The 144,179-nt window shown below is 34.9% G+C and overlaps 7 protein-coding genes across 10 annotated transcripts; 5 read left to right on the top strand and 2 right to left on the bottom strand.

Moving 5' to 3' along the window:
- The first annotated feature begins 29,548 nt into the window (after positions 1-29,548).
- Positions 29,549-38,086, top strand: LOC142609845 (pleiotropic drug resistance protein 2-like). The gene is made up of 20 exons (XM_075781563.1): positions 29,549-30,500; positions 30,578-30,698; positions 30,967-31,055; positions 31,309-31,393; positions 31,498-31,788; positions 31,879-31,969; positions 32,130-33,030; positions 33,173-33,333; positions 33,429-33,532; positions 33,683-33,848; positions 33,943-34,029; positions 34,590-34,726; positions 34,876-35,208; positions 35,358-35,648; positions 35,738-35,821; positions 36,008-36,141; positions 36,232-36,459; positions 36,622-36,793; positions 36,983-37,237; positions 37,343-38,086. The coding sequence occupies exons 1-20, from the start codon at positions 30,142-30,144 to the stop codon at positions 37,610-37,612; spliced, it is 4,359 nt and encodes a 1,452-aa protein (XP_075637678.1). The 5' UTR covers positions 29,549-30,141; the 3' UTR covers positions 37,613-38,086.
- A 25,247-nt stretch (positions 38,087-63,333) lies between these two features.
- Positions 63,334-71,748, top strand: LOC142608593 (pleiotropic drug resistance protein 2-like). 2 transcript variants are annotated; one of them, XM_075780284.1, is made up of 20 exons: positions 63,334-63,759; positions 63,958-64,078; positions 64,519-64,607; positions 64,920-65,004; positions 65,098-65,388; positions 65,493-65,583; positions 65,743-66,643; positions 66,783-66,943; positions 67,045-67,148; positions 67,299-67,464; positions 67,557-67,643; positions 68,420-68,526; positions 68,674-69,006; positions 69,157-69,447; positions 69,554-69,637; positions 69,954-70,087; positions 70,176-70,403; positions 70,566-70,737; positions 70,896-71,150; positions 71,255-71,748. In XM_075780284.1, exons 1-20 carry the CDS (start codon positions 63,410-63,412, stop codon positions 71,522-71,524), a joined length of 4,320 nt encoding a protein of 1,439 aa, XP_075636399.1. In that variant the 5' UTR covers positions 63,334-63,409; the 3' UTR covers positions 71,525-71,748. The 2 variants fall into 2 exon arrangements, with proteins under 2 accessions (XP_075636399.1, XP_075636398.1); XM_075780283.1 differs by having other exon boundaries at positions 68,390-68,526.
- Positions 71,749-74,670: 2,922 nt separating this feature from the next.
- On the top strand, positions 74,671-78,418 carry LOC142610301 (tyrosine-protein phosphatase RLPH2-like). The gene is made up of 4 exons (XM_075782087.1): positions 74,671-75,300; positions 77,332-77,399; positions 77,558-77,737; positions 77,945-78,418. The coding sequence occupies exons 1-4, from the start codon at positions 74,748-74,750 to the stop codon at positions 78,113-78,115; spliced, it is 972 nt and encodes a 323-aa protein (XP_075638202.1). The 5' UTR covers positions 74,671-74,747; the 3' UTR covers positions 78,116-78,418.
- Positions 78,419-78,922: 504 nt separating this feature from the next.
- Positions 78,923-86,425, bottom strand: LOC142610300 (dnaJ protein ERDJ2A-like). Of its 2 annotated transcripts, XM_075782085.1 has the most exons (11): positions 86,319-86,425; positions 84,044-84,276; positions 83,847-83,942; positions 83,594-83,714; positions 83,377-83,483; positions 83,030-83,247; positions 82,360-82,537; positions 82,135-82,254; positions 81,317-81,403; positions 80,551-80,661; positions 78,923-80,022 (listed from the first exon to the last, which is right to left on the bottom strand). In XM_075782085.1, exons 2-11 carry the CDS (start codon positions 84,227-84,229, stop codon positions 79,198-79,200), a joined length of 2,049 nt encoding a protein of 682 aa, XP_075638200.1. In that variant the 5' UTR covers positions 84,230-84,276; positions 86,319-86,425; the 3' UTR covers positions 78,923-79,197. The 2 variants fall into 2 exon arrangements, with proteins under 2 accessions (XP_075638200.1, XP_075638201.1); XM_075782086.1 differs by lacking the exon at positions 86,319-86,425 and having other exon boundaries at positions 83,847-83,923; positions 84,044-84,105.
- Positions 86,426-94,775: 8,350 nt separating this feature from the next.
- Positions 94,776-96,063, top strand: LOC142608720 (serine/threonine-protein phosphatase 7 long form homolog). The gene is made up of 4 exons (XM_075780410.1): positions 94,776-95,344; positions 95,516-95,606; positions 95,715-95,930; positions 95,974-96,063. The coding sequence occupies exons 1-4, from the start codon at positions 94,776-94,778 to the stop codon at positions 96,061-96,063; spliced, it is 966 nt and encodes a 321-aa protein (XP_075636525.1).
- Positions 96,064-109,171: 13,108 nt separating this feature from the next.
- Positions 109,172-136,040, top strand: LOC142610186 (1,4-alpha-glucan-branching enzyme 2-2, chloroplastic/amyloplastic-like). Of its 2 annotated transcripts, none has more exons than XM_075781930.1 (22): positions 109,172-109,479; positions 110,897-111,054; positions 113,088-113,389; positions 115,375-115,473; positions 116,610-116,652; positions 120,190-120,249; positions 120,907-120,987; positions 121,860-121,976; positions 122,591-122,674; positions 123,610-123,731; positions 123,927-124,046; positions 125,446-125,575; positions 125,700-125,810; positions 126,653-126,781; positions 127,692-127,795; positions 129,866-130,010; positions 131,263-131,410; positions 131,536-131,636; positions 131,869-131,946; positions 134,197-134,352; positions 135,292-135,366; positions 135,482-136,040. In XM_075781930.1, the coding sequence occupies exons 1-22, from the start codon at positions 109,353-109,355 to the stop codon at positions 135,587-135,589; spliced, it is 2,598 nt and encodes an 865-aa protein (XP_075638045.1). In that variant the 5' UTR covers positions 109,172-109,352; the 3' UTR covers positions 135,590-136,040. The 2 variants fall into 2 exon arrangements, with proteins under 2 accessions (XP_075638045.1, XP_075638044.1); XM_075781929.1 differs by having other exon boundaries at positions 135,470-136,040.
- A 199-nt stretch (positions 136,041-136,239) lies between these two features.
- LOC142610187 (growth-regulating factor 3) lies at positions 136,240-139,019 on the bottom strand. Its single transcript, XM_075781931.1, has 4 exons — positions 138,458-139,019; positions 138,107-138,292; positions 137,372-137,696; positions 136,240-136,817 (listed from the first exon to the last, which is right to left on the bottom strand). Exons 1-4 carry the CDS (start codon positions 138,690-138,692, stop codon positions 136,367-136,369), a joined length of 1,197 nt encoding a protein of 398 aa, XP_075638046.1. The 5' UTR covers positions 138,693-139,019; the 3' UTR covers positions 136,240-136,366.
- Between the last annotated feature and the right edge of the window lie 5,160 nt (positions 139,020-144,179).

Raw genomic sequence — 144,179 nt, 5'->3', positions numbered from 1 at the left:
TAATTTTAAATAGGATCTATTCTCAAACTATGCTACAAATTATATAGATGTTGGGGGAGTGTCATTTACATTTTTTTTAGAGATAATTACAACATGCTGCTAACCCCGCAGCTCGAACTCATTTCCTCCTAGACCCCCAAACACTATATGCATGGAGAAATGTCAATTCAACTACAAGGCATTTGACGTTAAAGAAAAATTGATTAAATTTACCCTATAATTTATGTATCATCAATAATATCCATGTGCAAAACATTTATTGAGACCCCTTTGAGCGGTTGAGGATTGACTTTTTTTCTTCTTCTAAGAACTATATATATGGTACAATATAGTCGATTTCAATAGTTGGCACCTTAGTTATTAAATCTAGACTAGATATTAACCTAGTCTATGAGTCGAGTTATTGGGCCACTATTTCAACCAGTCCATTATTGGTCAAATTGCATGATTAAGTAATATATATATATATAAAGTCCATTATTGGTCAAATTGCATGATTAAGTAATATATATATATATATATATATAAAGTCCATTATTGGTCAAATTGCATGATTAAGTAATTTATATATATATATATATATATATATAAAGGTTGGGAAATTATAAAATAAATATGTAGAATTGAAAAATAGATAAGCGTAAAAATTACTAATTAAAAATTAACCACTTAATATAATTTAAACTTAAGGTTTCATAAGTAACAGCTCTAGAGAAAATAAATGAATGGATGTTATAGAATTGTAGCCAAAGTTGTTACTAAATAAAATTCTATTACATTGCATGGCTTAAAATTCAAGGAACAAAAATATATCTCAATTTTCAAAGTCATATTAAATGTATATTGCATATCTCAATCTATTACATTCTAAGGTCTTGAAAATATATTTTAATTAAAAAGTTGGGCAAAATGGGTAAATATCCTTAATTTTAAAATTATGTAGCAAAATACTCTTATTTTCAAATTATGTAAAAAAAAATGTCCCTATTTTGAAACTTGATTTACAATCAAATTCTGTGTAAGACTCGATTTATGCATAGAACTTGATTTTGTAATCAAATTATCGAGTTTAAAAAATAGAGGCATTTTGCTAAATAATTTAAAAAGATGGGTATTTTGTTACATAATTTTAAAAGTAAGCTGTTTACCCATTTTCTCCTTAAAAGTCTAGTATCAACCTCATTATAATATATATATATATATATATAAATTATGTTCCAAATTCAGAAAATGATATTGTAATGAATATGTAAAGATATTTTGTTTAAAATTAAAAAATTGACAAGGTGAAAACGACTTGTTTGGGTTGCACAGGTGGCCTAAAAACCACTGCATTATATTGGGCTTTACCGGTTCAGTGCATAAGTCGTCCAATTAAACAACCGAACTCACATAGGTACTTCTTCACTAGGTTACTAGTCCGACTAGTTAGATTAGGCTTAGTTTAATTTAATAACTACCTAGTAGTACCCATTTTATAACACCTTATAATTTGTGTGTGTGTGAAGCCGACACCTTATAAGCTTGGTTGTGCCCAATTCTAACTAGTCACTGTAATGTAATTAAATTATGTAGATAGTCAAATGTCAAGTGTCAACTAATAAATCCTTAGCGCCATCTTTTTATTGACCCTGTCTGCAAAAGGGCTCAAAATTCAAGTAAAATCCAAACTTTCTTTATTTATTATTGCTAATGTGAGTTTTAGTTGACTTAATTAGTAAAGTCTCTAATTATAAAATAAAAGATTTAAGATGTAATCTCTATCTACATCAAAAACCGATTGGTGTCTTAGTGTGATAATAAAGAGCTATTATCAAAAGCGGACGTCATAAATTAAAACTTTTTAAAAAAAAAAATTTATTGCTAATGCAAATGTATAAGACAATGCCAAAAGCTCCAAAATATACAGTTAAATATTCAATGTAACATATCAACATTTATAACTATTTTATACGTTTGTTTTGACTTGATACTTATTTTATTTACAACCATCCATACATGATCCAAATCAGGGATGGAGCCAAAATTTTGAGTTAAGGGGGCGGTTTTATTGTTGGTTGTGTGTGGTGGTAGCAACTTTTGATTATGCTACTTAGCTATTGAATTTTTTTTTTTTTTTTTTTGTGAGTAAGAACAAAATTATTTTTGTTTAAAATTTTTTAAAAGGAAAAGTTATTTATTTTGGATAAAATTAGTTGATTGAGCTTGATTTTGTTTTTAGTTTTATTGGTAATTTTTGTTGTTGAGTTTTTTTTTCGGCTTGTATATTTTGTTTTAGATTTTAGTTCTATACATTTTTTAATGATCACTAATATGAGGAAAATGCTAGATTTACAAGTTTTTTTATTTATTTATAAATAATTGATGTGATAAGTGGTGACTGGTAAGTTAAAAAATGATATGAGTGGCGTGCCTATATGCAAACCAATAAGAATTTGCTACCAAAACAGTTTGTAAAAATGTTATAAAAAAATTTGTGAGTATAACATTACTCTTAAAAGAATTAATGATATCATTAAAGGAAAACAAAATGTAATTTTATAGAACAAAATTGTTAAAATTAATATACATGTATATAATAATTTTTTTTTTTTTAAATCTAAGGGGGCCATTATCCTCATAGTCCAAGGGTGGTCCCGTTACTTATCCAAATAGAAAGTTCTCAAGAAGTAAACACAAAAACTTATTTACCAAAAAAAAAACACAAAAACTTTTGAGCCTAATATTCTTATTTGCTGTAGTAAGTTGTGATAAAATTTGTATGGCCAAGAAGTCAAGAACAATAAACTGAAACAGTCAGGTCAGATATTAATATTGTAATTTCTTGATCAATCTTAAGTTAACAAAGATTTTTCTCTTCCACACGCTTTTTGCTTAATACTACACGCCAGAACAAAAAGTTCATGCAACACTTAGTTCCAATTTCGTGGAGCAGTACATAAACTCACACAGATGGCCAGGGAAGCTGTTAAATATAATTAATATTTGATCCATAAGTTCCATTGTTATGGTCACTAACCTCGCCGCCAGCAATTCTGACAACTTTAATTTCGATGGGTACCAATAATTAGAAACAACAAAAACAAACAAATAAACAAACTAAAGAAAAGTTCACGGATACACTCGAAAGCAAAATCATCAAACAGAAATGTCATTTTCGTATAGCAACTGCACCCGGACAATTATTATTCTTGTAAATATTTCTGATATTTGTCAAACATAAACAGTGGTCTAGATTTCAGTGACAAACCAACCATATCCATTTAGGAATACTTTGTAGGTTCACCGTTCACGTTCGCCTCAATACTCAAGAGGTCAAGAGCGTCGTTATCCATTACTTAATCAGTTAATCCTAGTAGTTATTTAAAAAAAAGAAAACAAACAGGGATCTTTGCGTAGTAGGTGACGGTAGGAGATAATATCATGTATTTTATTAAAATTTTGATTAGACTATCAATGTGATAGGCGGCTCCGCACCAAGTTTAAGTGTTCACGAGATTACTGTTACTTGAAATAAATTATTATTATTATTATTATATATAAATTTTAAAAAATTTATGATATTTTAATATTTAAATAAATTAGTTGTAGATTAAGACTACAATTTTATTCAATATTTTTTTATTGAATGTAAATTTTGACAAATCTACTATTGGATTAAATTTTCTTGTTATATCCTCTATACTTGCAAAATTTTTAAAAACAAAGATTAATATTTATGTCATTAATTAAAATTTTAAATTTCGAGTTTTTGTAATCTAAAATTATACATTAAAAAAAAAATTTATGATTTGAATAGTAAATAATATCCAATTAACATGAAATTAGACATGTGTTTTAAGAACATAAAGAACATGCATTTTAACGATTAGATTTTCAAAATATGTAGCTTTATTAATTTGTTTAGTGCAAGTTGCAGCCTTAGGCAACAACTAAGTTTATAACCAAATTTTACCCTTAAACTTTGGTACTTTTAATAATATATTAGGTCTTTAAAATAAAAAGAAAAAGTCAAAAAAAAATTATTTAACAATATAGCTTGTAGCATTTTAATAATGAGACCATTATGTAACGATTTCAAAATAATAAAATTCATAGAAAGAAATTGTAAAACTTTATATATTTTCATTTTTTTGTCTATATATGAAGTTTTCTTCTTATTAGATTTTATATAATTTAAATTTTTTAATGACCACCATTAAAAAAATTTCTATAGCCACTACTATATCGTGAACATTGTGGGGGGTAAAAAGATCCTGATGGGAATGTGGGCCTTTTGGGCCGTGTTAAGGAAGACCGACCTGCTCCTAGGTTTAGAATCTGTTAGTACTATGGGTCGGCCCATACGCCGAGGATCCGAGGATCCAGCCGAGGGTGAGCTTACCCTCGGATGAACATCGAAGAACTCGGGATTTCATGGTAAAGACTATGGGATGACACGGTTAAGGCCAATGGTTAAGAGGGGTGAACCCTAGAACGCCCCAGAAGCACCGGTGTTGAAGAAATGTCAAAGATAAAGGCTGCTGCCTCCACATTAAAGCACCTACCACCCCGGCCGCATTTATGGGGAAGTGACACCTGAACAGTGGAAGGGAAACTTCTAGTTACTGTTCAAAGGCACTAAGAAAAGAAATATCTAGGCTAAGGGAGGAGTTGGGGCAACACGTGTACAAAGTATTAAAAAGAGGAGTATTTAAGGGGGAACCTGGAAGAGAAATGAGGACGGACTTTTTGTAACCTAAAAAGAAAAAAGGCTAAGAGAAAGATATAATATAAGAACAGCTCTCGGCTTACATCCGAGGAGGCCTATCTACAATATTCCTTATTGTTTCCAAATATTTGCAATCTTTAGTTTGTCAATTAATCCCCACACACTTCTAACCTGGGTTTCAAGCCCACACTCTACAAATTCATATTGTTTAAGGCCATCGTCACTGGCAATCGTTATTGGGTGTAATTGTGCACTTACAAACACAATACAGTTTTGTTGAAAGCACCAATACTTCAACCGCTCAACTCTCAATTACTCAAAAGCTCAATGGTATTAGATAAAACGAATAATTTTTATAGGTGAATAATTTTTTGACTTGTTATTATTGTATTTTTCGTTTTATCTAACACTATAACAATTTTCCTTTTATCTAACACTATAACAATTTTCGCATTGAACCCATAAATGCCTATATTGTTTTAGTAAAATCTAGATAATTAGAATTTTCCGTTTCTGTTATAGTTAACTCACTATTAGTTGGACTCGTTTTTATACTCTTTTTTTTGTTTTTGAGAAAAAGCTTGTTTTTATACTTGAACTCTGGGTTTCACTACTATTTCTGCTTTCATAAAAAAATGTAACTAGAAATATAATTGTCATTATAATTGACAATACCACATAAAATGTAACTATTGAACACAATATATTTATTGAAGCACTAGTACTCACACTGTTGAAGTCCCAACGAAGTATTAGATAAAACAACATGAAAACCCCCATCCTTGTAGTTGTTATTTGTTAAAGTGTTGCGTTTGTTCTTGGACCCACATATCAACTGTATGATTGATTGCTTGTCTTTGTGGAAGAGTGCGGTGGTTCCACCCAAACGTTTTTCTTGACACGATTGATAAAGCTTTCACACAACCAGGCAAGACAATTGAGTGATTTTGATGCTACATCATTGGCCACAACTCGCTACGTGGTAAGTTCTATTCAAACGTTTTTCTTGACACGATTGATAAAGTTTCACACAACCAGGCAAGACAATTGAGTGATTTTGATGCTACATCATTGGCCACAACTCGCTACGTGGTAAGTTCTATTCAAACGTTTTTCTTGACACGATTGATAAAGTTTCACACAACCGGGCAAGACAATTGAGTGATTCTAGTGCCACATCATTAGCCACAACTCGCCATGGCAAGTTGTGGTCAATGACGTGACAATTTTTTAAGACAATTTGCTTGATCTCTAATTTTTTTTATGGATTTCCTCAAAAAAATTATAATAAATAAATAAAAATCTAGAGATTTGGACTAGTGACTGGTGGGTCTTTTTTTAGCCAAAATCTTGCTTATAGCTCAAAATGACAAAACTTTCCTTTCTTGACTAGTTAGGAGGATTTTTTTTAATTACATACGGAACTCTATTTAAAAAAGAATAAGAAATATACACTATAACAAGTCAAAAAATTATTCACCTTTAATTTATATTATATAATTCACGTGACTTACTTAAATAATTAGTAAATTATATAATTTAATACATTTGGATTTTTTTCATAACAGTCACAAAATTACTTGATGAAAATCAAACTCAACTCAATGTAGTTTGATGAATTTTTCTTTAATTTGTGGGATTTTATATAAATTTTCTCTTATATTTTTCATATTCAAAACACCTAAAATGCTATTTTAGCATCTTAAAGAGCAAAAACACATATACGTACATTAGTTATATATTAATAGTTTAAACTAGAAAAATAAGTAGTTTTGCTAGTTGCTACAATAATGTGCTGTTATTAAATATTTTCCAATTTGGAAAGTTTTTTCTTAATAGGCACCCAATTAATTAAACAATTTCTGGTAGTGAAATCCAATAAACACCATAAATTTAGCTCACGAAGGCTTAAAAAATGAGGAGGTCATAGCTAAGTTATATACCCATTATTCTTTTCTTTTTTGAGGGAGCCCATTATTCTATATTATACTAGATGAAAAATTATTAGGTACTCCCGGAGTATCATGAATGCGTACTCACTCTTCTCACATGAATAGTGGGTCTTACCATGAATTTAATTAGTGAGACATACCATTCATGTGAAATGAGAGAGTATACATTTATGGTACTCCGAGAGTACACAATAATTTTCCATACTAGATGAGGTTGATAGGTAAATTATAAACAAAGAAATATAGATAGATGTTTCTAAAAAAGAAAGAAAGAAATATTAATAGATAGAGGCATAAACCTAAATAATTATAAAAATGTTCTAGATGGAAATTAATATATAGAATTATGGATAAGTTACAAAGACATAAATATTTTATATATATATATATATATATATATATATATATATATATATAAAGTTTCTAGATATGCAATCTTGAATTAGCATTCACGGGATCCCTTTACACTAATTGGTTTTTAAAATCTCTCAATCTAAGAGCATCCACATTGAATGTGGCAAATGGCAAATGGAGCCTTCTTTTGCAATTTTTTTTACAATTCAGCCTAAAGTTCCAGCTCCATTGAATGTTGTATTTTGCAACAATTGTAAAAAAATATGCAATTGAGCTACAGTACCATCTTAAATGTAAGATGGTGTTGTAGCTAATGGGATAAAAAAAAAAAATTTTAATTCTCTCTCTCTCCACTTTTACCCTAGGAATTTCTCTCTCCTCTATCATTATTTCTCTTCTTTTCTCTCTCTTCCTTCTCTCTTTCTCATCTGCTCTCTCACTATTCAAACTCAAGACCTCGTGGGTTTGCTCCACGGTGGAATCGCATGGCTCTGATGGGTCAGCGTGACGGCTCCGATGGTTTGAATCAGAGCTCTGATTGGCGTGGTATGGATTTTTTGTTGTGGGTTTCTGGTATGATTTTTTTGTTGTGGGTTGCGATCGGCGTGGGTTTCTTTGGAGGTGTGGGTTGCGATCGGCGTGTGAATTGAGATGGATGATGGAGGAGGAGTCTAGGTGTGCGATCAGCGTGGGTTTCTTTGGAGGTGGTGGGTTTTTATTTATTTATTTTTTTTTTTTCAGTTTCGCCGATCTAGGTTGATATGGATAATGGAGGAGTTGTGTGGAGGAGTTGGGTTGATTTGGATGATGGAGGAGGAGTCTGGAAGGTCGGCGTTGTGGTGGTTGTGCCGTTGATCGGCGTGATGGGTTTTTTTTTTTTTTTTTTTTCCCAGTTTCGCCGATTTGGGTTGATATGGATGATGGAGGAGTTATGTGGAGGAGTTGGGTTGATATGGATGATGGAGGAGGAGTCTGGAAGATCGGCGTTGTGGTGGTTGTGCCGTTGATCGGTGTGATTTTTTTTTTTTTTCAAGTTTCGCTGATCTGGAGTTGTATGGAGGAGTAGAGAAGAGGTGAAAAGTTCAGTGAGGATAAAATTGGGAAAAAAAAAGGGAAAAATATATTTTATTGTAAAGATATATTATTTTAATGAGTAGAATAGAAAAATAAAAGTTTTGATGTTGGGATATTGTAAAATGATATGGTATAATTGATAAAATAGTTTTTTAGATGGTAAAATAGGATAGAATTAGGAAAAATGAATGTGAATGCTCTAAGGCCTTAGTCAGTACTGGCTGCCGAAGGAAATGAGTCTGCTGTCACGTCCATCGCTTTCCGTTTCCACATAATATGGAATAAATATGACGGTGGTCTCTTTGGAAGACGTTTCACACTCTTCAATCTTAAACTTTAAGCATTCACGTTAGGCATCCTAAATGGTATATGTAAAGAAATTTTGGTATTAAGTTAAAAAAAAAAAAAAACCCATTACTTGATTTTGTACTTGTAAAAAGTTTTACAATAGTGTTACAGTGGACTTCTTCTTTTTTTTTTTTTTTTTTTTTTTTTGAGGGTGCAGTGGACTTCTACATATACAAGTTACTATTCACTCATTGTAACCTTAAATTTCATTTTTTTTTATTGGATAGCATATATTATTTTATTGAGAGATTGGAATATATTATTTTATTGGTATGTAAGGACACATTTTGCACCTAAGCCCAAAATAGGAAGGGGATAGACCCAAAAAGCTCAATACAATGAATTTGTAGAGAGTGAGTTAGAAATTTAAGTTCTAATGAGTTTAGATAACAATGACAATGGGCCAAGATTACAATATGATGAAGATGAAATAGTTTTTATAGTGTAAATTGTCCTTGGACTCAAGCCAAGGAAATTGATTCTTATATTTACTTCTCTTCAAGACAGATTACAGATATTCTTCTTAAGTCTATTGTGTTTCCTTTCCTTTTTTCTCCGATCCCTTCTTCGGGGGGTTTCATCTGCCTTTTATATCATTTTTTCCCCTCTCTCTAACCTCCACGTATGGATCAACTTGTTTGTTCAGATACTTGTCTAATCAACCCCTTCCTGAAGCCTTTGGAAACAGCTGTAAGGCTGAGCTATGTTACTTAGACATCATTTATTTATTAATGCGGCCAGAGTGTTAGCTATAGGGCAATTAATGCGATGGTAACAGCTTTCCCTTTAGATATTTCATAATTTCTTTTGTCCTATACTCTGGCGGTGCATATCCTTATCAATAGAGTCCCATGGGATGTTGCCTCTAGACGGCAGACAATCCATTCTGACCTCCACTTAGCTGAGCCGAGGAAGTACTCCTCCTTGGACCACCTTCTCGGATGATCATGATCAGACTTTACCTCCCTATATACCAACATGGACACTTAGTAAGATATTTATCCATTTTCGAACTGCTTAACATCCTCGGATTGGGCCTCCGGCCCAATATGTATATAAATACGTACTCATGGACATATCTCCCTCACAGGGTAGTATATATTATTTTAATGAGTTGAATAGGAAAATAAAAGTTGGGATTTTGAGTGCATTGTAAAATGGTATGGTATAATTAATAAAATAACTTCTGAGATGATAAACTAGAATAGTACAAAGATTGCAGATGTGAATGCTCTAGGCAACTTTACCATCATCAATTTATACTAACAAATAACTTTTGGTGTCAGTGGTGATGGTTACTCTATAAGTATAACGGTATAAGTATGGGTGACATGTAGGGGTAAAGGTTAAAATTTAAATTTCCAAGAGAAAATTTCATACTCATACTCATACTCATACACATACACTTAAATTAGATAAGAGTAGAATTCTATCTCATATAAATAAATAAATAAAATTTTTACTTTGAGTAGTGTTAGAAATACAGACTTTTTTACAAAATTTTTTACAAACTGCTGATATAATGAGTGGTTATTGGTAAATGAAAAAAATGACAATGATGGTGGGCCTAAATAAAAACCAGTAAGAAGTTGATCACATCAATAATTTGTAGCTGTAGCATTACTCGTTTACTTTTGAATATTTATCGGAGTTTATCTAAAAAATTGTATATATTAAATATTTTTCCATGTGTAATCCTATGAGATTTGAGTTAAAATAAAAATGATCTTTTATATATATATAGGTAAAACTTAAAGAAAGTTCAATTAGAATCTAATTTTGCGTCATGTGTCTAAATTTATATAGGGATCACACCATAATTATCCACTTAAGTTTGTGTCATGTGTCCACTTAAGTTTTTTAATCTTTGTACCTAGTAAGTTAATGAGTGCAAAATAGTAAAAATCTAATATTAATGAAGTGTATATATATATATATATATATATATATATATATATATATATATATATATATATATATATATATATATATATATAAAACAATCACATATACTCAATGAAAATCACCACGTGTTCTATCTTATTTAAAAATAGAAAAACATGATCATAAACAGTATTAAATTTAGCTAAGAATTTTAATATGTGAGACTAATTACGTTTACTTTAAAAAAAAATAATTATACTAATTTTGTTGATAAAAATTGTTTATCTATATGTATGCATTAATACATGTGCTACATGCTTTTATTTTTTTAATACTTTGATTAATTATTTATATTTTAGAAAAAACTGTATAATTTTAAATGCATCCATGCATTTACATGGGTTACATGCTAGTGTGTGTGTAGACAAAGATCAGAGAAAGTTCAATTAGAGTTTGAAATTAGAATCCAATTTTGTATCATGTGTCTAAATAAATGTGGGGACCACACATAATTATCCACTTAAGTTTTTTAATCTTTATGCCAAGTGAGTTAATGAGGGCAAAATACTAAGAATCTAATATTAATGAACTATAAAATTTAAAATAAAAAAACCATTCAAATATACTTAATAAAAATCACCACAACAACAAATATCACCACATGTGATATCTTATTAAAAATTAGAACAAAAAATATGATCATAAGTGTATTAAATTTAAGTAAGAATTTTAGTATGTGACTAATTACTTTTTCTTTTCAAAAAAAAAAAAAAATCATTTGACTAATAATTTATATTTTTATGATAAAAAATGTGTTTAATTTTAAATTTATCCATACATGTGCATGTGTTACATGCTTTAAAAAAAATAATTTAACTAATTATTTATATTTTATAATAAAAATTTTGTTTAATTTTAAATACACTCATGTGTTTGCATGGGTTACATGCTAGTCTATATATATATATATATATATATATATATATTAATAGTCAAAACTTAGAGAAAATTCAATTAGATTCTACAATTGAGGTCCAATTTTGTGCCATGTGTCATAAATTGTTTATTTTTAGATAGAGTTTTATTTATTAATTTTGGAGTCAAATGTGAGACCATATCATAAATATCCATCAAAGTGAGTTATTGTGTATAAAAACCAAAGAGTTTATTTTTAATGAATAGAAAAAAAAATTAAAGAAATTTTTTTAAAAAATGAACAATTTTCATTTTCTACCTAATAATATTTTTACAATACTTTTTAAAGAGTTAATATATATATATATATATATATATATAAAAGAATGTCTATCAATAATATTTATATTATATATTTCAGAATTATACTATGCATCTTAATATATATCTTTTTAAGTATATCCATGCATATGTACGGGGTTACAAGCTAGTATAATATATATATATATATATATATATATATATATATATATATATATATATATATATATAAATAGATAACAAAGAGAGAAAATCCAATTAAATTTTGAATTGAAATTCAATTAGAGTCTAATTTTGTGCCACGTGTCTCATCTAATCAGTATTTAGAATTTTGTGCTAAGTGAATTAATTTAGTGTAAAAACTGAATTACAATTAGAGTTTAATTTTGCGCCACATGTTTTATCTAATCTAAAATTTTAAATCTTTCTACCAAATTAGTTAATTTAGTGTAGAAAACGAGGAGTCCAATATAATAAACCATAAAAAACATAATCATATAACTAAAAAAGATTCAAATTTATAAGTTATCTATATATATGTGTGTGTGTGTGTGTGTGTGTGTGTGTATTAATAAGTAAAATTTAGAGAAAGTTGAATTTGAATTTGAATTGAATTAGAACTTGAAATTATAATCCAATTTTGCACGTGTCTAAATTTATGTGGGACTACACCATAATTATCCACTTAAACATGTGCCACTTAAACCACCGCACACCCTTGGTGCAATGGTCACTCCATAAGTATAAGTGCTTGTGGAGTGTGGGGGGCAAAGGCCGGGATTCAAGTTTGTAGGAGGAAGCTTCCCACACATAATCACTTAGATTAGGTTAAAGTAGAATTCTATCTTATATACAAAAAAAAAAAAAAAAAAAAATTTAAACTTTATGTCAAGTGAGTTAATGAGTGCAAAATATTAAGAATTTAATATTAATTAATTATAAAATAAAAATAAAAATAATAACATATACTCAATAAAAATCACCACTTGTTTCTCAAAAAATAAATAAAATAAAAATCACCACACGTTCTATCTTATTAAAAAAATTTAAAAAATGATCATAAGTAGTATTAAATTTAGGTATGAATTTTAATATTTGACTAATTATATTTACTTTAAAGAAATAATTTGACTAATTATCTTTATTTTATGATAAAAATTGTGTTTAATTTTAAATATATCTATACGTATGCATGAATACATGTGTTACATGTTTTAAAAAAAAAATAATATGACTAATTATTTATATTTTTATAATAAAATTTTTTATTTTATTTTAAATGCATCCATGCATTTGTATGAAATTACATGCTAGTAATAATAATAGGTGAAACTAAGAGAAATTTAAATTAGAATTCTAAAATAGAGTTTCAATTTTGCTCCATGTGTCCTAAATTATTTATTCTTAAAGAGTTTTATTTTTTAATTTTAGAATTAAATGTGGGATCACATCATAAATATTCATCTAAGTGAGTTATTGAGAACAAAAACCAAAGAGTCTAGAATAAATGAATTATAAAAAAAAGGTTGCTTCACAATAATTTTTTTTTTTTAAAAAAAACATGGACAATTTACATTTTATACCTAATAATATCCTTACAAAATTTTTTTAAAGAATTAACAAAAAATAAAAATGACTATTAATAGTATTTAAATTATATTTATAGGAATTATATTATGCATCTTATAGTATATCTTTAAGTGTATTCATGCATATGCATGGATTACAAGCTAGTATATATTAATAGATAAAACTGAGAGAAAATCTAATTAGATTTTAATTGGATTCTCAATTTTGCGCTGCGTGTCCTAGTTGATTTTTAATTTTGTGCTAAGTGAATTATCGACTATGAAAATTGAAGATTCCAAACCTAATTAGATTCTAAATTGGATTTCAATTGAAATCCAATTTTTCGCCAATGTTCATCTAATTCTTTTTATTTTTGTGACAAGTAAAATTATTAGGTGCAAAAACTAATTAAATTCTAAATTTTATATATATATATACTAATCAATTTTTAGTGTAAATGAAAATATAACCCAACCTCTCTTTTAAATATCTTGAAGTGTAGTAATATCTTGAAATAGACTACACAAGCAACAAATATCCGAAAAGTGGAAAATTGCTTGTGAAATTGACTTTTTTTTCCCCCCCTGTTCTAGCGGTAAAAATCATTTTTAGAAGAAAAATCATTTGACCTTTATGGCAAGAACAGAAAATCAATACACTTTTTCAACGTTTATTAAATGCTTTCGTTCTTCCCTTAAATACTGGTGGATTGTGGAACAATGCAAGTCTCTTAAGCCTATTAAAGATAAAAGACAAAAGATAAAAAAAAAATATATATATATATATATATATCCTTTTTATTTGCTTTGAAGATTAAAAATTTCTCTATATATAATGAAGATTTTTCCTTTCCTAAATTTTGAAAAGGTCATTTAAAATTTTATTTTACCAAATAAAAAACTATTACTAATTTTTATTATGTGATACTTTAAATTGGGATACTAGCTATTACATTTTCACTATGAAATATATATTTCCTATTTCAAAGAAAAATGAGAGATAACTTTTTCAATGAAACAAAAAATAAAGAAGATGCTTATCCATAAAAAAAAATGCTGACTTTTCCTCCCCCAAAAAAATGATGACTTGTCCGGTAGGAAATATTAAAAATACTTTATTCGTTTAGGAAATATTTTCCAAAAATTTATGGAAAAGAAAGAAAAAGTAACTGATTTTTTATATAATTTTTATGTTTTTCATAAAAGTAGTATTAAAATTTTCTTTAAATAATTTATTAATTTTTAGAAACACACATTTAAGGGGGGAAAAATCCAATTTTATAGATTACTTGAGATTGTTTTGTGATCCTAATTTTTCTTTTTAAAAATAAATGTAAGTCCATACTGCGGGGATAGGAGTTCCGAGCAGGCATGTTGGGCTATGGACCATGCTTGAGGACAAGCAGAAGCTCGAGGATGGTCAATGGGATTGTTAGGCCTGGATCAATGGGTCGAAGACAAAGAAAAAGAATAATGGGTCAGCTCTAATTTCCAAGAAGCTGGACCACCTCAGGAGGCCTTAAGGGGGTAACCGTTATGGAAGGATAAGCTTCAGGGAAAGTAGCGGAAAATTTAGTCAACACCAAAAAAAATACATTGTTTCATCCCATGAGGAAAAATCCACTTGGCAAAATCTTAAAAAGGAAACCTAAAGAACAACACCACCTAAGTACTATAACTAAGTTTTTCCCTTTTCAAAAAATATATACAAATATTATTTAATACAACATTTAATTCACCCTAACCATTGTCCTTAGAGCATTAATTAATAGTATTATTTTTAACAATAGTATGCTTTTAAGAATTTAAAAAGATACTGCGCATTCTTGGTGTGGTGGTCACTCTACAAGGATAAGTGCTTGTGGGGCGTGGGGGCCAAGGGCCAGGATTCAAGTCTCTAGAAGGGAGCTTCACACACATATACACCTAGATTATGGTAGAGTAGAAATTCTATCATGTATAAAAAAAAAATTAAAATGTTAGGAATGCTATAAGCATATGGATAATAATTGTTGTATTGAGATTTAGTTAGTTAGTTACAATTCCAAGCATGTTAATTACATGTAGCACATGTTGGAATTATTAATGCACATGGGGAATAATAAGAATCAATAGGATAAGGTCATGTGGGCCAATAAGATTAGAGCTAGTCTTCTATAAATACATAATTGTAATTCAACATTAGATATCAATGAAGAATAAATCAATTTCTAAGTGCATTATTGCATCTCCTTCTCTCTCTCTCTCTCTCTCTCTCTCTCTCTCTCTTTTAACCTCTCTATTTCTCTATGGAGGGCGACTACCTCGAATTAAGTCAATTTCTCTACAATTTCCATCAATTCCCTTATAATTCCCATCCATCTCCATTAGGAACCATTAGGTTCCTAACAATTGGTATCAGAGCTGTTGATCCGGAGACGAGCAATTGTGATCAAAGGAAACTTTTGAAAGAAATACAACAATTGTTGAACAAAGCCTTAGAAGAAGTCAAGGATATTTCGAAGAAGATGAAGGCCTTGGATGAATCTAACATGGCCATGAAGGAAGAACTTTCAAGAGTGCAAGAGGATCTTAAGAATATGTTCGAAGAAGAGATACAACTTCTTGAAGGTACAAGCGACAAGTTAAAGCTTCGTGAATCAATTGAACTTGCCCATGATTTTGAAGATCCAGTTCATCAAAAAAATGATTTTGAAGATCCATGTGATAATCTTTGTTGTTCATTCAGCAAAAGTCCTGAGCAGCTCAAAGAACAAACAATGGTTCTTGAGAATAGTAAACTAACTGCGTTTAGTGAACAAAGAAAATTGAATAATAGCTCCTTCGTGGGTTATCATTTTGGTATAACTCCAACATTCTTCGCCAATGCAGATCACTTAGAGATCAAAATCACACCGGGTGCTTGTGGTCCATTGCATGGGAAGGAGATTTGTCCAAAGGTGAGAAATTTTGAACCTTGTGATATAGTTGATACTATAGAAATGTTTTGGATTGATATGTACTTCCCATTCACCAACCATTCATTTGAAAACCCTTTGGCATTGAGAATGATGTGTGGGTATGAAGTTTCTGAGAAGTTGGCTTTTGTAATTGCAAAATGGAGTGGTGAATTTGTTTCAAAGGACAAGTAAATATTGACTATGTGGAAAGGTATAAAATGTTTCAAGTTCCTTGGTGCTTTGGCTATGGTCTACGCAAAAAAAGAAGATGATGTATACTACGGACAACAAAGAATGATAGAATTCGGCCTTATTGGTCTAGAGGGACACACTCTCATATGTGATGGTGTACTAGTAAACTTTCTTGTTGGGGTTGTTGTGCATGGCTTCAATTATCCAACAAATCAAAGGTCAAGGTTTTGTTGGGAGTGTTCATTTGCTAGTGTAATTCGGTTTGCTGGTCTAATTCGAAATGAAACCTGTTTACTCAAATTTTGGGCTGTGATTAGTTGCTTTGGAGTTATTGGTGTGTTCAACGGTCAAGATGCCTTAAGGTATTGGTGTAGTGGCCGATCACCCCTCATGAAGATTACAACAACACCTTGTGGGCAATGTGTTTTCAAGAGGAGGGGAATGTTAGGAATGCTATAAGCATATGGATAATAATTGTTGTATTGAGATTTAGTTAGTTAGTTACAATTCCAAGTATGTTAATCACATTTAGCACATGTTGGAATTATTAATGTACATGACGAATAATAGAATCAATAGGATAAGGTCATGTGGGCCAATAAGATTAGAGCTAGTCTTCTATAAATACATGATTGTAATTCAACATTAGATATCAATGAAGTATAAACCAATTTCTAAGTGCATTAGTGCATCTCTCTCTCTCTCTCTCTCTCTCTCTCTCTTAATCTCTCTATTTCTCTATGGAGGGTGACTACCTCGAATTAATTCAATTTTCCTACAATTCCCATCAATTCACTTATAATTCCCATCCATCTCCATTAGAAACCACCGGGTTCCTAACATAAAAAGATACCTCTTTATAGGTCGTCACTTTACAGCTTACTTTTTTTTTAGTTGCCCACCCAAAACAAAAATGTGCAAGTTAGATGTGTCACTTTATTGCATCTATCAATGTTGATGAATTATATTAACACCCATATAAATTGGATCAAACTTGCATAATGGGTGGGGTTTGAGTTGGATATGAATTTCTATGCTCAACCCAATTTGACATTTTTTTTAAGCTAATAAATTTTCAATCCAACACAATTCATGATAACCCAAAAGATTATGAGCTAACACTTTTATTAATGTCTTTTGATCTCAAACAAGCTTTAAAACTAAGGCTCAACCCTTAAGTTTGGCTTATTTATAAATAAACAAATGGTCATGTTAGTTGGGTTATGCTAACAAATGTTCTTAGGGCAATGATTAACAATCTATTCTATGAAATTTTGACACTACTTTTATGGAGATTAGAAAAAGCTGTCAAAACATTAATTGTTTTTTTTTCTTTTTCCCATAAAAAATTTCTTTAAATAAATTATTAATCATTGCTCTAAGGGCATTCGTTAGCATTTCCTTTGGGAAATTACTGTGTACTCCCGAAATACCATAAATACGTACTCTTTCTTCTCACATGAATGGTGGGTTTCACTAATTAAATTCATGGTGGGACCCACCATTCATGTGAGAGGAGAGAGTACCTAATAATTTTCATTGTTAATAAACTATGGAAAATGTTAACCATTTTTAGAAACATTTTATTGGGAGAATAATAAAACAATAATAGAAAAGTTTTGAAATCACTTTTATAGGAAATATAAAAAGTTGTCAACAACATTTTTTGTTTTATCATTTTTCAAATAATATATTTCTAAAAATAGCTCCTAAATCAATGCCCTTAAAGCATTGGATAACATTTTTCATAAATAAATATGAATAAGTTTTATATCAAATTATGTTCTAGCTGATTACGAAGGACTTAGTTTATTTATATCCCTAACAATAATATATACTCGAGCCAATAACTAACTTTTACTGCTAAGCATTGTCAAAGCTGTGATAGGCTGATAGCTGAGGGGGTCACATATATTTTATTTTATGGGACATAAATTTTTTGAGTTGTTAGAAAGTTTATATACAACATTGACATTCAAGGAAGAAATAAAAGGAAGTTAGGTAGCCGTACGTCTTCTCATTATGACTTATATTTATGATAAATTTTATTATGAATTAATTTAATAAGTAATTTTCATCATAAATATGAGAGAAGAATGAATATTATCATTTACTGTATTTTAAAAAATACATAAGAATTATTCAAAAAAAAAAGTTGACCTATTTCTCCAACTTAAGTCAATTCCGCCACCTTTTAACTTGCAACCCCTACTCCTAGTCCTAGTCCCCTACTATGCTCTATCATTATGGTTTTCATTTTTTTTTTAACCTAATTGTGAAATTTTATTACTCCTATTACTTAAGATTATACCGTTAACTGCATGACTAAATTTACAACAGCACAATTATGGTTCTAACAATTGTCAATTTTTTGAAATTAAAGCTCTTGAATCGGGTAGCTGATGACCCTAATTAAACCCATGATCACCACTAGCTTTGACAGCTCATTTTGATAAGTTATATATATTAAAAAAAAAAGACAAGAGGAATGTATCTTATCATATTCCTATTGGGTGAGCTATTTCTAGGCACTAGTTTCCACCAAGCGCAAGCAGGCAAGCACCTCGAGCTATCTTCATTTTTTATTAATAAATGATGGAGACTATAACTGTACAACAAGTATAAAAAAAAAAAAAAAAAATTTGAAAACTGCAATTTATGTTCAAAGTTTAATACCATTTCACGCGCGCAGATCTATGGGGGCATCGTTTTTTTCTGAATAAAATTTTGTCCCCTTAAGCAAACTTTATGGTGTCCATTTCTTGTGGAAAGCAGTAGAACATGTTCCCGGTTTTGGACAAACATAACAGCAATGAGGAGATCAATCAAAATACAATAGATACTTATCATGTGAGCTTCAATTTACATGATCCTTTTCTTTCTTTGGGCTGTTATATTCCCCCGTGTTCCTTTTCCTAATATGACCACCTCATTGGCTCATTACTCTTGAGTGAGCAACGTTCTTCTAATGATCACAATATATATGAGTAGATTCAGTGCCCTATGCTGTTATACATAGCTCCTATTAATGGGTATTCTTAGAATATTTGTTAATAAATTATTTTAAGAAAGTTTTGATACTACTTTTATTATAAATATAAAAAAATTGTGAAAAAAATTAGTTGTTTTTCTTTTTCTTTTTTCTATAAAAAGTTTATAAAATATATATATATATATATATATATATATATATATATATATATATATATATTTATAGAAGCATAGCAAGGAGCCAAGGAGAGGTAGCCTAGGTATTGAGCATTATACAAATTCACATACCTGCTATTGAGCATCAAAATATACTCTAGAAATTTCTGTATAATAGCCATGATAGACGAGAGAAGAGAGGGGAAAACTTGGAGAACGTTGCCATCAAGCTGTAGAGGACGTTGTTGGTGAGTGGTGGCGAGCGGTGGAGGTATATGTGAGAGAGAGAGAGAGAGAGAGAGAGAGAGAGAGAGAGTACCAGTTTGGCATGAAACCGAGAGAGGTGTGAAACTGAGAGAAGCAAAAGAAGAAGAAGGAAAGATAAGGTTTAGGTTAATTTAGAAATTTTTTTAAAATCTTATTCAAAACGACCCCATTTTGGACCAATTATAAAATTTTAACTTCAGGTTCAAAACGATGTCGTTTTAGTGTCAATTTAAAAAAAAAAAAAATTAGGAACGCTGGGAACAATGTCGTTTTATTTACAATTTAGGATAAATTTGAGACTTCAGGTTCAAAACGACATTGTTTTAGTGTCAATTTAAAAAAAAAAAAAAATTAGGAACGCTTGGAACGACGTCATTTTATTTACAATTTAGGATAAATTTGAGAAATCTTTAGTTAGACCTCTCTCCCTCTCTCTCTCTCTCTCTCTTTTGTTTTAAAACTAACGAATGATTATATATATTATATGTGTGTGTGTGTGTGTATATATATATATATATCGATCGGTTCAGTTTCTCTTTGGTTTGTAGATCTTGCTACCAACCACCGCATTGAGAACCTTCGGTGGAGCTTTCAACAGTCGAATCGGCGCCATTCTAGGGCGAATCTATTGATGCCGGTGAATTCTTGAACAGGCCTAACCATCATATACTTACGGTAATTAGGCATGTTCACAAACATAAGTATATAAGTATTTGTGGAGTGTAAGGACCGGAGTTCAAGTCTTTAGAAGGGAGTTTTACACACATATACACTTAGATTAAGTTAGGATATAATTTATATCTTGTACTAAAAAAATAATTATAAAAAAAAAAAAAAAAACAGAGAAGAAGGGTCTATCTTTTTATTTACTGAAGGAGTCGCTTTTAATGTTATTCAATTGATTTGCCTATCAAAGAAAATAGATGATACTTAAAAATAATAATAATCAAATAAACATGCTAGCTTTGCTCTTCAACCCCATTCTCCATCATTTACATGCAACCAATATATAAAATAATCATCCTTTTTACTCTTTAAATTATTTACTTTTATTATTTTTTTTACGAATAATGCTTAATACATTCAAGTAAGTTTATTTATTTATTTATTTTAATTACTTACCCTTATTTACCCTCTCACTCAAAAAAATAAGTGCATAAAAGCATATAATCAAAAAGAGCCCCCGACAAAGTGATTCATAGATAGTTTCTAAATAGTACTCTGGGCTCTTACAGTTACAGTGGTGTGAGAATTCAAATATTGGTCCGAAACTATCTGCCATTTTTTTTTTGGGACTTTATAGGAGAGTTATAACGTCATTTTCGTAGCACCCTCTGTGAATACTCATCAATTTTCTGATGTTTGTCAGTTTGTGAAATATAAATAGTTTTGGTTTGCTTTCACTGACAGCTTGACTACTGACCCCAACCATATCCATTTAGTTCATGAGGTACTTCTGAGATTGAGCAGAGGGTATCAATGTACATTAATTAATTTGTGGTCCCCCCCACCCCCCCCATCTTTTATTCAGCAAAAAAAATCAGATGCGAAGCTCAGCTAATATAGCTTAGCTAAACTTTTTAAAGCCGACTTCTAGAATGCTTAAATTATTTTGGGATCAACTTAGTGTGGACGATTGATTGTCATTTGTCAAATGTGGTGGGGGTGGATTCCACACTTCCACGAGAGTTTAGTCATGTCTAGTGGGAATATCTTTATGTGCCCAACGATTTTCTCGACTAGATTTTGGTAAAGCAAAAGAGAAATATTGGCCACCGTTTGCTTGAAAAATTTTAGGTTTGTTTATTTGGGAGTGAAATGGGATTGGTGAAAAATTTTGGAGAGAAAATAAGAAGAAAAATTTTGTTGGAGTATGTTTGGTTGGTGGGGGAAAAGAAAAATAAATGACAGGGTTCAAGTGTTTTTTTTTCTAAGCTTACCAAAAAGTTTTCTTCTTAAAATGAGAAGAAAATTGAGAGGAGAAAACTCAAGTAATGAGCTTCTAAAAATACCTTTTATATTGAAATTTACCTCCAAATCTCTAACATGTTGCGTTTCTTTTTTTTTTTGGTTTTTTTTTTTCTCCGTTAGTAACTAACGTGGTTGGCTTCCTTCTTCTTCTTCTTCTTTTTTTTCCTTTGATTTTTTTCTTTGTTTGTTACTAACTAATGTGTTGGCTTTTTTATTATTATTATTATTATTTTATTTTCTTTAATTTTTGCCGGACGTGTAGTTTTCTTTCTTTTATTTTTTTATTTTTTATTTAGTGCTCATATGTTTATATTCTCATTAATTTTGGTTAGTTTTTGTTTTTGTTTTTTAAGAAAAAAATTTTGGGTTTATTTCTTATGCTATTTTTTTTATACATTAATGAAGTGTCTATCTATACACAATTTTTTAAAAGTATAATGTGTTACCTTTTGTTTTATTTAATAGGGATATGATGGTAAATTTATACAAACTTTATTTTCAACTAAATAAAAAAGTTTTTCATCCCTCTACTTTTCCATCCTCCCAACCAAACACAAATGAGGGAACTTAAAATCTTTTTTATCCTCCCACTTTTCCATCCTCTTTCAATTTTCTATGCTCCATTTTTTCCATCCTCCTAACCAAACAGACCCTTAGTATCGTTGTTTAAAATGATGCGAAAATTATGATTTAAAAATTATTGTGAAAGCACGTGTTTATAGTATTCATAAAGCAAAATATGTGTTTGGTATTATATTTCAAATAATATGTTTCAGTGTGTGAAAAAACATAATTGTGTATTTGGTATGTGTGTATTTTTTTCTTAAAAAGTTGACAAGTGAATCCTTTATTAGAATCAAAGAAGGAAGCTTTATGTGTTGTCTAATCAAGTGGGTCTCATGTTTTTCAAAATATTTAAAAAGTACTATTGAGCAACGTTGTTTGAAATCTGAAAATTGGTAAGATGATTTTTCCAAATTTAGTGTCTAAACATCTTAAAATGAGTAACGTAACTCAAACACTCCTAAAAAAACTCTTATCAAATGCATTTTTTTTAGAACCACAGTTTTCAGTATTTAACACTGAAAATTGTTATTTAGAATCACATACCAAATAGGCTTGAAATGCTAGTACATGTAAAATGTCACAATTTTTGTTACAATTTGCCATAGAGCATCCACAGCAGTGGAGGTAAAAATTTAACAATTTGGCACCACAAAAAGTTACTTTATCTATTTTACCTACACACATGCTGCAGCAGTGGATCTATTTTAGCTTTCAACACAATAAAATAATATAAACATCATAATAAAATAAGATATCTACTACAATAAAATAATATATCCACTACATACAACCACACACAACCGGGTAGGGAATAAAATTTTGTTTTTTTTTAGCTCTAAGCTACAGTGCACATCTATTTATAGATGTGCACTGTAGCAATGAAACTATAAAAAATAGTTATAGCTCCACTGCTGGATGGTGGTTTTTTGTGTTTTGGTGGAGCTAAAATAACTATATAGCTTTTTAGTTCCATTGCTACAAGTGCTCTAAGTACATGTGGAACATTAAAAATTATTGTATACTCTCGAAGTACTATAATTGCGTACTCCCTCCTCTCACATGAATGGTAAGTCTCACTAATTAAATTCATGGTGAGACCCACTATTTATGTAAAAAGAAAATATACACATTTATGATATTTCGAAAATACCTAATAATTTTTCATGAAACACACCTTTATTTCTCATAACTCGTCACATAGTAAGTTGTTGTAAAAATTTTATCATTTTACGTGTCCCAATCATTACTTGAAATTTTACGTTTGATTTAGCCCCAAAAAAAAAAATAAATAAAAAGAAGTTAAAAAAAAAAAAGCCCGAGAAAGCAAAATACACAACCAGGATTATTACTTTTTCTAGAATATGGACCCACTCGTGAATTGTGATAAGAGATTTGGCCCAGGTAGGTGCATGATTGGGTTTGCCGGAATCGACCTTTACCACACTCTCAAAGTGACACAACTTTGCTTTAACATACGCTATGTAACAATTCAAAGAATTATTCACCTTTATTTTAATTACTTGATCTACGTTGATGTGACTTATTCAAATGTTATGAAAAAAGGAGACATTCAAATGTTTAATAATATTGTAATTTAATACATTGAATAGTCTTCATAACTGTCATAAAATGGGTTCGCCGGTTGAGGAAAATTAGACTCGACTTAATATAGTTTGAAGCTTAAGACTAAAGTGACAATTTGAAGTATGAATTTTTTATATTTAAAATTAATTTTTTTTGATAGATAATATTTAAAATTAATGATATTTTTTATTATTCAAAATACACTTTTTGAGATGCAAAAATTACTAATTAATTTTTTGTATTTAGGTTTTGCTAATTAGTATCTTTGTGATACCAATGATTTAAAGTAGGATTTTATAAATTTTAATTTCGGAAAAAAAAAATCTTTTAATTTAAAAGAAGTACTTTTTTTTTTTTTTTTTTTTTCTGTTTAGTACAAGAAAGAAGCAAATGTTTTATTTTATTTTTATAGGATGCAAATGTTTTCCTTGTTTATACTTTTGGTTCTAAATCATATTTAATAGTGGGAGAAATTTTCATCAAAAACAAATTGTGGGAGAAATGACACATTGGTCAATGTTCCGATTATAAAAACTAAAAAAAAAAAAAAATCAATTTGGAGAGATTTTTTCACCCAAATAATTAAACAAGATTTCCGGCATTGAAGTTCTAGATACACGATGAATTTTTCTCACCAAGGCTTAAAAAATGAGGAGGTCATAGGTTGCCCATTATTCTAGATAATGTTGATAAGAAAAATATCAACAATGAAATAAAAAATAAATAGAGGCATAAAACTAAATAATTAAAAAGATTCTAGATGGAAGTCACAATAGAATTATAGATGGGTTACAAAGACATAAATATTAAATATGATGTTTCTAGATGTGATATCTTGAAATATCAATGTAGCATTCACGGGACTTGTCCTTGGTCTTAAAAAAAATCTTAATCTAAGTCTTCACCTTAGAAAATGAGCCTCTAACTTGGCACTACAGTGATTAGTGATTACACGTCTGGGATCTTCTTTTTCTTTTCTCTTTTTTTCTTTTTTTAATTACTTTTGATTTTTGAAGTTTGAACTATGGAGTGGACCAAGGTTGGTCCCTTGCTTGCATTTCCACATAAATGGAAAGAATATTTTGGTAGTCTCCTTCGTATAAGTTTCAAACACTAAAAAAATAAAGAAAAAAAAACAGGTACCTTCATCATCATCATAAATATACTTGGAGTTTATTTAATCAATTATGTAAATTAGTTTTTTTTTTCATGTATTATCCATGAGAAAGTTGAAACAAAAATTCTAGAATAACAATTACTTTCTATTTTCATAATTGAGAAACCTCAATTTTAAAATGATATTTAGTTAATATATCCTGTTTTAATTTATATGAAAAAAATATAGTTGGACTTGTTAGATAGAGACACATCCTTACCACTTGCTTTGAAAAAAAAAAATGAAGATTTATTCTTTCCTAAAATTAGAAGTCATTTAAAATTTTATTTTTCCAAATAAAAAATGATAAAAGTAATTTAAATTTTGTGATACTTTAAATTAGGATACTATCACATTTCCAACATGTAATAGATATTTCCTATTTCAAAGTAAACGTGAAAGATAGTTGTTCAATGAAAAAAGAAAAAGAAAAAAGGAAGAAGATATTTATTCATAAAGAATAGAGATATGTTATGTTAATAATATTTTTATGATAAATTTTAATTAAATAATTGTTATTAGTTTTTAATGGTAGACAAAAATAATTTATGTTATAAATTTAAATTAAGATCAATAAAGAACTTTCTATAATTTTTTATAAAAGTATTGGGAAAATATTATTACTATAACAATAACTATAAAAAAAATAAAAAATAAAAAGCTAAAATTATCTGTCCCCCGTTGATAGCTTCTAGAAAGTACAGATGGATTCCTCTACGCAAATTTGGCACAACTGCAATGACAAGCAAGCATGTGCCGAGGATTTGCATAAACCCGCGTATATGGGGCCAGATAAAAAAAAGAAAAAAAAAAGAGGTTTATTTAAAAAGGAAACCCTTCCTATAATTGCCTTTTGCTATTAAAAATTGTTACCAAAGCAACGACTTCTAGAAGTGCACGTTTCCCAAATTTGTATACCAACCTTAAAAAAAAAAGTCCTAGTTTGTAGATTGTGATTAATCATAACTCCAAATGGTAAGTAAATTTGAGATTTTTTTTTGGAGTAAACAATAATATATATATATATATTTAAGGAGTAAGCAGTAATACTTAGTAGAACATACACGAAAATTGTAATATTAATGTTTTAAACCGGATTTATAATACATTATTTAATAAAGGTACAACTACAAAATGGTCTAACCTTTGTAATTGTAGATTAAGGTTATAAACAGTGGACACTAGATATACACAACCAATATGGGATAAACATTTTTTTTTTAGTAAACCGTAATATTTATTAGAATACACACGAAAATAGTAATATTAGTGTTTTATAAAGGCTAGACTCTTTTGTAGTTGTACCTTTGTTAAATAATGTATTATAAACCCGGTGTAAGTAAATTTGAGATGATTGTAAGTTTTTATGGCAACTCTAACTTTTTTGCTTTTTTAAGTAGTGTTATGAAATCTCTCTACTCTCTAGGGATGACAATTTGTCCCCGCTCCCGCTTAACCCGCCCCTCCTCGCTTAACCCCGCGAGGGTTTTCCCCGCCCCGCAATGGCGGTGGGGCGGGGATAGGACAAGATTTTAGTCCCGCACCATGGGGTGGGGCGGGGATGGGTTTAGACTTTTTAGACCCACCCCGCCCCGCCCCGCATTACTAAAGGTTATAATTGTAAATTTTTCATACCCTAAAATCCTACAATTTAAACAAACATATTAATATTAGCATATTATATTTTACCCAATGTGATTCTCTGCCTTTATTTTGTTATGTGTTATACTATGAGATTTTTATTTATTTTTATAATTGTCTTGTTAAACACTTGGATATATTATTCAATTTTTACTAAAAATTGATTTAATTTGATGGGATAAATTTAGTTGTAATTTCAAGTATATTATTATTAATAAAATAAGTTTCATTAAAAAAATTGTACTAGTTGTAGGTCAAATTAACAAAAAGTAGAGTTTTACGGGGTGAGGCGGGGCTTCGCAGGGCCCCAAGGGGCGGAAATGAGGCAAGACAAAACCATGCGGGGCAGGGACGAAGACCCCATTCTTTGGCCCCGCCCCGCCCCCTTGCCATCCCTACTACTCTCTTGCTATATGGGTTTTTTTTTTTTTTTGAGAAACCCTCTTGCTATATAGTAGGAATGGTAGATTGCAGCATGTTCAAGTTAGCTCATACGTGAGATGGTAAGTAAATTTGGGATAGTTATAAAGAGATTAAATTCTGTAAGGATGTGGTGTAAAATAAAGATGTTTATCTCACATTAGTTTTGTGTGTTAGAGTTTCAGTTCTTATAACTCCAGACTATTACTACAAATGTTAGACCATTTTGTAATGGTACTCTAGTTATGTACTAAAGAAAACATTTTGTTCTCATCAAAAAAAAAAAAAAAAAAAAAAGAAAACATTTTGTTTATGGTAATAAATATAATCCTGTCAATTTGAAATTGATATGTTTTATAATTTAAATTAAATATTCCCACAAATTTAAAATGATGCCCTATTCTCTATAAATGTGAAATGGCCAATGTAGAGAAATCATATTCCAACATATATCCCTTTTGTTGAACTTTTCGCCTACCATTGATATTCATTTATAGCATCTCTTTTTTCATGTATAGTAATAAAGTATGGACAAAGTTTAATTATAAAATTAATTATAACTTTGGCAACAAAAAATAAAGAAGAAAAATTATGACTTTAGGCTACAACCTTACTTAATAAAATAAATATTACCACACATTTTAAAATTTTAACTATTGAATTGAATATTCTTTTCACTTTTAATACACATGTCATAATTAGTGTCAAAGTTTAGCTTATATTTTATGTATAATTTTAAACTACAAAAATTTACGATTTAAACAATTTATTGATGACATAGCAATTGGTTTTTAATTATCTAAAAATTTTGTAAGTATAGAGGATATAAGAAGAGGTTGTATTTCAAAAAAGAATAGAAAAAGAAGAGGTTGTATTAATAAAAAAAAAGAATAATATGTAATTTAATGATGAATTTGTTAAAATTTATCTCCAATAAAAAGATATTGAGTAAAATTATAGTATAAAGATACAACAATTTTGTTAGTAATTTTTTTTTTTTTTTTGCATAACAGTGGTTTTATTAGATAAGTAAATTTTGTCCGTAGAGAATATTCGTAACAATCATGCACTTTTTAAGAATTTTAATAAAAGAGGCCTCTTCTTCTACAGGGTCACTTTACAGCTCACTTTTTTTCGTTACTCACTCAAATCAGGTGCATTTATCATTCCCAAAAAAGGACTGTCCAAGCTGTAGCGTGTGCCGTATTTTTAACATCAACAATGACAAATGCTGTTATACAACTAATCTAACCTTTGAAAGTTACCTAATAGTAGTATTAAATAATTTTTTTTAGAATATTAAGTATTTTTAACACATACATAGGGAAAAAGGGATAATATTTTTTAAAGAAATTTACAGTGGTGTATATTCAAAAGGGTTTAACTCTAAATATGGATACACAACACAGACTTTAAACATTTTTAATTCACACTCATTTTCTAATATGGGATTAACCCACTATTTTTTTTTTTAGAATACTAAGTATTTTTAACATACACAAGGGGAGAATGGAGAAATTTTTTTAAAGAAACTTACAATGGTGTATATCCAAAAGGGTTTAACTCTAAATAAATTTGATTTGTGTTTAGAAAATGCGACTATGGATTTGAATTATTATTAATAATATAAACTGATTGGAATGAATTAACACCAATATGCTATATAAATTTCAACATGTGATAGATTTGAATTTTGAGTTGCTCCAATAAATTTAAAACATTGTAGTATTTTAATTTGAAATAAAAAGATTAAAAAAATGTTGTCACATATATATCTTGTTGATAGTATATATATTTGGGGAAAATTAATGAATACTTAAGGGCATTAGTTTTGGAAGTATTTTTATAAATTTTTTATGGGAAATGAAAAAAGTAATGGACTTTTTTGACAAATTTTTATATTTCCCATAGAAATGGTATTAAAATATTTCTAAAATAACCCATTAACAAATGCCTTAAGAGCATTCATTAACAGGATCATATATATATATATTTAAAAAAATATATATATATATGCAATGGTCCATTTGTCTAATATTATCATTTTTTAATATAAATTTTATAATAAATATATTATAATTTTAACCTATGACATTCACTCATATTGGTTTTTCTTTATCATTAGGCTTAAGAGACCATAAATTTCTTATTGGATAACCAGAAATTTTACAGATCAAGCTAACTAAAACTTAGCTCAAACTCATCTTATGACTACAAAAACACACTATTTACATTACATAAAAATACTGTTTAACATGTGTAATGATCTAAATGAGTCCAATGCAACGGGACACTAAACCTAGAAACCTAATCCAGGTCCCTTCTAGAAAGAAAATCACACAACAAACCTAATATATAGAAGGAAATTAATTAAAAGCGATTATGTATTTTATTAGGTAAAAGTAGAACAGCTGAAAAGGTTGCTTCAGAAATTATGAATCCAGAACAGTAGAAGCTTCTGTCTTCAAAACATTGCCATTATTTTGCTTGCTTTGTTAAGCTATATAAGCCAGCCAATCGCTCTTTTAAATTGACCCAAATCAAAATCCCTGTTTTGAGTCAACTGCCGGGATTTCGACTCATTTCCCTCACTTTTTTTTTTCTTTCCTTTTATTATTATTATTATTATTATTATTTATTACAGTATTAATATTCACTATTCAGTCCCACCTTCCACTCCTGTTTTTTTTCTAACCAAAGTTTAACAATCAGTGCACCACTTTCTCTCTCTCTAAAACTCACTACCATACTAGGACTCTCTCTCTCTATTTCTGCAAAGGCATACCTTTTTCTTCTTTTTCCAACGACCGAGACTTTAACCAGAAAAAACCAGATTCAGAAATTAGATCCTAGCTAACATATCCATAACTGAATTATTATATACATATACATAGATAGATACGAAGAGTGTATCATACAACACTTGTCACTCACGCAAAACTCATACCATATGAAGGAGTATATGCTTGCGTTTAAAGCATTCTGATTCTGTTTCTACTTCGCTAAAAAAACGCGGATATATATGCACATATTATGATTGGTATTGTGACTATGCAACAAAACCACATCCAAAAACAGAAACAGCAGTGAGGAGTGTATTGTTGTTGTTGTTTTAGATCGGTAAGTAACAATGGCATCGGCTTTGGCGGGAGACGATCTCGCCAGGTCGACGAGCAGCCGGAGAAGCTGGGCGTCTGGGAGTTTCCGGGAAGTGTGGACGGCGCCGCCGGACGTGTTTAACCGGAGCGGCAGGCAAGAGGAGGACGAGGAAGAGTTGAGATGGGCGGCCATAGAGAGATTGCCTACCTATGATAGGATGAGGAAAGGGATGCTCACGCAAGTTCTTGATAATGGCAAGGTTGTGCATGATGAAGTGGACGTTACGAATCTTGGGATGCAAGATAAAAAGCTGTTGATGGAGAGTATTCTTAAGACTGCTGAGGAAGACAATGAAAAGTTCCTTAGAAGACTCAGAGACAGAACTGACAGGTAGTTTTTTTGTTGGTTTTGGATATGGTTTTGGTTTATGTGTGAATTAAGATTTTTGAGTTTGGTTTTAATGGCAGAGTTGGGATTGAGATTCCAAAGATTGAAGTTCGGTATGAACATGTGTCGGTGGAGGGAGATGTGTATGTTGGGAGTAGAGCACTTCCTACTCTGCTTAATGTTACTTTGAACACAATTGAGGTATTTTTATTTTTATTTATTTTGTTTTTGTCTTTTGGAGGCGAAATTGGATTCTGGTGTAGAGTTTTGTGAGAAACTGAGAGATATATTATTGGGCTATTTTGTAATCATGACTAGAAGAATTTAAAAAAAAAAAGTGCTTTTAAGTTATTGTTCTGATGATTCGGTTTGAAATCTTTGACAGTTTGTTTTATCTGGTTTAAAATTTTGTCCCTAAGCTTTTGATAACAATTTTTTTTTTGCCATTTCAATTTGTAATGGATTACAGAGTATTCTCGGATTGGTTCACCTTGCTCCATCGAAGAAGAGAAAAATCCAGATACTCAAAGATGTTAGTGGAATTGTTAAACCATCAAGGTATTTTTATGAAGTGCTACTTGATTTACTGTTTTTTTTTTTAATAATTTTTTTTAACCCTTTTGCCCAAATATGAAAGTGAATTTTCCAAGGTAATTCTTATTGGGTATATGGGCAAGATTCGTAAACTGATATTTCATGCCTTGTATATGATGAAATTGCCTTTTTTGGGTTGATAGCTAGTTTTGTGTTTGTTGCTATTGTTCTTATTTTGATTTTCTGGGATGAACTTTAACTGATATGGCCATTCCAGGATGACCCTACTTCTGGGTCCTCCAGGTGCAGGGAAAACAACCTTGTTGCACGCACTTGCCGGGAAACTCGACAAGGATCTGAAGGTTTGTTTCCCATTCTATTGCTTTTATATGTGTCACAATTTGCATAATCCTTTGTGCCTAAGATTAAATTTTATGGCCTAGTAATGAATGAGAGTTCTGTACAGGTGTCTGGGAAAGTCACCTACTGTGGTCATGAACTCCATGAATTTGTTCCTCAAAGAACCTGTGCTTATATTAGTCAACTTGATCTTCACCATGGAGAGATGACTGTGAGAGAGACACTGGATTTCTCAGGACGCTGTCTAGGGGTTGGCACAAGGTATGAGATGTTGGTGGAACTCTCAAGAAGAGAGAAAGAAGCAGGAATTAAGCCCGATCCTGAGATTGATGCATTCATGAAGAACACTGCAATGGCAGGCCAAAAGACTAGCTTGGTTACTGATTATATTCTCAAGGTTTGCTGTCTCTATTTCATGTTGCTAAGTTTTTTTTAAAAATAATTAACAAGTAATTTAATATAGCTGACCTTAAAGAATATTTAACAGATACTTGGACTGGATATTTGTGCTGATATTATGGTTGGAGATGAAATGAGAAGGGGTATCTCTGGTGGACAAAAGAAGCGTGTGACAACTGGTATGTATTTTGGACAAGCTTAAGTTGTTTATAATGAAATTAGGAGTCATTAATCTTACACAAAAGAATAATGTATCCGAATCACATTCTTGTTTCTAGTATGTAAGCATTTGTAATGATTCATTACCAATTTTGATTGTGTTATTATAATTTGGCGCAGGGGAGATGTTGGTCGGACCAGCAAAGGTTCTTTTAATGGATGAAATATCGACAGGGTTGGACAGTTCTACCACTTTTCAGATTTGCAAGTACATGAGGCAAATGGTTCATATTATGGATGTGACTATGGTCATTTCTCTTCTACAACCAGCACCAGAGACATTTGATCTTTTTGATGACATTATCTTACTTTCAGAAGGACAGGTAGTCTACCAAGGTCCAAAAGAAAAAATCCTTGAGTTCTTTGAGCACGTGGGTTTCAAATGCCCCGATAGGAAAGGAGTTGCCGACTTTTTACAAGAAGTAACATCCAAGAAGGATCAAGAACAATATTGGTTCCAGGAGAACCACCCTTACAGATACATTTCAGTTTCTGAATTTGCCCAAGCCTTCGGTTCTTTTCACATTGGCCAACAGCTTGCAGCTGATCTTAGTGTTCCTTATGATAAATCTAGAGCGCACCCAGCTGCACTGGTGACAGAGAAGTATGGTATTTCAAATTGGGAACTATTCAGGGCTTGCTTTTCAAGGGAATGGCTGCTAATGAAGCGTAATTCTTTTGTGTATATATTCAAGACTACTCAGATAACAATCATGTCCTTAATCGCCTTGACAGTTTTCCTTAGGACAGAAATGCCAGTGGGAACTGTTGCAGATGGAGGAAAGTTTTATGGAGCACTATTTTTCAGTCTGATTAATGTGATGTTCAATGGGATGGCTGAATTGGCAATGACTGTTTTCAGGCTTCCTGTCTTTTATAAACAAAGGGATTTCTTGTTCTATCCTGCATGGGCTTTTGGCTTACCCATTTGGGTCCTCAGGATCCCTCTATCATTCATGGAATCAGGAATATGGATCATTCTTACCTACTACACAATTGGATTTGCTCCATCTGCTAGCAGGTAAATAAGATTTTAAAATTTTGTCCCCTGCAATTGATTTGATACTTAGTACTTACCAGTTGTTGGAATTGTATGTGTCAAACTCATGGGTTTATTAGTCTATGATTCTTTCATTGACACATTTCTTCCCTTATTACTTCAGGTTTTTCCGACAGTTCTTGGCATTCTTTGGCATACATCAAATGGCATTGTCCCTCTTTCGGTTCATTGCTGCAGTTGGAAGAACACAAGTTGTTGCAAATACGCTGGGTACCTTCACCTTGCTTTTGGTTTTTGTGCTTGGAGGATTCATCGTCGCCAGAAGTAATTCATCTCTTTCCAATCCAATTGTCAGTGTATTTCAATGTTGATTTATTTGATTAAAAAAAATGACTCATCTTTAACTTTTTGGCCTGCAGATGACATTGAGCCATGGATGATATGGGGCTACTATATTTCTCCTATGATGTATGGACAAAATGCCATAGTGATGAATGAATTTCTTGATAAAAGATGGAGTGCGGTAAGATATCTTCATAGTTTAATTGTTTTCATACGTAAATTTCAGATTTGCATCCACTTTCCGTACTTGCATATGCAAATGAAAGCTCAAATTATGCATTTTCAACACCATAAGCCATCATGGAAATCTAACAAAATTTATCTATTGCAGCCCAATAATGACTCCAGATATAATGCACCAACAGTTGGAAAGGTCCTTCTCAAGTCCAGGGGTTTCTTTACTGAAGACTATTGGTTCTGGATTTGTATTGGAGCACTTTTTGGATTTTCTCTTCTCTTCAATGTGTTATTTATTGCAGCATTGACTTACCTGAATCGTAAGTGATCTTATCTCGTTCCTACTCAGAGTTTCTTTTATAGGGAAATGAAATTTCAGAGTTGACAAATCCTTGTGTGAAATATGAATTTCAGCTCTGGGTGATTCAAAAGCCGTCATTGCGGATGATGAAAATGACAAGATGAATAAATATTCATCCTCTAGACAACATGGAACAGAAGGTTTATCTTTGACCTTTCTCCTTCAATTCTCATGATTTCCTAATTTCCATGTTTTTACTGATATTTAGTCAAAATTATCTCATATAGTGACAATTAGAGAAATCAAAATTTAACATGTTGTTTTGTAACAACCAAAATATTATCTTGAAGAAGCTTGCATTAGCTTGATGGTTCATCACATCTCTGCACAAAATACAGTTCACTATGCAACCATGAGTGTAGTTGTAACACCTTTAACCAAGAGAGGTGGTGGGTTTAATGCAGTTACACAACATTAGAAATTAGAACAACAGAAAACCTGATGCATTTTTCACAGATGGTTTTCTACTAAATAATGATGGTTTTTTCCTTATTAAAACAGAAAAATCTTTTAACTTGGAGAAATATTCCTAACTGCAACAATGAATTTTTGCCTTCTCCTAGAGATGGAAGATAATGCCAAAAAATGGGCTAAAATATGCCACATGACTTTAAATTTTGAGAAGAAGAATCAACAAAAGAAACAAGCAATGGTTAAATGAATTCTTCTAGATGCCTGAACATTTGTGAAACAATTACAGGTATTGATATGGCTGTGAGAACTTCTTCAGAAATTGTTGGTGCTTCAAATAGTGCTCCAAAAAGGGGAATGGTTTTGCCCTTCCAACCCCTTTCGCTTGCCTTTAACGATGTGAATTACTACGTGGATATGCCTGCTGTAAGTAACCTATTTTTAAACATTTCATGTTCTGGTAAATTAATTTAGGCTTTCATTCACATTGTTGAATATCAAATGTCACTTTAAGTTCTTTTCAAAGTTTTATTATACCTACCAAATGCTAATGTAAATTTTGTTTTTCATACCAGGCAATGAAGACTCAAGGAGTTGAAGAAGATCGTCTTCAACTGCTACGAGATGTTAGTGGTGCTTTCAGACCAGGAATATTGACGGCACTTGTGGGTGTCAGTGGTGCTGGGAAGACAACCCTTATGGATGTGTTAGCTGGAAGAAAGACCGGTGGATATATTGAAGGAACCATCAACATCTCTGGTTACCCTAAGAACCAAGCAACCTTTGCTCGGGTTAGTGGTTACTGTGAACAGAATGACATTCATTCACCAAATGTTACTGTCTATGAATCTCTCCTATATTCAGCTTGGCTCCGTCTCTCTTCAGATGTCAAGACACAAACACGAAAGGTATGTTGCATGTTCTTCAAGAATCATCTTTCTAGACCTCTGTACATATTTCATTTGTTTCTAAACACCGTCTGGATTCCTATTGCTTAAGGATCCAAGTTCTAAGTCTGTAATTTAATTTGTATATTTATTTTTTGTTTTTGGTATAGATGTTTGTAGAAGAAGTTATGGAGTTGGTTGAGCTTAAACCAATAAGAAACGCTCTAGTTGGCCTTCCAGGAGTTGACGGTCTTTCAACAGAACAAAGGAAGAGGCTAACAATAGCTGTGGAGCTCGTTGCTAACCCCTCTATCATCTTCATGGATGAACCAACATCTGGTCTTGATGCCAGAGCTGCTGCTATTGTTATGCGTACTGTGAGAAATACGGTGGATACTGGGAGAACTGTTGTATGCACAATCCACCAGCCTAGCATAGACATTTTTGAAGCTTTTGATGAGGTACTGCTCACTTTTCTTAATTTTGTAAAAGTTTTTCACTTACATGTTTCTTATGTATCTATGTTGCAATATGTTTGTGGCTCTTGTAGCTACTGCTGATGAAAAGAGGAGGACAAGTCATTTATGCTGGACCTCTTGGTCGCCATTCTCACAAGCTGATAGAATATTTTGAAGTGAGTATATTTTTTGATGCCTTTTTTTTTTTTTTTATAAATTTTGCTTCATCAAATGATAAGAGTTTTTGCATATCTCTAATGTCTATACATATGCTCTTCATTTACACTTCAACCGATTGTGCTATCCCTTGGGATTGACTAGCAGGTTTTTGCTAGCTATTTATTAATATCTATCTATGCCAGGCTGTCCCAGGAGTTACTAAGATTAGGGATGGTTATAATCCTGCCACATGGATGCTTGAAGTCACTGCTCCTTCAGTTGAGACTCAACTTGATGTGGATTTTGCTGAAATTTATGCCAATTCCTCACTTTATCTGTAAGTTATAATTATTATTATGATAAGTTTTTTCCTATATTCCCGGATTATTAGGTTTTGTGATTCTGATTTTTTTCAACACTCATTCAGGAGGAATCAGGAACTTATCAAAGAGCTAAGTACTCCAGTGCCAGGCTCCTACGACCTCCACTTCCCAACCAAATACTCTCAACCATTCAGTGTTCAGTGCAAAGCTTGTTTCTGGAAGCAAAATTGGTCTTATTGGAGAAACCCTCAGTACAATGCCGTCCGGTTCTTCATGACAATAGTCATTGGTGTATTATTTGGTCTAATCTTCTGGAACAAAGGACAAAAGACGTAAGTCTTGAACTTTTTCTTGAATTGATTATTTTAGTTTTCTATCATTTAAAGGGTTGCATGAAATGTAGATTAGGATCTATTTGATTAATGCACTAATGCTTAATCTTAATTTTCATTGGTAGTTTTATCAGATGTCAACTCTAATTGTTTTTTTAACAGGGAAAAACAACAAGACTTGATGAATCTTTTGGGAGCCATGTATGCTGCTGTGCTTTTCCTTGGAGCCACAAATGCTTCTGCAGTGCAGTCTGTTGTTGCCATTGAGAGGACAGTTTTCTACCGTGAAAGAGCAGCTGGGATGTATTCTGCATTGCCTTACGCATTTTCTCAGGTAACTCAAATGCAATTTGTCTCTTGCTAGAAGGACTGTAATTCCAAATTGACAACAGAATGTATCTTGTCATCAAGAAAACTTAATTTCTTTTCTGTTGAGAATCAAGAAAATTGAATTTGAAATATGTAATTCAATTACAGAAGTATGCTATTTTATACTGGGCTAAGCACTATCCTAATTATGCAGGTGGCCATTGAGACGATTTACAATGCAATTCAAACTCTTGCTTACACTCTTCTCCTTTACTCTATGATCGGGTTTGAGTGGAAGGCAACGAAGTTCCTGTGGTTCTACTACTACATATTTACATGCTTTGTCTACTTCACATTGTACGGGATGATGATTGTTGCACTGACGCCAGGCCACCAAATTGCTGCCATTTGTATGTCATTCTTCCTCAGTTTCTGGAATTTGTTCTCCGGTTTCCTCCTTCCCAGGCCGGTAAGTTATTCTAACTCAATATATGTTAAATTCAAACACTCGGTTATGTCATTATAATCTACTCTCTCTTTGCATACAAAACTCACTATTGCCTACACATTACAGCAAATCCCAATATGGTGGAGGTGGTACTACTGGGCTTCTCCTGTGGCTTGGACGCTATATGGTCTTGTAACCTCTCAAGTTGGTGACAAAGATGCTAAGCTTGAGATACCAGAAGCAGGTTACATGCCATTGAAGGAGTACCTCAAAGTAAGCTTGGGTTTCGAATATGACTTCCTTCCAGCTGTTGCAGTGGCCCATCTTGGCTTTGTTCTTCTCTTCTTCTTTGTGTTTGCCTATGGCATCAAGTTCCTCAACTTCCAAAGGAGATAACTTGCTTGAGTTATACACACACAAGTCTAACAGTATCTTTGGGAGTTTGTAGAGGAATGAAATAGGTAAATTTTATAGGAAAGGAATACGTTGTTCTTTTTCTAGTATTCTTTGGGGTTTATAAGGGAGGATAGGAAATGAAATAAATTATATATTTTTTACTCATGCTCATTATGTTTTATTTGAATTTATAGAAACAAGGATAAAAACATAATTCTTTCTCAACCAATGAGGGGAATTAATGGTTTACTTCACTTTTGAGCGGAAGGCTTATAATGGAATGGAATGATCCATCCTAGTTGTTTCGTTTCTTCCTTCTAAAGTCCGTGTATTATGTCTTATTTCCTTTCCTTCCTCGTACAGTGGGAAGCAAAATAGATACCCTCTATTTTTTGTAATGTATATATTTTTTTTTCCATCTTGTGTATTTGTATACTTTTCTCTGGTTGTCAATAAAAGTTGCTACTGTTCATTTGTCCTGGAGTATAAATAGAACCACCAAAATGATTTGGTGCAAATAGAACATTATATTCTTAATTTACTGTCACATATTTTTGTAGAGAAATAACACGAAATTCTCAAATTTGTGAGAAACAAAAAATAGAGAAAACACATGCCAAAAGAAAAATAATCACACGCACAAGATATTATTTACGTGGTTCGGCAATTTACCTATGTTCATGGTGCGGCAGTACAATTTTTTTTCTCTCTCAAAAATACATTGAGTAACCCTAATTGTTGGGAAATTTAGACCCTAGTTGATAGAATTAACAAATTTTAAACCTAAGTTGTTAATTAGATTTATTATGTATAAAACTTGTTAAAACAAACAAACATCAATATCATGTCAATATCATGCACAACGAAAAATTAAATAAGACAAGATATGATGACTTAGAAAAACCAATGAAACAAATTAGTTTCATAGTAAAAAATGTAGGGAGAAACCTTTTCGAAAAGCAATCTACTATTGTAAAGAAAAGTTTCAAATCTAATACAAAACCTTTGTCCTTAGACTCTACAATCTTCGTAGATGAACTTACAGCAAAAATTCAAAAATTTCAACCGCTTCAGAACCTCTGAACTCTTCAATATATGAACATCACCCTTTTGCATGGATCCTAGTACGTGACTAACCAATGATGCACGGCTCTTAGTACGTGACTAACTCACTAACTTGAAGAAGATGTTGGTTGCAAAGTTCTTCACTTCATCAATAATGAAGATCAAAAAGCACTTGGTTACAAATCCTAAGGCGCAAAGACACAATAGCTTCTTTTAGAGAGAATAAGGCATCAGTCACTTTTTGCATGTGTTCTCCTTGTATTCTCCTATGTGACAGCCTTTAAAATAAGCCTTATATATGTTTAGGGTCGTGATAAAAGAAACCCTATACATACATGTCAGCATGGGCCAAAAATTAGATCTGAAAATCTGAATTTCGTAATTCTCGATAGATACAACTGTCGAGCTATCTGTCAAGACCTCGATAGATATATCTATCGAGATTCATTAATTTTCGATAGATATTATCTGTTGGCAGCTGTCGAGAATCTGTCTAGCTTTAATGAACAGCTTTTCTTCACTTGTTTCTTGGTCCAATCTTCATGGCTTTAACACAAGACTTGAAATTTTGTTCTTTGAAGTATTAAACACATTTTAGATCTATTCAATTACAAGTAAAGTGCATTTTGTTCAAGGATTAGCCAATTCTATATGACATATGTTCATAACATGTTCCACATATGTACTAACACTAATCACCAAAAAAACGGTTTCTATATCCTGCGTACAAGATTCACAATGGGCTACAAAACGAGTCGAGTCAGGTCTTCATCAGGATCAAACACAACTAGGCTCCACAAAGCCCAACAAATCTCCCACTTAGAGACTAGTTCAATCACCAACATCAACTGCAATCCTCCAAAAAGAAAATCTCTCATCCCTACAATTCATTCTCTGTTCTTAAGTTAGAAGACCAATTGAAGCTGCACACAACTTCAGCTTCTCAATAGTGACACCCTTAGTCAACATGTTTGCCAGGTTCTTAAATCTACAAATCTTCTCAAGTATTACCGGCTTATCTTCAACAAGGTAACATATAAAGTGATATTTTGTCTGTATATACTTCGATTTTAAATGAAAAGCTATATTTTTTGCAAGAAAATTGCACTCTGACTGTCACTATGTAGAATGCCCATCTCCTGCTTCTTACCTTATTCATCTAAGAAGCCATGTAGCCAAATCATCTCCTTTACAGCTTCAGTTGTTGCAACATACTCAGTTTCTATAGTAGACAAAGTAACAATCTTTTGTAGATTTGAAGTCCAGGATATAGCTGTACCACCCAGAGTAAATACAAACTCAGTAGTACTCTTTATACTATCAATATTACCAGCAAAATTAGCATCTATATAACCTTGCAATTTCAAACTTGCACCTGTAAAACAAAGACATGTATCTGATGAACCCCTTAGATATCTCAAATTTCACTTAACTACCTCCCAACGCTGCTTTCATGGCCTACTCATGAATCTGCTCACAACTCCCACTACATGTGCAATGTTTGTCATTGTACACACCATAACATACATCAAGCTGCCAATAGCTGAAGCATAGGGCACCTTACCCATATGGTCACTTTTTTCTTCTGTCTTCGGTGACTGTTCTTTTCTTAGTTTGAAATGACTACCCAATGATGTGCTCACTAGTTTAGCTTCATTCATGTTGAACTTGCTAAGAATTTTCTTCACATACTCTGACTATGAAAGCTTCAATGTACCATTAGTCTTGTCTCTAATGATTCTCATACTAAGGATTTGCTTTGCAGCTCCCAAATCCTTCATTGCAAACTGTTTTGACAATTACTTCTTTAGATTATTAATCTCCTCAATGATAAACTCTACAATGAGCATATCATCCACATATAACAGTAAAATGATGTAAGAATTGCCAAAGAACTTAACATAGCAACAGTGATCAGCTTCACAGCTCTTGAACCCAATTCTATGCATAAATCTATCAAATTTCTTGTACCACTGTCTTGGAGCTTGTTTTAGGCCACACAAGCTCTTTCTCAGTTTGCAAACTAGATTCTCTTGTCCCTGAACAATGAACCCTTCTAGCTGAATCATGTAAATGTCTTCCTCCAAGTCACCATGAAGGAGTGCTGTCTTCACATCTAACTGCTTAAGATGTAAATTTTCTACAGCCACTATTCCCAGTACTGGTCTGATTGTTGACATCTTCACAACTGGAGAAATATTTCTGAGTAGTTAATGCCCTTCTTCTGCTAGAACCCTTTGAAAACTAATCCGGCCTTGTAACGCTTGCTACCATCATGCTCATTCTTTATTCTATATACCCACTTGTTATGCAAAGCCTTCTTTCCTACTAGCAATTCAGTCAATTCCCATGTCTGATTCCCCAACAAGGAATCCATCATGGCTACTCCCACTTGCTTGAATTTTCATCCTGCAAGGCTTCATCATAACACTCTGGCCCATCACCATTAGTCAACATGAGATAATTTAGAGAGGGTGAATAACGTTGTGGAGGTCTAATGGTCCTGGAAGATCTACGGACTTCAGCTACAGGTGTACTCTGATCTACTTGCGAATCTACACTCTCCTTATCTTTTTCACCCCTTTTCTAGACAGTACTTTCAGTCAATTCATCTAAGTTGACAAACTCAGATTTCTTTTGATCTATCTTTGTAACATCTAGCACTACAGTTGACCTGTCCTTGTACATAACTTGTTCATTAAATATCACATTTCTACTTTTGATGATTTTTCTGTTTTGTTCATCCCAAAACCGATAGCTAAATTTCTCATACCATAGCCATTAAAAAAAAAAATTTAGATTTTGCATCAAGTTTACTACGAGCAACAGAATCAATATGAACATAAAAGACATAACCAAAAACTTTTAAATGGGAAAACTTTACCTCTTTACCGCTCCAAACCTCTTCAGGAAGTCTGAACTCCATGGGAACTAATGGCCCTTGGTTTATCAGGTAAGCTGCAATACTAATAGCATTAGCCCAGAAAGTTTTTAGTAATCCAGCATGAAACCTCATACTCCTGGCATGCTCATTGAGAGTTCTATTCATGCGCTCAGCCACACCATTCTGCTGTAGTGTCCCAGGAATAGTCTTCTCCATCCTGATTCCATGTGCAGCACAATACTCACTGAACCCTCCATCTATATACTCTCCTCCATTGTCTGACCTCAAACATTTTACTTTCAGACTTGTTTCTATCTCAACCATAGCCTTCCACTTGTTAAAAGTCTCAAATACATCAGATTTATTTTTCATAAAATAAACCCATACTTTTTGGCTTGAGTCATCAATGAAAGTGATGTACTACCTTGAACCTCCAAGGGATGCAACCGGAGAAGGCCCCCACAAATCAGTGTGTACTAACTCCATTTTTTCAGCCTTCGGTGTCCTACTAGTTTTCAAGAAGCTCACATTTTTTTGCTTTACTAAGATGCAACTTTCACACATGTCAAAATCAACGGACTTCAATTCTGGTAGTTTCCCTTTTGACAACAGCATCTTCATCCCTTTCTCACTCATGTGACCAAGTTTGCGGTGCCATAGGCTTGTATTAGTACTTGCTTCAGTAACTGCAATTGTGTCTCTTGAACTTGAGATCATATATAGAGTACTGGTCTTCTTTCCATGGGCTAATACTCTAACTCCCTTTGTAATCTTCCAAGTACCACCAACAAACAGTATTGCATGCCCTTCATTATCAAGTTGTCCAACAGAAATCAGATTCCTCCTCAAGTCAGGAATTTGTCGAATCTTCTCCAGTAACCAAACAGACCCATTGGGCAAAAATATTCAGACGTCTTCCATACCCACAACATCCAACGCTGTACCATTAGCCAAATACACCTTACCAAAATCACCTGTGACATAGTTCTATATGATTTCTTGGGGTGGAGTGGTATGAATCGAAGCTCCTGAGTTCAAAACCCAATCATCAAGTCTACTGCAAGAAGTAATGCATCCTGTACCTCTTCTATTACAGCATTAACAGAATCATTTTTATTCTTCTTCTTAGGACTTTTGCATTGCCTCTTAAAGTGACCCGTTTTCCCACAGTTTTAGTATTGTACTTGTTGGCCTGATCTAGATTTACTTCTATCCCGATTAGAATTTCTGGATTTTGATCTACCCTGATTTGAATTTTTGTCATTACCTCTGCCTCTTGTCTCAAGGTTTAGGGTAAAACTAGATCCTGAGGTTTCACTTGCATCTCTTCTGTGAATTTCCTCAACTAGAATTAAATCTCGTATGTCATTGTACTTCAGCTTTTCTTTTCCGGTAGAATTGCTTATTGTCATTCTCATTGCCGCCTAACTGTTTGGCAAAGAAGCCAAAACGATCAATGCACGGATCTCATCATCAAAATCAATTTCTACAGACAATAATTGATTTGTGATAGTGTTATATTCGTTAAGATGTTGTGCTATTGATGCATTCTCTGCCATCTTCAAATTGAACAATTTCTTCATCAGATGCACCTTGTTGTTTGCTAAAGGCTTTTCATACATACCAAACAAAGCCTTCATCAGATCTGCTGTGGTCTTCCCCTTTACAACATTGTGTGCAACAGACCTAGATATAATTTAACCTAATGACTCCTAGCACCTATCTGTCAAGGAGAGCTCATTTCTCATCCTTCATAGTTGCAGGTTTTTCCCATAGAAGCGGTAGATGCAACTTCTTCCCATAAAGATAATCCTCGATTTGCATTCTCCAAAATTCAAAGTCTATGCCATCGAACTTTTCTATTCCAGACGCCTTTCCTGCTTCCTCTGCCATTGCTCCCACTCAAACCTAACCCTAGGCTCTGATACCAGTTGTAGGGAAATAACACGAAATTCTCAAACCTGTGATAAACAAAAAAAATAGAGAAAACACACGCCAAAAGAAAAATAATCACACGCACAAAACAGTATTTATGTGATTTAGAAATTTGCCTATCCACGGAGTTGCAGGGATTTCACTATTATCATTGAAAAATACAGAGTGAGGTAGTACAATTTTTCTCTTTCTCAAAAATACATTGAGTAACCCTAATCACCAAAAACGGTTTCTATATCCTACGCACAGGATTCACAATGGACTACAAAACTGGTCAAGTCGGGTCGTCATCCGAATTAAACATAACTAGGCTCCACAAAACCCAACAATTCTTGAATGGCTTTGATAAATTCAGTTGGTTCTCTTTCATTTTATTTCCTTGATGATTATTTTTGTTTTAAATTCAGTTGGAAGAAACTTCTTTTGAAATGTTTAAATGCAGAAAGAGGTGTGACACAACGGATGCAGATCTTCTAGATTTCTTTGGGTACTCTATCAAATAGATTTCCTTAAATCTTAACCATTCCTTAATGATTTAATGGTCTAGATTTTGCCATGTTAGCATTCCACTAACAATAATTTTAATTTTTTTGTTTGCAATATTATTTTATTATTTAAAAATATAGTTAGTGGAATGCTGACATGGTAGAATTTAGACCATTAAATCATTAAAGTGTGGTTAGGATTTAAGGAAATCTATTGATAGAGTACCCTAGAAAATCTAGAGAATCTGAATCCTTTGAGATGTACATCACATTCTAAAAAGTACTAAGTAAGGAATTATAACTGAACTATACTACTAGTAATAATTGTTTGAGTTTAACTTTTTAGTTGCACCAAAATGCCCTTTCACACAACAATTAGAAACGACTGTAATTAATGGGGGCAAATAAGTCACATTATTATTTTCCAAACTCCTTCCTTTTAGATAAACTTCCTCTCCTACCACACGTATTCAAATTGAAGGGTTTCAAATAGTTATCTCCATCCACGTCTCCAACTAACCCATGTTCAAATGAATAACATAACTATACTCAATTCTTTTCAAAAAGATTTAACAAAATTGAATTCTTCTCCAATCTTCAATCAAAAATAAATGGCAATGAATGGCTTGGAAATTTTATTATGAATGATCAAGATCAATTGAAGGTATGCTAATTAGGGATGACAATCCCCCACCCCCCCCCTCTCGCCTAGACCTACCCTACCTTGCTCCACCGCAATGGTGGAGTAGAGATGGGGCAAGATTTTTTTTCGAGCACCCTGGGATGAGGTGGAGATGAGTTTAGACTTTTTAGCTCCACCCCGCTCTATTAGTGTTAAATATTTATATAGTATTACTAAGTATATAAATGCATGAATATTAAGACTTCTTGGTTTATTATGATATTGTCTTGTTCAACACTTTAGATAATATTATTCATTCCTTACTAAAAATTAGATTGATTTGATGTCATAAATTTAACTGTATATTTTACTTACTCGCTTTTCAAAACACCCAACATCAAATTATTTATTTGAATATAGGAATATACTTTTTTTGTTTTAGATATTCATTTTTCAAAATACCTAATATCATATTATCTATTTTACACTACATTTTATTAAAATATAATTTTTCTATCAAATTTTTTTATCATCCCAAATCATATTTCTCTCATTATCAACCAAAAACCACTGCCTTAATCTAAAGAATGACTAAAATATTCATTTGCTTTAATTACATTAACGGTATAAATTTATACAGTTACTATAGCGTAAATGTATTTTTGCACAATAATACATAAACTGATGTGGATATATTTTATGGTTGATTGGGAAAATTTAGAATCTTATACTATTTTACAACAGTAAGGACTGGCATAAGACCCTTAACCCAAAGAATATGAATAATGGCCCAACGAGCCCAAATCAATATATTTGTTATAGAGAGTGGATCTCATAGGTAAGAAACTCAGTAAGTCAAGTACTGGCCATGATAGATTGGAGTCATATTAGAAAGGTAGGAAAACATAATTTGAATAGAATTATGATCCTCGGTCAAGTCCGAGATGGGAGTGTTCTTATATTAACTCAAGCCTTTTCTTTTAACTACAAAGAGTTCTCTCCTTTTTCCTCTCATTCCATGCCTCATTTCTCACGAGAGCCTTTTCCTTATATAGTCTTGTTCCTCTCAATCCCAACCTTCCACTTGTTGATTATGCAGATGATCTCCTGGATGCTTGTCCCATCAGAGCCTTCCTGGAAGATTTTTGTGTAGCTGTAAGGCTAAATATCACTGTTTAAGCGTCATTTTCACATAAATACAGTCAGTTGGTTACCTGTTGATTATGCAGATGATCTCCTAGATGCTTGTCCCATCAGAGCATTTCTGGAAGATTTTTGTGTAGCTGTAAGACTAAATATCACTGTTCAAGCGTCATTTCCACATAAATACAGTAAGTTGGTTAGGTGTAGAATATTTAATGTGGTGGTGGCAGCCTTCTTCTCAGATATTTCTTAGTTCACCGTTGACTCTTTTCTTTGAAGCTTATCTTCCAAAATATGGTTGCCTCTTGCACGGTATTTTCTAGGTGGCCGAGCCCCAGCCCCCCACATCGCCCCCTGAGGAATTTTGGCTCCTTGGGAGACATCACTTGTTTGTTGTTATTGGCCATTGTCCTCAACCCATCAACCACATGCCTTTCTTATTGTTTGATCATCCTCGGGCTTCTTTGCATCCTCGGGCGTGGCCCACGACCCAATATTCCTACTCGGCTCTCTTATCTCTACAATAGCCCTTCAAAACTCTAGTTTTCTTTTCTTCTGAGGAAAATTGGAGTTTTGATATTGGTCTCCAAACTTTACACGTTCCATAAACATTCCCAATTGGTAAGGTCTTTTCACATGCTCTATATATGTTACTGATGCTTCGGCATCTGTGATGCTCCATTAATTGCTTTATAAGGTGCCCTATCCCCTACGTTCTACGGTGCAATGGGAATCCTGTGGTAGGGATTTTCCATGGAAATTTGAGTAGGAGCTTTCCTGCTCACTCTTCCTTCCTAGATAAAGTGCGCAGAAAAGTCAGTTCCTCCATTTTCCAAATCTTTAATCTTCCAAGAAGCGGTCCAAGGTGCTCATTTCCTACAGTAAGTACCCTCTAGCACGTGCATTAACTTTTAGGATCCCTTTCTTCCTGGTCTCCTATTCTCCACCCCATTCTTCAACATTCCTCTATTACTTTTTAGATGAGTAGGTTTGCTAATTTAGTTGATACTCTCGAAAGCATAGAGAGTTTTAAGGCTCGGTATAATATCCCATCTGGAGTTTCCATACGGCACTGCCTTCTCGGTGAATGGCACGCTTTAAGATCCGAGGGAGATGTGGTGATCCCTATAGAGGGAGGGATGAGGATCCCTATGGGGAGAGTGACTAGGGATTTTTTGATCGCCCATAGACTCTACTCGACCCAATGTTTCCCAAACCTATATAGGATATTAGGTAGTATGGACACCCTTAATGAAAAGATGGGAGTAAATCTTACCCATCACAACATCAACTAGGTGTATAATTTCAACACCTTAAGAGTATGGGATATTACTTTAAAACTAGGGTCCTCGAAGTCAGGCTCATCTCATGTCTTCCCGAATCTAACAAGGGCATGGACCGAGATTTTTTTATTATCTCGGGTGAGTGGCACGATGGTCTTCATTGTCCAACACGAGAGGGGAAACCAGGTAGGGTGTTTTAGGCTTAAGTACCCTGTATTAATAGTGAACACTTCAATTTCATAGTTTCTTGTTTCTCTTCTCGTAGTTCAGAAATTTATTTCTCTTTGTCTAACAAACCCTTTCTCTAATTACACTTTCGTTTCTTGGATTTTTGTAGACAAGAATTGCACAGCCCCCAACTTCAACTTCATCAACAAGCCCAACCTCACCAGGATACTCAAGTCTGAGATTTTTCTCCACACGGATAGATAGCTGCGAGCTGCCTACGTCATCCTCTGATACAAGCCGATCTCTTTGAGTTTTTAGTCCCCCAAGTACTTAATAAAGGCGAAGGATCCCCAATTACAACAAATCAACATCACAGTACTCGAGTTCCTAGGCAGTCCTCCAGCTGAAGGTACTTAGCAAGTTGAGTTGCCCACTCAGCATGTTACCAGTGAAGAAGCAACCTCCTCACATCCCGCTTCCAAGGAAGAGACAATTAGAGTGATTAAGGTTACAGACTCTGAAAAGGATTTCGAGGTCTTTGATCAGTTGCCCCCACAGAGTCTCCACACTCTGCCTTCTCCCATCTACCCTCTGCTAAAGTAAGCAGCAATCAAGAGCCATCCGATGTTCCAGAAGCCATGGTGCTCCAACAAAAAAAAAAACACCAGCCTCCTTGAGCTCTTGGAATCACACGCCGAAAGGTCTACTCTCGAGGTGGCTGTCCAACCTCGACCTCTTACACCCCTCCCTACTCATACTTCCCCTTCAAAGTAGCCAAAAAAGAAAAGAAAAAGAGAGAAGAAACGGAAAGAGGCATCTGAGGAGGGTGAAATTCCCTCTAAGGACCTTGAGCCCCAAAAAGGGGCCAAGGTTGCTAAAAGAGCGCAAAAAAGGAACACACCAGAAGCCTTGGGCGCAGACTTGGTCATTGATTGCCACCCTAGGATTCCAATATGGAATCTTACACTTGAGTTGGATGAGGCCCCACTCCCCTTGGACTCCTCCATTAGGGACTTTTAGAAGGGGAAGGTGGGCTATGTGGCCAACACTTTGGAGCAGCCCTTGCTCCTACCCCACGACATGGCCAATTTAAGGACCTTGAAGAAGAACGAGGTCTTCCTAATCCTGAAGAGGGACTTGACAATTATACGCCCTTCCATTTATTTATACTCCTCTCACATATATATTTCACACTCTTATTCTATTTCTCATATTATTTCTGTCTTCCAGGCCATCCAAACAACCAACGTTGTTGAGGAGTGGGTGGATTGAGTCCATGCCCAGTGCAAAGATGAGGAAGCTTATCGCATATCTGCAATGAAGACCTTGGCTGTGGCTGAGAAGAGAATCAAAGAGCTTAATACAAAGCTGACTGAGGCAAACAGGGAGAGGAAGAGCGTCGAAGCTGCTTTAGTCGAGGCTGAAAACAAGTTGAGGACCAGCTTCAGCAACTGCGTAAAGCTGAGAAGCAGTTAGCGATTGCTAAGGAGCAAATAGATGCTTAGAAAAAAGAGTTGGAAAAGAGTGAGGAGGTTGCAGCTCGAGCTAAGCAAAATGGTTATGATTTCGGGGATAAAGAGACTGAAGACGCTCTAAGGGCCCAAGTCACAGGAGTCTGCCAAGGTTACTACCTTCAGGTATGGACCGAGGCATTGAACCTAGCCAGGGTGGGCGCTTCTTTAGATTTAAGGAAGATAGAAAATATCTTCTACCCCCCAGCCTTGCACATAACAGCTCAGCCTAGCTCCCAGGCGATCATTTCCCCTAAAGCGCCTGAACCTGCCCAGCCTGCTGATGCTAGTACCCTTAAAGCCACCTCGAAAGCCTCTAAGAAGCCCAATAGGGAAAGCACAAAGGGCAAGGAGAAAAAGGCCACCAAAGATAGTGCCTAAACAGTCTAAACCTCCACCAACAACCAAAAAGGCTTCCAAGGAGAAAAAGACAGCCAAGAACAAAGCGCCTAAACCCTATTCTCAGTCAACAGCTAAGGCCGACCCCTCTCCATCCGCTAGTGGCTGGGGCATATCTTAAACCATGAGCCAGAATTGTAAGCTCTATCAACTAAAATTTAGCACAGCCCCGCTCCCAACATGTACACACACCCAAGTGATTAGTAACCTAACAATCAAATGTGCAAATAGTGTTAATATACCTTAGGTGTAAAGTCCAAGGAGCCATGCGTATTTAGGGTTCTATTCAACACTTCAAACGAATAAAAATGTGTTAATTTACCCAAAGCATGTGGTCCAAGAAACCAAGCAGGACTAAGGTTCTGTTTAACACTTAAACAAATAAAAAACATTAATTTACCCAAAGTATGTAGTTTGAGGAACCAGGCATGACCGAGATTCTATTTAACACTTAAACAAATAAAAACCATTAATTTACCTAAGGTATATGGTCCGAGGAACTAGGCATGATCGAGGTTTCGTTTAACACTTAAACAAATAAAAAGCATTAATTTACCCAAGGTATGTGGTCCGAGGAACTAGACATGACTGAGGTTTTGTTTAACACTTAAACAAATAAAATTAGGGCATGTAATCGTAAAAATAAAAGATGGCTAGGTTGCCTTTCATTAATAATAGTACCTTCGAAGATTATTTACATTCAACAGACATAGTACAACATTTTCATCTAAATCTTCTAGAAAATAAGCTCCTATCTCGGCCACCGAAGTGATGCAGTATGGCCCCTCCCAACTAGGTCTTAGTTTCCCCCAAGATGGGTTCTTTGCAGTCCCTACTACCTTTTTTAACACCAAATCCCCTAGTGCTAATGGTCTAACCTTCACACCCGTATCATACCCCTACTTGAGTTTTTGTTGGTAGTGTTCTAACTGAACCATGACCACTTCTCTTCCATTCGTCCATTAGGTCCAAGCTCCTCTCTAGTAATTGATCATTGTTGTGGGGAGTAAACAAGCTTGTCCTCAACATCAGAAACCCAGCCTCTAGAGGGATCACGGCCTCAGACCCATATGTCATAGAAAAAGGCATTTCCCTAGTTGAATGATAAGGAGTTGTTCGCTATGTCCAAAGAACATGTGGGAGTTCTTCAACCCATCCACCCTTTGCTTCATCCAACCTTTTCTTAGGCCTACTTACTATAACTTTATTGACTGCTTCAGCCTGCCCATTCCCTTGCGGATAGGCTGGGGTTGAATATCTGTTTCTAATGCTAAGCTCACAGCAGTACCTCCTGAAGGTCTTACTGTCAAATTAAAGCCCATTGTCCGAGATAAGCGTATGGGGAATCCCAAATCGGGTAACAATACCCTTCCAAACAAACTTCTTTGCATCAACATCCCTAATATTAGACAATGGCTCAGCCTCAACCCACTTTATGAAGTAGTCAATTCCAACAAGAAGCCACCTTCAGTTTCCTACAGCCCTGAGAAACGGTCCTACAATATCCAGGCTCCATTGCACAAATGGCCACGAACTAGATAAAAGGTTCAGTACACCCCAAGCTGATGAATGTTTGGAGCAAATCTTTGGCATTGATCATAATGAAGTCAAGTTCTTTCAGCCGAGTATATCCATCCATATGATGCCAAGACCTCGTCACTGCCCCTACAAAACGAACTAAAGCTTTCCTGAGATGGACACTGGTGTGGTGCTTGCCACAACGTCTCCGATGCTAAGTTAGTATTTAGCAATATTTTGAGAGTAAATAAGAAGTGTAAAAATATTTCTTTCGGTTGGAGTTATGTACCTTATGTATATCTAATGAGTGTGTATATATAGATTTTTAGTCCTTAGCCGTTGGGGCCTTGATTGGGGTTTTAATGCTCTTTCATGTAATGCTTCAGGGCTTATTAGTGTGCATATTAATGAGGCTCCAACGGTCTGACAGTTGGCTTGTAACTGTTTGAGGTATTGAATCCTCTTATTAATAACTTGCCTACCCTCGTCTATGCTTAGGATAGATGGACGAAGGTATTCTTTAGAGTCGTCCAAGACGAGATATCTCGTCAGTCCCATCAGCTTCCCCCCCAGGTTCTGTGGTCGTCGTGGCGTGTTAGGATGACCATCAGAACAGGAAAGGTCTTCTGACTAGGCGTGGCTCTTGGGGTTTTGTTTCGCTTTTAATGCATAGTGGCAGTGCTTCGTACATCGTGGTCACGTGGCGTGTTTTAGCTAGTGCAGTTAATGTGCCAATTGTGTGACTCTTGGTTTTCCCGCTGGATTTCAATTTTTTGTGCTTTAGAGTTTAAACTTCTCTTCTTTTCACTTTCCCAATCATAGCTCTAAACTTCTTCTTCTCCAACTTCCCTTTGTGATTTTCTCCGAGTCGGTGCATTCCGTGGCTCATTTTTCTGCATTTTCCTTTAGAGGCATGTCTTTCTGCCCTTCCCTCTTTTATGGTATAGCTTATGACAAATTTTTTATTTTTCCTTTTTCTCTCTTTTTTGCACATTTGTTTTTGGTGTTTTGGGGTTTTTTAGGATTCCTTTCTTTACTTCTACTTTCTGGTTTTCATGGTCAATAGTACTGAGGTTAGGGTAGCTTGCCCCTCGATTTCCTTCTTTTTTGCATTTTTGGGGGCCTCTTTAGATACTTCTCGTGCTTCTCTTCCTTCGGTTGGAAATTTTGTCTTTGAGGGTAGTGGTTTAGGTGCTGCATTGGGTGAGTTGCTTCCTATACTTTGTCAATTGATTAGTTGGTTTGAGAGTTTAGTGAGTGAGAGAGGGGCAATGTCTGAGGTGAGATCGAGCAAACGTGAGACTGGGTTGTCATCTAGTGACGACCCCACGAAGGGGAACACCGCCGTCTCTGTTCCTTAAGTGGTTAGGGCTTTAAACGCCCTTGAAAAGGTGTATGGTTTGGACGGAGAGACACTTTCTAGGTTTAAGGATAGATTTCAATTTCCAAATAGGGTTAGAGTTCATCTTCCTCATGAGGAGGAACAAGCTTGCCACTTCTCGCCTGGAGAGGTGTGCTTCTACGAAGCCGCCTTCCTGAGTGGGCTTAGATTACCTGTCCACCCATTTATTATGGAGCTTTTAGGGCATTTGGGTATTGCTCCTGAGCAACTTATGCCCAATTTGTGGAGAATAGTGGTCAGCTGTATGGAGATATGGCTAGCTGCTACAAATGAGGATATGATTAGGGTGGACGAGCTTGTTTACCTGTACCGTTTAAAGCTATCTAAGGAGCATGGGTACTACGAACTGGTGCTTTGGGAGAGGAGGACTAGGATTGTCCGGGACTTGCCTTCGTCCTTCAGATACTGGAAGTCCCGGTTCTTTTTTGTGTCCGGTGATAACTTTGAGACTCCCTTTGACGAAGTTTGGGGTGATCTCCCTAGGTTGCTCTGTCGGTGGAGAACCCCGACTTTAGGTGCGTCGTTATTTCTTCCAATCCTTCTAACCTTTAATTTCTGTGTTCATTTTATCGTCATTAACTCTTTCATCTACTGTCTTGTGTAGCTAAGAGATGACCCAAACTTAAAAGTAGGTATAAGGAGCAGGTTGAGAAAGCCATCGAGTATGCGAGGACAATCGAAGATTTTGATGATCTGGTAGATCTGCGGACTTTAGCTTTTTATAGCCTCGGCCCAGAACCATCTGCCTTTGTGCAACGTAACCTAGACATCGAGCAAAAAAAGAGTAAATGTTTGTTTGAGCTCGTCCGTGTTGTCCTTTTTTCCTCTTTCTTCTTCTATTTTTTTTAAGTGTTTTCCTTTTGCAGGAATGACGACAAAATTTAACCAAGGGATGTATGCACGGATGAGGGCTAAAAAGAATGAGCCCCTCTCTAATATTGGAACCAAGGGTGTTCGTGTGACTGATAAAGGGGCCTCCGTTACTCCAAGTACTCCGGTCACCCCTGGGAACAAGACGATGAAGATAGCCTCCCCGGCGACCTCTATTGAAGAGATCATCCCCTAGAGGAAGAGGCCGTGCACCAGTGACAAGGGGAAGGATAAGACTGATTCGCATTCATCCAATGTCTGGGAAAATGCTAAGGTTGCGTTGGCAAGGGTGCAAGAGATCATTACTGCCGAGGACATGAAAGTGTTCTCAGACTTGTCTCCCAACGAGGTTGTGAGCCATCATCTTCACAAGCTCGTCCAAGTAGTGTACTTGTGTAAATTCGTCTTTCCTCTTTTTTCTTTTTTTTTTGAGATCTGTCTTCTCTTTTGTAGATGCTGGGGGAGAGCCTTTACATTACCTCAGAGTTTCTTACCTAGGAGGCAAAGGTGTCGTCGACGGTGTCACAAGTGGAGGCCTTGGAGGCAGAAAATTCCAAACTAAAGAAGGGTCTGATAATTGCTATGGGAGAGGCTAACACCATCAAGGAGTAGGTTAAGGCTCTCTCTAACGAGCTGAAGGTGGAAAAGCAACTTGTCTCGGAGAAGGACGAGCAGCTCTTGGTTGCGAAGGAAAAGCTGAAAAAGATTGTTGCGAGGTCCGTGGAGGCATTTCAGATGACGGAGGAGTACAACATTGTCCTCTTCAGCTAGTACTTCAAGGGCTTCGAGCTCTTGAGGCGGTATCTCGTCAAGCATCTAGCTAGAGTAGATTTGGAAAATTTAGACCTCGAAGAAGTGGACAAGGAGATGACGGCTGATGAAGCTTCTCAGTCCACCGCTCCTAAGAGTGATACTTCTGGGGATGCCCTTCTACCCCCTCCAAACACCTGATCCTGCTGTTTCTTCATAACTTCTTCCATATGTTTTTATGTATATTTTTTTTTAGGTGCCCAATGTGTTTTGGGGCTTATTAATTCTACTTTAAGAACAATTTCTTTAATTTAAGAACGATGTTTTTTCTTTTTTCTTTTAGCCCAGTGTTTATGGGCTTCTAATTGCAGTATGGAAACAATGGTGCTCATTGTTTTTGGGCTTTTAATTATATCTGTGATTGTGTACTTACTTGTTTGTATTCTCGTTTTTGTGTGATCTTTTTTTACCTCATTCCTTTAGTTACTCCACTTACCTTGTTGATCCATCGGTAATTTTATCTCCGTCCACATGAAACTTGGTTCTTTGGCCGCTGTTCGTGATTCACCCTCATTTGCCTTCGTCAATAACTTACATCCGTCTATGCGGAATCTTGTTATTTGACCAATTTGTGCAATTTACACCATATTTCAGGGATCTTGTCATTCTAGGATTTGTCAGTAACTTACATCCGTCCATGCAGAATTTTGTTACTTAAGCCATTTTTCCTTGTGACTTACACCCATCTAAGGGGTCTTGTCATTCTTGGCTTCGTTAGTAACTTACATCTGTCTATACAGAGTTATTACTTAGTCATTTTCTTATGACTTACACCCATTTAAGGGATCTTGTCATTCTTAGCATTCTTCAATTCAAAGGGCATTACTCAATAATGATAATTCCCAGTGGCCATCACGAAAGCCATCTTCTCCTAGTCAGCCAAAGTTAATGATATCTGATGATACCCCTAGAAGGCATCCAAAAAACTCATCCGAGGATGACCGATCATAGCATCCACTAATTGGTTTATCCAAGGAATCGGGAAAGGATCCTTGGGGCAAGCTTTATTCAAGTCAATAAAATCCACGCAAACTCTCCACTTCCCTGACTTCTTCTTCACCACAACTGTGTTGAACAACCACTCTAGGTAAAAAACCTCCTTAATTGCCCCTACATGCTTAAGCTTCATCACTTCTTCCTTGACAGCCTCAACATGTTCTTTAGAAGAGCGCCAAGGTGGTTGCTTCTTTAGAATAATGGTTGGGTTGGCATTTAGATGATGACAAATGAAATTTGGATCCACTCCGAGAGCTTCATAGGCAATTCAAGCAAAAGCAATAACATTCCTTCTAAGAAAAGCTAGCAATTCCTCCTTCTCTTAAGGAGGCAATTAGACTTTAACTTGGAAGTACCTCTCTGCATTAGTGTCGATAATAAGCTTCTCTAATTCCTCACACCTCGCCCCTTCATCTGCAACATCCGAGGATACTTCTACCTCCATTAATTGCTACAAAGCCTTCTTGGGGATGTCCAAGGGTTTGCCCTCGGACTGGTGTCTAATAGCAGCAACCAAGCATTGCCTTGCCATGGTTTGACTTCCAATCAACTCTTCAACATGGTCCCCAGAGGGATACTTCACCTTTAAATGTAGAGTTGAAGAAACATCTTCCATGGCATGAAGCCACAGTCTTGCTAAGATGGTAGTATAAGGTGAATAAGCATCCACCACACCTGAACAAGACTGTGGCTTAGCATGCCCCTTGGCTTAGCATCCTCCCGTCTTATTCGGCCACTTAAAACATGGTTCATTCTTTATCTTGTCAAGGATTTGGTGTACGTGATCCTTAAATACTGTATTAACTATTTGAGCAGTAGAACGCCCAACATGTCCAGGATAATCTCTCCTGGGTCGGTTGTTATTATACCTCTCCGACCTAAAATCTATTCGGTCAAGAGGGGTCACCTTCGCTCTCCCCTTTGCTTGCTGGTGATCTTCCTCGACTTGTTTGTACTCGTCAATTTGGTCCATTAATTGACGCATGCTTCACGCAGGTTTCCTGGTCATGGCTTTTCTCAAATCATGCTCAGTGGGAAGGCCAACCTTTATAGCCAAATCCTCGAAATCTCCATCTATCTCGTTGAACATCTCCCAATACGTTTCTGAGTAAGTATTTAAAGTCTCACCCTCTCTCATTGCTATTGATAGCAAGGAATCTAAGGGATAAGGAACCTTGCTACATGTAACAAATCGAGCCCTAAAGGCCCTAGTGAGCTCTTGAAATGAGCTAATAAAGCCCTTTTCCAACCCATCAAACCACCTCATTGCGACAGGCCCAAAGCTAGATAGGAACACCTTGCACATCAAGGCTTCGTTCCTCAAATGAACAGCCATTCTCTGATTAAAATGACAAATGTGCTCCATTAGGTCCGTCCTCCCATTGTAAATGGTAAAAGTGGGTTATGCAAACCAACGAGGAAGCTTTGCCCTTTCAATCCTCCTTGTAAACAGTGATTTTGAAATCTAGCGTAAGGCCTTACCCATTGCATCATTCCCCAAGCTCCCATGGGCTGGACTTCTACTCATTTGCCTATGATAACGTTCCTTCATATTGGAAAAGGATTCACTAGAAGGAGTTCTTGACCTTGGCTTGTAACTGTCATCATCCCTTGACTCGGATCCTGAGCTTGAAGGAGACTCCATCCTTTGCCTGCGAAATAATTTTCTACGCAAATGATAAATTTTCAACTGTAGGTTTTTAGTCTCTTCTCCATGCTATACATGGCTCCCAGTTTTGGAATGACTTCTGCTGGTATGAGTTGTGTGCACACTTACTTTACGATCTCTCCTCCGTTCTAAGTTAAGAAAATGGTCCTAGTGCTAAGATCCCATAGACTCTTCTCGATTTGGTCCAGAACCCACCATGACTACACAAGACTATGAGCGTTTTCCTAGTAATTTCCCACAGACGACGCCAATTATAAGAACTGACATAAGACCCTCAACCCAAAGAATATGGATAATGGCCCAACGAGCCCAAATCAATATATTTGTTATAGAGAGTGGATCTCATAAGTAAGAAACTCAGTAAGTCAAGTATAGACCATGATAGATTGGAGTCATATTAGAAAGGTAGGAAAACACAATTTGAATAGAATTATGATCCTCGGTCAAGTCCAAGATGGGAGTGTTCTTATATTAACTCAAGCTTTTTCTTTTAAGTACAAAGAGTTCTCTCATTTTTCCTCTCATTCCATGCCTCATTTCTCACGAGAGCCTTTTCCTTATATAGTCTTGTTCCTCTCAATCCCAGCCTTCCACCTGTTGATTATGCAGATGATCTCTTAGATGCTTGTCCCATCAAAGCCTTCCTAGAAAATTTGTGTGTAGCTATAAGGCTGAATATCACTGTTCAGACATCATTTCCATATTAATGCGGCCAGTTGGTTAGGTGCAGAACATTTAATGTGGTGGTGGCAACCTTCTTCTTAGATATTTCTTAGTTCACTGTTGACTCTTTTCTCTGAAGCTCATCTTCCAAAATATGATTGCCTTTTGCACAGTATTCTCTAGGTGGTCGGGTCCTAGCCTCCCACATCACCCCCCGAGGAAGTTGGCTCCTCAGAAGACATCACTTGTTCGTTGTTATGGGCTTTTGTCCTCGGCCCATCAACCCACATGCTTTTCTTATTGTTTGATCATCCTCGAGCTTCTTTGCAACCTCGGGCGCAGTCCACAGCCCAATATTCCTACTTGACTCTCTTATCCCCACAACAACAATTGATGCAAATACTTTTACAATAAAATCAAATATTGTAGTGAAAGAAGGCCAAGATTTTTGGAAGAGGGGATCAATTATAAATTAATAAAAAATAACTACTTTTTTCCCTTAACGCTAGGGCCAGTGCCTTTGGCCCCCACTTGGGTTCATTCATGCATAACCTCAACTTATGCGTGTTTTCTCATGAGATTTATCATGAATAAGATGAAGTTGGATATGATTTCATACTTTTCTTCAGTGCAGTAACATACACCAGGGCCGGCCTTTCCCTTAGGCGAGTTAGATGGTTGCCTAAGGCCCCTAAGTGGAAGGGAGGCCCCAAAATTTTAGAAAATAAGAGGGAGTAGGAAAAAAAAAATTTTAATTTAAGGTGAAGCACAACCATCTGATAGTACATCTTTTTAACCAAAAAACAAAAATTTTGGTAAATCAGACAAATCAAAAATCATCCGGATAAACTACAAATCTGGTCTAACACATTAACCACAAAACAATTACAAATTACAACAAATAAAATAACTCAAAACCCTAAAAATTTAACCTTTCTCTCTAATCTCTGCCCTCCGCCTCTCTCTCTGTCTCTGATAGTCTGATTCCCTGAATCCCTTTCTCTCCCCTGCTCTCACTGATCTAATCTGCTCTCCAGCCCTGGCAGCAAGCTTCCTGCCTTCCTCAGTTCCTCCGGCCTTTCTGGCTTTCTCTTCCTCTTCCTCTTCCTCAATTCCGTTTAGCCGTTCTTCAGCAAGCTTCCTTCAAGGTTTTTTTTTTAATTTATTTATTTTAAATAAAGCTTGCTGCTGCGTTTTCTTCTTTTTGGATTTGGGTTAGATAGTCATAGATAGGATTTTTTATAAGGACTGCTACTGTGCATGTGCCGCTGTGTGTTTTGTTTATAAAGCCTCAGTGTTGTGTGTTTTGTTTATAGAGCCTCAGTGCTGTACGTTTTTTACCTTTTGGGTATTGGGTGGGTTATAGATAAGTCTGAATGGGTTATTAATTTGTTTGTGTTTTTTTAATTTGTATTGGGTATTGGGTTATTAATTTGTTTTGTGTTTTGTGTTTTTTTTTTTTTTTTTTGTGGTTCGTATTAATAAGCCTTGTAACCTTGTTGTGTTATAGTTGTGCTTAAATTTTTGTTATGGTTGTGCTTTTTTATTTTTTATTTTAATTTTAATCTTGTGTTTTCAGTTTATATATATATATATATATTAGTTAGTGGCCATATACTGAATAAGTCTTTATTTATGTAGGTTGAAATTGCTAAAAACTTATTATTGTTCGGTCATCGATGAAACTACAACAATACTTTTTATATAAATCAGGTTTTATTTCTCATTTGCTCTACACTTAAAAGTTATTTTTTATTTTAGTCTTTATAAATATATTGTTTGATTAGAAATGTCTACTAGGAAATATGCATCTGGATATGAAAAACTTAAAAAAAGAAAAAAAGAAGAAAAATTAATTGAGTCTCAAAAAGGATCAATGGATAAATTTGTTATTAGTAATAAACAAAATATACCACAAAATTTAGATGAAAATATCACAAATGAGCAAGAAATTCACCAAAAAGAGTTAAAAGATAATGAAATGATACAATTGCAAGATAACAATGATGTTCAATTTTGCAATACAACAAATCTTGATAATGAACTTCAAAATAATTTAGAAGAAAATGAAAATAATGATGAAAATGTCACAAATGAACAAGTTCACCATAATGATATTCAACTAAAGAAAATGAAAATAGTAATGACATGTTGAATTATAGATTTAATTAGTCAATTTGCATCTCAAAAGGCAAGAAAAATAGATTTTAAATGAAATATATTATAATATAAAAATATTAATTTAATTAATATATAAGTATAAAAAATGCCTCATTTTTAATTCTCACCTTAGGCCCCAAAATGTCTAGGGCCGGCCCTGACATACGCAATAATAGTCAACTTTTTATATTGGGGTACTTGTCTAAAAATCTTGGAGAAAAAATTCATTCGACCATCTAAGTTCTAATTCATCCACTTTCACCAATTGAGATAACCCCAGAAAACCATTTTGAATCATGTCATCTCTTGGATCATAATGTATGCAAACATGCCTTAAGTGAGGGAAATAAACTGACATGATCTTCACATCCCAAAGCATATTATGTACAAGAAATTGAACATCCCATAATTCAAACACTTTCAACTTTGATAATTGAGAGATCATATGGTAGAATGACAATGTGAAATTTAAAACTTTTAGAATCTCAACATCCTTGTTCTCACCAAGATTAAGATGGGTTACGCTAGAGCAAAAAAATATTCGGAACCCCTAAAAGCACTTTGTCAATATGCTCAAAAAGCACAATGCTACTAGTAATCCCTCTAATATATTGTGTAAGGAGATTCCGCTAATATACATATACTTCAGAAAGGTACTACTCAATTTCATAGTAATTGTATTCTCTTTCATAGCATCCTCTGCATCTTGAAGTGCATATAGACGAGCAAGACCCAACCTCTCAACCTTTGGAAGTGTACGATTGAGATATTACAAGAACTCAAGTGCATTTTGTTAATTTCCCAATATTTCAATAATTTTACTTGCAAATAATTGTAACCTTTGTGTTCTATTCTATAGATAAAATAGAAAGACAACAAAATAGAAAAAACAATAAGAGTGGTGTAATGATTTAATCATATTATATGTGTTTACGAATTTGAAAATTGTATGATATTGTGACTAATATAGATAGACTTGTTTCATGCCTACAAAAAAAATGCAAATATCATTTTGACAAATAAAAATACAAATATCCTTCAATAATTATTTTTATATTCTTGATTATGTATTATTAAATTCATTTAATTTTCTTTTGTTGGACTTTGTTTCCACTGTTACAAAAGTAAGCAAATCTGAGCAAGAAAAATACATTAATTAAGATAGTGTTTTTTGAATTGTTAAATTGCTTAGAGATCTACAATGGATAAAATGTGTAAATTTTGTAAAATTACATCAGGTGTAACTTGAAAACATTCACACACATAATTATTTTTACATTCTTGATTGTGTGTTATTAAAAAAAAAAAAAAATTCCTTTGTTGGACTTTTTTTCCACTGTTGCAAAAGTAACTAAATTTGTGCAAAAATGTCATATTTCTAATCAATTTTTTCTCATATAAATCTTAGAAAACTAACATCAAAATTTCATTATACTTAAATAATCAACGAATCTTTTAAAATAATTAATATAAAAAATGTATTTATTTTCATATTAGTAATCTTTTTAATTATATAGAATAAATACTACAATTTTGGTTTTATATATATCACTAAAAAAAGTTAGAAAATCAAAATGGTTATGACTAATTTTAGTGAATTCACAAATATAAATTTTTTTGTAATGGTTTATGTGTCAATTGTTGTCAATGTAACTAAACTTGAGGAAGAATGTCATATTCTAAATCTATTATTATTATTATTATTATTATTATTATTATTATTATTATTATTATTATATATAAAAATATTTTCTTACATAAGTAAGAATGTCATATTTTAAATCAATCAATTTTCATCAAACCAAACACAGGCTTAGTTAAGTTCACAACAAAAGGTTTTTGTGGGGGGCAAAAAGATCCTGATGGGAACGTGGGCCTTTTGGGCCGTGTTAAGGAAGGCCGACCTGATCCTGGGTTTAGAAATTGTTAGTACTATGGGTCGGCCCATACGCCGAGGATCCGATGATCCAGCCGAGGGTGACCTTATCCTCGGATGAACACCGACGAACTCGGGATTTCATAGTAAAGATTAGGGAATGACATGGTTAAGGCCAATGGTTAAAAAGGGGGAACCCTAGAACGCCCCAGAATTACCGATGTTCAAGAAATGTCAAAGATAAAGGCTGCTACCTCCACATTAAAGACCCTGCACCTACCACCCTGGCCGCATTTATGGGGAAGTGACACCTGAACAGTAGAAGAGAAACTTCTGGTTACTATTCAAAGGCATTGAGAAGGAAAATATCTAGGCTAAGGGGGAGGTGGGACAACACGTGTACAAAGTGTTCAAAAGAGGAGTATTTAAAGAGGAACCGGGAATAGAAATAAGGACGGACTTTTTGTAATCTAAAGAAGAAAAAAGACAAGAAAAAAGATATAATAGAAGAACAACTCTCGGCTTAAGTCCGAGGAGGCCGATTTACAATATCACTTGTTGTTTCTAAGTATTTGCAATCTTTAATTTGTCATTTGGTCCCCACACACTTCTAACTTGGGTTTCAAGCCCACCCTCTACAAATTCATATTGTTTAAGGCTCATTGGGCCTGGGCCCATAACTGTTCTTGGGGCTAGGTGCATTTGTGCACTTACAGTTTTCTAATTAGCATGGGTTCTTCAATACTTTACCTTAGTTGAGAAAATTTTCAAAATCATTTGTGCCGTATTTTTAACATTAAAAAAAATGACGAATGCTAGTTATACAACTATAATCCAACCTTTGAAAGTTACTGTAATAAAAATTAAATAAATTGTATTTATATTTTAAAAATGCCACACAGGATTTGAATAATTATTAATAATATAAATTGATTGAAATGAATTAACACCTCCATAGATTTTTTTTTTTAGAATACTAAATATTTTTAACACACACACGGGGAAAGGGCACAGGCTTTAAACGAAAATTTTCAAAATCATTTATGCCGTATTTTTAACATTAAAAAAAAATTTGACGATTGCTGGTTATTTTTTTTTAGAATACTAAATATTTTTAACACACACACGAGGAAATAGCAAAGAAACTTACAGTGATGTATATTCAAAAGGACTTAACTTTTGAATATACAACATAAGATTTAAAACTCACACTTATTTTCCAATGTGGGATTAATCCACTATACGTAAATTTTAATAAGTGATAGATTTAAATTTGAGTTGCTCCAACAAATTTAGAAAAATTATTCTTCTAATTTGAAATAAATAGATAAAAAAAATGTTGTTGCCTTTTATTTTAATTAAAAAAAAAGGTTGTCCCAATGATTATTTATATTATATCTTGTTGATATGACTTAACTCAAATAGGTGCAATGGGCCAATTTATATTTATATATATATATATATATATATATAAAGGAAATATAATACAATTTTAACATATAACATTTGCTCTCTTTGTTTGTAGGCTCAAATCACCTTAAATTTCGTATTGGATGTCAAGAGACTTTAAGAATTGGGCTAACTCGAACTCATCTTATTATTACAAAAACACACCATCTACATTGATTCGGGATTGCACTGGCCCAATCCAGCATATAAATAGATTGGGAATTGCAATAGAATTATGTGTTAAAATCACAACGAACTCAGGCTATTTATGCAAAGAAGAAATCAAACCCTTAACAAACTAAGCGGGAATAACTCTATAACCTAACAGAATATCTAATGCTCCAATAGATGAAGAACACGTAGCCTACCATTGTAACTGATTCTGAGTGATAAATCAGTTTGATCAGTTACAGAAGCTTCTTTCTTCAAAAATATTGACATTTGCTTTGCTTTGCTTATTTTAGCTTCAGCCAGCTTATCGCTCCCCTGAATTTCCCTGTTTCACCTCAAATTCCGGGATTTCGTTTTCATTTTCCTCCTTTTCGTTTTTGTTTTTTTTCCTATTTTTATTACTCAATCCCATTATCCACTCCCTTTTCTAGACAAAGTTTTACAATCACCTACACGCTTTCTCGGTCAACAACCCAAATATAACATTCTCCCTTTCCAACAACCGAGACTTTAACCTGAAATAATATACAGATTTGAGTGTCCGTACAAAACTTGTCACTCACGTAACTCAAACTTTCTGGTTCTGCTCTTTCTTTTTTTCTATAACTATGGGATAAAAAAAAAAAAAACACGCACACACAATATTCAAAAACAGAAACACACTTTCTGAATTGAGATTGTGAGTGAGCATTATTTTGGATACCGTAGTTAGTTAGCAATGGCGGTGGCTTTACCAGGAGACGAGGTCACCAGGTCAACGAGCAGCCGGAGAAGTTTCAGGGAAGTGTGGACGACCCCGGGACCGGACGTGTTTAGCCGGAGCAGCGGCGGTAGTAAAGGGGAAGATGAGGAAGAGTTAAAATGGGCAGCCTTAGAAAGATTGCCTACCTATGATAGGTTGAGGAAAGGGATGCTTAGGCAAGTTGTTGGCAGTGGCAAGGTTGTACAGGAAGTGGACGTTACAAATCTTGGGATGCAAGATAAGAAGCGGTTGATGGAGAGCATTCTTAAGGTTGCTGAGGAAGACAATGAAAAGTTTCTTAGGAGACTCAGAAATAGAACTGACAGGTAATTCTGTTTTCGTTTTTTTTTTTTTTTTTGTTTCTTTAAGGTTTCTGTGTTGTATTCGTGTTATACTGGTGTTTCATGTTATAATTTTTCAAAAAAATTGCTAGTGTGTTGTATTTGTGTCTGTGTCCATGCTTCCTAAGTTATGATTATTGTTTTTGTGTGATTTGATATTTTTGAGTTTGGTTTTGGTGGCAGAGTGGGGATTGAGATTCCTAAGATTCAACTTCGGTATGAACATTTGTCGGTGGAGGGAGATGTTTATATTGGGAAAAGAGCAATTCCTTCTCTGATTAATGTTGCTATGAACGTAATTGAGGTATTTTTTTTATAATGACTTAAATGTTTTTTTTTTTAAAAGTTAAATTGATTTTTTTTAGAGAGTTTCAACCTATTGCGTCCGCTCTTGATAATAACTTTTTATTACCAGACCAAAACACCAATCAGTTTTTGGTGTAGGCGGAGATTGAACTCCAGATTTCTTATACAACTATAAAAAACTTTAACAGTAGAGCTAACTGGAACCCACATAAATTGGTTTCTAGTGTAGAGTTTTGTGAGAAGCAGAGAGATATATTATTGGGCTATTTGTAGTAATTATTATTAAAAGAACTAAAAATTTAGCAAATTTTGTTGTTTAAGTTATTGGTCCGATGATTTGGTTTAAAATTTTTGACAGTTTGTTTTATCTGGTTTTAAATTTGTCACTAAAAACAACAATTTATTTTTTTTGGCATTTCAATTTGTAATGGACAACAGAGTATTCTTGGATTGATTCACCTTGCTCCATCAAAGAAGAGAAAAATCCAGATACTCAAAGATGTTAGTGGAATTGTTAATCCATCAAGGTATTTTTTATGAAGTGCTACTTGATTTCCTGCCTTTTTTTTTTTTTGGTGCCCAAATATGAAAGTGAATTCGCCTAGTAAATCTTGCTGGGTGTAAGGGCAAGAAAAAAAAAACTCATTTTTCTTGCCCTGTATCTGGTAAAGTTTTTTTTTTCTTGCCCTGTATCTGGTAAAATAGAATTTCTAAATTAAAATTTTGTCTATATGTTCAGACTCTTTTTAATTTTTGGGTTGATAGGTAGCTTTGTATTTGTTGTTATTGTTCTTATTTTGGTTTTCTAGGATGAACTTTGACTGACATGGTAAATCCAGGATGACCCTACTTCTGGGTCCTCCAGACGCAGGGAAAACAACCTTGTTGCAGGCACTTGCCGGGAAACCTGAAAAGGATTTGAGGGTTTGTTTCCCATTCTCTTGCTAGTTTGCATAATCCTTGTAGTGTCTAAGGTTAATTTTTTATGGCCTACTAATTAATGAGAATTCTGTACAGTTGTCTGGGAAAGTCACCTACTGTGGTCATGAATTCCATGAATTTGTTCCTCAAAGAACCTGTGCTTATATTAGTCAATTTGATATTCACTATGGAGAAATGACTGTGAGAGAGATACTGGATTTCTCAGGACGCTGTCTAGGGGTTGGCACAAGGTATGAGATGTTGGTGGAACTCTCAAGAAGAGAGAAAGAAGCAGGAATTAAGCCCGATCCTGAGATTGATGCATTCATGAAGAACACAGCAATGGCAGGCCAAGAGACTAGTTTGGTTACTGATTATGTTCTCAAGGTTCGCTGTCTCTATTTCATGTTGCTATGTCTTTTTTTTTTCTTTTTTCTTTTTGAACTTAACAAGAAAATTTAAAATAGCTGACCTTTAATAATCTTTAACAGATACTTGGACTGGATATTTGTGCCGATATTGTGTTTGGAGATGAAATGAAGAGGGGTATCTCTGGTGGGCAAAAGAAGCGTGTGACAACTGGTATTTTTTATGGACAAGCTTAAGTTATTTATCATGAAACTAAGAGTCATTAATCTTACACAAAAGAATAATGTATCCAGTTCACATTCTTGTTCCTAGTATGTAAGCATTTGTAATGATTCATTATCAATCTGATTGTGTTATTATAATTTGGCGCAGGGGAGATGTTGGTCGGACCAGCAAAGGCTCTTTTAATGGATGAAATATCAACAGGGTTGGACAGTTCTACCACTTTTCAGATTTGCAAGTTCATGAGGCAAATGGTTCATATTATGGAGGTGACTATGGTCATTTCCCTTCTACAGCCAGCACCAGAGGCATATGATCTTTTTGATGACATTATCTTACTTTCAGAAGGACAGGTAGTCTACCAAGGTCCAAAAGAAAATGTCCTTGAGTTCTTTGAGCACATGGGTTTCAAATGCCCCGATAGGAAAGGAGTTGCTGACTTTTTACAAGAAGTAACATCCAAGAAGGATCAAGAGCAATATTGGTTCAGGAAGAACCAGCATTACAGATACATTTCAGTTCCTGAATTTGCCCAGGCCTTCAGCTCTTTCCACATTGGCCAACAGCTTGCAGCTGATATTAGTGTTCCATATGATAAAGCTAGAGTGCACCCAGCTGCACTGGTGACAGAGAAGTATGGTCTTTCATCTTGGGAACTATTCAGGGCTTGCTTTTCAAGGGAATGGCTGCTAATGAAGCGTAATTCTTTTACGTATATATTCAAGACTACTCAGCTAACAATCATGTCCTTAATCGCCTTGACAGTTTTCCTTAGGACAGAAATGCCAGTAGGAACTGTTGCAGATGGAGGGAAATTTATGGGAGCACTATTTTTCAGTCTGATTAATGTGATGTTCAATGGGATGGCTGAATTGTCAATGACTATTGTCAAGCTTCCTGTCTTTTTTAGACAGAGGGATTTCTTGTTCTATCCTGCATGGGCTTTTGCCTTACCCATTTGGGCCCTCAGGATCCCTATATCATTCTTGGAATCAGCAATATGGATCATTCTTACATACTACACAATTGGATTTGCTCCATCCGCTGGCAGGTAAATAGGATTTCAAAATTTTGTCCGTGGCAACTGATTTGCTACTTGGTACTTAATAGTTGTTGGAATTGTATGTTTCAAACTTATGGGTTTAGTCTATGTTTCTTTCATTGACACATTTCTTCCCATATTACTTCAGGTTTTTCCGACAGTTCTTGGCATTCTTTGGCACACATCAAGTGGCATTGTCCCTTTTTCGGTTCATTGCTGGACTTGGAAGAACACAAGTTGTCGCTAGTACGCTGGGTACCTTCACCTTGCTTTTGGTTTTTGTGCTTGGAGGATTCATTGTCGCCAGAAGTAATTTCATCACTTTCCAATCCAGCTGCCAGTGTATTTCAATGTTGATTTATTTGATAAAAGAAGATAAGAAGACTCCACCTTTCGTTTTTTGCCTGCAGATGACATTGAGCCGTGGATGATATGGGGCTACTATCTTTCTCCTATGATGTATGGACAGAATGCCTTAGTGATGAATGAATTTCTTGATAAACGATGGAGTGCAGTAAGATATATTTATAGTTTAATTGTTTTCATATGTAAATTTCAGAATTGCATCTGCTTTACTTACCTGCATATGCAAATAAAAGCTCAAATTAGGCTTTTTCAACATCATAAGCCATCATGGACATTTAACAAAAATTATCTATTGCAGCCCAATAACGACACCAGAATTAATGCACCAACAGTTGGAAAGGTCCTTCTCAAGACCAGAGGTTTCTTTACCGATGACCATTGGTTCTGGATTTGTATTGGAGCACTTTTTGGATATTCTCTTCTCTTCAATGTGTTCTTTGTTGCAGCATTGACTTACCTGAATCGTAAGTGATTTCATCTCATTCCTACTTAGAGTTTCTTTTATAGAAATGAAATTTCAGAGTTAACAAATCCTTGTGTGGAAAATGAATTTCAGCTTTGGGTGATTCAAAAGCTGTCATTGCGGATGATGAAAAAGACAAGAAGAATAAGAAGTCATCCTCCAAACAACATGGAACAGAAGGTTTATCCTTGATCTTTCTCCTTCAATTTTCATGGTTCCCTTATTTCAATGTTTTTACTGATATTTAGTCAAATTTAGTTCATATAATGACAACAGTAATTCTATTTCAATTGGATAGATAAAAATTAACATGTTTTGTAATAATCAAGATATTATCTTGAAGAAGCTTGTATCAGCTTGATGGTTCATCACATCTCTGCACAAAATGCAGTTCACTATGCATCCATTAGTGTAGTTGTAAACCTTTAAGCAACAGAGGTGGTAGGGTTTAATGCAGTAACACAACATTAGAAATTAGAACAACAGAACGTGATGTTATAGGCTGTTTAATCTATCGAGAGTTAAGAATAGGGAAGCATTTTTCACAGATGGTTTTCTACTCATTAAAACAGAAAAATATTTTTAACTCAAATAAATATCTCTAATTGCATCAATGAATTTTTACCTTCCCCTAGAGACGGAAGATAATGCAAAAAATGGGCTAAAATATGCCACATGAAACTTAAATTTTGAGAAGAAGAAACAACAAAAGAAGTTTTGTTAGTAAGTCATTTGAACCTACTTTCGGAAAATTATCAGCAATGGATGAGCAGGCAGCACACAAGATCAAGCTCAAGTTAACAGGAAATCTGTTTCTAATTTAAGAAAATAAACTTCTAAGGCACCACAAATTTTTCAGCAGAAAAAATCATGCATGCGTGTTTCAATGGTTAAGAGATGCCAGAACTTTTGTGAAACACTTACAGGTACTGATATGGCTGTGAGAAATTCTTCAGAAATTGTTGATGCTTCAGATAGTACTCCAAAAAGAGGAATGATTTTGCCCTTCCAACCCCTTTCACTCGCATTTAACCATGTGAATTACTACGTGGATATGCCTCCTGTAAGTAACTTATTTTTAAACATTTCATGTTTTGGTAAAGTAATTTAGGCTTTCATTGACATTTTGAATATCATATCACTTTAAGTTCTTGTCAAACTTTTATTCTACCTACCAAATGCTTATGTAAATTTTGGTCTTTCATACCAGGAAATGAAAAGTCAAGGAGTTGAAGAAGATCGTCTTCAACTGCTAAGAGATGTCAGTGGTGCTTTCAGACCAGGAATATTGACAGCACTTGTGGGTGTCAGCGGTGCTGGGAAGACGACCCTTATGGATGTGTTAGCCGGAAGAAAGACCGGTGGATACATTGAAGGAACCATTAATATCTCTGGTTACCCTAAAAACCAAGAAACTTTTGCTCGGGTTAGTGGTTACTGTGAACAGAATGACATTCATTCACCAAATGTTACTGTCTATGAGTCTGTCCTATATTCAGCTTGGCTCCGTCTCTCTGCAGATATAAATAAACAAAAACGAAAGGTATGTTGCTCGGTCTTCTAGAATCATCTTTCTAGACTTCAGAACATATTCATTTGTTTCTAATCACCCTGTCTGGATTCCTATTGCTTGATGATCCAAGTTCTAAGTGTGTTATTTAATTTGTACATTTATTTTTTGTTTTTGGTATAGATGTTTGTAGAAGAAGTTATGGAGTTGGTTGAGCTTACACCAATAAGAGACGCTATAGTTGGCCTTCCAGGAGTTAATGGTCTTTCAACAGAACAAAGAAAGAGGCTGACAATAGCTGTGGAGCTTGTTGCTAATCCCTCTATCATCTTCATGGACGAACCAACATCTGGTCTTGATGCCAGAGCTGCTGCTATTGTTATGCGTACTGTGAGAAATACAGTGGATACTGGGAGAACTGTTGTTTGCACAATCCACCAGCCTAGCATAGACATTTTTGAAGCTTTTGATGAGGCACAACTCAATTTTCTTAGTTTTGTTGTTAGAGTTTGTCACTTACATGTTTCTTATGCATCTATTTTGCAATATGTTTTCAACTTTGGCGTTGTGCTATTTGCAGCTACTGCTTATGAAAAGAGGAGGACAAGTCAGTTATGCTGGACCTCTTGGTCGCAATTCTCACAAGCTGATAGAGTATTTTGAAGTGAGCATCTTTTTTCATGTTTTTCATGTTTGCTTCCTATTGAATCAAATGATAAGAGTTTTTCCATATTTCTTTTTTTCTTTTTCTTTTTTGATACAAGGTATAATTTCTACTCTAGCCTAATCTAAGTGTATATGTGTGTGAAGTTTCTTCCTGGAGACTTAAACCCCTGCCCTTGCTCCCCCCACACCCCACAACCATATTTCTAATATCTACACATATGCTCTTCATTTATACTTCAACCAATTGTGTTATTCATTGGGGTTGACTAACAGGTATTTTGCTAGCTATTTATTAATATCTATATCTATGCCAGGCTGTCCCGGGAATTACTAAGATTAGGGATGGTTATAATCCTGCCGCATGGATGCTTGAAGTCACTGCTCCTACAATTGAGAGTCATCTTAATGTGGATTTTGCTGACATTTTTGCCAACTCCTCACTTTATCAGTAAGTTACAATTATTTTGTTAGTAAGTTTTTTCCTTCATTCCCGGGATTTCAGGTACTGTGATTCTGATTCCTTTCAACACTTTCAGGAGGAATCAGGAACTTATCAAAGAGCTAAGTACTCCAGTGCCAGGCTCCAACGACCTCCACTTCCCAACCAAATTCTCCCAATCATTCATTGTTCAGTGCAAAGCTTGTTTCTGGAAACAACATTGGTCTTATTGGAGAAACCCTCAGTACAATGCCATCCGGTTATTCATGACTGTAATCATTGGTGTAATATTTGGTCTAATCTTCTGGGACAAAGGACAAAAGATGTAAGTCTTGATTTTTTTTCTTTAGTTGAATATCTTAGTTTTCTGTCATTAAAAGGGTTGCATGAAATGTAGATGTGATCTATTTGATTAAAGCACCACTGCTTAATATTCATTTTCATTGGTACTTGTATCAGATATCAACTCTAATTGTTTTGTTAACAGGGCCAAACAACAAGACTTGATGAATCTTTTGGGAGCCATGTATGCTGCTGTGCTTTTCCTTGGAGGCACGAATGCTTCTTCAGTGCAGTCTGTTGTCTCCATTGAGAGAACGGTTTTCTACCGTGAAAAAGCTGCTGGGATGTATTCTGAACTGCCTTATGCATTTGCTCAGGTAAGTCAGATGCAATTTGTCTCTTTCTAGTAGGACTGTAATTCCAAATTGACAACAGAATGTATCTTGCCATCAAGAAAACTTAATTTGAAATATGTAAATCTATTACAGAAGTATGCTATTTTATACAGGGCTAAAGCACGATCCTAATTATGCAGGTGGCCATTGAGATGGTTTACATTGCAATTCAAACTATGGTTTACACTCTTATCCTTTACTCTATGATCGGGTTTGAGTGGACAGCAGCCAAGTTCTTTTTGTTCTACTTCTTCATATTTACATGCTATATCTACTTCACATTGTATGGCATGATGCTTGTTGCACTGACACCAAGCCTCCATATTGCTGCCATTTGTATGTCATTCTTCCTCAGTTTCTGGAATTTGTTCTCTGGTTTCCTCATTTCCAGGAAGGTATGTTATTCTTACTCAATATATGTTAGACTCAAACACTCAGTTATGCCATTATGTCCACTCTCTCTTTGCATACAAAACTCACTATTGCCTACACATTGCAGCAACTCCCCATATGGTGGAGGTGGTACTACTGGGCTTCTCCTGTGGCTTGGACACTATATGGTCTTGTAGCCTCTCAAGTTGGTGACATAGATGCTTTGCTTGAGATTCCTGGCGCAGGTAGCGTGCCAATAAAGGAGTACCTCAAAACATCAATGGGTTTCGAACATGACTTCCTTCCAGCTGTTGTAGTGGCCCATATTGGCTTTGTTCTCATTTTCGTCTTTGCGTTTGCCTATGGCATCAAGTTCCTCAACTTCCAAAGGAGATAACTTGCTTGAGTTACACACACACACAAGTCTAACAGTATGTTTGGGAGTTTGTAAAGGAATTTATTAAGTAAATTTTGAAGGAGTGGAATTCGTTGTTCTTCTTCTAGTATTCTTTGGAGTTTATAAGGGAGGAAATAAAGTCTCTCTTGAATGTGAAATTTGAAAATCTAACAGTTGGATTGCATGTTCTTATTATATCATTTATGCTTGTAAACTTTCAAGAAGATCAAAGATCAATTGCTATGTCATCTTCATTGATCAAATAATAAATAAAATTTGATTTGAACGAAATTTAATATGCATATTAAGAACATAAGGAACATGAAATTTAACGGTTAGATTTTTAAAATTCACACTCGAAAAAAGATATATATGATAAGTTTAAAAGGTTTCTCTCCAGACTAGTTTGGAGAGAAACTTTGTTCATGGTCCATAGTCATTTCGTTTCTTCATTCTGAACTCCCTGTATTACGTCTTATTTCATTTCCTTCCTCGTACAGCAGGAGAGCAGTTGTGTAAAAGTAGCTACAAATGGGAAGCAAAATAGTTACCTTCTTTTTCTTGTAATGTACCTTTTTTTTTTCTTTTTTTTTTTCCATCTTGTGTATTTGACTATGTGTATTCTTTTCTCTGGTTGTCAATAAAAAAAAGCTGCTATTGTTCATTTGTCCTACAGTATAAATAGAACCACCAAAATGATTTGGTGCGTATTGAACATTATATTCTTAATTTACTGTCGGCGAAAATGCACTTTTCGTCCTTACATTTTGGGTCAATTCCTATTTTGGTCCCAAAATTGATTTCGTTACGAATTTCGTCCCTAAAAAAAGAAAATCGTTTTTAAAATGGTCCCTGCCGTCAACCCATTGATGGAAACCTCCTACGTGGCAGACGGAAGGTCCTGCTTGCTGACGTGGCACTGACGTGGCCATTAAAATATTATTAAAAATAATTATTTGGAATTTTTAAATGCCACATTAGCATTTTAATTAATAAAAAAAAATTTAAAATTTTTAATTCCTCAATTTTAATTTTAATTTAAAAAAAATAAAAAACAAACAAAAATTTTACTTTTTTAGTTTTAAACGATTTTTTTTATTTATCTAATTAAATTAATTAGAAAATTCAAAAAGCTTGATGTTTCTCATTTCAGAGAACAACAAGCTTCAATTGTTTTTTTTATTACAAATCTAAACAATACCAAAAACGTCTTTCTCCTCCCTCTCTCTAATCAACAAGAACGAAGGCCAAAAATCAACTCAAACTTTCCTCCTCTCATCAAGAACAACTGAAGCCAAAAACCAAAAAAAAAAAAAGAAAGAGAGGAAGATATCGATCTGGGTCGAACAAGACGGACTGGGTGGTGGAGGGAACGAGCCGAAGGAAGATCTGAACGATGGAGGTGACGAGCCTCGGTGGATCTGGGCTGTCGGATTTTCTCTCCGATCACTCTGGGTCGCGTCTTTTGGCTTTGTGTGGTGGGTCAGATCGACCTTTCTCTCCTCCGCTGACCCCAGCGAGTCCACCTCCACCACCGAAGCAACGACGCTCTTCTTCAGGTCCACCGAGCCGAAGGAAGATCTGAACGGTGGAGGTGACGAGCCTCGGTGGATCTGGGTTGATCTTTATTTTGATCTGGGTCTCCGATCTCTATTTTTCTTTTTTTGTTTGTGTTGTTGTGATCTGGATTGGAGTTATTGGTTGTGGGTTTGTGTTCTTGTAATCTAGGTTTGATTGGGAAGAGCATTGTTGGGTTTGATTGGGAAGGACATGAAGAACAAGTGTAATGATCTTGTGAAAATTAATAATGATAAGTAATTTTTTTTTAAAATTAAAATAGATTTAAGGTTTTTTTAAAATTTATTTTGACGTGGTTTGTTTAAAAAAATTAAAATGTGATGTGGCATTTAAAAATTTCAAATAATTATTTTTAATAATATTTTAATGGCCACGTCAGCAAGCAGGACCTTCCGTTTGCCACGTAGGAGGTTTCCGTCAATGGGTTGACGGCAGGGACCATTTTAAAAATGATTTTCTTTTATTAGGGACGAAATTTGTAACGAAATTAATTTTGGGACTAAAATGAAAATTGACCCAAAATGTAAGGACGAAAAGTGCATTTTCGCCTTTACTGTCACATATTTTGAATAGCTTTGATATTTTCAGTTGGTTCTCTTTCGTTTTGTTCATGTGTAGCCATATTTTTGAAAGTGTTTCTATAAGATGAAAGATATTAAGATGATAATCCCAAAATAATTCATATTGATGAGATGGACTAAGAATGCAAGAGTTTAAATTGTCTTGAATATTTGTGGGTGTGAATTTCAAAGTCACTCTAAGCTACAAACGAGAGAATTTACTACGATACTGTTTGTTTTGTATTTAGTTTTTTTTTTCTTTACGTATCTTAACGATGAAGGAAAAAAATAGATAATGGTTGTTGTGTATAAAAAAAGAAAATGTAAAATAGATAATCTTATATTGGGTGTTTTGAATTTTTGTATGGATTAATACGAATACTCTGACAATATTATTGCACCAAATCTAGATTACCGAGTAATTCTTATGTACTTCCGGAGTAGGGATAATAGTGTTCTCTCCTCTCACGTTCATGGTGAGATCTATTCATTAAATTTATAGTAGAATCCATCATAAATATAAAAAGAGAAAACATTATTTCTTTGTACTTTAGAAGTACCTAAAAATTTTCCCAATTACCCATACAAATTTTCCCAGATTACCAATACACAGCATTCCACCTCCAAATATATACATTTAGCAGCTTTTTATGTTTTAGGCTTTAGTTACTACCTTATAATTTATCCTGTAAAGGCTATATAATATTACCAATAAAGGCTATAATCAATACATTTTTTTGTTTTTTGAATTCTCAAACAGACAAACTTTTCACAAAACCTCATCCTCCAATCCTCTTGCATAAATAACCACAAACAAAATCCATCAGATACACAAACTTACAGGTTTATAGTAGCTTCTAGAATTTTTGTTAATAAACTATTTTAATAAAATTTGATGCTATTTTTATAAAAATAAATAAATAAAATTGTTAAAATAATAATTTTTGATTTCTTTTCTTTAAAAAAAAATTTAAAAAATAGTTCACTAACCAGTGTTTTGGCAGGGTTCATAACTTTTCTTATATGTACGGTTAAACACAGTATACAAAGCAGAGTAAAAAAAAAAAAAAGGAATCAAGAAAAGTATGTCAGACCAAAACTCAGAAGCCACCACCACCGAAACACAAATCTCCGAACGACCCAGAGTGGTCTGTTGTATAGGCGACACACACGGCTACATCACCAAGCTCCAAAACCTTTGGTCCAACCTCCAATCCCACATCGACCCACACGATTTCCAAGCCGCACTAATCATCTTCCTTGGCGACTACTGCGACCGTGGACCCCACACCCGCCACGTCATCGACTTCCTCATCTCCTTGCGCTCCTCGTACCCGAACCAGACCCACGTGTTCTTGTCCGGAAACCACGACTTCGCCTTCGCGGCGTTCCTCGGCGTGTTGCCGAAGCCACTCGATGGGTCCCACTTCTCGGAGGGTTGGAGAGAGTACGAGGACAACGAGGAGAGAGAAGGTTGGTATAGAGGTGATGGGAACGAGGATATGCACTTGCAAGGTAGGAGATGGAGTGGGAATATTAAGGAAAAGATTAACGTTGCTAAAGGGACTGAGTATAAAGGTTCTATCTACGATGCTGGACCCACTTTTGAATCCTATGATGTTCCTCATGGATCTTCTGGTATGTTTTGTATGGAAAAGATCTCTTTTTTTCTTTTTCTTTTTTTTTTGATTGGGTGTTGGGAAATGTGGTGTGTTTGATTTGTTTGGCTCTTGGTCATCTAATGCGAAGTGGGTTTGTTGTGTTTTGCTTGTTATGGTTCTTTGATTTGGTTTTGGGGTGCTTTGGATAATCTGTTGCAAAACGGTTTTTTGGATTAAAAAATGAGCGTGAAACGAAGTTTTGGGTTTTTAAATGTACTTTAGGCTCCCAAAATGCCTTAACCAAAGGGACCCTTCGTTAAGTTATTTGATTTGATTGAGTTCACGGTGTGTCTTTTGTTGTTTGGATGGAAATTGGAATATGGGATTTTGTGTTTGATTTGTTTGATTCTTGATTTCTCAATGCAAAGTGGTAATTCTGTTTTGGGTATATGGTTCAATGTTAGGATTTAAATGCGTGTCTTTTATGTGTTGGATTAAGAAATTTAGAGCTAATTTGCAGACTAGTATAGTGAGGAGAAAAAATATCATAGATTAACATGCGATTGAAAGAATATTGCAAACTCAGGGTTAAAGACTCGATTTTCACTTGGTGAGTTAGAAATATGATGCCAAATAGAACTCAAGTCTTATAGACTCAAGTTTTAAAAAGCAAAACCGAGTCTTTCAGACTTGATTTTGGTATTTGAAGGAGAACAAACCTGAAGAAGAACAGAGGAAAAACGATCTGATGAAGAACAGATCTGAAGAGGAATGATCTGGTTCTCCGAAGAACAGAGGAAGAATAGGGCCCGCCCAAGCGTTTCGGAGGCCAAGGTGAAATCTTCAAATGGGACTTTTATGTTATCACTTAAATAATATTTAACTAGCATTTTATATAATTTTTTTTTAAAATCCATTCTTTTTACTTTTTAATATGATTTTTTTTTTTTAAATGCTAAAGTTATAACAAATTTTACTACAAACTGGTGTTGTAATGAATGTGATCAATAACATGAGGCATACAAAAATACTAGAAATATAATAAAATTTACAACATAAGAATTACAAAAATATATTACTAATCACAAATATTCATTCAAAAACACATTCAATAGTTTGTTGAAATCCACCTATCATATTCATTGTCACACCAAATTATAAAAGTTATGGAGATCACCACGCACCCTTGGTGCAGTGACCACTCCACAAGTGTAAGTTCTTGTGGGGTGTGGGGGGGGCAATGGTTGAGATTTAAGTCTCTATAAGAGAGTTTTGCATACATATACACTTAGATTAAGCTAGAGTATAATTTTTATCTTGTATAAAAGTTATGTAGTAACATGTCTATTTGTAAGACCTATTTATTTCAATTTGTCTTATCTCTATCTCTAGCATTACTTAATTCTTTGACCCTTCTTAATAGTGAAAAAAAAAATGTAAACTAAAATGTTTTTAATATCTCCCAAAAATATTTATATATAAAAAATAAAAATAAAAATTTGCCCCCAAATTTGGGGCCTTCTGGAGCTCCGATCTGGTCGATCGCTGGGTGGGCGATTGGATGATCTGGTCTTCAGCTGCAGCGTCGAAGAACGCAAGGAAGAAGAAGGAAAATAAAATGGTGAAACTCGAGTCTTAAAAACTCGAGTTCCACATGGATATTTTTCCACATTAGATGCCACCACTTACAATTCGAGACTTAGAAACTCGAGTTTTATCTTAGAACTCGAGTTTTAGACACTCGAGATGCTAGTTTCCCAAATTGTTTTGAAACGTAACAACTAACTAAATTGTTTGTTATTCAAGGTTATTTGGAAAAAAAATTCAAGAAATTTATTTATTAGTATGTTTTTGAAGTGGCACCAATTACATTTATTGGCATTTTAAGTTTTTTTGGCAATAATTGGAAATAGCTTTAGCATTTCTCTGCTTGCATTATCGTGCTGAACACCTGAAGTATTGGGAATTGTAAATCTTAGTTCTAGAAATATCGTATATGATTAGTGGTTTTCAAATGCAATTGTTACTGTTGTGTTATTGTTTTAATTTTTGAGCTTATTGTGCACAGATTTGGTTAAGGCAGTTCCTGATGAGCACAAGAAGTTTCTTGCTGATTTGGTCTGGGTGCACGAAGAGGTCAGGATTGTTTTGGTTGCTTTTCTTTCTTGTTTTTCAAAAGCCCCATAACATGCTGTAAACTATGAGCAATATTAAGCCAGTTGATTGTAAATTGATCTAAACTCTTCGAAGAAATGTTAAAGATTGTGGGATTTGGTGATATGCATGTTTTCCAGAATGATGTCTGTGTGGAAACTGAGAATGGAATTACACACTGTAAGTTGATTGCTGTGCATGCTGGTTTAGAGAGAGACAAAAACGTCGAAGAGCAGCTGAAATTTTTGAGGTCCCGGGACACCCGAGTTCCCAAGGTAGAGGCTCTTAGCGGGAGGAAAAATGTATGGGATATCCCAAAGGTGATGTCACTCTCTTATACCTCTGATCCGCCTTACCAAATTTGTTTCTGCTGCCTTATTTATTCTAGGATAGTCCTTAGTTGTTCCTTTACTTACTACCCTACTTGATTAGGGAATTGCATTGTGACTTCATTGAGATATAATTGTATCATCAGTTTATATGGAATATAACTGAAGTTTAGATATTTGGCATTTGGTATCCCACAGGAACTGTCTGAGGATCCAATCATTGTGGTAAGTGGTCACCACGGGAAGCTTCATGTTGAAGGGCTAAGGCTGATTATTGATGAAGGTGGCGGACTAGAGAAAAATCCAGTAGCTGCTATTGTGCTCCCCTCAAAGAAGATCGTCCGTGATACTGATATTTTGGCAAAATAGTTTTGCAAATTTGCGATGAATTTTCATAATAAAGTGTCTCTATATGCTTTCTAAATTTGGCAAAGCATATGATCAAGGATGGAAGTCACTCCTTGTCAGCTGATGGGAGTCCAGAAAAAACTAACTGACTCAGTTATATCATTTGTAATCTTATCACAATTAATACAAATTATTTGGAGGATATTGACAAATACTGGACTTGTCTAGTCCAATTCTTCTGCAATGCAGATATATGGATAATACATGAACTTTCTAGCTATTAAGAATAAAAGGGAAATTGACACATTGCATTATCCTTAAATACATGAGTATTGTTGCTTTGGGATGTTCTCAAGTTCTTAAAGAATAGCTGCAGGTAGGGCTTATGGGAAAATCAGAATAATTGACTAGGCTAAGTTGGCATTATATTCTGCCTTCATGGTTTAACATTTTGGGGGCGGTGGGGCGTTAATATGGCTAATGGTTATTCCTGTCATACAGTTATTTATTCGTCTTTTGACCAGGGGGAACGAAACGAAAAACAAGCAACAAATGAGTAAGTAAAGGGTAAGTGCTGAATTCAATGAGGATGAAGGATGAACCCAAGCTCTATTTGACAGAATGAAAGCCCCTGTTTGCCCATAGATAAAACAACACTGATCTCTGCACCAGCAGCAGGGGAAAGAGAGGAGGATTTTACTCTGTTACACACAAGCAGTATCGGGACTAAAACTTGATTGTTGTACATGTAAGAGTTTCAGTTTTAATGTGTGTGTGTGTGAGAGAGAGAGAGAGAGAGAGACCCTATTACTTCAGTCCTGAACAAACTACATCCAAGCTAGAGCAGGCTACATTAAATGTGAATTCTGACGTGTTTAACGGATCAAGAATCTATCAATTTTGAACCCTATTTCTAGTTGAACCTTTCAACATACACTATCCATGCAAAATTGATTTACTTGAAGTGAAACTGTAAAGGGTTTTCTTGTTATTTTGGGAAGCCAAGCAAGGGAAATTACAAAGGAACAATTGTATACCTCGCCTGCTCCATGTATTCGAATGAAAAGGGAAAATAAATAAAAAATTATAATAAAGGAAACTTTTCACTCTTCCCCATCAGAGCTTGAACCACTGTGTTCTTCATGGACACTGACATTGCCCACGACCCCATTTGTATTTGTGCCCCTATCATCCTCATCATCTTCACTGTACTCACTCTCATAATCATCAAAGCCTTCTTCTTCTTCATCCTCTTCATCCTCAATCTTATCCTCCACTGTTAGACCCTCTCCTGCCAAGTCACCTGCCCTTGTACCTGCTCGGCTCTGTTTCAAAACTTTCACCTTCAAGGTTGTCTTCTTGTCACAACCAATCCACGAGTCACACAAGCAATAAGAAGTTAGGTTATAATTTCCCTCAGCTGGGGCCTGAAACTTCCCCATTACTAACCTTGATCCATTCCTCACCTTCTCCACAGCTTCTTTAACAGCTGCATTTATCTCCTTCAAGCTAGACCCTAAGCCCTCCTTTGACAATTGAATTGCTTTTGTTGCAGCTGTTATCGCAGCACCTTCATCCATGAAGCTTACCCTCTGGGACAGCCAAACATCATTGGAGACAGCATCTGCAAGCAGCAACCAGAAATTCTCTTCCTTGTGGAAGGGGAAGTAAGGAGCATGTGGAAGGGCTCCAACCAGGCCATTCCCCCGCCTCAGTGTGATCCAAGCATGCATTGTGACTATGTCACCCTCCTGTATTCCCTCTTCACCCTCTGTCTCACATTTGATATCAATCATTATTGAAGGCATCATTTCAAGAACCATCTCCACATCTTGAGACTCAGCAGCAGAAAATCCAGCAACCTGAGTCAGCAGGTCAGCACGCTCCTGTAGGGTCAAGTCTTGAAACTCTTGAAAAGAACGCACTTTCTGCAATTATATGAAGTTTTTGAGACACTAACAGAACCCACCTCCACTCTCTCTTTTTCAACCCTTCTCCTTGCAGGTTGGAAAAAAAGGGGAGGAGAAAAGGATACAGAAACAAATTTTAAATTTAAAAGGAAAGCCTGAGCCTCAATATACTGCAGTTTGTACAGCCCACCAATAATTGTAGTAAGGGTAACATACATCAATAGTTAGAATATGGATGGCCAAATCAGGCTCTATATCAAATGAGAAAGTCTTGGGGCACAAGTTTTTTGCCACAACACTGACATGATAGATTGTGAGTGGTTGAGAAAAAGTAGTGGGTCGTAGAAGAACTCATATCAAATTTGTTGGAATTGATGATCATCTTTTTCCAAGAAAAACTGAATGCTGTCTGTTATCCAATATTTTATCACAGGAGATCAAGCTTAAACTGTTGCTTTAGTGCAGGTAGTAAACCAGAATATTATTGGAGATACATGAATTTCCCAAAGAGAGGGCAAAAAACTGAAGATGAAGAAATTTCCTTACCTTACGTGTGATCTTTTTTACAATGGCCTCGCTAAAGTGTGGCAGCTGCAGAAAGGGTGCAATTCCTTCACTAAATCCTCCAGCTGTTTTCCTTGCACTGAGTGGAACTGCCTGCATCATTGTTTTGCAAAGAGAATGCACTCCTAGTAAGACTACCGATGAAAAGAATAGTACTAAATTTAATAAGAGTTAGAAAACTAAAAGTTGAACATTTGGATTCCCAATTCATGAATACCAAATGATACGTAATAGGGATCAAGTCCTAAGATCGTCCGCAAAATCAAATGCACAAAACATTCTCCTAAATTCCAGGCCAAAATTAATATAAGCAAACCAAAAATAATTTTCAGGAGGTGTCATGCAAGCATCTAAATACCAGGTTAGCAATTCCCAGGTTGCAGTTGGTTACCATAGGCCAGAAAACAAGTAGCACAATGAACAAAGGGTACTAGAATCACATGAAAATCCATGTCAACTTCTATGGCATTACAGAAAAGCTGACCATGAAAAGTAGATTGTCTTCAAAGTGAATTATTCTAGAAAGGGGAAACAATGAGCTCATATCAAAAACAAATTGAATGATGGGGTGTTGGTAGCAATATGCAAGCTCAGGGGATAAAAGGGTGTTGTGTGGTTGTCGTAGGTCTTATGTTCAAATCTGTGGTATCAAAGAAGGCATAAAACAGTCATATGATCTCCAAAATGTCAAGCTAAGAGAAGAAAGAAAAAGTGGGAAGGGGGGCTGAACTCTGGCAGGAAAAATAACCTGGATGAAATTTTGAGAAAGCTCAACCACTCCAATCGCAGGCCTCAACCATCCATACCCTTGAGAAGTGCGGGGTAGAATTGCCATCTGTATTCATAAAGCACATATAAATTACCATAACTTCTGGAAGAATTAAAACTGAAATGCATCTAAGAAGCATGTGTAAGCACATAGTTGTTTCCTTTAAGAGAAGAAGTTAAAAATCAAGATAACTGTCAAGATGCAACCAACTGATACACACCCAACACTATTTCCCAGTGTTTTGGATGAGCTTATTTTGTTTAAAAAATAAAGCTTTGTAATAGTACAACTGTACCTAGAAAGAGTGAAGCTTTAAAGTAGAAAAGCTGGCAGTGAACCCAAGCTAACATTTTCAATTACAAACTCACCCCCACAAAAAAAAAAAAAAAAAAATTGCCTTTGTCATCCACAAAATTCTGGAATAGGCCTAGATACACAGAGGTTTCCATTACCTACAGGTTCACAAATTTTTTTAGAGCAGGAAAGAGGATTTAACAATATGTTTTCTCCTTTGTCTTAAGAAAGATAGGTAAAAAAGATAATGAATAGAGCACTACCAAGTTTTCCATCAACCATGACAGCACTACAGTTAACTTTCTTCAAAATCCTCAAATAAAGTCTCTCATAAATAGAATTTTAACAAAATAGTGGTCACCTGTATAAAGATGCAGGGTAACTTGAAAAGAATATGCAGAGAAATTTTTTAATATCTAAGAAATCAAATATTTCAGAGATGAAAAGCATCTTCAAGGGGCAAGTTACTCATCAAGGGTATGGGTCAGGTAACATAAATATACCTTCATTAATTCTTCAAGAAGACGAGGTGAACATTCAAGCACACGCCTGAAATCACCCAGCAATACTGGAGATAGAGCAGCAGACTCTCGATTCAATTGGGCTTGGACCAACAATATTGTCTGAGCAGTAATAAGTTAAGCGTGTAAGCCCAAGTGAAATGTGAAAACTGTAGAAATCAGAGTGCCAGTCTGCAAGATATAGCCATAAAATGGAAAGCAAATCACCTTTACAAGAGCCGGATGCTGCTTCCAAAACTTAGCTTGTTCTTGACGAATGTTCTTATGGTCCAGGTTTAACTCACTCCTCACTAACAGGAATAGTCTCTGAAGGGGTTCATCATCACTCCGACGAACTGGAATGTCCATATATTCAGCAGCCGTTGTGAAGACCTCCATGACCTTGCTGTAAAAGTGAAGTAATATAAGAGAAAAACAAAAAGAAAAAATCAGACACACACAACTCAGTAGTGGAATAAACTCTATAGCAACCATGAGAATGTTTGGTAGCAATGTAAAACCAGATAAAATCTTATGTTTATATTGTCTGTTTAAGAGTGAAAAACAAGTTGGAAGCAAGATATTACTTGCCCTCTCCAAAAACAAAAACTTACCCCAATGTTTATTTGGTGGTTAAAAACATTTTATGAAAAGCTTTTGGCCTGACACCAACCCTATATGATGCCAAACTCCTGAAAGGCCATTTAGTGGAAGGAGAGGGGCCTGCCAAAAGCATCAAGAAAGAGAAGTTTGGAGGAAGGTTTAAAAGTGTACCCTATTGATTACATCCACAATTTTTTCATCAATGCAAGAAACCCAAAGCAACAGTGACTATTTAGCGGGAGTTGAACACTGACAAATAAGTACACCAAAATATCAGCCTGGAGAAATTCAATACCTTGGGGCTAAAGAAGGCTTCATGAAGTAGTAGTAGGCAGACAAAGTTTGATGCCTGACATAGTTTCCAGTATATTTGGATGACCTTGATAGATATATGACAGCCATCACCAAGGGCAAAAGGATACAGACTCCAACAATCCCGAGTAAAAGTATTCCACCTGATGCCCCATCAATATTTAACAGAAACAGAGGGAGAGCTACACTCATTTCAATCCCCTGACTCAAACAAAATATAACATTAATTCAGTGGTACATGTTCAAGTAAATCAACTTCACCACTTCAACACACAAAAAACCTAGCAAAAGGGTTTCTTCCTGTGTTATTGAAGGGAAAAAAAATACTACCTTCCTGCCATCTGGATGTCCATATTTTTCAAAATTCTCACGAGATACTGGATCTGTCAGAGCCTGGTAAGCTTTTGATATGTATTCCACAAAATAACTGTGAGCCTCTGAAACAAAAGAGGGAGAAAAACTTCATAAGCTCAGGCCCTTAACAGGACATTTCTAGCCACCCAGAGGTGAAAACAACAAATACGATGAAGATATGGAAAACTTGAACCTGGATCTGGATTTTTATCGGGATGGTATTGAATAGAAAGTCTCCTATACGCCTTCTTTATATCTGAATCCGAAGCTCTAGGTTCCAATCCAAGAATGCTGAATGGCTCAAACACTTGTATCTGAATAAGGAAAAGGTGAAAAACAAAGGAATATGTTCCATTATGAGTACCAGCCTGACTTTGTAAATGATAATTAGCCATACGCTATCAAAGGAAAGAATATGGAGCATCATAAAATGAAGTACCAAATACCTCATGGTTTATTTGCTTAATGTAGTATACCAAGACCATCATGACAATCCAAAGAAGCACAAGGGTCAGGTTACTACCTGTTGAAAAGTTTGAGATCTGTAAGGTAAACCAAAACAATTAATATGCAGCCAGGCCATCAGAGAAATCCTCCAATACAAACATTAAGAAAAGAATATATAGTTGGAAGATAGACTTACCCTTTTAAATATGGATTGGCGGTACTTTCCAGAACTTAAGCATACAGAGCACTGGCAGTGGATGTTCTTTTTCTCTTTAGAGAATGCATGAAATAACTTGAATACTGTGTAGGGCACCAAAGGTAGAGACATTACAGTCAAGACGAAGATCGGGAATAACGCACTATTCTCTTCTGATGCAACCATCTTGACCTTCTAACCACGGCAATTTTTAAAACCAGATAGAATTACACCTGCGAAGTTTACCCCAGTTAGAATTGAAATCAATGTTCCAAAACGAGTACACCAGATGCATCCATATGTGAAACCATAGAGGCATAAAACACATAGCTGAAAGCCTAAAACCTCCTATGTGGACCTGCATAACCACTATCCAGTTCACATTTGTACAGACCATAAACAACACCTTCATTCACAGAAGCAAGTAACAGTTGCAAGAGTCAAGAGCCTTGTAGCTCAAATGGCACTTCCTGGTATTTCCAACAGAGAAATTTAGGGGTGCCCCCTCCCCCAACTATCAAATTATCAGGAAAAAAAGAGAGCAGAAAAGCTGCATCAAAACATGAAATTTTACAGAGGAACTACTTTTGTTTCTGTACTTATAAAAACGTTACTAAATGAGTATTTGGATTAGCTTTTTACGTTTTTCTCTTATTTGCTTATTTGTTGAAAGTGGTCGAGAGCAAACTCATATATAGAAAAAAAAAAAAAAAAAAAAAGAAAAGAAAAGTGAGGCTTAAAAAGCTATGCATAAGAAAAAAAAAAACTGCATAAGCACCTAAAAATAGCTAAACCAAATGCACAATAAATGGCTTCAAGATATCTCTTTTTGTCAAAAAAATGCTCAAGGTACAAACAGTGAGTTTTGCACCGTATACGCTTCTAACCTCGAATCCTAAGATCACATACAAATCCAATATGGACTGGAGAACATGACATAATGCAAGAATCAACCAAGCACTAATTTCTTGAACCAAGTCCATGGGGTGCAAACATATCAAGTCCATGGGGGTGCAAACATATCAAGTTGCATATCCAAAATACACTTGCACAAAGGATATGTATACCGAAACAATCCACATTAGAGAAGTTACTGGAAGCCACAAAGTCCATTCATAAAGGGCCTTCAGCAATAAGAACTTCAACTTAACCAATTCTTATTCATATCCTTCAAAGTAAGGGCGCATTTCTCTCCCTCCAATGACACCACATTATGAGTGAGGGAACTGTTTTGCAAATTCTCCCATTAATGCATTTGCCGAAAGGGCCCATCCAACAAGCCAAAGCTCCATTACAAAATAAGCAATGACCCAAATAATACCAAAACATGCAAAAGATCAGGACCACAATTTGTAAGCCACCACACGATAGCGAAGCATATGAGGCACAATCCAGCCATGTCTAATGCACATAAAACACCAGTCGATTATACACGTTTTCCTAAAATTTTCTTTAGTCAAGGTCTTTCTTAACACCAAAAGCCTTGTAGCTCAACTGGCACTTTCTGATGTTTCCGTTAGAGATGTACAAGATTCAGATCTTCCACTGGCCTAAAGACACACACTAGGATGCACAAACACAGACATGAACATAGGTACAGATATGGGTACGATATGGTGACATGAGCAATTTTTGAAAAATTATAACATGATACGGCAGATAGAACACCGTTACAACACAGATACAGCATGGGTACAACACCTCAAATGAAGTGTCCGTGCATCCTAGGCCCACACACCACGGGAAGAAAGACACCCACTAAAGCTTTGTATTAGCTTTTCATTTGGAATCCTTAACTATCAGAAGGAAACCCAATTATTCAAATCACTTTTATCTACCCCCCTCCCCCATGTCAAATCTTTGAGCATATAACTCGTTTAGAAGCTGTGTCACAGATTCTAGTTCCCAATAAACAACCATAAAGGCTTTACTATTGTCATAACACTGATACAATCACCAAAAAAAAAAAAAAAAAACCTATATCATGTAAAATTTCAGCTGTCTTATAATTTGCTAAACCTCAATACTACAATTCTTTCTACTCAGACATGTAAAGGCACCAATGTTTAATTTAGAAACGGTTTTGTAATCTTACGTTGGATGTAACGGTTAGTGAATCCATATAAATCAGTGGAGAATTGCAAACTAAGTATTTGATGAAAGGATTACCTAAATCTTGTATTGAAGCGTGAAAGTTCAATTTGAGAACAGAGCGAATAACAAAACTAAGCAAAGACAAATTAATTAATTAATTAAACCAAAAGAAAAATCTTACAATTTGAAAATTATTCTTCTTCGTTCGTTCGCCTCCCGTTCGTTCGTTCTCGTTGAAGGACAGAATTTTGAAAAGTTCTTCAGCATTAATAAAAAGTCACGTGATCCATGTGATTTGTTTAAGCCATTCTAATTTATATATACAAAACAGAAATATCAGAAACTCTACCATTCTTGAAGCCAAACTTAATTAGGAGTGAAACTTTATCTTTCTAACTAGTCCAACTTAAACTTAAATTCAATCTCATCATTATCATTAATATTTAAATAAAATTATTGTTTTATTTAAATAAAATTATTTTTATTTAATATAAACTTAACAAGGAGTGAAACTCCATCTCTCTAACAAATCCAATTTAAACTCAAACTCATCATTATCATTTTTTAAAAACAAAATTATTAACCGAAATCTCTGAAGCTCTCGCAATTTTCCACATCAACATAATATTTAAATAAAATTATTGTTTTATTTAAATAAAATTATTTTTATTTAGTCCAAACTTAATAAGGAGTAAAATTATATCTTTCTAACATGTCTAACTTAAACTTAAACTCTTTCTTAAAAAAAATAAAAAAAAATAAAAAAAACTTAAACTTAAACCCATCATTATCATTAATATATAAATAAAATTATCATTTTATTTAAATAAAATTATTTTTGTTTAGTCTAAACTTAACAAAGAGTGAAACTCTATTTTTTTAACAAGTCTAACGTAAACTCAAACTCATCATTATCATATTTTCTAAACAAAATTATTTTTATTTAATCCAAACTTAACAAGAAGTTAAACTCTATCTCTCTTTGGGAGACTAACTGCTTGGTGGAGAAATTATTGGCACCAGCATAGATGGCTCTCAGTGGTGACTGCTTGATTGGCGTGGAAGAAAAAGAAGTCGCATTATATATATAATTTTGATCTCAAGTCTCAACAACAAGCTATTATCCTAGGGTAAACTTGGCGCTAGGTTCCACCCACCAATAGATTGTTTCATCTAAATAATTTCATTGTGTTTTAACTGCTGACTTTTTGGTTAATCTTTTATAACATTTGAAATTTTCTTGCAGATATTAACAATTATAGCAATGGATTATTCTTTTGAGAGTATAATATTTTTCTTTTATATTTCTCTATGTGTAGTTACATATTTTTTTTGTTTATACTTTGTGTCAATAATTTGTAGGCATCGAATTTTCTAATTCTTTAATTTCATCTGAATTTCTGGGTTTATTTTTTGCATTATATGAAACTGTCTAGCTTATTTCAACGGCATCTTTCTCTTATATTTATATATTGTGTGTAATGACTGTAGTCATTTTTTTTTTCTATTGTTTCAATAATTATAGATTTAGAATCTTCAATTTTTTTTTTAAATTACTTTTTTGACATTTTAGAAATTTTAACATTTGACTTTTTGCATTAGTTTTAGCAATATCTGAACATGTTTGGTAGATTTCAACAACTATACAATGAGTAATTCTTTTGAAGATAATTAATATTTCTCTTATATTTCTCTATTATGTAGCCATATATATTTTGTTTTGTTTCAACAATTCCTAGGCAATAAATTTTTCAATTTGCAAATATTTTAAGTTTTGACTTCTTCATCAAATTGTAATTCAAATTCAAGTCAGATGGGAGCAATTTATGCAATTGTATAGTTTTATAATCAATTTAAGTTCTCGTGTATTGCATGGGTTAGCGGCTAGTTCCCATTAAAATATATATATATATATATATATATATATATATATATATATATATATATAATAAAAAAGTTATTTAAATGACTCATATAACGTTGATGGTTTTATCGTAATTAGAGTACTTTTTTTTATCGATTTGTTTAGGAGGTATTGTTTTCTAAAAAACAAGTGATTTTTTAAATTTTATTTTTTTGTAAATTTATTTCATTTTTCCATATTTAGTAACAACTTTAAATGAGTTTAAAAAACATCTCCTAATTTTCTCGAGTTAGTTTGCTGTGAGATAGAGTTGTTTTTCAAAAAAAAATTAATAGAAAACGATCTCTAAAATAAACCAATTTTTTTTTTTATACCAAATATAGTTTTTCTTTAACTTGTTTTTCTAATGCTACCAAACACTAGAAAACACAAAAAACTATTTTTACACAAGATTTTTCATCAAAACAAATGGAGCAGCTACAATTTGTATTCAAAAAAACATATTTTAAAAATCTAACCATTTGAATTGCGTGTTCTTTATGTTCTTAACACACATATCAAATTTTAAGTCAATTGAATGTTATTTATCATTCGATCCATAAAACTTTTTTTTTATGCATAATTTTAAATTACAAAAACTTGAAATTTAATCATTTGATTGATGACATCATTATTGATTTTTGATTTTCTACCAATTTTATAAATATGAAGAGTATAAGAATAAAATGTAGTTCAATGGTCGATTTGTCAAAATTCACATCCAATCAAAATATATTGAGTGGAGTTGTAGTCTTAGATTACAACCAAGTTTGTTACAAAACTTTATCCTTATAATAAATGAAATCCATTTTTGTAGTGCTCAACTATGCTTCCAATTCTATTCATAAAAATATTTATCACATTTAGTCAAACTATGAAATCTAGTTTCTGGTAAGCATTTGAACTAGTGAAATATGATTAACAATAATACAAAACAACATTTTAAAAAAAATCATAACTATTAATATGATGTAATTAGAGAATAACAAAAGTGGTGTAAGTGATGAATTTACGTGTAAGTGATGAATTTACATGCATGTGATGTTGCGTAAATCATAATATATCATGATCATGTCAACTGTACGGGACATGATCCCAGACCCATTGGGCCTTGGCCTGAACAGTCTCTAGGAACATCACCAAGCCCAAGTCCAATGGTAGGCCCATTTCGTTTTGAATGCATGGTAGATAAGCCCATACCGATCAGATATGACTTGGTCGGGAACACATTAACTCGGAACAGTCCATGACCTCAGCAGCTCAGTATTGTCTTGGGAAGTATCGCTATCGAGTAAACTTTTGGAGGCTAGAACCAGTTCCAATGACATTACCACTGTTCCCAACAAAGCAAATTCCTTGGCAGGAATAATTAAATCGGACCCCACCCACACAAGTGAGGTCAGAACACAATCATGACCACTCCACCAACCTCAAGCTATAAATAGTAAAAGGGAGTAGAGAGAGGGGGAGTAAAAAAATAGAGAGTGAAAGAGAGAGTAAGCACTATCAAAATAGAGAGGAACTTAAAAAGGAAAGAGGAGAAATTTGTGAGGGCTAAAAGGTGTCACTAAGATGCTTGGTAAGGAGCTACCCTTAGTAGGAAACACTAAACCCATTATACAAATAAATTGTGAGCCCAATCCAAAACCTTATCTATTGAGGAAATTTTGGGTACATATATCAACAATTGTGAAAAATGATTTGTCTTTGACATTACCTATTGATGTTTTCAATTTTGTATAGGATAACCTTGGCGTTACTTTTTATCTATTGGAAAGGGAATGGAGGTATAAGATTGTTCCAATAAACCATTCGAGGAAATTTTGTAATATTAGTATGTTTTTTAGGGTATGGCCATTATAGCATAGGTAACTATTATGATAATATTCATGCGTTTAAAATATTTTAATGTTTATTTTTTTTCTTAGAGAACTTCAATTTATGGTGTCCACTTATGATAATAGTTCTTTATTATCAAACCAAGACACTAATCAATTTTTGGTGTAGGCATGAATTGAACCTCAGATCTTTTATACAACCATTAAAGACTTTACCAGTTAAGTTAATTAGAATCCACATATTTTAATGTTTATCATTCCCTCATGAGTGTAAATAAAATAATAAAGATTAAAACAATTGAAATAAACAATTCTTATCATAGTGGATATTATATCCTAGATATACTAGTGTAAAATTTGATTCACTTTGCTAGATCCCTGGGGGAGAATATTCTAAACAGGAAAAAGATAAGAAAAGAAAAAACTTTGTGAAAGGAAAATCTTTCCATCAACGATAAATGGGGGTAAAAAAAACTAGGGTCACTTCTAGTCCTAGTTTCGGTTGTAATTTGATTATTACGTATGAAAATTTTGAAAAAGATGAGTAAAATAGCCCTTCTTTTTCTTCTGTACGTGTTTCTCAAAAAAAAAAAAAAAAAAAAGAGTAAAATAGAAATTTTCAATTTTTTTTAAAAGAATATAAATTTTAAACGTAGTTACATCTATTAAAAAATAACTATTATAAATTTACAACTATTTTACATAGGAATATCTATTTTTTTCCCTAGTCATTTACATCATTGACCATTCCTATAGATTATTGGGAGCGGCTCTTCTCCTGTTTCAAAGTCTCCAGTTCTCTCCTTTTTTTTTTTTTTTTTTTTTTCAGATTAAAGACACGTGGAAACTAAACAATCTAAGGGTCTAAACAATTTCATAGCATTATTTTTCTTCCTTTCTCTCTTCTTTGCCCCCTCTCTTCCTCTGTCTCTCTCACTGAGTCACCAACTTACTGTGCAAACGAAGAAGGAGGAGGAGGTTACAAGGTAAATTCTTTGGCTCTAGCAAGTGTGGACAGAATCTTTGGAATTTCTGCAAATTTTGCTCTAAATCCCCCACTAACCCTAGAATTAGATTTTGTTTTTCCTTCAAAAAGAGAAAAAAAAGGCCTAAATCAAAACTTTAGCTAGCTAGCAAGAGTCCCAATCACGGTGGAGAAGATCAAAACCACACAGAAGAGAGGCCAATTGATCTCAGTTCTTCCTCTCCTTAGTCTTCTTCTTTTGCCTTCGTTTGTACAGTAGTTTGGTGATTCATGCAAGAGAGACAGAGGAAGAGGAGAGAGGGGCGAAGAAGACAGAGAAAAAAAAATTAGATGAAAATTGTATTTGACGTGTCTATGTTATGACCTTTAGATTATTTAGTTTCCACGTGACTTTAATCTGGAGAAAATGGGCAATTAGCCATATTTATGGAAGAATATAGTTAGTAGGCAGTGGTTTAGAAGTATATAGATTACTAACATCTCGACTCTTAGAGAGTCGATTTTGAGCCTATAAATCGACTCTTATATACTCGACTTCCATGGTCTGATCACATCTGATATGGCGATTTTTCCACGTGGCGGCCACCTGGAAATCGAGTCCTTAAGAGTCGATTTATATATCGACTCTTAAATACTCGGTTTACATGTGACGTGTACAACACGTGGAAGTTATTGAAGTGTGTTGATCCACCTGGAAATCGAGTCTTTGAGACTCGATTTCTAATAGGGGTTTTTCAAAATTAAGCCAAGTCTAGCCTCTCTCTCGCGCCTCTCTCCACTCTCTGTCACTCACCCTCTCACTCTCCCTCTCGCGCCTCTCTCACAAGCTCTCCACCTTCTCACAGTCGTAGCTCTCCACCCACTGCTGCTAGTGGTGCTTCTCACTGGCGTCAAAACGATTGGTGCTTCTATTCTTTATTTCATTTTTTTATTTTTGTTTCGATTTTTATTTGTTTTCTAGACATGACCGACACCCCTTTGGCTTGAGTTTGAAATAGTGCAGTTTGGCAGGCACTTCGGAATGTGAGGCCGTCTCATAACGGTCCTTGGGAAGACAGTATTCACAATTATCCTGTGAAAACACTAGCTGAATAGCATTTTGGTTTGACTCTCCATTCAGGGTATTTTTCTTTGGTAGCTTAACCATCCTTATTTCAACCTTTGTCAGTTCCTGAGTATAAGATACAATTCAGCAATCTCTTAAATTAATAATCCCATGAATTTTATTAATTTTCTCCTACCTTCTGTGATTATTTTGTGGTTAATAGTTAATACCATTAATTTTAGTTGACATTAATCGAGTAAAAGGGTTTCACAGGCTCTTCCAGCCACCTTACTTAAAATTTTGTGCATGAATGCAGCTGCACAAGCCAGTGACTGCTGAAGATTTGGTTTCTGCATCTATGGCTCTGAAGAAAATGGATTGAACGATAATTGCAGGGAGTATTTTGTCATCTTCAGCCACTGTTTGTGTAATACTTATTCTAAAGCAGTTTCTTCTATTGAAATTAAGTAATTACTCATCTCTATAAATCTATCTGCCTCTCTCTGTCAATATCTGTCTATTGTCTATCCATATACCTGCTCAATGTGTATTGAGATGTCTATGTGTTCGTGCATGAAGTAAATTTGCTGTGTTTATCTTCATAGATCTCAATCTAACAAGTTTCCGATTGGTATAGGACTTATAGCTCATCATTTTCATTCCAAAAGAAAGCCCCAATTAAGTCTTTCACTAGCATTTTCTCCATAAAAGATTTTGCAGTTTTCAAGAAAAAATAATTTGATGCTCCAAAATATGTGCCTGTAGCAAAAATTTTCTCAAACCTCCCCTCTACTTTCTCCTCTCTGGATAGGGCCTGTGAGTTTATGACTGGTGACTTTCTGATTTGCCATTCTGCCTAAAAGATTTAAATGATTCTTCCAAAGATCTAAAGACTCACACCCAACAGTATGTTAAAAAAAAAAAAAAACTTCTAATAGGATCAAGCTAAGCCTTGTCTTCACATTCTATGAAAAGAAACTATATAACCATTTGAGATGCACCCAAATATCTTTTTAATAATAGATGGTAGAAGTTGTTCTTAGTGTGAAATTTCAAAAGAAAATATAGGTCCATTGGTCCAGTCTAAACTTGGGCTGATTAACTGGCTTTCAAAGAGCTGGCAAAATTTTACTTGGAGTACCTCAACCTTGATCTCATACATGCAAAATAGCATGGATGTTGGACCTTCAAATGAGCCTCTGTCAGTCAAACACTACAGGAAGGACATAGGATTGTATTCCCAGCACTAAGAATTTGCTTTGTCCTTTATAAAAATCAAGGTTTTAAGTGATGATCGCCTTCTACTAACTTAAAGCCTGTAGGCTTCCATCGGGATTCAGGTTATCAATCTTGGGATAGTCCTCATTGTATTGTTTCCTCTTTCCAGCAAGTTGATTGGTGATGCCTCTACCTCCAAACATATTGAGAAAAAATGTCAGGGTTGGCTCCTGCATAATTATTACTGTTGTTTGAAGTTCTTTCATAGTGAAACTTGATTTTGGGGCTTGAGACATGAGGGGAAGACATCATATTTTGTGTTAGGTGCTTGAACCTTGTAAAGACTTGGATATGTATACTTTATCAGTTACACTTGATTCGGGGGTGCTTGAGACATGGAGGGAAGACATCAAATTGTGTCAAGTGCTTGAACCTTGGAGTTGATGTGTATGTATATTTGTATGCTTCTCATAAGTGGAAAGCATTTTTGTTTGCTTGAGAATTGAACGTAAATGTTCAATTTCCTCTTCCTTGACTGTCTCTGAAAAATTTTGTTCATCCATTCATTAATCCAAAAGTTAACTTTTCCAGTTAATTTTGGTTATGCATTGTAGCAGTGTAGCTTTCTCTATACTTCCACCATATGTAGAAATTGCTGCTTGACATTCCTGAAATTTCACCATTTATACAGCGAGTTCATTATACAGCTGGTGGGTTTACCTCAATATGTAGCAAATATTAGGCGCTTGTTGAATGGTGGGTTTACCTCAATGAAGGGATCTTTGCATTCTTTATTACTAGAAGAAATAGATTCCAGGAATTCCTTGTAATCTTGTGTCCATCTACGGATTGGTAGCTCTGTTATCCTTAGAGTTGTCTCATTGACTTCCTCTATAGTTCCACAAATAATGTAGCTATTCCCTCCTTCCTTTGCAGCAGTTTTGTCAATAGTTCCTTTAAACCATTTATACCATGGATCCATAGGCTCCATAGCATCACCATTCAACAAGCGCCTAATATTTGCTATTATGTCTCCATAGCTCAATCCCAATACTCACCTATACAAGAACCACTACCAAGAAAGTGAACATAATAGGAACAACTTCCATTTAATTAAGAATGATTGATTCATTGTAAAAATTGAAATAAATTCCAAGTGCAGCACCAATTCATATATCTATGTTTTTCTTTTTGTTTTCAATGTCTATTACATGCTAATTGCTTATCATTTTTCTGCAGTATGGCTGCTGCAAATGCTGGATAGATTGACCACGCACAGCCTGGCCCCATTGACCAGTCGGTGTTGACGTTGTAGGCCAACCATCGGTCAGAAGCTATTTGGAATGGGCAGGTAAAGCACAACACTAAATATTTAACGAATATACACGCATTTGATTCATACAATGTACACACACTTGCTGTCATATATTAATCCATGGTTTTGTTCTGTGCAGGATCCAGGGTCCCTTAAATGCCGTGTCCGCACTTAAGAGTTCTCCGACCGAGAGCCAATTGTGGACGACCGAGTCGTTGACATCATTAAGGCACTTGGTTTGGAGGGACTCCTCAGGACCCCGGGTAGAGAGACTGACCACGGCCTGATAACGGCCTTAGTGGAGCGATGGCGGCAGGAGACTCACACCTTCCACATGCCACATGGTGAGGTCACCATCACATTGCAAGATGTGGAGGTTCTTCTCGGGCTTCTTGTTGACGGCGAGGTCATTACAGGGAGCACGCAGAAAGAATGGGAGAATGTGTGTGACGAATTCCTTGGCTTCCAACCTGTAAATAATCAGAGAAAAGAACTTCATGGCCAGAGGATTCTCATCCAACGGCTTTTGGAAGCTGTTGCCAATCCATTGCCGCCTAATGCCACAGAGGATCAGTTGCATAAGTACGCACGATGCTACATCCTAACGCTACTAGGGGACACAATCTTCATGGACAAATCCGGCGATAGGGTGCATCTAATGTGGGTGCAGCAGTTGGAAGACCTTCGCAACCCACGAAGGTACAACTGGGGAAGTGCTTGCCTTGCATGGTTGTATCGAGAGTTATGCAGGGCAAGCGATAAGAAAGCTAATCAGATTGGTGGGTGTTTGCTGTTGGTCCAGTATTGGGCATGGGCCAGGTTCCCATATTTGTGCCCGACAGTCACTAATGGCCCGCCAGTGGATGCTTATGGTCCTCCAGTTCGTGGTCCACTGTCCCTGAAGTAAGTCTCTACCTCATACACGTCATGTAACTTCAATTTATTTATTTTAAAAGCTTCTAGGAATTATTTAAGTCTATATTAAACAATTTGAAATAGAGGTTATACACTATAATTTTGTGTCAAATTTCCTAAATTATATCGGTTAATATGCTCCCTTGTTCTGGGTTGTAGGTGGTTGTGGGTCCCAAACAAGAAAAACAGGCCCGCCCACATCTTTCTAGACAGGTACCGCGAGCAAATAGCTTCAATGTTGCCAGACCAGGTATGAAAATGCCTTATTTAATATGTTTAGGAACAAGATATAGGTTTGGTGAACTTTGACATATAAACATTGTTGCCTAATGTGTTGCTTGTTTTTTGGCTGTCGTAGGTGGTGTGGCAGCCGTATGAAGCTGAATTCGAGGACCTTCCGCCGTGGTGCATTGCAGGGAGGGCCGTGTGGACGGCAACGGTGCCACTTGTATGTTTCCACCTAGTAGAGAAACATACACCGGATCGTGTTGTTCGTCAATTCGGGATGATCCAAGAAATTCCCCGTAATGTTGACACCGATACAGCGCTTCATGCCATTGATTTGAGGGGGAAGGTTGGTGTTGATTGGATGCGGAAACATGCTGCGCATATTACAGAGTGGGGTAATCACCTTCAACAGCGTTGTGAGGCAGTGCTTGGTGATATTCCTCCACAACACGAGTACTTCGGTTGGTACAAAAGGGTAACTCGGAGGTTCATCAATGTCCTCGATGCTAGATTGATTATAATGGTAACTTTTCTATCTGTTGAATTTTTAATTAGCATTTTGTCTACTCTATAACTTGCAATTATTACTAGCAGAACCAATTCGAAACCAATGTTTATTTTATTATCGATTGAATTACTAATATACCTGGTATTGCATTACTAATATACCTGGTTTTTTCATGTCAGATTGAAGGATATGCCCGTTTGTTGAGGCGTCACCCAGTGGGCACCGAGGACCACAAGGACATTACTGATGTGCTAAATGCAGTGCAGGAGATTGGCCGTGTACAACCTCCTATCCCTGAGGCCCCGAATGAGGAGGCAGCTACTCCTGCGGTAGCGCCTACTCAAAGCCCAAGCACAAGCAGAGCTCTTGTCGGACGTGGGTCTCGTTCGTCTGTTGCTACCCCGAGAGTTGTCCCTACCCTCGATCCCCACCCATCCACCCCAAATCCATCCCCTAGCCCCACCATCCCCTCACCCATCCCACATCCATCCTCTAGCCCCACCATCCCCTCACCCATCCCACATCCATCCTCTAGCCCCACCACCATCCCTTCACCCACTCCACATCCATGTCCTGGGTCTGACATCCGTCCACCCACCCCACGGTCATTTCCTGAGCTGTCACCCATTCCTTCCTTCGACCTGGGTCTTGATCTAACCCCTCCTGACATGCACCCGCAGCCACCCTCCCACAGTACATCCACTTAAAAGCGGAACCCAATTGATGCTTTTTTAGCAAATGCCTAAAAGTAGCTCTTAACAGAAGCCATAGAAAATTTAGAAAATAAATAGTGATCTTTAGGATATACTATACATACCAGTAATTTCCACTGGCTTTACCCAAAAAAGTAAAAGAACTAAGACAAAATTGAAAAAAAAAAAAAAAAAACACTTAAAACGCACATCAATTTTCATATAGCCTTTTAGTTTATTACTAAACTTTAGTTCATGATTTCTCTTTAGCAATTTTGATTGGATATCAAATTGGTTTATGCCATTCTTTAATGTTATATTTCTTTGCATGGCCAGTCACGACTCACAAGTCTAGAAAGTAATAATAATAATAATAATAATAATAATAATAAAAAGACGATTGTGATACCACAAAAGTACAACTTTTTGTTCAAAGGTTTAAAACTTTTGAATTTTGACTTTATTTTGGGACTTTTAACTTGAAGTTTTGAACAGGTAATCTCTTAGACTATTAGACATAAAGTTTGTGACAAATCTAATCCTTTGTTAATATTTCTATTAAAATCTAATAAATTTAATTATATAATATGCACATGGTAACAATGGCATTTCAAAACTATTTGATGAAATGACCCCCCCCCCCCCCAAAAACCACAATGGATTACATGTTTTTGGTTCTAGACTTTTTCTCAAAAATAAAAAAGTTACTAGTTTGGTTCATTTTATTTTGGTTTTAATAAAATTTAAATCCTATGATTTAAGGTGGTTTGGTTTCAAAATAAATCTTACAATTGTAAATTAAACTATTTAATTCGAGAGTTTCAAATTACCCATTGAAAGTTTAAGATAGATAGGTACTATAATTTGCAATTTCGGTGGTGTTGTTCTGCGATTAAAAAAAAAAAAAAGAACAAAAAAAAACAAACCAAGATAACTCGAGTTACATTCAGTAGTCGAGCTCCGTAGTAGCGAGTACGCCAGGTAGAGAGTTCCAAAATATTTACGATTAAATGCCACTGGAAAAATTCCCAGTAGAAATCGAGTGTCAAATACTCGATTTCCATTAAAGTGGTTTTTTCGTAAATAGGTCCCAAACAAATCGAGTGTTTGAAAGTCGATTTGTTCTAGCAGTAATTACCATTATGCCATTCGATTGGAAGTCGAGTATTGGACACTCGATTTCCATCAGTGGAACTCGAGTCCGGTATCAGCGAGCACGCCAGGCAGAGAGTTCAAAAATATTTACGATTAAATGCCACTGGAAAAATTCCCAGTAGAAATCGAGTGTCAAATACTCGATTTCCATTAAAGTGGTTTTTTCGTAAATAGGTCCCAAACAAATCGAGTTTTTGAAAGTCGATTTGTTCTAGCAGTAATTACCATTATGCCATTCGATTGGAAGTCGAGTATTAGACACTCGATTTCCATCAGTGGAACTCAAGTTCGGTACCAGCGAGCACGCCAGGCAGAGAGTTCAAAAATATTTACGGGCAAGTGCCACTGGAAAAATTCCCAGTGGAAATCGAGTCTCTGAAACTCGATTTCCATTTGAGTGGTCTTTTGGTAAATAAGTCGTGTACAAATCGAGTTTTTGTAACTCGATTTGTACTAGAATCCGATTAGAAATCGAGTTTTAGAGACTCGATTTCTACTGGTTTTTTTTTTTTTTTTTTTCTGTTACACTCTTCCCTTGCTGTATAGCAGAAATTTTTTTTCCTTCCCCTGCAACTGTAAACCAAATCCAGAACACATCACATGGGCAATGTATACAAACATTAATTGAAGAGTACATTGAATGCAAGAAATTGGATTAAAATAGTTACTGGGTATAGGCAGTATAGTTGCCCTCTTAGCTACAGACCATACAAATTTAACCAGAGTACATCCGGCATACAATCTGATAACTAGCTATCATTGCTTCAAACAAGGCCCCTGTGGTTGAACTTGCCGAAGTAAGTGCTACTAATGCCAAAGTAGTACGGTTGCTGGCATTATAGGCAAAAGCTACACAACGCAATTAATGTAACGAGTACAATGGATAGTTACTAGTTCAATTACAACAACATTTAGCAATAAACAAAATAACAACTAAGTCCATACAATATAGTCTACATAGTCGCCTAACACTTGTCCATACTGATACAACATGGTCGCGTAGCACTTGTCCATACCGAAGATAACTACAACTCCCACGTACAATGCCATTCCAAAATCGAGCCTCCACTCGCCTGAAAAACATTAAAATGCAGTTGTTAGTTCCTAAATGCGAAGAACAAAAACCAAATAAGATTCTGAGCATATTATATCAAAACAACAAAGGCACTTGCCTAGTTTGTAGCACTACCGCCTGTCGAAGCCCCACGGGAACCGCTTGTCGAACCCCCAAGGGAATTGGGACATCTTCTGCGGTTATGCCCCTCTTCATGACACACTCCGCATCGCTGCCTCGGTTGAATCTCCCTCAAGTCCGAATCTGGGTTCCGGCTTCCCCGTTTTCGCCGTACTCCATCCATTTCATTTCTTATTCTTGACTTCAGAGGGCGACCTTTCGCCCGCAACAGACTTGGGTCAGGCACCCACCGTGGTCCGCGAACGTCCCTCCACAATGACTCTGACATTGGCACCACAAATTGATGTGAATATGTGTGAATGGCGTTCTCCAAACTGTAACATGGGTCAATATAGCTGGTCGCATTGAGATGCAATTGTTGCAAAACTTTAATTGCATGTGAACAAGGGATCTTAATGTTTTGCCACTTTCCACAACCACATGTTCTAGCAAATACGCGCACTTCATGACTGTGGTTTCCCCCTCCACCTCTATGGTCGTTGTACGAGGTAACCACTTGATATACACCAGTTTCATGATTAAATTCCCTCACAGTGTGTCCTGATGTTTTCTGCAAATTTGTGTTATAGATCCCCATTGCATAATCACTCCACACCTTACCTTGGGAGCGATCAGAAGTAATTTGTTTATGTCGATCATGGAAATATGCAACAAGTTTGCACCAAGTGAACTCAACCATTGCAGCAATGGGCAAACCGCGGGCACCTTTAAGTACCCCATTAAAGCACTCAGAGATATTGGTTGTCATTGCCCCGTAACGTCTTCCACCATCATGTGACTAGGTCCATTTCTCCACATCCTCACTCATTAGATATGTGTATGGCATATAGCGTTCAAGATGGGGATCATCAGGGTCTACCCTCCTCAGTGCATTAATCTCGACATCCTTAATAGTTTGCATTATGGACTTAAATTTAGCGTCATGAGTCGCATATCCAGCTTTCAAGGCCAATGCCTTTAGAGTCGGGTCATCGAAGTGTGTGTTGAAGTTGCTAGCAACATGTCGAAGGCAATATCGGTGATGTACCTGTAACTTTCCATCATCACCTAAAGGCCATTCTGCAATGGCGCATTTGATACCTTTATGTCGGTTAGAAATAATGCAAATGCCCTCGTTAGGTATCACATGCCCTATCGAATTCCTGAGACACTCTAAAAACCACCCCCAACTAGCCCCTGACTCCTTGTCCACAATAGCAAAGGCGAGAGGCAAAACCTTTTGGTTAGCATCCGTTGCCATTGCAATCATCAACACCCCTCGATATTTACCATACAAATGAGTCCCATCAATACTGATCACTGGCCTGCAATATCTAAATGCAGCAATGCATGGAGCGAATGCCCAAAATACATAGCGCAGTAACGTAGTACCATCTATGGGGCTAGGTATGGTCCAATAGCTGTACTGGGTACCCGAATCTTGATCCAAGTATGCCAACAACAACTTTCGCAACCTTTGGTAAGACTCCTCCCAATCTCCAAATATCTTAGCAATTGCCTTTTGTTTTGCATTCCATACCTTATAGTAAGAGAGCTTATGATTATACTTAGTATCTATGTGGCCCCGGAGCTCATCAATACAAGCAGTGTGATTTTGTCGCAATTTCCCCACAATTTCTGATGCAACAAAATTAGAATCCATCATTTTACCGTCTCTTTGTAGGCCAAAGGGTATACAACTGTGTGGACCCATATAAGACGTGACCATCCATAGACCATTTAATTTAGCCTTCATGAATACCCCAACGTACCACTTGCAGTTGGTGTCAATGCACGCGGCGCACAATTTAGTTTTGGTCGACCTCCGGATTATAAAATTTCTATTATCCTTTGCTGCGTATATTATCAATGCACGCTTCACCGCCTCTTTATTTGCAAAAGTCAACCCTTTATTAAAATGCATCCCATCTTCTCAAGTAGAAACAAATGGTATCTGAAGACGTGAAGGATCAACCATATTTTCCCAAGTATTTGCGGAGAATGACTCGGCAGGAGGTGTGTAGGCAGTGGTCGTATTTGTAACATGCTGGACACCAATATCATCGTCCGCATCACCTTCATCATGGCACTCCATATTTTCCTCTTCAAAATTGGGAGCAAGTTCATGGTCATCCACATCCTTCTCAAAGTCGCCTCGCTCAATCCTCTCTTCGAACTCATCCATATCATCGAGATTTTCATCATTATTTGCAAAATGATCTTCGTCCTCCACCCCTAAATATGTCTCTTCAGGTTGAAGTGTTTCACTAGTATTGGCAGCATAATCTTGAGATGGGAATGTGTAACCTCCCATTGTAATGCATCCATCGTCTAATTGCAAAGATGTAGTTGTTTGTTGCTGCAACTCCTCGACATCAATTTCTGCGAGCGGCTCGGAACTTACGTACAACTCAGCAGCATTTACTTGGGGCATTTTATGGATTCTATTAAACATGACCTTTACATGTTTATCTTCTTTGATCGCCATGTACTTGTAATTTATCCGCTCATGAAGGACTTCTTGTGGGTAACGATAAATAATATTTATGTCATAACAAGTAGGGCTCAAACTCAGTTCTTTCATTATTTTCATCTTCAAATCATTCAATGTCTTCAACTTACGACGTATCATCATGTAATAGCATTCGATACTTGGCCCTTGAAATGCGAATCCGTCAATCTGTTCAGGATTGAAAAGGGGACCACCGTAGTATACATTTATGTCAATATTCTTCAGAGATTGTGAACCTATTAGAGTCAAGGGTAATATGTTAGTGACATATTTTAACACAATTACAAAACATTTTTATGTACTCAAAGTAGGAAAATTACAACTTCTTACATCAAACACACCCCAAATTTGCATATACTCACTCCACATCACATACAAACACACTCAATCATTATCATTTCATACTCAAACAAATAAAAAAACTAAAGACAACACTTACCCCCACTACAAAATTTCAAATCATTCTAACAAAAAAATAATAACAAATATTAAACCAAACAACAACAAAAATAGCCGTGATAAAAGCCTAACAATACAAATATATATCTTAAATATTTTTTACTTCTTATAAAAAAAAGCCTAGCATATATACACTAACTTGTTACATCATATGCATATACAAACCCCACATTAACATATATACTCAATCATTACCATTTGTTTCTAAACCAAAAAAAAATTCATTAATCATACTCAAATTAAAAAAAAAAAAAACTAAATGCACAAATATTCAAATCATTCTATAAAAAATATAAAGAAAAATTACAAACCAAACAAAAAAACTAATGATACATACCCATAAAAAACCTAACATTACATATATGTAACTAACAACTACCCATAAAAAAACCCTAACATTACATATATGTAACTAACAACTATTCAAAAAAAAAAAAAAAACTAACAACTAGAGAGAGTGTATAAAAACCTTACTTGACATGAGAATGTTAAATGGAAGGTGAGTTTGATTTGAAGTTTTCTATGAGAGTGAGAGAGAGAGAGTGAGAGAGAGAGGAAGAGAGAGCTGCTGGATTTTGTTTTGCAATGGCAAACGGCAGACCTCAGAAACTTATTATTGGGTGATAAAAAGCAGCTGCCCTAGCCACGTGGACTAAAGTGGACCAAACATTGCAAATCGAGTCTCTGAGACTCGATTTCCTTTAAAAACGACTCTAAAAGACTCGATATCTACCTGGAGTCCCCTTGGTCCGTTAAGAGTATTTAATTTTTCACAAGTAAATCGAGTCTCTAAGACTCGATTTCCAGGTGGCCACCACGTGGAAAATGGCCACATCAGATTTGATCAGAACATGGAAATCGAGTCTTAAAGACTCGATTTTTAGGTTGAAAATCGACTCTCTGAGAGTCGAGATGTTAGTATGTTATATACTTTCCTTCCGGAGCCTACTAACTATATTCTTTAGCATCCATGCCTAATGGGCCATTTTCTCCCTTTAATCTGAAAAAAAGAAGAGAGAACTGGAGACTTTGAAACAGGAGAGGAGCTTGCTGCTAGGCCTAATGGGTTTGTACTTTGTACTTTGTACTTTGTAGTGCTTCTTTCATTGATCCAAGTATGTCTTCTTTTTTTCACTAGTTATGACTTATGAGGCTCAGGAACAGACAATTGTACATTTCCTGTGTTTAAAAAAATGAATGACAGTGTTTATCAAGGTGTAGCATCTAGATGTGACACAACCAAATGGGAATAACTTAAAGTCTATGGCTGAGTTTGGATACAGTGGCCAGCATCCAGCGTCCACGATTCTGCGTTTTTTTTTTTTTTTTTCCTTCCCAGCCGCAGATGTTGACCAAGTCTTCCGTGAACAGTGCATTTGTGCACTGTTCACGGACCCACAAATTTTACTTTTCAGCCACTTTTTCATTAAAAATGGGTCCCGCGGTACTATTCACACATTTTAAAATTATTTTGCTACAGTGTTTTCAGTTTTCAGTTTTCAATTTTCAGGAATAAGCTCTATCCAAACGGACCCTATATACAACAATGATAGCGCGTAGAAAATAAGGGCTTGCCAATCTAAGCAAGCTACCTTTTATATTTTTCAACCTTGTAGACACAATTGCTTGCCTTCTTGAGTCTAAATTAAGATGAATATGTCTCTGATTATATGTGAATTGGGCAACTCTCAGTCAATAATTTGATTCAGGTGGAAAAACTTTCAAGTACATCAAAAGGAAAAAGAACAAGAGTCTTATGGTTAAAACTTTTGTATTTTTTTTTTATAATATATTTTAGTACAAGATAGAAATTCTACTTAGGGTCTCTTTGGATACAGCTTATTTTGCTGAAAACTGAAAACACTGTAGCAAAATAATTTTTATAAGTGTAAATAGTATCATAGGACCCATTTTTTATTTTTATTTTTCCTGAATAAAGTGGTAGTGGGTCTTGTGAACAGTGCACAATGTCTCCTGCACAGAGTAATCCGCATGCATGAACAGTGCGAGTTACTGTTCATCTACATGTTTCAGCTGACACTTCTCAGCGTTTATTTCGTTTTACTGTAGCGTGGGTCCTAGCGTTAATAAAACGCAAATGCTGAACGTGAGGAGAAAATGCAATCCAAACGCTCACTTAGATTAGAGTGTATATGTGTGTGAAATTCTTTCCCAGAAACGTAAATCTCGTCTCTTACCCCTCATATCTATAAGTACTTATACTTGTAGAGCGACCATCACGCCAAGGGTAGACAATGGTATAAAACTTTCATAATTAAAAATTAACTTCATATTAAAATTGTTTAAATTTTTTTTTTTTAATAAGTAAAAGAGTACTAAACTGTTATTATTACAGAATATCAAGGAAACTTATGTCGTAGCACCCATTTTCTTTCAAACTCAATTGAGATAACATATACATATATAACCTAGAAACAAAGAGCAGAGGAAAAAGATGCTATTTTAAGTGGGATTATTGAAATATTAGTTAGGTCTCACTCTCACCAATGCTTCCACACAAGCATTACATTGGACAATGAGGAGAATGAATCATGATTTACTTGCACTGCATAATAAAAGCAGCACATGACTAAGGCTATTTGGTACTACTTATTATTCAATATCCAATTATGGCAAATCACCTGACCATCACGGCATGTCTAACAATCGAGCAATATATATAGTCATTCATAAAACTATTTTGGTGAAAATAATTAGAAGATTGTCTAACCATCGTAACACGTTTTTAGCTTTGGAGGTCAATATCCTTAAATTAATTACTCCTATAATACTAAACTTAGTCCCAATCAACCACCATTAAGGTTAAAGAAGCCATATATTTATTTGAAATTTAAAATTTAAAATTCTTAAGACTGTATCTTTTTCTTTGGGGAGGGGGGGGGGGGGCAGAAGTCTGGCAAATTATAAAAGAAGATGTGCATAGAATAAAACATATATGTTTTTCTTAACTATATTTTTTCCAAGTCATTTATATTATTGACCATATTGAATATCTCCATAGTTTTTAAAACGAACCTGACCATCCGATTCAATGGGAACTAGACCCTAATTTGGTCCGATAAAATCTCTAAAACTGGGAGAAAACCAGTCCAACACCAAAAATCAGATCTATTTGCGGTTTTTTGACCGTTACAGTTATTAAAACCACGGTTACTTTTTTTTTTTTTTTTTTTTGAGCACTAAAACCACGGTTATCTCTCTTTAGATCTTTGGACTCTTTGATCATGTATCCATGCAAAGTTCAAACACCAAATGGTATGAAATTTTCATCTATTCATGAAGCGGCCCATTGGGCCTAATGGGTTTGTAGTGCTTCTTTCATTGATCCAAGTATGTCTTTTTTTCCCCCTCTAATTTTGACTTATGAGGCTCACAAACAGTTTTAGTTTTCTCGATCGGATCAAGTATTATAAAATTAATTAATAAAAGAAACTTGTGCATTTCCTGTGCTTAATTATAATCAGATCATACCTAAATCATCAATAAGTCAAATATTAATCAAACTTGGGGCAAGTCGGTAGAGGGAGTTCATAAAAATCTAGGAAGAATAATGATATTATTCACCAAACACCCACAAAACAAATAAGAAAATAGAGACAAAACAAAACATGGATTGCTTTAATTATTAAACAGCGAATCTATTATTTACTAGTCTCATCACACGCGCTTCGCGCGTGCGATGAGACTTTTCTTTTTTAGTGGTCCTATTGAAGCGCGTGCGATGAGACTTTTCTTTTTTAGTGGTCCTATTTTGTAGAAAAAAAATTGTATTTAATTATTATATATATATATGATTTTTATTTTAAAAATATAATTTATAAGTGAATAAATCAATTTAAAAATTAATAGGAGAGTGGTCCTATTTTTTAGGTAATATTTTAGTGGGAGTTGGAGTTGCATTTTTACCGGATTGCCCTTTAGTTTTGTCTCTACTTAAACATAAGACTGTAGGGGCATCTTTGAACTAAAAAATGAGTTTTTACCGGATTGTCCTTTAGTTTTGTCTCTATTTAAACATAGAATTGTAGGGGCATTTTTGAACTAAAAAAATAGGAATCCAAACACGGGAAGCCCCTTAAATAGTAGTATAGAAGATGCTTCTTTGGTTTTGACATGAGTAGTATATTCCTTCATGATATGCTGTTTGAAGAAGAGAACCGTTGCTTTCAGTTCACCCACTTGCTTTTGTCTTATAACTCATATCATAAAATATAAGACAATGCAACTTTGATTTAGATTTAGTAATGATTTGGTCTCCTGTTTTGCCCAATTAGGCATGGTTGTTCACTACCGTTCATGTGTGCGCGTGGTTTGAGCAATTGGATGCTGGTAATGAGTCAATCTCACTGGGATATGCATATACATACATACATACATACATATATATATATATATATATATATATATATATATATATAGGGGGATATTTTCTCTTGTCATGTCGATCAGGATATAGAGGTATGGAATTGAACAAAATAAGGGGGTGTGCATATATATTATATATGCAGATATTTTCTCTTGGATTCCAAGTGACCGATGAAAGCATGGGCTTTAAAGGATGAGCTAATCCTAGTAACACAACTTAGGATTTCCTCTTTATGTGTGGAACTTGATGATGAGCTTATTGTCTTATCTTACCAATAATTTGATAAATAATCTTACGGATCCTTTGTTTAATGATTGCTAGATCCTATTGAAGAAATTCCACATATCAGCAATCCATCACATCTTCAGGGAGGGAAACTAGTGTGTTGATGCATTGGCCCGCATGAAGTTACCCAATCTTTTAATTATGTTAATTTTGATAGTCCACCATTTGTGGTGGAGAATCCGCTATCTCTTGACAAAATCTTGCATTGTTTTAATAGACTTATTTGTGACTAATATATTTTCAGCATTATTTTACCCAAAAAAGAAGAAGAATTTTTTGCCCCCTTTTCTTCATTTACATATTAATAGTACAAAAGGTAGCCTGATGTATAACATCCCACAAAAGATGTTTTCGTTTGTTGATGGAAAAGTTAGAAATTTTATTAAAAGGAGAAGGAATTACATCATTGGTAATACATCATCAATAAAAATAGAAGAGAGTTGTAATGGTAAATCCTTTAACCCCAATGTAAACTCAGAAAAATTAAATCTCAGCAGAAGTCAACTTCTGGGCAACCCCTATTACCAATAACTAGCAACTAAACAAAGTTGGGAAGCTTCCAAAGAATGCAATAAGCTTCTAAGTTCCTCAACCAGGTGAGCATAAGGAGCAAATGAGTTGCAATCAAAAGGTGTCGAGCTACAAGATGTGTGGATCACAAAACTTCTTTTTCCATAATAGAAATGTTATGTTCACAATATTTTCACAACAAATTCGAAGAAGTAAATTGTTGTTATCAGTTAATGGTTAGTAAAAAAGTAATTTCAGCGGTGAGTTTAAATTAGAACTAATAACAACTTACTATATAAGATTTTTTGTAAAAGTATTGAGAAAATGTTCTGAATGTAACACTTCTTATTTGCATACTTAAATGTTTTCCAATACAAAATGGTGCATCTCAACTTGTCACTCCCTAGTCAAGAGGTTCCTACAATCATGTATACGGCCAGAAATTCAAAGAGAAAGGGTCTTTAGTATGCAAAAATAAAACTACAAGCTAGAAATTCACCTCAAGAATAATTTGATGAAAACTTGTATCTCATGCTCCCCCTAAACCTTCCCTCACGGTTCAATTACAAAGCCTTTGTTTTTTTAATTTTGTTTAGATAAAAAAAAACATAATCAATTTGCCAAGCTATTCACACACTGTATAGTAAAATTTCCTAACCATGACAGTATTGAGTCAAGGTCTCAAGTGTTTGCTTTCACCTTTGGTCTGTTTAGGATTCGCTTATTTTGTTGAATTTTTTTTTTTTTTGGCTAAAAGTACTGTAAATAAGGTAAAAGTTAGCTGAAGTAGTACAATGAAATTCATGAATAATACCAAAAAGGGTAGTAGGGCTCATGAATAGTAGTAAAAATAAACTGAATAGTAAAATAAGTTGACAACTTTCATCAATGCCAAACGCATACTAAAAAACTTTCACCAATGCCAAACGCATACTAAAAAACAATCAAAGTTAGAGGTTGTAAAAGCTATATTAGTTACTTTTTATTTACTTACATTTAATTGAGTGTATACAATAAGCATGTAAAAGACAAATGTACACACGAGTAATGATTTACACATAAAATAATATTATAATAGAATCAAGTAGGATTTACGTGCTTTTTAGAAAGAAAGAAAATCACATGAGTTTTGTGTTTTTTTTTCCCCTAAAAGAAAGAAAGGTAAATCTAACTTGCACTAATGCTGACACGGTCGCACAGCTAACTCCAGGTTGGATAAATTAACCAGTGAAAAGGTTTTTCAAGATGAACCATGCTAGTACTGCAATATTTTTTACAATTTTTGTCATAACTTTTCACGTGATGAGTTGTAAGTAAAGGAAATGTGAATTTATATAGACTCATAACTTTTCACGTGATGAGTTGTAAGTGGAGGAGATATGAATCTATATAGACTCATAACTTTTTCTCAATGTGATGAATTGTAACAAAAGTTATATAAAATATTATGCTACTCCCAGTCCTCTTTGAGAAGATTCCAAAAGCTTTTCTTTTCACCCTAATACAGCATCTATAGGCAAAAGCACCTCTTTTAATTGAACTGTCGAGTGATATAAAAAAGGGAAGACAAGGAAAAGGAAAAAGGAAAAGAGATCAAATGGTCAAGGGAGTTTAGTTATAACTTTTTTTTTTTTTTTTTGATGAGTGAGTTAAGTTAGTTTTTAGGATAGTACACAAAAAAAAAAAAAAAAAAAAATAGACCGCACGTTCACGGCCTTTTGTTTCTGATCTTCAACGACGTCACTACCTACGTGGCACTCTACGATTACGTCCATCACCACAAACCCAAACCCAACGGACGGTGGAGAATTCACAAAATTTCCTTCCTTTCTAGGTGGTCCCACCTCACTCCTTCTCCCCATGCATTTCACCACGTAGCACTCGCTTCTCTTTGGCCTCATGTGCTCACTCACTCACTCACTCACGCACACTCTCTCTCTCTCTGATATTTTGCTCTTCTGAGTGTTCACGCTTCTCTCGGCGCCTTGAACTCAAAAACTCACACACTCTCACTCTCTCTTCCTTCTCTCTCAGCTTGAGTCTAGATCTATCGCTCTCAGTTTCCGAAGCAGAAAACCCTAGAGAAATGGTCTACACCATCTCAGGGATACGATTCCCTGCAGTTTCACCGCTCTGCAACCGCTCGCGATCGAACTTCGTTGGCAATCGCTGTTCAAATATCTCTCTCTTGCCTACCAAGGATTCGTTTTCTCGTAAATTTTTCTCACTCTCTCTCTCTCTATTCTTCAATCTTCTTTGCTTTTCACCACTGGCTTTGATTGTGTTCCTCTGTTTTTTCTCGCTCTCTCTAAGAAATGTTTTGTATAGTTTTAGTTAGAAATGGCGATCATTATTTTGTTTACTAATTTGAAATTTGATTTGATATATATATATATAGTAATAACTGAATTTGACTGACTATTATATCTATATATGTATCGGATTTTGTGATACAAGTTTGATAAACTGTTCAGTGTAGATTGAGGATTTTGCGGTCTATGAGGGCTATGTTTGGCTTTTAGGCTCGCAATTGCTATAATCAGTGAGTGTGTGGTTCTAATTTCCTGTGCGGAGTTGGATTCTTAAAAGAGAGAGAGAGAATTTCTGATTGGTCTAAAACAGAGCTGAATATACAGGAATTTTGGGGTAAAATTATTCAGTACAACGGGTCGCATTCCCATTTATGTGAGAGAGAGCTGTAGTGTGCACCTCTGACACAGTGACACTTGAACTAGTGATTCTGCTTTGTGAGGCGTGGTCTGCAGTCAATTGTACTGCCCTTGAGGTGTAGTGGCGAATTGTAGTCTTAGTAGTTATCGTATAAGATGATTTACAATTGAATATGCGGTACGGGGTGTGTATAAGACGATTTACAATTGATTATGTGGGTTGGGGTGTAACTGCCGCCACAAGTTTATACTAGTGACTACAATGACTTGCCCAAATTTGGGTTTTGGGAATAAAGGTAGGTAAAAAACTTAGGGACACTTTGAATTTCCATTAAAGTTGAATTGCCTATCTTACATATGATTCTAAAGTACCGGTAATGACTCATGATTGATAAGATTTTTGTGAGAAATGTAGCTATAAAGAAGGTTAGTGCATAAGGGTCTTGCTTCTCTTGGGTCTGGGAGAGGTGGTTGGTAGAGACAAGAGAGACTGATTTCCAAGACTCGAACCTGTGATACATCACTTGAATGGGGGTCACTTGGCAATGCATTATGGTTCGACCTCTGAAATGTAGCATTACATGAAATGCGAATTGTTCCCATATATCAGGGGCAGAAGCTTCAAGTTTTTAACTTACCTTAATTTAGATGTCACTTTGTTCGTTCCATTGCTATGTAAAATTTGAAAGATATTGACTAATGCGTAATTTTGTTTTTGTTACTAAATTGTGGACCTCAAGCAAGGTCATGGTAAGCCATGGGAAGTTTACATTTGTATTTCCTTTTTGACTGACTAGTGACTGCTAGGTATTGATAAATTTAAATTCTGAATGCACTTATAGAATTAGAATGGCTCCTTTGTTTTTAACAGTAGTGTATATTTATGTTCAGTTGATGACTGTCCATTTGTGTTCTTTTCCTTTTATCATATATGTAAAGCTAATTTGATGACTGTTTATAGGGAAGATCTTTGCTGGAAAGTCTTCTCCTGATTCTGACTCCCCATCTTTAACGGTTGCTGCCTCTAATAAAATCCTTGTTCCTGGAAGTCAGGGAGATGGCTCTTTATTCTTGACAGATCAGTTGGACAATCCTGAAACAGTTTTGGAAGATCCCCAGGTATGAGTGTGTGCTGCCTGACGGTACATGTAAATGTGTAAATTTACTTTCCTTTACCTCTATTTTAGCAGACTTCTCAGTTTCTTGTGGTTGTGGTTGTAATGTCTAATGCATACAACAGAAATAAATGACTAACTAGCTTCCGATGTTTTGTTGAAAAGTAATCGATGCTATGTTGAGTTTCAGTACAAATAAATCCAGAACTATTTGATGATTATAACAGAGAAGGACATTGCAGAAATGACACTTATCTGATGATAAACAGCTCGTTTTGTCATGACCTTCTCTAGTTTAAATTCCAAAAATTGAGTGATTGGTTTGTGCTATTTAGAAATTTAGGTCTTTATTGGATAATGGGCAGTTTTGGATTTCAGGATTTGCATTTCTTTCTTTGTTTCAGAATATGGGTAACCACCAAGGTAATTGATCAATTATGATAAATTGGATCGGATTTTGCAATCTTTTCTTCTCAATACTTTAACGTGATATAACATCTCTTATCTCAGTGACACCAAAGGGATATAAAATGTTCTGTGTCAAGTGGAAGTGTAGTAAATCAAGTGATGTATGCAGCTGAGGTATCCTAAAAGACTGGTAGACTTTCCTTTTCTCATTGAATGAGATTTCTCCAGGATCTCATGCGTTAAAGCATGCCGCCCGCATTCATCCTTAGCCAAGATCAAACTCTCCATCACAAGAATCAACAGGATCAAACTCTCGAGATGGGGACAGATTCTATAACCAGGGGTTTGATAACAGTTTTGATATGAAAAATATAGAAACCCTTGAGCAAGGGTTTTGGCCCAGTTAGATGAACAATAACATCTTTGGAAATTTTCTTCCTGATCAGCCATCCTTCTTGGAAACGAGTCATCTTTTTTTTTCTTTTTTTTTAAAAAAAAATTTGAAAATGATTGCTACATCAGTAGTGAATGAAAGGAATAAGGCAGTTAGGACAAGGGATATGGTAATGATCTGTTATGTTTTTGCGGGAAAATACTATGAAGGATAGTTTTGCAGAAAAGTGGTCCATGCATATAACATTTCCTTCCTCCCTCCCCCTCCATAAAAACAGAGGAAGAATTAATTACAAAAAGTGGAAAATAATTTCAATCCCAATAATTAGCACATAACAATGATGTCCCAATGTTAATATTGCTGTTGAAGCAGTTATCTTTAAGCTGGTTGGAGAAAGAATGCCCTCATTGAAAGCCATAGCCAACTGAGTATCAGAGGAAAAAGAAAAGTGAAACCCATCTAGCATTGGATGTAACAAGATTCTTACTTACTTGGGATACTTTTGATCATTAAAAAGTTTTGTTACTTATCAAAAAAAGAAAAGAAAAAAAAGAAAAGATTCTTACTTATAAGAAAGAAGTAAACAGAAAGAGATGCTAGGTTCAAGGGTCTGTACATTAGACTCTTGGAAGTTATTCGATGCTAAGCACCTTGAATTGTATGAAGGATAGAGAGCCCCTTTATTCTACCCTTGTTGGAGTTGTGAAACTAAGCACTCCATCAAACAGAATGCATCATGGTTGAGTCAGCACAAATGACGTTATTAGAGTGAGAAAGATAACTAAGATAAGGTTGGAATTTTAATTTAAGGGAATAACAACTTAGCTTATTCTAAAATGCAATTTCAACTCTATGGTGGCCTTGATTTATGTTCCTAGCTTTTGTTTACTATTGCGAAGTTGTGGATATTAGAGAGAGATTGGGGTCCAGAAATCCTATTTTAATTTGGACTGTGTGATGGTACATATGTTTTCAAATTCAGTCTTGGTGTAATTAGTTAGGTATATGTCTTCTATGTGCACATATTTACAATATAATAACAGTTACCTGGATTAATTCAATTAATTCCAGCTCTATATTAATTGAAATTTTACCTTTTAGTCTGATACCATATATCGTCATTATCTTCCTAAATGCCTACAATGCAATCAATGCTCATATGAAGTCAATTTGTTTGTTGACGTCTCAGCCTACTTGAGTTAATTGTCTTCTTGTGTCCTGATGATTGTTTTTAGGGATTGCATGATGTGGATAATCAAACCATGGAAAATGACAAGAAGCTCAAGGATGAAGAACACTTTGTGGAATCAATCAGGGGTTACAATGAGGTTCAGCATGAGCAAGAGTCTGCCGCTGCATCACTTGTAGGTGATGATAGTAGAGCTCAGGGAAAAAAGCCATCTATTCATATTGCCAAGACAATAACCATTGAAAAGGATGAAGTTAGACCAAGGACCATTCCCCCACCTGGCCCTGGCCGTGGAATATATGAAATAGATCCACTTCTGAATAATCATCGTGAACATCTTGACTACCGGTGAGATACATTTATATCTTTTTTTTTTTTTGACCGAACATTTTTATCTTTTCCTAATACAACGGAATGTGTGAACTACTAAGTGGCCAAGGACTTAAAAAAAATTGAGGGAGTACAATTAGTTGCTTCAGATTGTGCATGTTGGGGCTGCAATGATCATATTTGTTGATGCTTATGTGTGTTTTTTCCTGTTATAATTCAGTGGGCCTTCTTGCTGTTGTGTTGAGTGTCCGTTTAGTCAGCTTATTCTTCAGCTTTTTGTAAATGAGATTGTTTGAAAAAGCTGTACCTAGAAATAAGTGAAGTTGACAAATAATATGTACTTCAAAAAAGTGCTATTTGGGAACGTGTTACCAAATGGGCGCTCAATATGTTATCTAAAAGGTGTTATTCTTCACATGGAGTTACCAGAGTGTCTCATTCTCATTGAGTAGTAGCTAATTCTGACACAGACCTGATTAAGTTACAAAACTGAATAGGAATATATATAGTACTTGTATTATAAAGTAGTCCTCTAAGTTTATGTGCAGTCTTTATATATCTGGTTTCATTTACAATTAACCATGGAAACTGTGATTCTGTAATGCAATACCCAGATAAATTGTTCTTAACTAGATAATCTGATTTTATTTAGGTTTTCTTTGAGAATTATCTTGACTTTGTGCTTTTATCAATGAAATTACTTATTGAGAATGTAGGTTATGTGGTGTTCGTGTTTCTTTTGTACAAACTGAAAACGGTTCAATTGGTAAGGTGGGTTAAACCATATTAGGAGAATCTTTGAAGGACCATATATAGATTTGTAACCAATGACTGTCTGAATTGCAGCTGGAAGCTTAAGAAAAAGCTTTATTATATTTACTAATCACTGTCCTTGAGAAATGACCAAAGCTGTGAATGATGATTATGTTTTTAATTTTTTTGATGAGTAATAAATTTTTTTATTAATATAAAAAATAGTCACCCAAGTATACATAGGGTATATGACTAGGGTCATACAATCAATCACACAAGTTACATAAGTCTATCAAATCAATAATTGAAAATAGAGTTTGACTACGAAAAAAAGACGTCCAATCCAACAAAGTTCTAAAGAAAAATAGTTTTAGCTTAGACATGGTTCTTTCTGTATCTTCAAAGCACCTGTTATTCCTCTCTCTCCAAAGACACCACATCAAGAAATGGGGGGTAGCCATCCATATAGACCCATTCTTATGATGCTTGAAATGACCTTGCCAACCAGCTAGTAACTTAACCACAAACTTCAAACAATTCTAATACCATAGACCATAACTCCGAAGCAATAGGGCAATGAAGTAATAGATGATCTACGGATTCCCCGTTACATTTGCACATATGATACCAATCCATAGTCCACACACGTCTTCTTAAATTGTTGCTAGTCAAGATTTTTCCTAGGGCTGCAGTCCAAACAATGAAAGCAACTCTAGAAGGGATCTTTGGTTACATATGCTTTACCAAGGAAACTTCTAGACACTAGTATGAAGCAGGGCCTGATAAAAACCACTAACCTAAAAACCTTCTCTTATCTGGTTCCCAATGCATCTGATTGTCCCCACTCCCCCTCACCGAGGCAACATAAATAGTATCCATGAAGTTTGACAAAGGCTCCAATTCCCAATCTTGCATAGCCCTTACAAAAAAAATCAGCCTCCTTCTCACAGCTAATCATAAATAATTCGGGAAAACATATTGCAAGAGAATTCTCACCACACCATTGATCATGCCAAAACTTCACCTTAAATCCATCCCCAACCTAAAAGAGTGATTGATAGGTTTTGGGTTTATTCATGTCAATAGAAGAGGGTTATTGTTACTAATTGCTTTTTATTGTTTTTGGTTGACTTATAGTTGTTTGATTATATTTCTTTTGTTTTCCCATAAATTCTTGACATTATTGATTTTGTCCAAAGTAGTAGGTGTAAAACCCTAAAACTTTAACCTATGTATATTGTAATTTACAGTTATGGACAGTACAAAAAATTGCGTGAGGCAATTGACAAGAATGAAGGTGGTTTGGAGGTGTTTTCTCGTGGTTACGAAAAATTTGGTTTCATCCGCAGGTACTACTAGATATCCCATTTTGGAAGGTTGATTGTTTCTATGTTCTTTGTGTCTGAAAACGTTAGTTTCTGCACTGTGCAGTATTATTTGGATGCACATGTTATTAATTATCTTATAGCTTTCAGCTATGTGGGGGAAAATAAAAGAATGTATTAAAAAGAAGAAGGTATTACTCCTTTGATCCAAATCTACAATTAATTAGAAGACGAAGCAACTATATTAATGGGGTAGGGAAGAACAAACAAAAATCACTTGATTTGGCTTAGTATATGTATTACAAATCTCTTTAAGGAATTAGATTTCTTTCGTTGATTATGAATACTAATTTCATTGGGAATTTGGAGTCATTTAAGCATGATTTTTTGGGGGGGGGGGGGGGGGTTCCAATGGAGGCCCAATGGTTACACAACAGGGGGTAGCCCTATCCTTCCCCTTAAACCTCTCTCGCCCTTTAGCATTGGTGGAATTCGATCTCAAGTCCCTTATTTGATGACAAGAAATTCTACTAAATGAACTAATTGATGCCCATGCATGATTAGTTATTTAAATGCATCTTACTTTTCCTTGCCGCTCCTTTGATTTAAAAGACAATTTGAATATTTAGTTCCAAGTGTATGGAAAGTGATAATCCTAAGTCATAATCCTTTGGGTTTAGATAGATTAGAGTGCATCTTCTATGTTCAAGAAGATATTGTTTTAAGTTAATGATTTCTTCTGCACAAAAGTGGGCCTTTGTCAGAAATATACCCATCCACTGATACCTTCTTTTCCTCTTAATTGTGTAGCATTTTTTTTTTTTTTGGAAAGGATTTGTGTAGCATGTTAATTTAAAGATTAGTATGCATAATCCCTTTGGGTTTAGATAGATTAGCATTCATCTTCTACCTTCAAGAAAATATTGTTAAGTTAATGATTATTCTGCACGTAAGTGGGCCTTTGCCAGAGAATATACTCATTTATTCAATTCTGGTGTAGTATAATCATATATAGTTTATATGCTCCTAAGTACTTCAATTCCATACATCTTCATTCTGGATAAATTATTTATTGTGTGCTCCTTGTCAGAACCTGCTACGGTTTCTCTTAGAATCAAGTTTATTTAAGTTGCTGATTATCTTCTTGATTGGTTTTACAGTGACACAGGTATAACTTACCGAGAGTGGGCACCTGGAGCTAAGGTTTGTCTTACCTCATTTCTGTTTTGTGGAAAATCCACTTTACTATTACTATTACTAATATTATTATTAGTACTATCATTTTATTTATTTTTAGTTAGTAGTATTCGTTTTGGGGGTTGAAGTTGAAGGGGGGATTTTGATACACAGTCCTTTTATGGTGCTTTGAGGGGATTTAGCTCTACTACTTTTCCATGGAAAAGTATTCGGGGTGTGAAAGGCCCTCGTTGAGTGTCTTTCTTCGTTTGGACAGCTGCATGGGGAAAGATTCTAACAGGTGATTGGTGCTGTCTTTGCCGATGTAGTGGGGAGAGTGTTGATCGCCTACTGTTGCACTGTGAGGAAGTTTCTTGGTTATGGAGTTTTGCTCATTTGGTGTTGCTTGGGTTTTACCCAAGAAGGTTATTGATTTTTTGGCCAGATGGAGAAATTGGTTGGGAAAGTACTCTTACATTGTGTGATGTGGGTTATTTGGAGGGAGTGCAATAGTCATATTTTTGAAGATATGGAGCTTACTGGGGGATCAACTCTTAGCTTTATTTGTAGGGACCTTGTTTGATTGGTGTCATGCTTGGTGTTTTACTTCTAGGATATCCATTCTGCTGTTTTTAGATTTCCTTTCTTCCTGTACATAATTTTTATTTTTTGGTTTCTTTTCTGTTGTTTGTGCTCTCTTTTTTTTTGGCTACTTCATTTTTCTATTGAAGTAGCCTTCTCTTAATTCAATTTTTCTTACCTATCAAAAAAAAGTTAGTAATATTAGTTCTGACTTAAGTTGGAATCATATTGTGCTTGGTCTAAGAACTCATACAACTAAAAGGATTGGTGTAGGCAGTCCTGCATGGACACACAATGTAGTAAAACATCCTGATTCAAACTCTTGTTATTGATATAAGAGATTGTTATTCAAGGTAGCAATTTAGTCACTAGGGTTGTAGGGTTATTCAATGCTCATGACTGAAATTGAAAATTTAAATTAACTAATAGCAAATGTTATGAATATTGCTATAAAAGCACGCAAAAAAAAAAAAAGAGGAAAGGCAGACAACCCAAGATACAATATTTAACTTGGTTCAGCAAATTCTATGTCTACATCTGCAGGCAATGCCAACAAAAGAATCCACTATCAACAATAAGGATCACAACCACTCAAACTCTCACAAACCTATTCCAAAATTTTCACACCCTCAAAGCTGCTCTCACACTAACACACAACTGACACAAGATAAAGTCTTGTCTACTAACTTTCACACACACCCATAACAAACCAGCTATGCCATCAGTCTATTTATAGGGGTTATCGCACCTACTTACTCATTTTCTTGTCAATGTGAGATCCCTACTCTTCATAAGAATTACTGGTTTTGGAGATTACTACTCTTCAAAACCAATAAGGAAACCTGTAAACTTATACATTCATGGATTGGAGTTAGCAAATATAATTCTAAGCAGTGTATCCATCCTTTTATTAAAAAAAAAAAAAAACTATAGTATTGAGCTCATTATTTGCATATATATATATATATATATATATTTGAGCTTATTGAATGAACTTATAAAATATCAATGGATGCAAAATTTGTGATTTAGCTTGGTGTAGGCTATAGGTTTAATTATTATAGCAAGAAGTATTATGCTCGTTCGATGCACGAATTAATAAAAAAATTATGAATAAATTAAAGAAAATATTTCAATTATATCATTGAAATTGAACAAAATAACTTAAAGTTAGTGCCAAAGAACATAATGTAAGACTGAGTATTATCAAAATCAAATTTTTTTTTGATAATTAAAATAATTTAAAAATAAATACCAAAAATCCTTCTAAATTTTTTGAAACTTTTGGTAATAAAATTTTAAATTTCTTAAAAAAAAAAAAAATACTATGTTAACAATTTTTATGCAAAATTTTGTACTTATAGTGTATTACATGACGATGTGTAATAGCTACATTGAACAACATAGTACAAGCACAATGTGTAATATTCAATTTACTCATTAAAATATAATATTATGGTAGATTATTGATACAATATAAATTGTATATTGAACTTTCTTTTGAATTTCTAAGAAATTTTGAAAATAGAGTTTTAGTTGGAGAAAACTGTGTTAATAATTGTAGTGTCTTATAATGCACCATGTGGCATAAAGAAAGAAAGAGGAGAAGGTGTCCATTTAGTGGAACCAAAGCAGCGAAGCTTGTAAGACCCAACTTTTATTACATAGTTTTTTATTTTTATTTTTTTTATATATAAGTAATCAGATTTGTTATTGAAAAAGGTCACAAGCTCATGATGATGAGGACTCTGTAACCTAAACGTACAAGACTTATGAACAAAAACAAAATGAGTCCATGAATGTTACTATTTGTTACAAACAAGGTACAAATTAGCAAAGCCTCTAGCTGATTTTTGGATCTTTCCCTAGCCTCAAAAGTGCAATTATTCCTCTCCCTCCACAACAGACACATCACACATATAATGAAGTAAAATTCCAAATTTCTGAAGAGTGCTTCCCAAACCAACTCCACCTCCCTGATAAAAGGTCAACCAGCCTCCTTGGTAGCACCCAATAGATTCTAATCATTATAATCACAAAGCTCCATAAATCATAAGCAACATCGCAATGGATCAACAAATGGTCTACCTTCTCCCCTCTACATTGATACATACAGCACCACCCTACTAGGGTAAATCCGTGCTTGATAAGATTATCACAAGCTAAGATCCTCTGACAGCAGTCCAGTCATAGAAGGAAACTCTCTTAGGGGCCTTAGTACACCAAATACTCCAAGGGAAAGAGTTGGTGATGCACCTTGGATAGCTTTGTAATAAGAGTTGACAGTAAAGACACCGCCACCTTTCAATTTCCATAACATCCTGTAACCCCCTGCCATTCTAGGTATGTTGGAATATATAAGCTCCAAGAGCATAGTATGATTTATTCTAAACAGTAAACACTTAAACTAACATTTATCTAATTTTAATAACTAAAAAAGCTTATTGAAGGGCACAACCCTAGTGTGTTGGGATTACAGAAAAGGGCACCCAAGAAGGAAAAAAATTGAAATTATGTCGTAAAATTAAAAGCATTGAGAAGTCTAAGAGGGAATCTAAAGAGGCAAATGAAAGATGAATGGAAACCTAATGTAATAGGCCTTGGGGAATGGGAATACACTTTGATCTCTCCCATTTTGAGCATTTAATATAGTGATTGGGATGAGGACCTTAAAAGTAGTCAATAAGGTTATGGGTTTTCAACACCGTTAACACAATTATCTGGTGAGGCTTGTGTAGGGTTTTATGAGTCGAGATGATCATAAATAATTTGGATAATCTTGGTATGTTCTGTTTTCCCCAATTGGTTGGAAGCTCTGATCTGATTCAATGAGAGTCACTTATTTCTGATAATAATGACAATCAGCTTGAAGCACAAATTGTTTCGACTTTAAGTTGTGGTCCTTGACCATAATATTTGAAGTATCTGCTTATTGTTTTTCCCTCTTACTTACAAAGCACGACCATTAAATGCATTTTGCAGTCAGCAGCCTTGATTGGGGATTTTAACAACTGGAATCCTAACGCTGATGTTATGACCCGGGTATGTTGCCTTTGTTTGTTTGTTTTGTTTTGTTTTGTTTTTTTCCTAAGGATGAAATCCTAGCAAATTTGAAATTTTGAATAATTGTGGCAAACACGTTATCGGCTAACTAAGGATCTATAGCTCTCATCTCACCCCCTCCTCCCCTTCAATGCATACACAGCTTTTTTGGTACTAAATTTACTCTAGTCTTATAATAAAATTACAGATAAATTTGTTAAGAATACACAAGCAAGTACACACATCATTTGCATACTTATTCAGTATCATTTTTGTAAATTAGGATAATGTGGGGAAAAAAAAGATAAGAAAGGAGATTAATTAATATATTAAAATAAACAGCTGACTCCCAATTACTTATTGAAAAAATAAAAAAAAAATCTCACTTTTCTATTATTTATATTGCATATGCTGTATTACCAAAAGAGAAAACCACCCCTTCATTTTGATCGCATACATGTCTAGCAGATTGGATCCCCTATTAGCTTACCATGCAAGCTCTAGAATAGAAGAAAAGGCCAGTAACCATGTTTAAAATCAATTTGACTGTAATGTTTACCGGGTATGACTGGCTGTCTACTTATCCTACACTTTTGTAGTACATAGATTTCTGTTCCTGTTTGTTGTCAGAAAAACTCATTAATTGTATGCAAACAGAATGAGTTTGGTGTCTGGGAGATCTTTTTGCCAAACAATGCAGATGGTTCTCCGCCAATCCCACATGGTTCTCGAGTGAAGGTAACATTCTCCCCTAATGAGTCTTCTCTGAAGGATTTTGGTGATTTGATTTTAGTTTCTGTACTTATAGCTTCTTGAACTCTTTCCCAATTGAATAAAAAAGTTGCAGTTTTCTGAAAGTGAGAATAAACATTCATCAAATCTGGTTATGAACCATGTATAAGGATAGTTTCTTAGCATACAAGTAGGTTTCCAAGGTTCTACTAACTTGTTTGTTATGTAAAATCTTACTGGATGAGATGAGGCTACTGTCTGTTAAAGGTACTCTTCATTACACTGGCCTGTGAACCTGCCATATTATCACCTATTAAAAAAACATATTTTGCAAATGTTACCTTTTTATTATATGGCATTAATTATGATGAAAATAGAATCTAAAATTTCTACAAAAATATACGTAGAGCACTGGCATGCTTATTTTTCTTTTATAGTAAATAGTTTATAAATTGTGATATGCATGATGATAAGCTCCAAATCGTATGGAAATAATTTGAAGTTTCAGAACCAGGGAAGAAGAAATAGCTTGATTCTTTACTGAGAGCCCTCCATAATACGTCTTCATTACTTTTTAACTCCTAAGATAAATGACTATTGGGCATCCCATTTTGCTGGTCCACCACCTTTAAGATAGCCTTGCCATTCTTTTCACTACAATTCCAAAATGACATCAGCATTTCTTTTGGCAGTGTCCAACTTTTCACAAAACCTAGCTGGAAAATACTAATCACCTTAATAACTCAATAACATATTGGAGATGCCTCAGAAGGCGAAGGCAAAATAGGAGATGCATAGTTGGTTGTTAGGGATTGGCTAAATAATTTTCTTTTTACATGCAACTGCTGTCAAATAACTCTCTCAATCATGAACTGTAGATCCGCATGGATACTCCATCTGGCATTAAGGACTCCATTCCTGCTTGGATCAAGTTCTCTGTACAGGCTCCGGGTGAAATTCCTTATAATGGCATATACTATGATCCGCCCGAAGAGGTATGGTTCTGCAGTGTTTTTGCCCTTCTTTGGCTTGAGTAATAATGAAAATTCAATATTTCTAATTACAAAGTGCTCATAATATTTTCAGCCTCTTGATTGAATAAAACATTTTACCTTTGAAACAAAAATGACAATATCAAGGAATCCAAGGTAGAACAAAGACAGTAGTAACATCTGAATTTGAAATGGTGTGCAATAATTTAGGAATTATTGAATAAGATTCCCGAATGTTGAAACAAAATCGGTCCCATCAGAAACTGAAATCCAATATGATTTTCAGTACTTGCCTAATTCAAAACTCATCAATTTATTTGTCTAATTTTTTGATTGGTAAGTTACACATGCACCTAATGGGTCTTGAACCTATGTTCTCAGCCTCCACCTAGAACTTTATAAGGGTAGGAGGTGCTAGTTGATCTAGAGTTCATTGACATCAACTTACTTGCCTCTTACGCTGTGCTATAATTGTTCATGGATGAATGTTTGTGTTAATATCACCAAAATTTATATATGGTAGACTTAGTTGATTTGCTTTTTGGACTTGATCATGTTTCTATTTTTATGACATTTTTTGTTTTGTTTTAATGATGCTCTTTGTTCACTTGTTACAGGAAAAGTATGTATTTAAATATCCTCAGCCAAAAAGACCTAAATCACTTAGGATATATGAAGCACATGTCGGAATGAGTAGTACGGTGTGCATCTCCCCCTTCTCTCTTGAATGCAATAACTTGTTATTAACAGTTCAATCTGCCAATTTTTTTTTATGATGCTCTTGCATTTAAAACTTTATAGATTCCAAAGTATTTTGGAAAAATCTAAAGGAATTAATAGAAGCTAACAACATAGTATTTGAGAGTTATCTATTTCTCTTATGTCCAAAGCTCATATGCAGCTGACCTGAATTATATGATTGACCATTTTGATAACTAATAATGAATCTTCCCTATCCTCTAGAGGGAAATTTGTTTACTGTTAATTATTAATTTTGATCATCGAAGGAAGTTCTTAGTCCAATGTACAGAGCGAACGAATTAGGACCTATGATCAAAGCTATAAATGCTGCTCCATGGCACTTTTGCTACATAAAAAATTATGATCCATGTTTCTGGGTATTAAGCATCTTGAAAGTTGAGAGCTTTATTTCCACAAATACTCTTTTTACTTTATGTTAAATAGGTCTCCCAGCGATTGTGTGATAATTTTTTTCTTCTCTTCTCATTTGAGACATTATGTGCCAAATATATTAGCATTAGGCACCATTCCTAAAGCAGAGACATTAATTGTTATGTGCATTGATAGGCTAACATCAATGCACCAGCCTTTTCAGTTTTCCTTCATATGAGCAAAATTATCGGAAGAAAAATTCAAATATTCCCTGGTAAGTCTTCCATTGGAATATAACCAATATATGGGATCTTTAATGATGTTAACCGTGTTTAGCATCCTTTTTGTTAAGCAGTCATATTTATTGTAAATAGTAACGTTCAAGGAACCACTTTAAGGAAAATTGTGACATGACCCCTCTCACACATTGACCTCTTTCTTCCATTTAGTTCAAAGGTTTGTTTTATTATTTATGAAATTTTTTTTTACTGAACCTCACAATGTTATTAACTGTGAAATGTAGGAGCCAAAAATCAACACATATGCCAACTTCAGAGATGATGTGCTGCCGCGCATTAAAAAACTTGGTTATAATGCGGTTCAGATCATGGCTATTCAAGAGCATTCATATTATGCTAGCTTTGGGTAATAGTTTTGAAGTGTCACATGTATTCAGTTTGTTGTTTGTTTGTTGTACGGCTTATACTTTCAATAAAATACGTCAGATGGGTAGACAAGGCATTATTCATCTAGAATGTGGTGTTTTTAGTGAATTGATTGCTCTTAATTACTGGAAAAACTTTTGATAGATATCCTTGAATTTTCTTTCATGTGCTGCAGGTACCACGTCACAAATTTTTTTGCACCTAGCAGCCGTTGTGGAACTCCAGACGATCTTAAGTCTCTGATAGATAAAGCCCATGAGCTAGGTCTGCTTGTTCTCATGGATATTGTTCATAGGTAATGTTGGATTAATGGGATATAATCTTTTCAGGAAGCTTGTTATGGTATTGTGTTTTGATGAGTTATGAGTTTTTATGGTGGATGAAAAATCATTTTGCTACATGTAGACCAATTTGAAAAAGAATGTGTACATGTGTGCTTTTCCATATATATTAATGTCTTTCTGTGTGTGTAATAGTCTCAAATTATTATCTAAAAAGCTTGAATCTTCTAGATGCCAATCAATACCAATTATACTTTTGCAGTTCCCTCAGAATACTATCAAATTGCAACCATCTAGACAATGAAATTCCTTTTGTTTTTGTTTTTTATTTTTCTTTTTGGGGGATGAACTAGTCACTAAAGTCTTTTAACGGAGGATATTCTCTTTAGATAGAGCCAAATGGTGAAGTATTTTGACCACCATAAGTTGGGATTGGAGGACTTGTTTTACTGAACCCTGGTAGTTTGGATTGAAGATCTTGTTGAGTTGGGTTGTCAATTCAGGTCTTTGAGTGAACTTGAAACTGTCAAGAATGATTTGAGGGTGAAACCACATACTGCTTATGTGCTACTGTGTCATTTATGCATTTTTTATTGTTTTAATAATTCCAATCATCTTAAATTGTTTTAGCCATTTTTAATAAGAGTATTTTTATTGTTGATCACTGAGAGTATGCAGATGTCAAGTTTCCCTATTTTGTACATATTCAATTCCTGACAGACATCGATGCTGAATGCATCAAAACCAGGCAATTTTGTATAATTTGTCCTCTTGGATGCTTTTCATTCTGGGTTGGACTTTATTTCTTTCCTTTTAAGTTGTTTCTTTTCCTTCTAAGTTGTTAAAAGATACTTAGTTCTTGATGGCATGCAATGTTAAGAATGTTCTTTTCAGTTTCTTTTTGTTAATGCGCTCATCATTTTAAACATCTATAAGGGGAAGAGAAAAGTGTAGGAAAGGCTAGTATGGGAAAGTTAGATAACAAATGCTCCTTCCAAAAAAAGAAAAGAAAAGAAGATTGTGGATATATATAATTAGACAACAAAAAAGGGAATCAAGAAACTCATTACCGACAAAGTAAGTAACTTTTAGTGATCTATACCAAACGACTTGTGAAAGGCAGCCAAGCTTCCGGTGGTTGAGCTAGTCTTGGTCATGTGTGAGTTCATCTAATTCATACTCAGAATGTCTTCCATAATAGATCATATGCAGGTGTGTAGTTGGGAAGTTTAGTGTTTTTCATTTGGAGTAGTTGGGAAGTTTGATGTGCAACCATACTCTGATACTGTAGGTTTCGCATTGTTCTGTGCTATTAATGACAGTTGACCTTATTTTTGCCACTTGTATCAAATTTGTGCCTCTGATTATACTCTTGTCTTCTTGTGTCTAACTCTGTGTATTTAACAAATCCAGCCATGCATCAAATAATGTGTTAGATGGACTGAACTTGTTCGATGGAACTGATAGTCATTACTTCCACTCTGGGTCACGTGGATATCATTGGATGTGGGATTCTCGCCTCTTCAATTATGGAAGCTGGGAAGTATGTGCTATTTTATTTAACTCAGAAAAAAAGTGTGTGCATATATATGGTGATGAATTTTGTCTTTATTTATTTTTCTTTAACCAATAGTTAACAGGAATTAATTCTTATTTTTTTTAATTAGGTAATAAGGTATCTTCTCTCAAATGCAAGATGGTGGCTTGAAGAATACAAATTTGATGGGTTCAGATTTGATGGTGTGACATCAATGATGTACACTCACCATGGACTGCAGGTATTTTATCATTTATGATTGGGAACATAACTTTGTGATTCTCGATGTGGTATGATGAGTTGGTTACATGCTTTAAGGATAATTATCAGGTTTTGGAAATTGTGTCTTACTAGAAGGGCAATATACTACATATGGGAATAAAAATAATTTGTGATGGTAGCTATTTGTATATTTTAAAATGTGAAACAACCTACTTACAGGCAATCCTAAAATTTGGGTATATTTTCAGATGTTGATAGATTCTAGAATACTTGTTGTGAGGAGAACGGAAAACAAAGTAGGCTAGATATCAGGATACTAAGAAGCTCTGATACTAATTGATGCATAACGGAAATGCAATAAGGGTTAGATCTTGTTCTAGCTTAACGAAACCCTTAAATCCATAAGGAGGCTCCTTGAATCCACGAGAAGAACACTAGAGTCCACCAGAAATAATAAAAACCTCAATTTATTGAATGTGCATGGTTAATTCCGTTTTACATCTTGTAAGCCCTTTTAAAGGCTCCATAAAACATATTTTGCTAGTCAAAATATTCCTAAATTGATCCTAATTGATTCCGAACCATAATAGGACTCTAATTTGACTAGGAAAGCCTTAAAAACCCAAGGAAATAATAACCCTATAACAAAAATTTCATAAAAATTAAATAAAAAATATATATATATATATATATAAACAGACGACAAAAATGATCTCCCATATTCTGTCCTACATCATGTTGCATGGTCTGCTATCATATAATATAGATTCTAAAATTTGTTTACATTTTGTCTCTACTTCACTTGATGTTCTACTATTGTATTGGCTGTGACAATACCTTTTGTTCCTGTTCTTTATGTAGGTAGCTTTTACTGGAAATTATACTGAGTACTTTGGATTGGCAACTGATGTAGATGCTGTGGTTTACCTGATGCTGGTCAATGATGTCATTCATGGACTTTTCCCTGAGGCTGTTAGTATTGGTGAAGATGTATGTCATCGTGCTAAGCACCCTCTATATCTTCCAAGTCATTTTCTCTTAATGCAGAATGTTTAAAGCAAATCTAGTAGTTTCTATCTGACTAAAACCATCTCCTACAGGGTTAAGTTACTGCGAGCTATCTTTCACTTCTTTAGTCTTCATTTCGATTTAGCTGAAAGTTCTTTACAACAGTTAACTGTGAATTCTCATCTAGTCATCTTAGTGTTGACCTTGGAATTCTTTTTTTTTTTTTTTCTCTATTTTCTAGATATTATTGATTGCTTTGAATGTTAATTTCACCACTATTTGGATTGTGTGACCCTCTGACATTTTATTGCTTGCAATAGGAGCCCAAAGGTAGAAGTTCAGGGTGCCCTCAGAGGCACTCATATTAGAAACCGAGGAGAACTCACCTTTACTTATGTAAAAAAGGCCCCATCATTTCAACTCTTGCAAAAATGGGAACAGGAGTATATTTTATATCAGTGATTGATGACCAATTGCACCTTTGCCCAAATATTAAGGGTGGACAGAAAATTGGCATTCAAATAAAGCCATTTCTCTTTCTTATTTTAATTAAATCAGACTTCGTTCTCCTTTAAAAAGGAAATCTCGCCAAATTAATATTGTAATGAATGTGGGATATCAATTTAGTTCTCTTAGCAGCGCACACTATAGTATGAATTGTGAATGCTACAATACTTGGGTGATTGTAGAGATCTTTTGGGACGACTTTAATAGACTAAACTATTTGGATTGTGATGATGATTAAACAAACTGAATGCTGCAAAGGGGAGAGGGGGTGGGGGGGGGGGGAGAGATCTGAAAACAAAGAAAGGACATAAACAGAAGCTATAACCCTGAAGTCTCTTGATAATCATTTTGTTCTGCATGTACTGAAAAATTTTGTTCATTACAGGTCAGTGGAATGCCAGCATTCTGCATTCCTGTCCAAGATGGTGGTGTTGGCTTTGATTACCGCCTTCACATGGCTATTGCTGATAAATGGATAGAGCTTCTCAAGTACGTGTCCATAATAACTCTTAAAACACATGTTATCTTCCTATGAAATTCTTTTAACATATTAAAAAACCCATTTTTCATATTCAAGCTAAAATGATACCATTTGACTACCTCGACACAAGAATTCTTTTGCGAATCAATTTTTGAAGATTGCAATTGGCATGAAAGTAATTATTTATATGTAGGTAACAAATCATGCCAAAAGAAATTGAAAAAAAAGGTAAGAAATAGAGGTACATGGAAAATACACACCATTGTTTATTTATACATAAGACACCTAATATAGTGTCAGCCAAAGGTGACAATTATCAGAAGAAAAAATTTCTTAGTGTTGGAGTCTCGGAGAATGCAGTAGCTTATAATGTTATCAAGTGAGATGCAATTACCAAATCTCATCACAATATTCATGGTTTGAAAAACTCACTTCTATGTCACTGTGACTGTGACTTTGGATTTAATCGCACACCTCTTGACAAACACATCAGCATAGGAGTGAGTGTAATTTATTAATGGAAGCTTGTAGAAGCAATATGAATGCGATGTGGGTTTTATGAGTGTGGATGGATGGGTGAGTGTTCTTCATATATAGAAATGCATATAAGAGCGTCCCTGCTACATTCTGAAGAATGCTATACTTAGATGGTAAAAGGAAAGAAAGCTAAGTGACTGTAAAATCTAGGATAGTACATTAAAATAAGGGTCATGTTAGCTTGTAACCTAATCAATGTTGTGCCAGTATTGTGATCATGTTGCAGCAATTTTGTGTTCACGATCATGTAATTCTGCTATAGGTTTTCCTTATCCATGTTGCTAGTTTCCTTTTTGATATACAATTAGCCTTATTCCCAATTTTTTGGAGTCAAGATAGATTAGTCAAGGTTGGCTATATGTATTCTTTTCCGCCATTCTATTTTATTCAAAGTCATACTCTTTATTACTTCCTTAATTAATATGTTCTTTTTTACTATCTCTACAAATGTTATTTTTGGTTTTCCTTTACCTTTTTTGTTCCCTCAACTTGAAGCAACTCACTCTGTCACTGGTGCATTAATCACTCTCATCTGAATGAGACAAAACCATCTCAAGTGACTCCATTTTCTTTTCTTCAATAGTGATCACCCCTATCTTCAAATGAAGTTCCTCATTTTGAAATACCATCTTTTTGTGTATTTCCGCTTATTCATCTTAACATTCTCATTTTAGCTACACTCAATTTATGAATATGTTGCTTCTCAACAAACCAACATTCACTACAATAAAGTATAGCTAGTCTTATAGCAGTCTTTTATAATTTCCCTTTAACTTGATTGGTATTCTATAGTCACAAAAAAATCTTGACGCATTTCTCTACTTAATCCATCATACTCTTTTATTATGATTCACATCCTCTATAATCTCTCCATCTTTATGAATTATTGATCCAAGATTTCAAAAGTTCTCTCTCTTGCTATCTCTTGGCCATCGAGTCTTACCACCCCTTCACCCTTATTTTTGCTCTTACTAAACTTACATTTCAGGTCTTCTGTATTAGTCCTACTTAATCGAAAGCCTTTAGTTCGCCAAATTTCAAACTTGGCATTAACTCCACGTTTAGTTTCATCCGCTAAAAATTATATCATCTGCAAAAAGCATATGCTAAGGAACTTTTTCTTGAACCAATTTAGTTGGCTTATCCATCTCTAGTGCAAAGAGATATGAACTTAATGTTGATCCTTGATACAAATCTATAGTAATAGAAAACTCACTTGTGATACTTACACTTGTTCTCACACTAATTATGGCTCTGTCATTCATTTCCTTAATCAATTATTAAGTTATTTTTACTCTCAAAAATTGGTGGTCAGTTTTATTAGCAATTATCTCAGGCCTTATGGAAGTAGGAGCCTTGTGCACTACGATGGCCTTTTTATAACAATAAGTGCTCAACTCCAAGAGTAGCGTGCAATGCAATCCCTAGAGATACCCAAGCCTACTTGTCTTTTACCACCCAAGGAAAGGCCTAAGGACATTGTGTAACTGTTACATATCTAACTTAAAATACTTTTTCCACCATTCTTGGTAATTTTGTAGGAAGAAGGATGAGGATTGGAGAATGGGTGATATTGTTCACACTCTCACCAACAGAAGGTGGTTAGAGAAGTGCGTTTCTTATGCTGAAAGTCATGACCAAGCTCTTGTTGGTGACAAGACAATTGCATTCTGGTTGATGGACAAGGTTAGTTATTACTTATACTGTAAATTAATCTAAAAATGTGCTGGTGATTTTGGTGCAATAATTTTAAAGAAAAATATTTTCTATGCTTTCAGTGTGTTTGGACAGTATCTTGTTGCTAAATGAGAGCGTGACCTGGTACCACTTATGTAATCCAAGAATATTATGACTTTTCTAAGATACAATTTCATGATTTTTTATTATTCATTAAAAAAACTGCACTATTGTGGGCATGGATGCTACCACAAATTATGTAAGTACTGAAAAAAAAAATGATGTTAAAGTAAGAACAGGATGGGATAGGAGGAATAAGTTTTGATGAGGATTCACGGTCAAAGATTCTGTCATTGTACATTTTAATTTTAGTAACATGTTGAGATCTGGATCATTACAAATCTAATCACTAACTAGGAGAAGAGAAAATTGGAAAAGGGAAGGGAGAGGTTAGAAACTTAACAGAACATCTGTAGTGGAACCTACTATGAATGCAAAAGTTGATGATTTGTGATCTCATGACCCAAACTTATGTTGTAATAGCGGAAGCTCTATTACCAAATTGTTGTGGGAAAATGCCTTTGGATAGCACTCCCACACAAGATTGATTGTGAAAATATTATGAGCTTTAGAAAGATCTCAAAAAATAATAATAGGAACAAAGATAAAATGGAAAGAAAATATACACAAACACACACAAGAGAGAACATCAAAATTTTAAGTGGTTCGGCTTTTAATGTGTCCACAGGCAGGAACTAAGAGAAGTTTTACTAAAAAATGTGGAGAATACAAATGATGTAATGGAACTTTCACTACACCCAAACCCCAATACACCCAATGCTACTCTCTCTCAGAAATACAAAATTAACAAAGAGAAGTTTTTTTTCTTCCTCTGCAATTGCCACCCCACCACTCTCTCTTGCTCACTTCTCTGAATAACAAGCTCCTATTTATTTTTTCTAACAAGTAACGAAGCAGTTTTATTAGACAAAAAGAGACTTGAGTTCATGATAATGAACACAGGACAGAAGATGCAAAGAAATCATACAGAATGTCTAAGAGAAGCTAGGAAAACAAAAAAGGATGAACAATCAGTGAAACCCAGCTCCTGGATCAATCAAAGAGCTCCATATATATAATGCAATTCTGTTTTACAGCATTTTTGAAGAAGTTTGTGTCACAAACACAAGTTTATGAGATTAGACTCGTGAGATCTGTATTGTTTAGAGTTTTTCATCTTATATTCTGATACCTCTTTCAGGATATGTATGACTTCATGGCGTTAGACAGACCATCAACTCCCCTTGTTGATCGTGGAATAGCATTACACAAAATGATCAGGCTAATTACGATGGGATTGGGTGGAGAGGGTTATTTGAATTTCATGGGAAATGAATTTGGACATCCTGGTGAGTATAGGTCAATTTGTTTGTATTTTCTTCAGTTTATGATTTTAATTGAGATTGTTTGATTTCATGGTTCTCAAAACATGTAGATCTGATGGTTTTTTTGTTGTTGTTGTTGTTGGTGTCAGAGTGGATTGATTTTCCAAGGGGTGATCAACACCTTCCTGATGGCAGAATAATTCTTGGAAACAATAACAGTTACGATAAATGCAGGCGTAGATTTGATCTTGTAAGTTTCTTTCTAAAGTGTCATTATCACTGGATTTCTTTATCCGCTATGCACCAATTTTTAGGTTAATTGCAATGGATCCAGGTCACATTAACATTCCACTGCAAACTAATTGCATGTGTTCTTTACAAAAAATATACATCCTTTTTTAAATTTCTGAGATTATTTATTCTATGGACATTTTATAATCTGAAATCTATAATTTCTGTGCTGATTATTTATATACAACCAGGGAGATGCAGAATATCTAAGATATCATGGAATGCAAGAATTTGACCGGGCAATGCAGCATATAGAAGAAACTTATTGTGTAAGTTTTTTCTTTGCTGAAATATAAAGATCTGTTTCGTTTCAGTTGCCAAGGCCCTGATTGTCTATTTGAGTCTAGGTATTTTACCTGTGTTGATTTCTACATTAGGTAAAGCTTGTGTAACACTAAAAATTTTTTGTGAGAAATTCAAAGTCCAAGATGATGTCTCATACAGATCTCTATAGGGGGTTGTTACTAATTTTTGTACTTGCTCTTTTATTTTCCAAATATTTCTTCAACTAAGGCTGCGTTTGTTTCGGCAGTAAATAGTTTCCGGGTGTAAAATGATTTCAGCTGAAAACATTTTCGGGAAAAGAAAATATTTTTAGGTGTTTGGTAACATTTGAAAAAATACTTTGAAATTTTTTTTCAGGTGTTTGGTTGTCATCTTGAAAATATTATAGAAAATGCATTTTGTATTTGTTGCTCACATTTTCTCACATTTTCTTAGCTTCCAATCAATATATAAAAATCTTTTCTCAGATAAACACAGAACAATCAAAGCCAAAAAAAAAAAATCATCAACTTTGGGAGAGAAGAAGGAAGAGAGAGAGAGGAGAGATCGCGCGATCGACGGCGGTGGAGGCTTCGATCGCGCGATCGTCGCGCGGCGGAGGCTTCGATCGCGCGATCGTCGCGCGGCGGAGGCTTCGATCGCGCGATCGTCGCGCGGCGGAGGCTTCGATCGCGCGATCGTCGCGCGGCGGAGGCTTCGATCGCGCGATCGTCGCGCGGCGGAGGCTTCGATCGCGCGATCGTCGCGCGGCGGAGGCTTCGATCGCGCGATCGACGGCGGCAGAGGCTTCGATCGCGCGTTGGACGGCGAAGGCGAGATCGCGCGGTGGACGGCGAAGGTTCGATCGCGCGGTGGAGGCTTCGATCTCTGCTTGATCGCGCGGTGGGGATCGATCTTTGCTTGATCGTGCGGCGTTGGATCGATCTTTGCTTGATCGGCGATGCGAGGCACGGCTCGGACGGCAAGATTGCGCGGCGTTTGGGCTGGCCGGAGCTTGGCTGGGCTGGCCGGAGTTTGGCTGAGGTGAGCTTGGAGATGAGTTTTGGACTGTGTGAGGAGTGTGCTGAGCTCTCTCTCTTCAGGTGTGATTTCCGGAAATCGTTTGAAGGTAAAATCAAAGTGGAAACGATTTTCCGTTAGAAAGGGCTGATTTTCCGGTCAAACTGGAAACGATTTTCCGTTGTCCGAATTTTCCGTGGCTGCCAAACAGAAGGAAACGCGTAAAATGATTTCCTGAAACTGTTTTCAGTCCAAACAAACGCAGCCTAAGACAAGACAGGGCTTACAGGAAAAGAAGAAGGATAAGAAGACGAAGAGAACAGTATACAATCAAATAATAAAAATGTTCTAATCCCATTTGGAAGGATATCACATGGAATCAAAATAGTTCTTTCTAGTAATTTTGGATTGTTCTTATTCTAGTAATTTTGGATTCAATTAAATCTAATAAGGTTCCAAAAAAACAAAAAACCTTTTTTAATGATTGTTTCAACCAAAAGTGGGGGAAGGGAGGGCAGAGAGAGAATAAAAATTCCTTTTTTTGTTGAATTATTTCGTACTTTACAATTCCTCTATATTCTATTTTAAATCTTGTTTTGAAAAAAAAAAAAAAGTCTCAAAACTCTAACAAATACCAAAACAAAGGCTAATTGAGCTTTACTCATCCCTTCAAGAACAGGACTGAAGGTAAGGCAGTGGATTCAAGATCCATACTAAAAAGCTATGGTCTTTGTTGATTCTCTGTTCAGATGGGCTTTAAGATTTCGCTTGGTCCACTGAATGATGAAAACGGAGAGGACAGGACCAAAGGAAAGAGAGGGTGTATAGATCCTTTTGGTTCCTGAAATTTGTGATACAGTAAATAGTTTGAGGCTTTTAGTATTTATTCCATTCCCTCTTAAATCTTCATCAAGGTGATTTATTCATAAATCTATATTTTTGCTTTGCCCTCCGCAAATCACATTTTACATATCTAAAAGAGTTATCTTTCGCCCAAATCTGGTGATTAAAGACTTCTACTGGGGCAAAAGTTCTTCCTAGGAGATATTAGTAATAGCTTCATTTTGTCATTCTTGATACATAGATTTTGATGACTGTTGATTTTGCTAAGTAATTGGCTATTTGTGGATGCTCGGTTTTGAATTAAATTTCATCATTATTTGAAATTGATGTAACTGCAGACCTTTGCTAATTTAGAATGGAAAATGATTCAGTGGTTTTAAATGTTGACACAGTTCATGACTTCTGAGCACCAATATGTATCACGCAAGGATGAAGGAGACAAGGTTATTGTCTTTGAAAGGGGGAACCTTGTCTTTGTCTTTAATTTTCATTGGACCAACAGCTACTCAGACTACCGAGTGGGCTGCTTCAAGCCAGGAAAATATAAGGTACAGTGTATTTTTTTGCAAATGAAGAGACTTCCTCTTTTTTGGTTGGTAACATAGCGGTGGGTCACTAAATATACTTTGGTCATTCTGCCTTTTCATATGTACTTTTCTAGGATTGACCTTTTAATTATCATCTATATCGCATTTAGTTACTGGTAATTCTTTCTTAGGCACAAAATTTGATTTAAAAAGTAATATCAAAACGTTTGAGTGAAAGATTGATTGCCCTATAACCTAATTGCATAAAAGCAAGAAGGGTATCAAGCTGTGATCTGCTCAAGATTTTCATCAATTATATACCCTGTCCAGTGGTCACTGACTGTATTTTTGAGCTGCATCTGGAGTTTTAATTTTGTCGATTCTGTGTACAAACTTTTGGCTTCCATATGAAGGGTAATTTTAGGGAATATCTGCCAGATTTAAGCAACCAGATACCTTTCCTGTGGTCACCAGCTTTGATGTTTTTCATTTTTTTGGAAGCTGCATTTGTCAGCACCAAAGATCTTGGTTACATTCTAAATTAGGAAATACTGTGCAAATACTTCAACAAAAGGATCATGTGCATAAAGTGCAGTGCATGGCTTTCGATTATATTAGATGCTGTTGCTAACTAATGCTTCACCTGGCTTTACATAAATTTAAGAGATGAATCAGTTTGTTCAATTTGGCTAGAGTTTTGCTAATCTGAAGGATGTATAGCCTTTTGATGTGCTGGTTCGTGCATGGTTGGAAATATTGTGAGCCATTTTCAGTGGACAATTTAACTTTGTAAAATTACGCACTTGTAGAAACAGATCTCGTTTTTGTCCAATACCTATGTTGATCCTGGCTTATTTAGTTTTTTTTGTAGACCAATTCCAGTTTGCTGTTTCCTTCTCAAGTTATGTATGATTAATTTTGTTCATTTCTTTCATAAAAAAACGTTGTCCCTTCTCGCAGATTGTTTTGGATTCAGATGATGCGTTATTTGGAGGCTTCAATAGGATTGATCACAGTGCTGAGTACTTCAGCTTTGTAAGAACTTTCTCAAGATAACTTAAGTTTTTTACTGTTTTCCTCTTTATTTCTTCCTCTCTTTTTTCCTCCCTATATTGAACAAAGGTTTAATCTTTTATAGTCGCGTGAGCAGGATGGATGGTATGACAAGCGGCCTCGTTCTTTCTTAGTATATGCGCCTTGTAGAACAGCAGTGGTCTATGCTTTAGTAGAGGATGAACCGGAACCCGTTAAACACTGATCCATTTCTTACAATGGTTCTCCTAATGTGACCATGATTTAGTCTTGCTGCCCTCCTGGACGTAATATTTAATGGCTACTATATGCAGTTCCTCTCTTTGAAGAAATTAATGGAAAAAGAAGCATTTGTGGATACAAAAGCGGTGCATTTTGTGGTTTGGTTGGAGGTTCAAGTCTGGGTCACTTACTTCTTCGTCCAGGACGAAGGACATCATCTTCTTCTTACATAAGTAAAGGCAGAAACATATGCACAAAATTACATTTCCATGCGGCGCACAGGACCAGTCCTTTGTGAGCAGATCTGTGGCATTCTGTATATGTTTTCAGTTGTAACTTGCAAGCTAAATTATGTTCAGAGCTGTGGATTTCAGCATGACATTTTTGATGTATAGCACGCAATGCATTGTAATGCTCTAATGCATCCATCTAATAAAAATCAAGATATGGGGCTATACAGGTGCTTGCATGCTCAATGTCCTAGTCTGTGAGGGTATTTATTACCTGCCAGTTACTATAATTTTAGAAGTTTGAACCAAAGTATGGATTGCATGCTCATGATCCAACCCATTTTATTCCTTAAATTCAGCGTTGATGGTAGAGATGATACGCCTTAGAGATTTTGTTCTGGTTTAAACATTCAAACAAGAAAAGTCCATGCAATTTATACTAGAGTTGATTATGAGAAGGATGTTAATCTGTCCAGAAACAACCATGAGAAAGGAAACGAAATTGCGGAATCAGAACCACATTATTTAATTTTTCAAAATCCCAGCAAAATTCAAGTGCTGACAAAGCTAGTCTCAGAGGCAGAACCACGAGGCAACTGATGCAGAACACTCGTTGGTGATGAATTTGAGGTTGAAGATCTCAATGCCTCCGCTAGCGGGCCCCCCATTGAAGAAACATGATTTGTTGCCCACCCAGAAGCCCAATTCAATTGTGGTTGCTCCGACTCTGCATTGCTATTCCTGGAGCCAGGCTCTTCTCTGATGCCCGTAGACAATTTTAATGACACGTCCGATGATGAATTTCCAGGCATTGAAATTGAAAGGCAGGTGGCAGAATTCATGGGGCTAGAATTGCTTCCAGCATTATCAGATTCTTGAAGTGATCGCGGCCAGTCATCGAAAAAATGGCGCAGAACATGGCCATCAGATTTACCATCTGCAGATACCTCATGTTGGGCTTCAAAGAGACCACTCTTGTTCTCGGTTTTGGACCCTAAAGAACTACGAGGGACAAAAGAACATGATCCAACAAAAAAAATCAAGCAAAGAACAACATAAAGAAAAAGCTTTCAAGAATATGAACAGAAGCACCATGTATTTGGGTTCAAAAGCAAAGGTTGGGGTTGGTTTGCACGGAATCTATAGTCCTTTCCCACACCTTGAAACATATCAGCCAGGCCTTCATTGGGGGGGTCCCTACCGAGGAGGTGTCACATGCCTACACATATTCCATTTAGATCCGACCAAATCCAAGGTCGCATTTTTTTCAATGACATCGAAAGAAAATCTTAAAAAGAAAAGAGTCCCAACAAAATCGAACTATTTTGATTTGATGCCGTTAGTTTCTTTTTTCACTTCTTTTTTGGGGGACAAGCATATTATATGTACTAAAAATTGTAATAGTCATTAATTGTATGGCACATGCTTAATAGTTAATACCAATTTCATTTCTTCATTTAACAATAATAATGATCCAATCCATAAACTAAGTGGAACAGTGTACAGTACTAATCAAACCCAAAAGTTGAAACACAAAAGATTTGATGATGGATTACCTTTGATTTAGGTGAAGGAGATCAATGGAAGGAGATGGGCCTGAAAGAGCAAAAGGAGTCCCACTAGCTACTGTTGTGGGGGCTTTGAAAGTCCCACCACAACCAGCAATAGTAGTAGTAGGAGAAGAAGAAGTAACAGAGGTCATGGGTGTGGGGATTTCCACAGGCTTTCTTGAACGGTTTCGTCCACGGTGCACATGGCGCTCACAGTACTTCTGGCCGGCCACCACGTCCCTCGAGCACCTCCATTTCTTGCCGTCTGTCCTCCGGCAACGCCCTGGCTCTGGATCCATGGCACCTCTTCCCCAATACCCAGATTGAAACACTGACACAACAACATGTTCATTAGTTCAAGCTCAGGCTCAAGCTCAGTTCAAGTATTTTAATGCAATAGCAAAAAACAATAGCCTTTTAACACTAATCGAGTCAAACAAATTATATAGAATCTTAGGCGTGTGTACAGTTCATTTATAAATCAGGCATATGTAAGTCATCATAGAATAGAATGATTTAACAAAATCAGAAAGTACTTGAGTTTAAAAAAGTACTTTGTGTCCCATTAAAAGTTTGAAACATGTAATGAATGAAATGAGCAAGATCTAGTACTCAAGAAAAAGATTAAAGTTTAAATGCATTCAAGTGGGATCAAATTTATTTACACCAAAAAAAAAAAAAAAAACAGTTACAGATAATTAAAAGGTCATTTTTTTTTTTTTAGGGGGAATGAGAACTTACAAGCAGGCTGAAAATGTGGGTAATGTTGAAGAGGGTGATGGAGGAAGTAAGGTGAAATATGAAGACTTTTCTTGATGGGCTGAAGAAGCTCAGGAGGAACAGCAGTACCTGCCAACATGTACCTATATATCAAAGCCTGTAGTTCAAGCTCCTGCCACTGGGCCAAACTGAAATAGCTACTCATTCCTAGCAGACAAAAAATAAATAAATAAATAAGACACAGAAAAGATAAGGATCAAAGCTCATCAAAACTAAAAGAGGAAAGGTTGTTAAAAACTTTCACTTCCAACAACTTAAGCTTACTGAGTTTGTTTCTGTCACACAATAAAGAGGAAAAGAGAACTAACTTACTGGGAAATCTGGTAGTAGCTAATGTTGAATCAGGATAAGCTGACAAAGAGCTGATTTTACTGTTGGGTTCAGGTACAAACAAAGGGAGAGCAGAGGCAGATGCTTGTATTTGTGGCTGCTGTTGTTGTTGTTGTTGTTGATGGGGCTCAAGGAGAAGTTTTGGTATCTTTACAGAATGTTGTTGTTGTTCTGACTCATGCTGGTGGTTTCTCCATTGCTTCAGATGGAAGTCCATGAGAGAGAGAGAGAGAGAATGGGGTTTTGAGTTTGGGTTGCTTTTGGGATGGTTGGTTGGTTGGGTTTAATAGCTTTGTTTGGCGTGTTGGGTATGTTATAAGACTTAAGAGAGAAAGTTTGTGAAAGCTTTTGTAGTGACTTCTGTGGGTTCTTTTATATCTTTGGCAGATACCTCAGAGACAGAGGGAGAGAGAGTGTGTGTGTTTAGTGTGTGGTAAGGCTTGTAAAGCCTGCAAAGTTTGTTTAAGACCAGTGGAGAAGCCTAGGGCACTTGAGAAAAAGACATTCAGACAAGACAGTTGAGAGAAAAAAGAGAGCAACAAAAAATAATTATAAAAAAAACTGGAACAAGTAGTAGATAGCCTAGAGAGAGAGAGTGCAAAGAAAGAAGCTGCAGTCTTTATGTCCCTGTGCTTTGCTTTGGAAATAGGACTAGACCAGAGAGATAAGAAAAGCAGCAGCTTGGGTTTATGAGAGTGAAAGAGCCTAAATACTATTTTTATTTGTCTTATACTTTTCTGTTTATACAGGTAATGTGAATGTTAACCATACCAGGGGCAGAGACATGGAACAGTTTTGAGTCTGATCTGATACACACATATAGAGAGCGATAGAGAGAGAGAGAGAGAGAGAAACTGAGCCGAAAATGCAGATCCATACTGCAGCCGAGCCCAGGCTTTATCATTGTCTTTTCAGTTTCTAGGGAAACTAAAATTATGGCTCTCTTATCGAGATGCGTATGTATTCTACGTGTGTATGAATATTGGAATAGCATCTTTGCATTTATATACGGTCTTTTTTTACACTTTTTCTAAACAAAACGTACGAAGATATAAAAGGAAATTTGTGTTACAATTGTATACGTGGCAGGTAGTAATATGCGACAGTCACAGGTAGTCCATCACAAAAGATAATTATGCAAAAATTATGGTATTTTATGTAATACTAGAGTCTATCAGGACCTGCTTATTTTGTTAAAACTGAAAATTTTTTATTGAAGGTACTGTAAATAAATATAAAAGTTATTTGAAATAATATAGTACAATCCATGAATAGTACTAAAAAGTGCAGTAGAGCCCATAAATAGTAGCAAAAATAAGCTGAATAGTAAAATAAACTGACATTTTAATTTGGAGCCAAACACACACTAAAACTACTCTTTGCTGAATGATCGTTCCCTAACTATAGTAAATAAAAAATACTTCTTAGTAAAGGATTTAAAGCTTGATTGATGTGGATGATTTTGGGTCTTAAACATGTAAATTTAATATATTTTTAATTTGTTGATACAAGATAAAAAAATATTCTTTAATTTAATCTAAGTGTATATGTGTGTGAAACTTCCTTCTAGAGATTTGAACTCCAACCCTTGCCCTCCATACATTTTTTATTATACACATACTGATGCAAATGCTCTTTTTTAATACAAGATAGAAATTTTATTCTAACCTAATTTAAGTGTATATGTGTGTATGAAACTCCCTCTTAGATACTTAAAGTTTGGTTCTTGCTCCCCACACCCCACAAACACTTATACTTATGTGTGCTCCTAACAAAGAACATTATATTAAATTTGTGAGTTTTTTTATAAGAATATATTTGTAAGTTAATAATTCATAATCGAAATATTTATTATTCTATCATTTGTGTCTTTAAGGTAGAACACTCCTTAACAAGATTCATCAAACAGAAAAATTGTGAGTTTCAATTAACACAACTGATAAAGTTTCTAATGATTGAATAAGAGATCTAGAGTTCAATTTTTATTTACACAAAAAACTAATTGGTATCTTGGTCTGATAATAAAAAATCAAGTATTTATCTTACTCTAAACAAAACAATTACAAAAGATTATAATATTATATATACCACAAATGTACGAATGTTGTAAATTCTTTCCTACATACAATTAGAGGACCCACCAGTATTCTTCATTCTTCTATCAGTGCTCTACAATGGTGATTTCTCCCCCAAAAAAAAAAAAAATTTAATGCTCTACAATGGTGGTAAATGAGAGTAAATATATTATTGACACCTCTATTTATTGGGTAACTTTATAGTGTACCTAAATTAAAATTAAGTAGAAAGCGTGGTAACTGGCAAACATGAGAACCACGTTTTGGATCATCGTACAAACTAATAAATAAACAAACAAACAAAATTATGTCAGAATAGTAGTGTCAATTTTTCCAAAACGGTTGCGTTTAATAATTGAACAAAATATATTTTGAAATCACAATAATTTGGCTTATTATCTAGGTTTTTCCAGGACCACCAATATTACTGAAATCCTAGTAAAATCAGGGTCTTTATGACTGAGCTTTGTTAATTTATAGGAGTAGCAGTATCTGTAAAATCCCTTTTTTTGTGGGTTCCTTACTCTGTTTATTTATACACTCTCTGTCTCTCTCAGTAGCAGAATATGCTACAGAACTGGTTGCTTCAACTTTTCTATTGGATTTTTTTTTATTTAAAATAAAATCTCTACTCTAATTTAATTTAAATGTATGTGTATGTGAAACTCTCCTCGAAAACTTGAACCTTGACTTTTGCCCTCCACACCCCACAAATATTTATACTTATGAAATGACCCTCACACCCAGTGCCGGCTCAATGCTATAAGCTATTGATGCGGCCACCTAAGATCCCAAATGAAAAAAAACCCCTAAATTTTAACCAATAGTATTAATTAAGCCTAAATATTAACCAATAAATAAAATAATATTTTATTATCAAATGAACAACAAATAAAAAAAGAGAAAAAAATGTTATGTTCACAACATTATTACAAAAAATAATTTTAGTGATAGGTTCAAATAGAGAACAAGAAGCAACTTGACACATAAGTTTTGTTATAAAAAATATTGTGAATGTAGCACTTCTAAAAGAAAGAAAGCAATCCACAAAAAAATTCACAACATTTTTCATAATAGTCGAGTTAGCAAACTTTAACTAGTTTTTAACTAGATTCACCACTAACACTACTCTTTTACTCACTATTATCAAACTACCACATCAACAAATGTAAAAAATTTTGTCAAATTTTTTTGTGTTTATAAACTTTTTAAAAAAAAAATTCTACATGGTTCAGTTAATTAATAGTAATTTTACATATGAACCAAGATAATCAATTTTCACCTTAAGTCCCCAAATGCATCAAGCTGCCCCTGCTCCCACCAAGGAGGTGCAGTGATACTTCGGGTTTGATTAAGTAAATGAAAATAGTCAAAATACCTGTGATGACCAGAATCTATCCCCACTTGTTTAAGTTTTTTTTTTTTTGATACTGCCATTTATGCATTATTCACTAAATGAAAGGAAAAACCAAAAAAGAAAATCAACTCAATGTATCTCCAAAAAAGAAAATCACTAGCTCAAATTGAAACACAAACATTGCGCCTGTTTTTTATAATTGTATTGATTACTTTTAAGTTTTTATAGTAAAACTCATAATAAATAAAAATAAAAATCTAGTCAAAGTTATGACATTTAATATTTTTTTTTTCTTCAAATTATCCTAAAATAATGATGTTAGCGATTCTACAAATTTTACAAGTTAATATATTATTAATCACACAAGTTCAAACATTTTATTTGTATTTTCTTTAGAATCAAACACTAATTTATTATGTTGTTAAAATGACATCAATCACTCTCATATAGCTTCATTTTTCATAAACAAAGCAAATTTGGGTTTTTTTTTTTTTTTTCTTCTTTTCATTCCAATGCATAATTTATATCCATGTACTCCAAATTTGCTTGGAGTTCGCTCCTAGAAATGCAGCCGTCCCTAGTCCCTACCCTCTCGAACTAAAGAACAACCTAGAAGTAGACCCTTTGAGAAGTTTTATTCTAAGTTTCTAACTATTGATCCAAACACTTCATATGTGAAGTCTTATCTTGTGACAATCCTTTCTTACTCATCAAGGAAAATAACCCAAGAACCTGAAGTGCTAGGTAGACAAGGGAGGAACAAGGAATATTTAGCCTATTAACAAGGGTCCTAGAGACTCATCAAAGTAACGACCAGATCGATTGGCAAGCTCCTATGAGACGTATAGTTACGAGTGCAATTTGTACAACAATACAACCTACCTGCTGATCATCACGTTTATTAATTACCTCCTCACAAAGAGTTACATTGAATACTACTTGAAAGTTGATTAGCCATAAAAGATAAAACCCGGTTAGTTGGAGACATTGGATTGTCCTTTATTCGCTCACCTTGTAGATCCCTTAATTAAGGGGATGGGTATTGCCATATTGGGTAGGGAAAACTATTTCTAAAATTGGGGAGAATGTAAAAAAATCATAAAACGCTCTCAAAAGAGCCACTATAAGTAATTAAGGGATTCTATTATGGTTACGCTAAAGTGGAGACGCCAACTCAAATCGTTTCTTTGCCTATTTTTCATTCATAAATAAAAAATAAAAAGTAGTCAAAGACTCCCGAGAGAATGAGTGAAACATTGTACTACTTACTCTTACTATTCCTCTGTTCAATTACCCTGGTTACGCTAAAGTGGAAGACGCCAACTCAAATCACCTTTTTGCCTATTTTTCATTCATAAATAAAAAATAAAAAATAATCAAAGACTCCCGAGAAAAGAAGTGAAACATTGTACTACTTACTCTTACTCTTTCTCCGTTCAATTACCCAAAAATAAGTATTTTGACTTTGCCCTCAGGCTACCTTTGGTCAACCATATTGGTTGGTTTAGGGTATAGTGAATAGGCTTGTCTTTATTGTTGTAGTTTGTGCATCAATGCTCAATGTTAACATATATAGTGTTGTGGGCTTTAGGCCCAACTAGTTTACTTGTTTAGCACTCTTACTTGTATAGCACTCTTACTTGTACTACACTCATATTTACTTGTACTGCACTCATATGCCTCCTATATAAAGGCACTCATGTATATTCTTTTAGTGAGAAATACAATACTATTGAATTCAGTATTTCTAACATGGTATCAGAGCCACTGCTCTGACCTTTTCTTCGCAGTCTTGTCTTTATTGGTGTAACTCCATTCTTAATATTGCTTCCGCTGTCACAACAACTGCCACAGCCTTTCGCCGTTGAACCTTCGAGTCTTCCAGACATCGTCCTCAGGTTCCGGACCTGTAGCAGCCGCCGTTGGGGAGTTCGAACACTGCAAAGACCACTGCCTTTTCCGGCACCGCCGTGAATATTGCTCCGAAAAATTTTCCGAAGGTACCAAGAAGATCGTCTTGCTCAGATCTACCTGTTCGTGAAAATCTCACAGTCATCGGAGTCTCCACGCGCCCTCACGTACCGCCACTCGCCAGATTGATCCTACTCACGTCAGCTTGCCACGTCAGCTGCCACATCATCACTGACGTCACCTTCCAGCGCGCTGCTGACGTCACTTTTGACCGTTGACCGTTGACTTTTCTGGAGTTGACTTTTTGCGGCCCAGGTTCTCCTTACTCAGTTTTTCGCGTAGATTTCATTTTTGCAATCCA

This window comes from Castanea sativa, chromosome 9 (genome assembly GCF_040712315.1).
Source record: "Castanea sativa cultivar Marrone di Chiusa Pesio chromosome 9, ASM4071231v1".
Taxonomy (NCBI): Eukaryota; Viridiplantae; Streptophyta; class Magnoliopsida; order Fagales; family Fagaceae; genus Castanea; species Castanea sativa.
The sequence above is the reverse complement of the archived record's forward strand: the minus strand, read 5'-3'. Positions and strand labels throughout refer to the sequence as shown.

Bases quoted from the DNA above. Each gene is read 5' to 3' on its own strand.
- LOC142609845 (XM_075781563.1), top strand. From the start codon at position 30,142: ATGGCATCGGCTTTGGCGGGAGACGATCTCGCCAGGTCGACGAGCAGC. The intron at 30,501-30,577 runs GTAGTTTTTTTG...TTTTAATGGCAG, and splicing joins CTCAGAGACAGAACTGACAG to AGTTGGGATTGAGATTCCAA. The intron at 33,334-33,428 runs GTAATTCATCTC...TTTGGCCTGCAG, and splicing joins AGGATTCATCGTCGCCAGAA to ATGACATTGAGCCATGGATG.
- LOC142608593 (XM_075780283.1), top strand. From the start codon at position 63,410: ATGGCGGTGGCTTTACCAGGAGACGAGGTCACCAGGTCAACGAGCAGC. The intron at 68,527-68,673 runs GTAAGTAACTTA...CTTTCATACCAG, and splicing joins ACTACGTGGATATGCCTCCT to GAAATGAAAAGTCAAGGAGT. The intron at 69,007-69,156 runs GTATGTTGCTCG...TTTTTGGTATAG, and splicing joins TAAATAAACAAAAACGAAAG to ATGTTTGTAGAAGAAGTTAT.
- LOC142610301 (XM_075782087.1), top strand. From the start codon at position 74,748: ATGTCAGACCAAAACTCAGAAGCCACCACCACCGAAACACAAATCTCC. The intron at 77,400-77,557 runs GTCAGGATTGTT...CATGTTTTCCAG, and splicing joins TGGTCTGGGTGCACGAAGAG to AATGATGTCTGTGTGGAAAC. The intron at 77,738-77,944 runs GTGATGTCACTC...GGTATCCCACAG, and splicing joins ATGTATGGGATATCCCAAAG to GAACTGTCTGAGGATCCAAT.
- LOC142610300 (XM_075782085.1), bottom strand. From the start codon at position 84,229: ATGGTTGCATCAGAAGAGAATAGTGCGTTATTCCCGATCTTCGTCTTG. The intron at 83,715-83,846 runs GTATTTGGTACT...TTCCTTATTCAG, and splicing joins TTAAGCAAATAAACCATGAG to ATACAAGTGTTTGAGCCATT. The intron at 80,662-81,316 runs GTTATTTTTCCT...ACAATGATGCAG, and splicing joins TTTCTCAAAATTTCATCCAG to GCAGTTCCACTCAGTGCAAG.
- LOC142608720 (XM_075780410.1), top strand. From the start codon at position 94,776: ATGCCACATGGTGAGGTCACCATCACATTGCAAGATGTGGAGGTTCTT. The intron at 95,607-95,714 runs GTATGAAAATGC...TGGCTGTCGTAG, and splicing joins CTTCAATGTTGCCAGACCAG to GTGGTGTGGCAGCCGTATGA. The intron at 95,931-95,973 runs GTTGGTGTTGAT...CGCATATTACAG, and splicing joins CCATTGATTTGAGGGGGAAG to AGTGGGGTAATCACCTTCAA.
- LOC142610186 (XM_075781929.1), top strand. From the start codon at position 109,353: ATGGTCTACACCATCTCAGGGATACGATTCCCTGCAGTTTCACCGCTC. The intron at 116,653-120,189 runs GTTTGTCTTACC...TGCATTTTGCAG, and splicing joins AGTGGGCACCTGGAGCTAAG to TCAGCAGCCTTGATTGGGGA. The intron at 131,637-131,868 runs GTAAGTTTCTTT...ATATACAACCAG, and splicing joins GCAGGCGTAGATTTGATCTT to GGAGATGCAGAATATCTAAG.
- LOC142610187 (XM_075781931.1), bottom strand. From the start codon at position 138,692: ATGGACTTCCATCTGAAGCAATGGAGAAACCACCAGCATGAGTCAGAA. The intron at 138,293-138,457 runs GTAAGTTAGTTC...TTTGTCTGCTAG, and splicing joins AGCTACTACCAGATTTCCCA to GAATGAGTAGCTATTTCAGT. The intron at 137,697-138,106 runs GTAAGTTCTCAT...TTGTTGTGTCAG, and splicing joins CCCACATTTTCAGCCTGCTT to TGTTTCAATCTGGGTATTGG.